This window comes from Phascolarctos cinereus, unplaced genomic scaffold, assembly GCF_003287225.1.
Source record: "Phascolarctos cinereus isolate Bilbo 61053 unplaced genomic scaffold, phaCin_HiC Scaffold_9;HRSCAF=440, whole genome shotgun sequence".
Taxonomy (NCBI): domain Eukaryota; kingdom Metazoa; phylum Chordata; class Mammalia; order Diprotodontia; family Phascolarctidae; genus Phascolarctos; species Phascolarctos cinereus.
The window spans coordinates 145,501,434-145,645,612 of NW_027556402.1; the positions used below are offsets into that span (position 1 = coordinate 145,501,434).

General features: G+C 39.8%; 1 protein-coding gene across 2 annotated transcripts; it reads right to left on the reverse strand.

Moving 5' to 3' along the window:
• Window positions 1-10,263: 10,263 nt before the first annotated feature.
• On the reverse strand, window positions 10,264-110,956 carry KIT (KIT proto-oncogene, receptor tyrosine kinase). 2 transcript variants are annotated; one of them, XM_020975331.2, is made up of 21 exons: window positions 110,743-110,956; window positions 65,739-66,014; window positions 61,434-61,715; window positions 58,889-59,025; window positions 54,963-55,125; window positions 48,036-48,225; window positions 46,186-46,301; window positions 33,493-33,607; window positions 31,579-31,772; window positions 27,135-27,241; window positions 26,900-27,026; window positions 26,379-26,483; window positions 26,183-26,293; window positions 24,993-25,143; window positions 22,830-22,918; window positions 21,898-22,025; window positions 19,308-19,430; window positions 15,342-15,453; window positions 15,131-15,230; window positions 14,369-14,474; window positions 10,264-12,696 (listed from the first exon to the last, which is right to left on the reverse strand). In XM_020975331.2, the coding sequence occupies exons 1-21, from the start codon at window positions 110,804-110,806 to the stop codon at window positions 12,571-12,573; spliced, it is 2,922 nt and encodes a 973-aa protein (XP_020830990.1). In that variant the 5' UTR covers window positions 110,807-110,956; the 3' UTR covers window positions 10,264-12,570. The 2 variants fall into 2 exon arrangements, with proteins under 2 accessions (XP_020830990.1, XP_020830989.1); XM_020975330.2 differs by having other exon boundaries at window positions 31,591-31,772; window positions 110,743-110,955.
• Between the last annotated feature and the right edge of the window lie 33,223 nt (window positions 110,957-144,179).

The following is a 144,179-nucleotide window of genomic DNA, read 5'->3' on the forward strand; positions in this document are numbered from 1 at the left end:
GAGATATGTATATTTTAAAAAATCCTGTAGTTACATACAAATTTGACAAATGCTTATTTTATAAAACTTCGTTGAACTGATCAATGGAGTTAAATGCCAGATACATGATACAGACTGCCCTTCACAAATTCAAGGGTTCCCCCAACCCTTGCCTCCCTCTCCTCCACACAGGCATCATTCACTTCAGAAAACACAACCATTTGCTACAGTCAATACCTCTCATCTTCTCTCATCAACACAGACTACCACGAAAATCAAGTGAGAAGAAAGTGGAAAGAAAAGTCTCGCTACCTGATTTCACAGTATCTTCTGCCTGTTTTCCATGAAAACTGTCCTGATTTCCTTTACTCCCTGGTTGGGACTTCTCTTAGTGACTGAGCTAGCCATTAATCTCCCCTTTCAGTGAGTCAGTGATTCTTTTCTGGGCATTCCGGCTTTATCCATCCTATGGCTCGGCAGGGGAGGTCATTTGGCTATTTTTCTCTACATTCCCTGCTGAAGCAAAAGTCTTGCCAATGCAGATCCATAGTGGATCCAAAAGTTACATATGACACCAAGTTTTTTTTTAAATGCCAACTGAAGAAGCAAGCACTTTGTGGGCAGGGCTAAATAGACATGGGCTCATTCCTACTCTTGCTCCAGTTTCTTAGGCAAGAGTTGATCAATAGGATGGCTGGTCCTCTCCATTACTGTGTGTGGCTTCTTGAGGTCTTTCCATTCAGCCCCATAGGCATTTCCACCCTCACATCTCTTTGTATGTTTCTCTTCTTTCCACTCACACTCTCACCTGTGAACTATTATAAGCCATCTGATTGGTCTCCCCACCTGAAGTCCCTCCCCACTCTAGTCCATTGGAGGATGGACTTGATTTTTTTTTTTTAGTGGAGACTCATCTGTGAAAGTAAATTTCCTAAAGTGTAGGTCTGATCATGTTACCCCCACACGCATACTCAGTAAACTCCAATGATTCCTTATCACTTCCAAGATCAAATATAAGATGTCCTGTGGCTTTCAAAGCACTTCACAACCTGGCATCTTCCTGTATTTCCAGGATTCTTATTCTTTATTCTCCTCTATGTGCTTAGCAATCCAATGGCACTTGTCTTATTGATCTTCCTCTCCCTCCTCATCTCTACCTAATGGCTTCCCTGGCTTCCTTCAAGACTCACTTAAACTCCTACCTTCTGAAAGAGACCTTGCCTGGTTCTTCCTATTGCAGTGCCTTCCCTTTGAGATTAATTTCCATCTGCTCAGTAGATATCTTACATATGTGTGTGTGTGTATATGTATGTATATATGCATATATATGTATATAGTATATGACACATACATATATACATATGTAGCATGCGCATACATATATGCACACATACGTATATACACACATATATGTGCATAATTGTTTGCACGTTGGCTCCCCAATTAGAATGTGAACTCTTTGAGTGTGGGAACCATATTTTTGCTTTTCTTTGTCTCCCAGTACTTAGCCTAGTGTTTGGCTAAGGTAAGCACTGATAACCTGAATAAAATACAATTATAGAAAATACTCCAAGAAGTGAAAACATGCTACCATTATAGACATATCCCGCCTAATAGTCTTAACAATTTCTATGAAAACATAATATGTAAGATGAAACAATGTTAGTAGAGGCAGTCAGTCCCTTAGGAATGTTATAAATGGATAGTAGGCCAAATGATTGTGTGGTGAGTTTTGTGACTTTGTTCTGTGGTTAATTCATAATGTACTGCTGATGTTATTACAAGGTGACTTACTTAGGTGGGGAAGGAACTCTTGAAAGGTTGATGAGAAATGAAGCAGAGGAGGTAAAGAATGACTGCGAAGCATCTAATTTGGGTAATTCCACATCATCCTACTCCATGAGGTCAGAAGCAGAGAGGTACATATGCTACAGGGGCTTGGGCCCTCTCCCGCATCCTCTAATTCACTCTCCCCTCCCTCCTTTAGAAACATCACTAAGCTCCTGGCCTTCCATACACAAAAAACAGAGCCCTCGGTGTCCTCAATTCATTTCTCCCTAAATAGTGTCCCTACTAGGGGCATTTTCTCCAAATATTTCTGTTTGTAGAGGTCATTACACTAATTGCTTTGGGCCCCTACTTAGAATTGCCTAAACATCACTCCTTTCCTGCTGTCCGTCTCTCTATTTGTGTGATTTTTTTTTTCCTATCCATCATTAATTTGCTTTGGGCCACTTTGTCTGTTATCTGGACCCCATGAAAAAGTCTCTTCCATGAGTAACCATAGTACTAGCTTACATTTCTGTGGTGCTTTAAGGCTTACTAAACATCCTTTACAACAACCCTGTGAGGTAGGTAGTGCAAGTTATACTATCCCCACTGTACAGATGAAGAAATTGAGGCTAAGAGGTAAGTGACCTGCCTAGAGTGTCATACAATTCGTAAATAAGAGAGGCAGTACTGGCTGTCTTTCTGCCATCAACATTTGAAAAGAAAAGTGGATTAAAGTTGTATATTGGCTAGACTGCAACACATAATCAGATGATCCATTGAATTAGTTCAGCAGAGTATATATGTGTTTGTAGATAGGTACTTTACACTGAAAAATGAACTGGGCCCACACTTGAATTGGAGGAGGACAATGAGCCAGACAGAATTTTAGAACTGTTCAATGCTTTCAACAATTATAATCTGCACTCTGTTGAAAACACCCATCTCTTTAACATCAATATTCTTCTGTAGTAGTTGATCAATCAGCATTTATTAAGCATCGGCTGTGTGTCAGGCACTGCAATAAAAACTGGGGATACAAAAAAAAGAGCAAAAGACAAGGAGCTTACAATCATGGAGCAGATGACAAACAAAAAATATGTACAAATAAGCTCTATACAGGATAAATAGAAAATAATTAAGAGAAGGAAGGCACTAGAATTAGGAGAGGTTGGGAAAAGCTTCTTGTAGAACATGAGATTTTAGTTGTGACTTAAAGGAAGTCAGGGAAGTCAAGAGGTGAAATTGAGGAAGGAGAAAATCCCAGGCCTGGGGGACAGTCAGGGTATTTCAAGTGCAGTGTCTTGTTCATGGAACAACCAGGAGGTCACTGTCATTGGACTGAAGAGAATGTGGCAAGGAGTAAGGTGTAAGAAGACTGGAAAGGTAGGAGGGGGTAGGTTATGAAGGGCTTTAAATGCCAGAGTATTTTTTATTTGATCATGGGGGTGATATTGGAGCTTATTGAGTGTGTATGTTGGGTTTGGGAGGTAGGGGTAACTTGATTGGACCTCTGCTTTAGGAAAATCACTTTAGTGTCTGAATGGAGGATGGATTAGAGTGGGGAGAGACTTGTGGCAGGCAGACCAAGCAGTCTGTGGCAATAATCAAAGAGTCAGGTGATGAGGGCCTGCACCATGGTGGCGGCAATGTCAGAGAAGAGGGTGTATTGGAAAGATGTTGCAAAGGTGAGTATCCTTACTACATGACTATAAACCATGTAACACCCTGATCTTAAAAGAATCAAAAGTATAGATGACTCTGTTGGCAATGTAAAAAAGGCATGGTGGGTGTAATAGGTTCCAGTATTCTACCAAAGATGATATGCCTGTAAAAAAATGAGAGTTAGTATGGCACAGTGGAAAAAGAACCATTTCTGGAGTCAGAAGACCTGGGCTTTCTCTTGCCTCTCTCACTGCTCACTACTCACTGGTGGGCAAACCAAGACAAAAAAAGAACATGAGAATGAGTAATATACATCATCTAGGTGTACTAATAGAAGATTATACAAATAAGGACGAAGTGGTAGGGGGAGCAAGCATCACTTGAACTCTCTTTTTGAGTTAGTCAAAGGGGATAGAACACACATTTAGTTGGGCATAGAAATACATTAAACTCAACAGGTAAACAAGAAAGGAGGTGGAAGAAGAGAGATTTAGGAAGGGATTAGTTACAAGCAAAACAAAGCTAGCTCTGGAGAATGGATCATGAAGGGAGTTATAAAAGAAAAGAAAGGAGGTAAGAACTAGTGATTGGTGTCAGGGTGAGGGAAAAAAAAATAGAGGCAAGGTGCACAAATAGATTACATCAAGCAGAGATCACTAATGCTATGTATACTCATCCCTCACTATTCTTTTCTTCTTTGTAAGTGGGGAAAGGGTGTCAAAAAGAAAAAGTATAGGAAAATGGGATAGATGTGTATAATTACTAATCATAAATGCTAATATCAGTATGTTGAATTCACCCATAAAATGGAAGAGGATAGTAGGATGGATTAGAAATAAAAGGTTTCTATTTATTTTGGGGGGAGGGAGGCAATCAGGGTTAAGCCCAGAGTTACGCAACTAGTATCTGAGGCCATATTTGTACTCAGGTCCCCCGACTCCAAGACCTGCTGTCTATCCACTGTACCACCTAGCTGCCCCAGAAATAAAAGGTTTTTTTAAAGTAGGATACCAAACTTAACAAGGCCAGTCTTTACATATTGTCAGGCTTGTAGTCAAAGTATTTTCAGGTTGGTGGGACTTACCACAGCATGTGCTCCACTGGAGTAAGTCTTTGGTAACTAATGACATTTCCATGCCACACTGAGACATCAGAGTAACACTTTTATGAAGGATTCTCATTGTCATATATGTTTTTTTGGAGTTCTGTTTCTTTTAACTCAAAGAATTCCTTTAGCTTTATTAAAATTTGGCCTCCTTCACTCAGCAGCTGCCTTAGTATCTCAGCTGCAATTAGCTATTAGCATATAAGCACCTGGTCCACAAGACTACATGAGGTTCACTTTGATGAGTCAAAAGAAGCTGTTGCTCAGACATCTTAACAAACCCTGGGTTCTGCCTAGAATGTGAGGTTTGCTACAACTTTGTTGAGAGAGCAGGAATGACCAGAGCCCTGAAGACAGACAGAGGCATCAAGTGTAGGTCTCTCTTCCAACTTTACAAATGGTGGTATTGTACTCCTTTTTAGCAGGCATGAATGTCTTTCTAAGGCATACCTGGTTCTAAATCTCTTGTATCATTAGTAATTCATCATTGAACTTTGTAAATTCATCTTTCTAGTTCCTCAAGATAAGATTCATCTTTTAGTGGCAACACATTAAACCTCAGTTAATTTGTTTATTACAGAAAGCAATTAAGAATCCATTAGAGAACGATCCTGTAATATGACTTGAATGTTAAACTTGAGAATTGGATTACATAGAGTTGGTAATGGATTGGGGGAAGTTTTGTGGGGTTCAACATGCAGCAAAATTTGACTATCTGGAATTCTCAGGGAATAAATCATTCTGGACATTTTAATTTTCTAGAGAACTGAAGATTTGTCCATTTAATCAACAAAACCTTTTTTTTAATTAAAAAAAGATGAGATAGTATTCTTTATAAATTTATTGCATAACTTTTTGTGGTAGCAAAAAGAAAATTAGGTGAAAATGGGTTGCCACCAGTTGGGAAATGATTGACAAATCGAAGTTTAAGGGGTTGAGAGTTTCAATCCCACCTCAATCAATCCAATTGTAGAAGGCCAGACATTTCAATTGAACCAATCAACAGAATAAACTAGGTATGAAGAAATTTTCTTACAACCTCGTTACAATATGAATAGGTCATTAATTTGAGAGGATTGTGGTACTTTGACCATTGGATGAAAGTAGATGATGCTAGATAGGAAATATCTTATGATTACTGGAAAGAATCATACCTCTGGGCCTAAATATGAAAACAGCAGTCAATCCAATGGTGAACCAGTCAAAAAGTGAATCAGTTAACAATGGAGGAATACAAGTTTATTACCTGAGAATTTCAGTTCCACAGTTTGACCTAAGTCCCCACAAAGGAAGCAGTGTTGGGAGAAAAGATTTTTCTCTCTATTTCTCCTCTTCCTCCCCAACTGATCTCAGAGAGACTAGACCAGCAGTGAACGGTGTATCAAGTTGGGATCAGAGAGACTAGACTAGTAATTTAAATGAGAATAGAGTGACACACTGAGGACAAATGACTTAGAAAGATTGTCAGCTAAGGAGGGCAGTAATTTCTGAAGCATGACTCTTTTCACCAAAGAATGCTACCCATAGACTCAAGAAAGAACTTCAGGCTATAAAGCACTAGGAATCATGAGTTACTGCTTTGCCACATGTAACTTGTATTTATGCCTTACTGTCATTGTACTCCAAATTTGGGCTTATTTTCCCCGTGTATCTACATGTACTTAAATGTGCTTTAGGCTTTTTGAGGGGGAAGGGAAAATGTTTTGTAACAACTATTTTAATTATATCTTAATATATATGCCTTTGTTAAAAAGCTAATTGAAACCTCTCTGATTATTAATGGAAAGCAGACTGATGGGGGCTCACAAGTGACACTTCTAGAAAATAAGGCTTTCAAGGTTACCTACCTCTACAATTCTGTGAGAATATATAGTCAGATGAACCTGTGAGGATCTCAAAACCTGAGTGTAAGTATTAATTGGGGGAATGAGACCAGTGCGGTGGTACAGTAGCATTAAAAGAATAGTGTCCAAGACTCACATAGACTATCGGAGTTTGGCTCCCATCTTAGACTCTTATTAACTGTGTTACATAGGCACACTATTTAACTCTTCAGAATCTATTTCCTAAATTGGAAAATGGGGGTTGCATTTGCACTATTTACCTGTCACAGGATTGTTGTGAGGAAAGCACTATAAAAATTAAGGTAAGAATTCAACTTGTAGAGATGACCATGGGGTGCATGAGTGTGTTAGCAGTGGGGGAAAAAAGATTTCAGGCTTAGGGAATGGCTTCAGTTAAGACACGAAATCAGAAATGTGAGGGACAAGCTTGTCACACTCATGGAAATGGTATCATTTGGTAGACTAGTGTTACATAAGGCATCAGTCCCATAGTATATTTTTACTTCTTTAGAGAGATTTCTTAATGTAAACATATGAAATATAATGAGCATAGATTAGATGTCTAAAAATTCTGTGACTCTAGAATTATCTTAAGTGGCAGAATTTCAAGCACCGTGGCACCTGGATGAAAGAGATTTAGGGCCTGAGGGACGGCATAAACACTCACATCACATTAAGTAAGCAACTGCTTGCTAATTAAGCTGGCTCTAACTAGAAAAGTGCTGCCAATTAGAATGACCAAAACCTGTGTTGACCCCTTATCATCCACAGTTTATTTGGCTCCAAGTATCCAGGGAGCTTTTCTCACTATTTTGTGCTAGTTTATCTTTAAATCAGTCTGTGACTAAAGCAAGGTCCATATAGCATGTATTTAACTCCACCAGTACATGATGATATGGCCTTTTTCTAGGTGGACAGTCCCCTTGGGCTTTCATGGACTTCAATTAATAAACATTTATTAAACACCTACTGTATGCTAAGCACTGTGCTAGGCACCAGGGACATTGCTCTCAAAAAAACTTCATATTCTATGAATATACAACATGTCCAGAAATATATGTATATGTGTATACACAAAGTAAACACATTTCTGGTAGGAGGTATTGGCAACTGGGGGGTGAGTGAATACTTAATGTAAGATGTAATACTCAAACTGACCTTTTTAGGATACTGGAGATTCAAAGGGCAGGGGTAGGGGGGGAGGAAGGGAGGATTCCAGGCCTATGTAATGAGAAGGAAACAGGAGACAGAATGTTTTGCAAAGGTCAGCGTGGCCCCTTTGGCTGGACCTTAGAATTCATTAAGGAAAGCAATATCCAATAAGCCTTGCAAGCTCATTGGATCTAGATTGTAGAGGAGATTAAATGCTAAACTAGCATTTGTATTTGATCCTAGGAGATAACATGAAGCTATTGCAGTGTCTTGAGAAGAGTGATATGGTGAGACTTTTGTTTTAGGAATGTAATTTTGGCAGCTGTGGAGGATAGATTGGAGAGGAGACAGATTCAAACCAGAAAGGCCAATGAGTACACTTCTTGCAAAGTTCAGGGGAGAAGTGATGAGACCTTGAACTAGGGTGGTGGCTGTGTGAGTGAAGAGGTGACTGATATCAGCTCTATCATGATGGTAGACTCCATAAGACTTTGTAACGGATTGAATGGATTTTTTTTTCCCTTGGGAAGGTAGGGTGCTTGGGAACGAAGAGATCCTCCTGCTCCCCACCCCCATATCAGTATCACACTCAACCCTTTCCATCCCTTTCAATTGACACTTCTGGAAAATACTCTATAACAGATGTTGAACCAATAAAAATAAGTTCATAATGAATGGTGTTCTATGTGCTTAACAGATTGTTAATAGGACCAACAAGGTTAAGTAGGGCTTATAGTTTGAGTCTGGCAGAACATTTCCACTGCATCAACTCCAGTTCTTGGACAGTAACTCAGGGTCACAGGATGTCACAGCCACAAAACAGTGAGGAAATAACAGCCCTAACAGCCTAAAACCCTAGGCTAGTTGGAAGACTTAACCACACTCAGAAAGGTAAGGAATATGAATAAAGAGGGAGGGAACGAAGATGTTAATGTAAAAGGAAAATGAAGTATTTTTCAAGCGGCCAAAGACCAGGTGGCAGAAACTTACCCCACCATGTTCCTGGTGCCTAATTTTTAAAATAATTTTCTCACTCATAGCAAACTGTCATAAAACTCCTAGGTCTGCCCTCTAAGCCTGACTCTTACTAGTTGCTACCTATATGATGTTGAACAAGCACTTTACCTGCGTGGGATTGTTCCGTCCTCTGAAAGACAAAGAGGTTGGACCAGGTGAAGTTTTTCATCTATTTGCTTCAAATCACGTGGACCCACCCTCCCCTGGATAGTTGGCAGGACACTAGCCACTTTGTCATAATTCCTAGGCTACCCCACCAAAAAAATGTTTCCAAAGCTTAAACCTAGCTCTTTATTCTCTATTAATGAGCGAGCACTGGTGAGTACTAAAAAGAAAGAATAAAATGGAATAAGATAGGAAGAAGTCATGTAAAAGAGATCCAACAGAGGGTGTTTCTAGAAAGCCTTGGCTGCCACCAGTCATTATCCATCCCTGTGCTAATGTCATTAGCACTTTTCTGACCCCTGCTACTTAAAAGCCCTAGAAGTCCAAACAAAGAAGCCATTCATACTGAAAATCAAGGTCAAGGCAGCTTTAGCCCTGCTACTCGATGAGAGATTTCTGTGTTCTCTGAGCTCATTGTGGAAAACCTTCATTTCATTTTGTTGGTTGTACCTTCACAGCCAAATTCCCCTTCTCATAGTCCCCCAGTAGGTCATACCTGGTGAGGAGATTGGTGTCAATGAGAGCCCCCCCATCAGTGCCCTTCCTGTTTAGAAGGACCAGAGGGCATTGCTAAGTTAGATTACCCAGTGATTTTGTTGAAGAACATCCTTCTCAAAATTGTCATAGGACCTCTTTACAACTCTTAAAAACTGAGAAACCCAAAGAGCTTTTGTTTATATGTTTATTTTCCATGTTAGAAATAAAACTCTTAAGTTTTAAAAATATGCATTCATTTAAAAATAATCCCATTACATGTTAACAATTTACTTATATGAATAACCATATTTTATTAACGAAACAAAATCAGTGAGACATGTGGCATTGTTTGAGGTATTTTTGGAAAACTTTTTAACATCTGGCTTAATAGAAGACAGCTGGACTGTCCTATCTCTCTCTGCATTCAATCTGTTGTGATATATTGTTTCGGTTGAAGTATGTGAAGAAAATCTGGCCCCAGAGAGAAATATGCTTAGAAAAAGGAGAGAGGTGTGTGACACCTTAGTATTATTAGGAAAATAGTTTAGATCCCCAGGATTCCAAAGACTACACTTTGAGAAGTGTTACTTTGCATCATTCCATGAGAGAATCACTTTGAAGGAAAAGGGATCTTCTGCTTCTGATTATATGAAAGGCTTTCAGGTGGAAGATTCTGCTTAGCCCCACTGGGTAGGAGTAGGAGCAATGGGTGGAGCTGGCAGAGTGACAGATTTTAACTAAATGTAAGGGAAAACTTTTGCATTGTCCAAAAATGGAACAGGCTGCACTGTAAAGTGGCCTTGGGTTCCCACTTAACTATAATTCTAACAAATGCTGCCAGTCCATTTCTTGGGTGTAATATAAATGGAACTCACATCCTAGTCTAGTTCAGAAAACACGACCTCCGAAGTCATTGGCAACTCTTGAGATTTTATGCTTTTAGATGACATCCCCAGTTACATAATTACAGTGTGTGTGTGCGCAACTCAGCAACATTTTCTCACTCTTTTCTGGCCTCCTAATTCTTTGATTGTGTCGAATATACACAGGTAACAAAACAAAACAAACAAAAAAAAGAGCACAGCTTACTGATTTATATATTTACATATTTTTATTAGAATTCAAAACTGTCAACAACTGGGCAACGTAACCAAAACAAAATAACAAAAACAAAAACAAAACACAGAACAATATCCTTTAAACTTGCACCACTTACATATATTTATACATACTGTATTTATATACATATAAAAATATTTTCAAGGACTTAAGGATTTGGGAATATTCAAAAGACATTATTGCTACATCTCAATATTTACATAAAACACCACAAAACAATTTTAAACATCCAGCTACTGCAAAGTAACTTTTGATTTAAAAATTAAAAAAAAATTATAAAAATATAACCTTTCAAGGATATCTGAGACAAAACTTTCAGTGAAGTGCCCCTGAAGTACCTAGATATCTACAATTAGCAACTGCTTTTTTTTTTCTACCATAACTAATATAACAAAAGCCGATGCTATGGGAAGGAAGGTTCTGGTGAAGAAAATAAGCTTCAGGATAACTATCTGTCTGCATAACAATTACCCCCCAAAAAAACTCGCCAACTTTTAGAAACAGCATAGGCAAGCCCAGTGCAAATGGTTATCTTCCTAACTGTGGCCAGAGATCTGCCAGGAAGCATAGTCGAAGGAATGGGGGAAAGGGAAGGGAAGAAGGAATATGATGGAAACAAATGGGAATTCTTGCTTAAAACCTGTCACATATTCATTTAATGGTTATTTGATCTGGGTAGCTATGGAGTTTATAGAAATGGGTGCTAGAGACCAAAAGTAAAATTTAAATACAATTCTTACCAGTTCAGTGGGACCCAAAGCAGAAAAGGGGGCCTCAGAGCCTGGTACAGTATATTGAGTTTACCAATGACAGAGCGTCTCAAGTGTAAATAGATACTTTAGATTCTCTCCTCTCCGTGCTTTGGATGATCTACTGTGAACAGACGAAGCAAGGGAAGCAAAGACAGAATTTTGGAAGGAAGCAAAGGCTGCTGCTTTGTGGGCACCTGAGGACCCTCTCGGACTCAGGGCGAGGTGAGCCTCAAAATAGACTATCTCTACATACACACACGCACATACATACATCTTTATATATAATATATACTGGCCCAAGGTCCAGGGCATGCCTATAAATGAGGCTGAATCTAGATTTGCTTTCCTGCTACATTAGGGATCTGTATGAAATAGCTCGCTTTCTCATGCCCGCAGATATCATGCAATAGATAGGTAGGTAGATACTGCATTGGCTACCAAGCCATTCTAGGACTCACAGGCCGTTTATGGGGAATCTGTACAGCAAGTCAACGGGTTTAAAAAGAGACTCCGAGGACTGTGCTTTCCTTCTTTATAAAAGACAAATAAAGAGGACAGCTAACTGCTTATGTGGCTTCTATTCTTAACAGAGAGTCTTAAGCCCTGCGGAGGCTCCAGGGTTGTGCATGAGAGCAAACGTGTGAGGTTTTTCCCCTAAAATACACAGCCAGCTTCTTTGGGGACCCATCTCAGTGCCAGAAGGTGCAAGCACACTGCTGATCCACCCTGTCTACCCCCTTGCCTAAGCTGCCACTATTAAAACAGGCCCCAAGAGTAATAAAGCACTGCTGCTTACTGAATCAATTCTCACAGAAATGGTCAACAGGACTCTCATGGTTGGGCTTCCTGGAGGAGGGAAAGCTTGTGCAGTGGCTGGGATGTCTTTCCTCATGTTCCACATGGGAAACTTGCAACGCTTTTTTCCCAGGCTCGTGAACTTCCCTGACATGAAAAATCTAGTTTTCATGCAAGCCAGTAGGTGTTTTGGAGAATTACTTGAACACGGCATGCCTTCCCTCCTTCCCTGACTCTGCTTCTTATAACCTGATATTTTACACAGAAATGCTTGGCCATGATATCTCTTAGGAGCACTCATGGGGCAGAAAATAAGGGGGCACCCCCAATCCGGGCCTCTGCTCTTATACCCCAACTGCAAATGTGACTAAGAAAGACCAAAAGTGATCAACTACTTCTATTTATTAACTGACAAAGGAAAAAAAAATCAAATAGCAACCTCCTTTCACAGGCCAGGTATAAAAGGGGATTATGGTCAATACCCTTCTCCTATATGGATTCTGGCCAGCTAGCTCCTTACTGAGAATATGTACAACTTCTGCCCCTGCATCATGATGATGGCTGAAACTGTGGTCAGTGAGTTCATTCAGGCTATGACAGTGTATTCACAAAGGATAGAATTACAGCAATGCACCCACTGTGCTAGAGGCCAACAAGTAGATGAACAAAATAAAAGTCATGGAAACCAAAAGAACTGGCCCATCCTCCTTTGGGCCCAACACCTCCTTCTTCAGGCATCTTCATGGACAAGCAGGGGCTGAGTGGATGAAGCGCTGCTGCCTACTGAATTAATTCTCACAGAATGGTCAACAGGACTCTCGTGGTTGGGGCTGCTGGTTGTAATGTTGGAGTAAACCTAAGAAGAGCAAAGCCAATGTAAACAAACTCAGGAGCATAGATACACCTAACTGGGCTATCTCAGCTTCTCATTAGGAGCACAGATACACCTAACTGGGCTACCTTAGCTTCTCATTAGGAGCACAGATACACCTAACTGGGCTACCTTAGCTTCTCATTAGGAGCACAGATACACCTAACTGGGCTACCTTAGCTTCTCATTAGGAACACAGATACACCTAACTGGGCTATCTCAGCTTCTCAAAAAAAACCCCGAAAACCAAAAAACCAAACTGGCCTCAAGTTTCTAAGGATATGGCGAACTCCTGATGTGGGAACCCAATCTCATCAATGCAGATTATAACCTGCCTATGATTTAACAGATAAATTCTGCAGCTGTCCTTCAAGTTCAAAGAGGTTGTGATTTCCCCAGTGTCACTTGGTAAGTGCCAGAGAGGGAATTAGAACCTAGGGCTTCCGGACTTCAAGTCCAGAAATTTCTATCACTTCCACGAGGATGACTGTATATTTTAAGGGTTATTAAAACATAAATTGGGGCAGCGAGGTGGATAGAGCACCGGCCCTGGATTCAGGAGGACCTGAGTTCAAATCCAGCCTCAGACACATAACATTTACTAACTGTGTGACCCTGGGCAAGTTACTTAATCCCATTGCATAACCAAAAAAACCCAAAACAAAACAAAACAAACAAAAAAACCAAAAACCCAACAACAATAAAACAAAACAAACAAACAAACAAACAAAAAGCATAAATTACATCAAGAAAACTTCCCGAAACACTTTGGGCCAATCTTCAAGTTTCTTTACGTTTCTAGTTTTTATTGGGTTATTAGGAAACCCTATGCAGAAAATTGGCCAACTCAAAAGAGTCTTCTGATAGGATTAATTTTGGGGAAAACCACCTATGAATTAAGGGGAAAAAAAGCCTGGAAACCTTACCATCAACAAATTAACCTCTCTAAGAGTAGCTTGGATGCAAAACACCTAGCTTGGTAGGTTGGAGGGGCAAGGTGGGGAAGAGAAGACAAGACCCAAGATTTCACTGGTGCATGGAACTTCTAATGAGGACACTCCTGCTATTAATGAATGCAAGTGCCTGCTTTGGAACTCAAGTCTCCAGGTGAGCTTTACATGTGGGCTTTGTGCATTTTATCCTAGCTTGGTTGGTCTCGTCACTCAAAAATCAAAAGACACTGAGTTAGGACTTGGAAAGCCTGGGACCTGTGTGTCTATCTACCATTTATGCAGTTGCTATGGCTTTGGGCAAGACAAGTCACCTTGTCTGCTCTGGGCCTCATTTCTTCCATTGTAAAATAAAGGATCTGGCCTCGAAGATTTCAAAGATCCGTTCCAGTGCTAATGTTCTATGACCTAAGCCGTTAGGATGAGAAGACCCCCACTGGTGGTGGAGGAGGAGGAAGAACAAGTCACAGCCCCCACCCCTAAAGTGTGAATAAGGGATACCATAGACCAGAGGTAGGGTACCTGCGGCCTTGAGGCCACATGTGGCCTTCTAGGTCCTTGGGTACCTACAGAACAAATCCTTTTATTAAGGGGATTTGTTCTGTGAAGTTTTCATTCCGTCAAAGGGCCTCACTTGAGGACCTAGAGGTCCCTGCCTCAGACAAAGGAGAAAAAAAGACATCTACGACTGGTCACGGTACACTCACATGGTTAGTGCTGTCCAACAGCTGCTGCTCAATGAGCTGCACAATCATCTTGAAGGTCGGTCTCTGCAAAGGGTCTGCATTCCAGCAGCTTTTCATGATCTCATACCTGCAGAAACATGACAGATGAATAAGGCACACAACTCCTTCCCTTCCCTTGCCTTCAGTTGTGTGTAACACATCCTTCTCTCCCTGCAGCATCCCCCACCCTGATCCCTTGAGAGCTCACCGCAAATGTCTGGCATGTAACAGTTGCTTAATAAATGATTATTGATGATCTGATTGATGGACTAATCTAAAAGGTATTTTCCAGACCAGGAAGTCAAACAAATTGGATCATGTCTGCCTAACTAAAGTCAGACACATCGTACATTTAAGATGCCTGGGGGACTCGTCTCATCTTTGGATGACATGTTGTTATAAAAAAGCGTGCTACGAAAGTTACATTTGGCCAGCTGTGACAAAACGAAATATGGCGCCGAGCAGATAGGTCATGGAGCACTGGGCCTGGAGTCAGGAAGTCCTGAGTTCAAATCCAGCCTCAGACGCTTACTAGCTTTGTTTGTCAAAATCTACTAGAGAAGGAAATGGCAAACCACTTCAGTATCTTTGCCAAGAAAACCCCACGGACAGCACTGGCATGTTATGGTCCACAGAGGCACAAAAGGTCAGATACAACTGAACGACTCAACAACAACAAAGTGGAACTGGGTGCCCTTTGTAAATGTGCCAAAGAAAAAGATCAAGGACTCAGGTCTCACTCACATTTCAGGAGGTGCGCATTCTGGACTGAGCATTCGGAAACCTTCCTTAATCATCTTGTAGAACTTGGAATCGACAGGCATTCCGGGGTACGGACTACTTCCTACAGTGCAAACACGGCCCAAGTCAGAATTAATCTGAAACACCGATAACCACTACATAATAAAGCTACAGGGAGGTGTCAGGAGCTGATGCAATGTGAGGGCCATTTTACCTAGAGAGAACAGCTCCCAAAGAAATATTCCATAGGACCAGACATCACTTTCAAAGGTGTAAACACAGTTGAAAATACTTTCAGGTGCCATCCATTTCACAGGTAGTCGGGCCTGTGAGGGAAAAAGAACAAGGTCAATATGTTAAGAAACTCCAAAGACTGGCTAAAAATTATTGCTATAGCTGCGTGTGGTAGAAGGAGGGGAGGAGGAAGATGGGATTAGTTCCAGGTTCCCCCAGACTTCTCCTCTGAGAATATCAAAGAATCTTCCTATTGCAATCTTTCCTTATTGCTATGATAGTTGTCACCCTGACCTACTTTAATACTGTTGACAAAAAGAAACTCTTCAACCTTCTTTCACTTCTTTTGAGGCATAGTAATGTAGTGAACAGACAGCTGGACTCAGGAGTCAGGAAGATCTGAGTTCAAATCCTCCCTGGTTGTGTGACCCTGGCCAAGTCACTTAACTACTTTTAGACTCAGTTCCCCATGTGTAAAATGGCAACATCAATAACAATTATTGTTATTGTGAGGATTAAACAGATAGGATTAAATACTTTGCAAATTCTAGCACACTGTAATAAATAAGAACTACTTTTTGACTATCTGGTAATCAGAGGAAACAAATGTTTAATGGTTCTTAAATTTGACAGCCTTTCAGATGGTCTGAACCAGAGCTCCTAAAAGATGCTCCAACAGCTGGAGCTCAGCAGAGCCCCTCAAAGAGTTGCCAGGGGTCAGTAAAATTACCAAAACATGAATGCAAGGGTCATATGTCCTAAATTTATTTCCTGATTTTAATTTAATTCTTAACATGTCTAAAAAGATGCAAGATGGCTAATATGGAAATGTTTTGCATGACTGCACATGTATAATCTATATCAAATTGCTTGCCTTTTCAAGGAGGAGGGAAGAGAATTTGGAATTCAAAATTCTAAAAAACGAATGCTAAAAATTGTTTTTACACATAACTGGGAAAAAATAAAATATATACTAAAGAAACAATTCTAGAAAGAGCTGCCTTATAGCTAAAGATAACAATAGTGCCTCTCTACCCTTCTTTTCTCTCATATTACTCTCCTCTCAGCATTCAATGGTCCATTATAACTACAGAGAACTCAGCCATTTCTATCAGCCATTCCCCCAAACACATAGCTCTGCAGCCTCTATTTTGCCCAAGCTGATTCCTATGCTGGAAAAGCCATCCCCAGTCCCCATTGTTGACTTGAAAGCTCTTCTCAAATGCCAACATTTTCCAGAAGGATAACTTCCTCAATCCCCTTGGCTACAATGCTGCCTCCCCTCTCCCATTAGACCGGACATTAATATCCTGTTCCCCAACTCTCAAATATGATGCTGTACATTACCTTACTAGTCTGTGAATCTCTTGAAATACCCCTCATATGTCCCTCTAACAAATGCCCCTTACTTATTCCTTAGAGTCTGCACAGTAGGAGCTTAATAAATGCTTATTGTTAGGTTGTATAAGGAGGTTCTGCAAATGAGGGCAGAGGTTAAAAATTATTTTAGTTACAAAGGGCAGGTTGTGGCTAAGGAGAAAGGCCTCTGGGGCAGAGGAGCTGAGGAGGCCCAAATGTATGTTTGGCACCCTCTTACCTCAAGGCAATTTCTTTTTTCCACCCTAGCCTTCTATTTTTGTCAATCTTAGCTGAGGGGATTAACTGACCTCTAAGACAGGTATCTGATAAAGCCTTGATCCAAGGGTGGAGAAAATAACCCTCTAGGTCCTCAAGTGCAGTGCTTAGACTGAATCCAGCCTCTAAGATGCAGGTTTCCCACCCCAGCCTTGAGCTATCCTTGAGTTATTTGCATTTCAGTGGGGAGCTCAAAGGCTACTAACAGCAAAGCCTATACTTGAGAGCCAGGCTTTTCATGTACAACTCCTTCCTTCTCTATACTAAGGAAAGAATGGAGGATTGAGAGATAGAGAAACCCTATCTCTGTCACTTATTAGCTTTGGGAAACTTGACCTTTCATTGCAGAAGTGATGTAAAATTTATAAAATGAGAGTGTTGGATAAGACAACTACTAAAGCACTTCTGGCTCTAAATCTATAATTTTAGGATACAATAGGGAGGGGGAGGGGGCTGCCAATCCCTAGCATAGTGCTAGAGACTAGAGTTGAGATGAGGGAATGCCAATTTCTCAAATGGGTAAGGGGTAGGGGGAGGAAAGGGCTGGAGCCAATTCAAAATGCCCTGATATTGGCATATAAAATCAAGGATTGATTTTTTTTGGGGGGGAGGGAAGGTGTGTTGTGTGTCTACATTTAAGAAAGTCATAGGGAAAGTGTTAATAATGCAGATTTAACTTTAAAGTACATCATGTGTATTGTTTTTATCAAAGCTGCTTGTTAAATATTTACCAGCACACTGTTGAGAAGTGGCCACTTTGCTAATACACATTTAATTGCCCACTTTATACCAGGTTCAGTGTATATTAGGGGAAAAAACATAAAAATGAAAACATCTCTGCCCCAAAGGAGGTTATATTTGACTGAGAGAAACAAACATATGCACAGAATAAATACAAAATAAATAAGGTAATTTTATATAAATAAGGGAGAGGGGATTAGCAGCTGGTGGTAGAAAGACAGACTTCAGGTATAAGAGATGTTCTTATCTTTTTAGGAAATGGCTAGGTGGCACAGTGGAAAAGCACAAAGCCAGTCTTGGAATCAGGAAGACCTGAGTTCCAATTTGACCTCAGACACTTTCTAGCTGTGTGACCTTGGGCAAGTCACTTAACCTTTGTCTGCCTCAGTTTCCTCATCTGTAAAAATGGGGGAAATAATAGCACCTATTTTCCAGGATTGTTGTGAGGAGTAAATTAGATAATAATTTTAAAGCACTTAGCACAATGCCTAGCACATAGTAACTACTATATAAAAAGCAGTAGTAGTAGTAGTAGTAGTAGTAGTAGTAGTAGTAGTAGTAGTAGTAGTAGTAGTAGTAGTAGATACCTTTGTTAGTCTGGTGAAAACTATGGTCCCCTCTCTCAAAATGTTTTCAAATGCATAAAATGAAATATGTAGGATTGCAAAGGAAACCATTATATTGAGAGACTTTTCAAAAAACTACTTCACAGACCTGATGCAGAAGATGGTGCTTGAGCTGAACATTGGAGAAGTAAGGGATTCTAAGAGGTAGAGAGGAGGAGAGAAGGCATGCCAAGTACAGGAAGGCACCATAAGGGCCCTCTGACCACAAGGGGACATGGGTGGGAAAGGGCAGATGGAGTTGATGCAATTGAAGTCTATCACTCCTCCTAAGAAACTCTAGCTAAGACTGTAGGGTCACCTCCACCCCACAACGTAGACCAGTGCAAGGGAGGAAGAGGTTCAGCACTTGAAAGGTTGGGGACCCTGACTGTGTTGGTCATCAGGAAGTACCAGGTGCTTCCACTGACCAAGTGATCTTGGGGAAGTCACTCAACTCGTCTGGACCGCAGGGGTTTGTCGTACATGCAAGTACTTTGAAATATGTCCTCCGCAAACTATCAACGTGAATCACGACTTCTTGATTGATTGACACGGGAGCTCTAAAATCCCGGAGCTATCATGGGATTACCTTTCACATAATGAACATTTTCAATTCAAAGGAAAAAGATCTCCCACTGTGACCTTCAGGTCTACATTTGTATATTACGCGCCAGCAAAATCAAATTCTTTGCTATTCTCAGTCTACAATGAAAATTAAGCCTATTTCTGTTTCCTTCATGAGCCCCGTAATTACACAATTAGCATTAGGAATTCTATTATTATTGGAATGTTAGTTGTAGTAATGCCCACCACACCATGCAAATTCCACTTAGGACATACTTACTTTGACTGCTAAATAGCATGAAAGACCCCAGATGGATTCATTCCCCCCAAAGCTTTTCATTTCCACCTAAGAATCTTAAAGTATTTCAATTGGCTCTCAAAAAGAGGTCATATACACTCACATTTCCTTTGACCACATAATTAGAATCATTCTTGATGTCTCTGGCCAGGCCAAAATCACAGATTTTTGTTATTCGACCATGGGTAAGTAGAATATTTCTGGCTGCCAAGTCTCGATGAATACACTATTACGACAAGAGAGGAAGAGAGGGGAAAAAAATAATATTAGGCATTTTGGATCCCATATCTTTTACAACAAAAGAGGCAAGAGTCTTTTCTTTTCATATACTGAAGAGCTATATCACACAAAAGTCAAGCATTAATATTTTTCTTCCATTGCACTGAAAATAATGCCTTGAGTGATGTGATATTCACATTGAGTAATTACTAGAAATTATTTTTTCTCAAAATGAACAATGAGTGCCTATTTTCCCCCCAGGACTTCTCTCCTTCAATCTTATCAAAGAGGAGGAAGGATACACGGCAAATTACTTTTTTAAAAGTGTAAAAAAAAAAATCGAAACTAAAAATGAGTTGTGCGTGTATCTCCTCAAATGTTTGTTATGAACTCCTAAAGCAAGAGCTTAGCCAGTGACGTTAATTTTTTAAAACTTGGTTAATCTTAGGTTCTAAAAGATACATCCCTTTCTTTCAACCACCTGGAATGCTCATTTTAGTCTTAATTGTTTGCAGATGTCACAGATGACAATTTAGGACAGGACTTTCAAACTTACTCAACTATAAATTAGTATACTATTAAAATATGTTAGACATCACTGTTTCCGTGATGAAATGTGAATTAGGTATCCGAGAGTCATGGACTTATAGATACTTTGAATGCAATCTCTGAGTAGAGAAGGAGCTCCCCACTAGGGACCAAACTTCCATTTGGGCAACCTGTCATTCTTTCTTTCTTTTTTTGGCTTCCTTCCATCCCTCCTTCATTTCCTTTCCTTCCTTCCCTCTCTCTCCACATAGCGTATCCCACCCGTACCTGTATCTGTACCCATACCATACCATCATACCAGTACCTATCCCTGTTCCTGTACCTGTGGGGGCAGAGTGGACCAGCCTTAAACCCAAATCACTCTGGCTCTCATTGATTTGACAACAATAGGTCCCAGGCCAAGCCCTACCTGGCCATTGTTTGGGCCCCATTGGGTCAGAATGAGTGGAATTAACAATTGTTTCTCTTTTGGCCAGAAACCCTGAAGGTCTTCCCCTTCCAGATCTATTTTTTTTTTTAAAAAGAGGCCATTCTTTGCCTCATTTCTTACCATAATCACCCAAAGGGGTGCTGCTTCATGCAAACTGAGACCTGTTAAAGACCTTAGTTAGAAAAGGCCAAGGTCCCCCACTGCATCCTGGGCCATCTCCAGTTGTCTTTACCTATCCATATCTGACCACTGGACCCAGATGGCTTCAAAAGAGAAAATGAGGCTGGTGACTTTGCACAGCCCTCCCTCACTTAAATCCAATTCACTTGTATGTCATGGCATCACCTTCCTGATGTCATGGTCCTCTTGGAGAAGAAGAACAATAATGCTAAACCTTTCCATTAACCATTAGATCTCTGAATTAACCTTGACCTCCAAATGATATCAGTATGGCACACCAATCAAGCAAAGGTACAAGTTTTGACAAGCTCAACAATTCAATGGCCAAGGGTGAAAATTCAACTGTACAATTTCCAGGAAGACGTCTCCTTCAAGTTCAAGATGTGAGATATGACTGGGCAAGGCCCAGAATGTCAACCACCAAGAAGTCTCCATCCCACTTAGAATTCATGTTAAGGTATGAGTGGGCACACAGTGCCTCATATCCCATAACTATACGTACACTCCAGAAGCAGCATCGTACAAGGGGAAAAGATGTCTGACTTGGGATAAGGGTAACTGAGTTTAAAGCCTGCCTTTGGTACTTTTTGCCTTGTAATTTTGAGCAACCTACTTCATCTCTCTGGGTCTCAATTTCTTCATCTGTAAAGGGAGGGTGGGGGTGGAGAAGAGCTTCTTAGGCTCCTTCCAGCTCTAAAAGGATGACTTGAACATTTTATTCAGCTTCATTTTCACCAGAGATCGGAAATTAAACCTAAGAAACGTCACCCCTCCTCAGTAATACATTTAATCTAAGATGACTTTCACACAATGGCAGAAGAGATTTTAGCCTAAGCCTTGTACCTTGACAAATGGTATTTTAATTTCTTTCATGGGGAGATTCTCTATTCTAAAAACTAAGGGAGAAATTTAATCAGTTCGTCTCCTGCGAAGACTCATGGAAAAGTAATTTGGACAGGGTTGTATGAACTAGAAAGGTAATTACAAAAAGATAGGAGCTAAGACACAAGAATACAACAAATTCACGCCTACTCTGGGTTACCACCCTTCAAAGTGACATTCTCCATTATACTGTGGCTCGAGATCAGGGCTTCTTAACCCTGGGGCCCATAACCTTTTTAAAAATAAAAATTTTTGATGACAATATTTTGGCATAATTGGCCTCCTTCATAATCCTGTATATATATATTTTTTTATTCATTTAAAAGCACTATTTTGAGAAAGGGTCGAAGGCTTTAACAGACTCTCAAAAGGGTCTCTAAAGAGGTCCGGAGCTAAAAAGATTTTGGCTTTTCTGGAGCCAACTTCCACTTACATTCTTAGAAGCAAGGAAACTCATGCCCTTTGCAACCTGGTAAGAGAAGCTCAATAGGTCTTCAATGTCCAAAGCTAATTCATCATCTTCCATGATGGCAGTCGTCACATCTCTCTCTATGTACGAGCCTAGTCAATTAGAAGTGGAAGAATTTTTAAGATTGCCCCCAAAAGTTAAACAGCTGAAAGTCAAGATAAGGACAGTAAAGGAGGGCCTTCTGGTGCTTCCACAGGTCTTTGAATGAGAACCCTTGATTTATTTAGCCTTCTTAAGATCTTACTACTGAAATGCTGAATGCCAGAAAGCACAGACAGGACTAAGGGTCAGAAAAGGCAGCAGATGCCTAGGGTCTGAGGGCCGGCCCAACAATGTGTTTAGGGGAGTGGGTGAGGGGGAAAACCCAACGAGACACACTTCTAAATATTATTTTTAAGCAAGACAAATAATTTTAACGTCAGAAAAATCCAATGTCTTGTCTATAACCTCTAAAAAGAAAGAGAAGTTCACTTTCAACATCCTGGCCTAACAATGGGGAACTCAGATTGCATAACCTCCAAATCCATGGAAATGGTCACTCAGGGAGAGATATGCATGGACACTTTATTCTACCTCTGCAAAGCTGATCTAACTTGGACCTCCCCTCCAGCCCATTCCCATTGCCGGTGAGAATATTCGCCAACTGAGATGATTTCATGTTAAAATCCTCCTCACTGACAAGCTGCTTTGATTGTCATGGTGAAGAACATTCTGGATTTGCTGTCAGAGGACCTGTTCTTGCCCTTCCTACCCACATTGCCTTGGGCAAGTTATTTAGCCTATTTAGATTTTGAGCTTCCTCAACTATAAAATGAGGGGATTGGGAATAGGTTCTCTCCAAAGATTCTTTCTAGCTTTCATTAGTAAGAAATTGCTGTTGTTAGATATTTACCCACCTACTCTTGCAGATCTCCTTTTATCAGCTTTTGTTGGGACAACATAAGAAACACCTGGTTTCATGTCCATATATTCATTAGCACCATCACTGTGTGCAGAAAAGCAGAGTTAACATCTCTTGACCGAACAACTTTCGATAGACATGTGGTTCACAGGGTACGTGACTGACTGAGGTTCCCTTTTCAGTTAGAAGGTGGTTTCAGTATTTGGGTTCAACAATACAGGGCTAAACTTAGAAGCATTTCTTTTCTAGACCGTATGTATTTAAAAGAACTAATTAGAAACATCATAAACTCTGCAAAACTCTATTACCAGAAAGAAAAAAAAAGGAAAAAGAGAATAGGAGCTTATGAACCATGACATGAGGAAGTATAGAGATTGTTAACATATAGATATTGATGGAAGAGCCTAAAAACTGAGTTTGGTTTAGATAAACACCAATAATTTGGATGATTTTCTGAACCATCTGGACCTCTCGAATCTGCAACATTTGGCTGGAGACTCTTCAAGATTTCTAGTACTTCCTGCTTCTGATTTGCATGGAAACACCATGACAACAGTCTTCTGCATGATATTCTGGTGCTTCCAGTCCCATATGGGATCTCAAAGCACAAAGTACATTAGAAAGGAGCAAAAAAAAAAAAATCAGGCTAACATATTAGATTTCCTCTCCCAGTCCCCCCATTTAAAAAAAATATGCCAGAGTTTCAGAAATCAGCAAATGTTCACCATTTCACACAAATAACATGTACTCTGGAAACAAGGTCAAAGGGTAACTTCGTACTCTACTTTTATTGCATCTCTGGGGCACCCTGTTATATTTTGTCAAAGGAAATTTCACTTGGAATGAAATACTGGATGTCAAAAACTTCAGTATGAGGTAATTTCACAGGTGTATTTATTTCTTAAAAGCCTTAAAAGAAAATAAAATGTCAACAGACATCCTAAGAGTGTTTACGGTATGCAGAAGGCAGTAGTAACACAGCCAAGGTGGATACTTTGGGTCCGTGAGTACCACAGAATGTAAGCTCATTGGGGGCAACAGCTTTTTCATGTTTGTATCTATATCACCAGAGCCCAACAGAGTACCTGGAAAATAGTCGTTGTTGTACTAAATGCTTATTGGACTGAACTGGATGAAGAAGTTACAGAAGAATTAGGAGGATGGGCTCCCTTCATGGAACATATGTACAAATATGTCATGGACACTATGAAAGATGACATAATTAGAGACTCCTGCTTATATACAACTAGAATTACTGGAATAACTCAAACAAGGCTGATGAAGTCGGGAAAAGCTCCATGTGCGTGCTAAGTGGTAAGGATTAAGAGTTGCATATGGAAGAGAAAAAAGATATGGCATGGCAAGAAGGAAGTTTATCACAGCAGGAAGGAACATGGACTCCCTCAGGAGGAATGGAAGCTCTTTACCATAAATGCATGAAGGAATCAATAGGACAAAAATTAGTTGGGACTATATGGCATTAATGATAATAACTGACATTTGTAGGACTTTAAAAACTGTCTCATCTAATGATCTAGGTATCATGGAAGTGGGATAGTCATTCTCAAAGTAAATTAGGTATGAAAGAAAAATAGGTGTGTTTATATGGTATCTAAGCAAGAAAGGCAAAGTACATAAAAAAACAATAACTTTCAGGGTTGCAGGGAGGGAAAAGTCAAACAGTAAAGAAAGATGCTTTCAGGACAGAAACCAGGTCTTTTTGCTTTTGTGACCTAAGATTTTAAGGAATTTATTGTGACAATTGACGAGTCTAAGTAAGGATAATAGTAAGCTTCTGCCTATGCCAAATTAGTGATAAAGTAATTCATGGTAGCAGAGACAGGATTATGGAAAAGAACTACTTTAAGAAGAAAGAGGAATAAAATTCATTGAAACAAATCAAAAGCATAGGAAAACCAAGAGAATGCAAGGGAAGAAAATGCCAAACAATTTTAAATAGGTGTATATATTTATCTGGGCATCAAGCGATTTGATTTATTATTCAGACCCACTCAAATCCCATTTAAATGGTTTATTAGCTTGGGTTCTGCACCTTAAGTCTACCTCACTCATTTAAAAAAAAAAAACAACAGCCTTGATCGCCAGCTTTCAAGACCCTGTATGTCTCCTATGTACTACTTACGTAAATCAGCCTTACCATGAAGACTCCTTTGACTGAAGAAGATTCTTATAAAGCACTGCTTCTGCATGATCTTCATGCTTTGAGCAAATAAATGAATCCCGCTTTCTTCTCAAAAAATTCAAAAGATCACCATAGCAACAATATTCTGTAATGACCAATGTGGGTCCTACGGGCAGAGAGAAAGTTAGAAGGGGCTAAGTTTGTAGAGCCTCACCACCAAATGCCCAGCTAAGTCAGATAAGGTTGCAGAGGGTTCAAACCTATTAATACCAAACAGTTTGATTTTTAATGCCTCTTGTCCAAAGAAAATAACATCCATTAGCAGTTCTTATCGAACCGCATCATCATAGAGAGTAAAGAATGAAACAGGTGGGGGGGTTTTGCCTTGGCTTTCCTATGGGATAAGTCAGTATCTGGAGCCCAGTGCATCTGCTTGGTGTTGCTCATATCCTGACGGAAGTTATTTCTTTCAAATGTTATAGTATTATCAGGCTTCCAACATTAATCCCTTTGATTCATTTCTGTTTACCACAAAGTGTGACACTCTGTCTGTAATGTGATGGAAATGATGAAGGGCACATCCTCTGTGGTGTAATAACAAAAGCCGCTCACGTGGAACAGCCTGCTGCAACAAGACTGAAGTGGGTGGAATTTTAGGAATCTCAATGGGAATCTGGAAATGGGGGGATGGGGCTGAACTGTTACCTGGGCAATGAGGATGCCTGGCATTTAATAAAGGTATTTCAATTTTATGACTATGTCACATCAGCTCTAAATCAACTAGCTATAATTAAAATTAACTTACTAACTACTTCTCAACAATTATTAACTCTATTTAAAAAAACCACTTTTCAATGAATCTGTCCATTCCTCACTCACCTTAAACATGCTTTGTTCTTAAAGTCCGGGTGGTATATATTTTCTAAGCCATGTAGGCTGAGCTCTGTTGGTGCCCAGACCCTTTCCAACTCTGGAATTCAATGAGTCTGTCAGAATAAGTAGACTATATCCAAAGCTACCTCCAAACTCATCAGGCTAAGATTCTTTTTAAAAAAATAATTATTTTGTAATTCTCCAAAGTAAAACTCTAATGAGATAAAAAGAATAGTATAATGTCTCACAAGGAACTTTCATCAAATGCTCTGGTCACAAAGTTCCCCTCCCTTTGCTAATTAAGCAGCAAGTAAAGGGTTTCTAAATGTTACCTCCAATAGTGCACGCTCCAAGAAGATTCACTATATTCATGTGGTTACCGAGGTAACTCAGGACCTTCAGTTCAGACATTAGAGCTTCTCGTTCAGTTAAATGGGCACTTGCTGGAATTAGAAACATCTTATTTAGCAAGTTACGGGTATAGTGGGATGATGTTGCTGCTACTCAGCCAATCCCCATGACACTTACGTTTCAGCATCTTCACAGCAACGGTCATTGCAGCATCCGATTTAAACAAGCCATAGGCAGTAGCCTCAACCACTTTCCCAAAAGCTCCTGCACCAAGTGTTTTCCCTGTAACAAACACAACAGAAGGCTTTTACTCTCAGATGCATGATATGTGTCTTTAAAGTGATTAGGACAAAGAAAGAAGTGATAATCAGAAGGAAGGAAGGAAGGAAGGAAGGAAGGAAGGAAGGAAGGAAGGAAGGAAGGAAGGAAGGAAGGAAGGAAGGAAGGAAGGAAGGAAGGAAGGAAGGAAGGAAGGAAAAGAAAAAGATATAAAGAAAGAGGCAACTTTGATTATAATTTTCCCCCTTAACACGTTATTTCAAATCAGACTCCTCTCATGGTCTTAAAATTCTAATTGAGAAAACAGAGTCACAATTTCAGGTAGAATGAAACAAAGGAAGTTGTTAGAATGATTTCCCCAAATTCACTTTTAAGAGTCCACAGAAAGGTTACATGGAAAGCCCCGGTTTCTCACTGACCAAAACTCAGCCTGTTTCTGGGAAACTCCCATTTGTGATCATAAGGAAGTTGTGTTGGGTCTATGTAAACATAGTTGTTTCCATTTATCTCTTCCACGACTTTCCACTGAACTTCATACATGGGTTTCTGTTGGGGAAGAAAGAGGAGGAAAGCATTACCCAAAGAGAGAAACATCACCGTTTGATGATAGGATTTCAGCCATTATCTTCTAAATGAGAAAGAGCTGAAAGTTACCTGGAAATACTTGTAGGTTAGAATTATTACGATGATGCACATCAATCCCGCTGCTACCACAAAGCCAATCAGTAAAGGTGTGAATAGTGTGTGCGAAGTGATTTGTTCTAAAAGGGAGAGAGAGCACAGTGGAATTGTAGCCCAGAAGCAACCATCAAATCTCTTCTTCCCCCATGGATTACTGCAAGTGACAACAGGATCTAAAGCTCAGTCTGGCAGGCCCTGCTTCAATCAATTCAACAAACATTTATCACTGTGAGCAAGGCACTAAAGTAGGTGCTGGGAGACAAAGACAGACAGATCACAGAATCTCCTTTCAAGGCGCTCACCATATGACTGGAGAAGGCAATCACTAGGAGCTAAGAAACATGGGAGATCATGGGAGACAATGGTTGACTGCAAAGGAAAAGTATAGCCAAAGGGCTGTGAGAAATAGTAGCTGAGAGCCCTTTTAGAAGAAGCATGGAGGGATATCAGGGGAGAAGAGAGCAGCAATGGAATTGGGCCTTGAAAGAAAAGGAAGATTTTAACAATATGGGAGATGGAGGAGAAGAGGTGAAACCATCAGTTCCAGGTATGGGAGATAGCTAGAGTAAAGGCTGAGAGGACAAAGGGCAGGATAAAGATGGCAGCTGGGGAATACTCCAATATAGTGGCAACCCAGAACATATGAAGGTAAGGTTGGTAAGGTGTATCGGAGTCAGATGTGAAGGGTCTTTAGTGGCACATTTTGGGATGGGGAGGGAACGCTTTACCAATAAAAAATGGGGAGCTACTAAGGTTTTCTAAGTAGAGAGAAGAGTGAAGTGATCAGAGATCTGCATTAGGAACATTACCTTGTAAAAGATATACCGAAGTATGGATAGACTAGAAGCAGGAAGGCCAGTTAGGAGGCTATAAGAGTTTAGGCAAGAAAAGCAAAGAACAGTTTTAAATGTAGAACAGACCAGTCGAATGCAAAAGCTATTTCAAAGGCAAAATTGAAAGAACTGGCCACTCACTTGCATAAAGAAAGGGAGAGGACAATATCCAAGGTAAGGGACTTGGGTAACTGGAAGTTAGAGATTTAAGGAAAAGGGCAGGTTTTGCTGGGAAGATGAGTTTGCCTTTAGGTTATGTGGGCTGCTGGCATGGCAACCAAGTACAGAACAGACAGCTGGAGACAATGAACTCCAGCTCAGGGCAGAGGTTGGGGACAGAGACAGGGATTTGAAGTCACCATCTGAAAGGTGAAAACTGAAGGCACGGGAGCAGTTGAATGCACCAGAATGTACAGGAAGTAGAGAAGAGGGTGATAAGCCAGAAAGAAGAAGAAGAGAAGGAACAGCTGGAGAGGAAAAGGGAAACCATGAGTACAGTATTATAGATATAGAAGTCATGGGGAAAGAAACTGTATCAAGATACAGCAGGTATACCAAATGCTACTGAAAGGACAAGAAGGATGAGGACAGAAAAAAAGGTCATTGGGTTTCACGATAAAGAAGTTACTAATGGCCTTTGGAGAAATTTGTTGGATTGGATAGGAGCTGAGCTGTGAGCGTTGAGAGAGAGACAGAAATGTTGTCTACTCCCTCTAGTTTGGCAAAAAAGAGACACAAAAGACAACAGCTGGAAGGGTATCTGGATTGAGGTAAAGGTGGTTCCCTTCCCCTGCCAACTCCAGCATGATTGCTGATTGAGAAGGCTGAGATAGTAAAGACACACAGCACAGGATAAAAGAGGGGATTGAACAAGGTCAGTGAACAAACATTTATTATGCACTGAATAGGTGCCAGCACTATTCAGAGGCAAAAACATGGTCTCTTCCCTCAAGGAGCTCACATTCTATAGGGGGAGGCAATATTCAGAAAACGGTACATACTTGACAGAGAGAGAGAGAGAGAGAGACAGAGACAGGGGTGTGTGTGTGTGTGTGTGTGTGTGTGTGTGTGTGTGTGTGTGTGTGTGTGTGTGTGTAATGTTAATAGAAGGTAGTGTCAGAAAAATTAGTGGGCATGAAAGAGAATGAAATCAAGGAGGATGGGTAGGGGAGTTAGCCTTGGTAAAAAGAACTACATGTTCCTGCTGGACTACAAGAAAGCATTAGATGGGCAAAGGCATTGAGAGAGATTCATGACAGATGACATTCAATTCTCCAAGTCAAGAGGTCTTCAAGAGACTGGGACAGAGCCAGATTAAGAGGTTTCCTTCCATACATAACTCTCACCAATGAGAAGGCCCTGATGGAAAAGAATCATTCCTGGCTGTCTTGAGTGGGGTGCAAGAAGGACTTGGAATAATGAAACAAAGCAGGACAGAGGAGTCAGTGGTTGGGGTTAAACTATGTAAAACAGAGAGCAAATGCCAAAGCTAGGAGGAATAGGGTGAGGGTTCTTAACCTTTTTGGGGTTCCTATAAATAATAGTTCTAAATGCAGAAAATAAGATGCATAAAATTACAAAGGAAATTATTATATCAAAATAGTTCTTCCCCCAAAAAATTGTTTTTTAATTCATGGACACCAGGTTAAGAATTCCTGCCCTAGAGAGTCATGACAATTAATGGACATCTTTCTTGGTTAGTAATTTGGTTGCTAATGCCCCTCACAAAGCATACGCCGGTGCAGGGGAAGCAATGATTACATTGAGATCAGATGCTGTCTAGCCCCAATTATCTCATTCTTGGCAGAGTGGGGCTTGCCTCCATCCAGCCCCTGTTCAAGAAGAAAGAGTCTTAAGAGAGCAGAACACATCCTAGGAGACAAAGTCATGCAGGAGGTAAATGTAAAGCAAAGACTGGAGATTCAGAGGCTTGAGGAGAGAGAAAAGTTTCAGGGCAGCTGATACTGGAAACGGAATAGTAAATAAGAGAAGAATAAAAAGATGTCAAGGCAATGGGGGGAGGCCACATGAGCTAGCATAAATTTTTTTGTTCTGTTTTTGTTTTTTAGGCAATTGGGGTTTAAGTCACACAGCTAAGTAAGTGTTTGGTCTGAGGCCAGATTTGAACTCAGGTCCTCCTGACTTCAGGCTGATGCTCTATCTACCGTGCCACCTAGCTGCCCCCCCCCCCCAGCTAGCATAAATTTGTGGTGGATCAAATACATATGATTTCCTCCAGCCACTTATTCCAATCATCTTCTTATTGTTGGTATTTATTTAAGGTTCCCTTTCTAGACTTCAAAAAGTCCCTTAAACAAGACTACTTTGTGAGAAAAGTTATGTTCTCCTAACACTCTGCAGGAGGAGGGGGGAAACCCTTGATTACTTTTTTGAGAGTTCTTTCCACTTGCATGAAGTTTTGGGGTGCTGAGGCTTCATCAAGAAATGTATGTTTCATAGCTGTCTTTCTTAAATCCTTTTCAAGGTCTTGGTCAAGAATCAGCAATGCATAACAATATAAGAATCTTCCCCCTCATTACTCAAAGACTGAGAACTTTTTTTTTAAGGGGGGATGGTGATGGCAGCACACTAGTCTTTGCCAACGCAGGAAACAAGGAACTGGGATGGAAAACATTTTCAGGTCTCCTTTTTAAGTGAGAATTTTTCTAAGTAACTCCTGAGATGCTTGCCCATTTCAGATAGAGAAAGAGACACTGCATGAACCACATTTCAGATTTTTTAAAAGTGGTTAACATGACAACAAAAAAAAAAAGGAACTGTTTTGAAACAATCTAATGCTTAAAATAAACAGAACTATCACCGTCTCATTCTCCTGTACTTGGAACATCACCCCTCCCTCAACCATCTCTACTTTGTTGAAAGTTTGCTCCTCCTTCAAGGTCTCATGCTAAAATACTGCCTGCTCCGTAATGCTTTGCAATCACCTCCTACCCCGGGTCAGTAATGATTTTTTTCTCCTATCTTCCTCTTGGTGCATAATATGGTGCTTGATTTGCAAATCTGATGTGCAAGTATGACTTTTTTTACCATGCATATTTTGTTATGCCATATCCTCCTACTAAACTGAGTTGCATGAAGGCAGGGGAGCCTTGTCTTTTTTAGTCTTTGTATCTCTCCCAGTACCTAGGAGGGCCCTGCATACATTAGGTGTTCATTAAATGTTTGTTGTAATTGAAAAAGAACAGACCAGTATTAAGGAGCTATTCATGTTTTCATAACCATTATTCTATGGGATATCCAATAATTTGTGAGTACTTTTACTTCTCTACTTATTCCTCCCTCCACTAAAAATCTTGCTAGGCAGGGGAACAAAAATACAATTTTACTCAGATGTGTGGGAGTGAAAATGGGCAAAGTCAACATCAATTTTCAAATTCCCAATGGTAATGTTTCATGAAATACATAAAATGAGCTAAACTTATGAAATGACTTTTAATATTGTTCAGATCATACGTAGTATGACAATATGATAATGATAACAAATGATGAAACGTGCTTAAATCATGGTGGACATGGTGGAAGAGACTAAATATCCCCTTAAATTGCATTAAAAAGAAATATACCTTTAATGTTACCTTTAATAGCAAAGTTAAAAAAGGCTGAACTCTTGCCAACATCATTGGAAGCCTTACACTCAACAGTGCCATTGTTTTTAAAAGCACTGGAATCAATGGTACTTTCAACCACTATTTTTCCAAAGGGTGGCAGCATGGATGAATTTATCTTCATATCCATTGGCGGAACAGATGTTGAACACCTAGAAGCAATTAACAATGATTCTTACTGCATAAAAAAGAAAAAGAGATCTAGCATACAGCCCTCCTTAAAGAATATCTCTAATTTACATTAGAAAATTTAATATCTTGACATAAGCTTTCTTCCCTATTCCTCTCCCCAACAGCAACTAATTCTGAAATAAGCATTTATTCCATGAAGGATATTGCATAATTATGATCTGTTAATGGGGTACCTACTAGGAGCACACTCAAATTTTAATTTTCAGTATTTAATACTCAAGGCTGGAAGGTACTTCTCTCATATGCTTAGCCACCTTGTAGTCTGGTCTACCTTCCAACAGTGCCTTGGAAGGGCACCATTGAAAAGAACAGCATGCCTCCCCTCATACTGGTGACCAAGGGAGGGTTATTGTAGGGTTTCCTTAGCACAACAATGCTAGGATAACCAGTAGCTACCTTAGCAAAGTACTCTCGAAGGGTCTTAAAACTCTTCCAAACCATCCATTACTGCCTAAGGTGACTGAAAGGGAGAGGAATGAGATAGCTCCCCACATACAGTATGGAATCATCTTTTGGTATCTAGATTAAAAGATGCCTCACATCTGCCACACTAAATCTCCAAGACTTTACCTTTTTGGGGTTCAGTTTCCTCCATTGTAAATATACATCTCCACCCCCCCCAACTTCCAACTCTGAAATTTTGATTCTTGAACCACAAAATTATAATTTTTATTGACTTCAATCATGTTCAACTGTGCTCTGAACCTAACCGTCAACACTAATTGTTGGACAAAGCAGCACCAACTCATTTGTTAGCCTTCAGATAATAAAAAAGTCAATTTAAGGGACAAGTGGTACTGTTGTTGTTCAGTCATTTTCAGTACATCTGACTTTTCTGATGCTCTATGACTCCATATTTGCGGTTTTCTTGGCAAAGATACTGGAATGGTTTCCCATTTCCTTCTCCAGCTCATTTTACAGATGAGGAAACTGAGACAAAGAGGGTTAAATGACTTGCCCAGGGTCACACAGTTAGTAAGTGTCTGAGACTAGATTTGAACTTGGGAAGATGAGTCTCCCTGGTTTCCTAGCCCACTGCCCTATCCACTACACCACCTAGCTGCCCTAAGGGATAAGTGTGGAATGAGGCAAATAAGGACCTCCCGAAAGAAGAAGAACAACAAAAATACTGTATTTGCTCTGTTAGTGCTCCATGTAGCCAATCATGGAGAGGACAGTCTTTTTAATACCCAGCTTACAAATACTGTATGGATGCTTGTAATTGCATGATCATTACTTTTTGGCAACTTGGTAATTAACTTCTGAGGTAATTTTTTCATGATCACTCCAGCCACATTTCCCACACACATTATCCCCTGTGTATAAAATGGAAATCTAATTACTGTGCCCTGGAAAATTGCTTTATCTACCTGCAGGCTAGAAATTTTGCATGATAAATCCAAAAAGATAACCACCAAAATAGAGAAGTCATTCAGTAATCATTTTTCTGGAAACAGAATTGCAAAATTAGTATCTATCAAGGAAAACACAGCAATTATCAACCCCCTCTACTCTAATCAAGAAGCTGTGCCAATAAAAAGAAAAATCAAAGATTGTGTGTGTGTGTGTGTGTGTGTGTGTGTGTGTGTGTGTGTGTGTGTGTAAAATGTATTCAGAATTCAACTGAACAGAAGCTGTTCCTTTTGAATTTAAAGTAGTGCCAGAAATAAATCATCTCACCTCTGCTCAGTTCCTGGACAAAAATACCAATCTATTGTAGGTTTGGGGAACCCTGCTGCCACGCACTGGAGCAGACCATTCATGAGTCTGTCAGATGTAAGAATCTCTGGTTTTGCTGGAAGAGAAAAAAAATAGTCACAATTCAGACTGCTTCAAATGTTCACTCTCACAATCCCCTTCTTTCCTTATCACAGGTTTTCAGAGCTAGAAAGGATCTTGGCAAGAGAGACAACTCAGTAGATAATAGAACATGGTCAGAAGACCTGAGCTGAGACTATGTCCATGCGACTTGTTGGTAAAACACTACACACATCTCTCTGGGGCTCAATTTCATCCCCTACAAATGGGGCTAATAACTAACTAAACAGAGTTATTACTTATTGTTATTATTAGACATTATTGCTCCAAAGTACAAAAGTGGAACCAATGGGTTGAAGTTACAGGTAGATATATTGTAGCTCAATAAAAGGTAGCATGCTCTAAAAAGTTAGAGCTATTCCATGGTTGAACAAGCTACCTAACTAAGGAGGTAGTGAGGTCCCCATCATTGGAAATGTTCAAGTAGAGGCTGGATAAACATCTGGCATACATGCTGTAGAGCGAATTCCTACTTTGGTTGAGAAACTAGATTAAATAACCATGAAGTAACCTCAAATCATGGATCCAGAATGAGCAGAGACCACAGAGGCTACCTCCTGAAGCCCTCTCATTTTCTAGATGAGCAAAGCAAGGCCCAAGCTAAGGGACCAGCCCATGTCCCTTCCAAATCTCTCTTTTGGATAAAAAGAGGTACATCTTCAGGGCAGGATTCCTAAATTCCCACTGGGATAGAAAAGGCTGAAGAGGAGGGGCAGGTGAGAAGAGCCTTCTATCCCCTGGCACATGTTCCTCTACAAACATAAGATGGTCTCTAAGGCCCCTTTCTAGAGCCCACTATTCAAATAAGCACTGTAATGGAGAAGCTATGGTAGACAGGGAATTTCCCACTTCGTATTTCATTCCACATATAGACACTCTCTTAACCAAGAGATGAGTAGGTCAATGGCTCAAGTAAAAAGCTGGTTTGTTCTATTAAGAGGACTACCTTGAAATGGCACATTTTAACAATGACAATGAACTCCAGAAAAATGCTCACATTCCTCCTTAAGAGATTCAAATAAGATGCTTTTCTCAGAACAATCCAATTAACCAAGTAATTATTGGTCTGGGTTTTTTTTTTTGGTGGTGGTTTGAGGAGATAGGGTTTTCCCTGAACCTGTTATTTAATCAGAGTAGAGAACTTGTGGTGTGGAAAGTCCTTTTCCCCTCTACAGAAAGGCTATTTACTGATGGAGGACCTGATGGCCCACATTTAAGGATGTGAAGGGTTGTCTTGGGGAAGACAGATTAGACTTGGTTCTGTTTGGCCCTATATGGCAAATATAGAGCAATGCGGAGAGGTTACATAAAGGTAAATTTAGGCTTAATGTCAGGGGGAAAAAAACCCCCGAAAACAACCTCGGAGTGTTTAGAGTTCTGCAGGAATAGAACAGTCTTTCAAGAAACATGAGAGCTTTCATGCAAAGGCTAGATGACTCCTTATTGCATGGAGATTCCTTTCCAACATCCCCTAGGCCCCAGATGACCCCCAGGGGTACCTTCTAGTTCTCAAAATTCCAATGAGCTGGAATTCTGTTTCACAGGATCACCTGAGGGCAAAACCTTGAACTCTGTCACACAACTAGCACTGAGTCAAAGCATGAACTTAAATCTAGGTCTTTCTCACTATAAGGCCTGCTCTTTTACCCTCTATGTCTTGTTGCCTCTCCATGGGTAATATTTGCACTAGAATTATTATGTTTCAGATGAGTTATTGATCTGTAAAAGTTGCCCCCACCAGCAAAAATCACAAATCTGCAATAGAACAAACGAAAACAGAAAACGTTAACTCACAAGACTATTATAAGCACTTTGTAGGTCTTGAAACAATATTTATGTGCCGACTAGCGTTAATGATGATGATAAATGGAAGCTCCCTATTCAACAGAGCACTCCTACATCTACTAAGCTGGCCATTTCTTATGTGGCTTGAAATAGTATTTTTCAGCATCTGAAAGCTGTTATTTTAAAAGAGGTTAGGTATGTCATTATAGTTCCACACATTATGGATGGCCATTGCAATATTATTTAAACAAACAACATATCCTGGATTTGCAATATTACAATGTCGCTAGCAACTGATAGAAAATGTGTGACCAGAGGGAAAAAGATTGAGATTTTAATCTTTGGAAGTTTATTTCCCGAAAGGGCGGACACACTAAGAAAATGACAATTTCTTTGTAGGACGACTCCAGCAACATGCCTACCCCAAGGCAATATGTCTTGGTACATGGCAAATATACCACCCTATCATTAAAGCCTGATGCTGCTGGTGGGCAGCCTTGTGAAGTGCAACACACACACACACACACACATACACACACACACACACACACACACACATATTCTCAAGCAATCAGAAGGTAGACATACTCAAGTACTGAAAACCTATGCCAGGTTTCACAAATAGAGCAAGAAGACAAAGCAGCACACCATGCATGCATCCATCTGGCAAGTTTCATTTAATTATAACAGCCAACAATGTAATTGGGCTGAAAGTAGGGCATGGTGCTAACACACTGGTGAGAATACTATTCCCTGGGGGTGGTTTGGTGTGTGGCTGCTCTGTCTTAAGCCTCATCCAGGGTAACAATCACTCAAGTCCCTAAAGAAAGGCTGCCATAATGGTGGCTCTCTAGTATGGACTGGATTGTGGGTGGAAAACTACTGTATGAAATGTCTCACATAATCAGAATGAGCTAAGTATAATATCTTAAAAAATTAAAAGCTAAGTTTCTCTGCAGACTATAAGTCTTCTTAGAATGCACTATAATCCATTAAATACGCATTTCTTTTTTAAAAGACAGGATCGTTTGAAAGAATACTGAGAACAAATCTGAGATATGATTTCCTAGGTAGTCTATAGTGTTCAGGGGTACAAGAGGCACTTTTATTCTAACACAGATAAAGAGAGGAAGTTGGAGATGTAGACAAGGTGTTTAAGTAGCTCCTTGAAAGCAGGGACTGCTTCAGCTTTTGTCTTTGTTTCCCAGCACTTAGCACAGTTCTTGACACAGAGGAGGCATTTCATAAATGCTTGCTGATCAATATATTTCCTATAGAGATAAAAAGAGCACTGTGGAAAACCAGGGCATGTTGACCTCTTCAACACTGGAACACCGAGTCACTCCTACCACTGACAACAACACTGATCAACTTTTGCAGGCAATTTTCAATATTCCTCCTTAAACCACAAACCAAGAAGACTGGTGATGCTACAAACATTCTCTCTGACTAAAAGGAGATTCTGATAAATGTTCACTGTTACCAAAATCAGAGAAAATACTTAAGATCAAATTGGAATCCCAATGGCTAAGTGGCCCAAGGATAGGAATAAACAGTTTTTAAGAACTAAAAACTATTGATCAAATTTGAAAGGCACCTCCAATTCACTAATAATAAGACAAATAGAAATCAAAGAGACTTTGGGGAAATCTACTTTGTTCCCAGTTCTTTCCTACTACAAAAAGTTCTGCCATAAATACTTGGGTTCTTTATTTCTGTCCCCAATTTCATTTCCATGTTTTGTCAAAGATGACTGATCAGGGTATGGCAAAAATCACTGTGCTAGAAAAGAACAATTAGTATGATGAATTCAGAGAACCACAGGAAGATTTCTGTCAACTGATGCAGTCTAAAATAAAGTAAGCAGAGACAATAATGAAATATACACACTGACTACAACATTCAATAGAAAGAAGAAAAAAAAACACTTCGTAATTACAATAACCAAGCTTGGTCTGGGAGAAGAGATGAGACAATGTATCTGTTTCCATTTTTGTGTAGAGATGAAAGACCCTGAGTGCGGAATACTATATTCACCAGCAGGCCTACTTGATGTTTTGATTAGTTTTACCAAACCACTATTTTCTCAGTTTTCCTTATTTTTTGTTACAAAGAATGCTTGGATAGCAATTGATAAGTGGGTTGGAAGAGGTTTAGAAATGACAGTCATGTAAAAAATATTAAATTAGCACTAATCCATCAATAGATCCTTGGAGGATTTGGAAGACCTTTAGGCCACTAATACTAGGACCACCCTAATCACACACATACAACCACTTTCTCTTAGCTAGAGCTCATGGGAGTACCAATTTTCATCTTGGCCAATCACTAATACATATTCATTCTTATCTTCAAAGATTCTCTATAGAAAAGGGGTACAGAGAACACAGAATCATAGATTTCAAGTAGGAAGAGACCTCAGACACCTGACCTTCTGGTCCACCAGCTCATTTCACAGACAAAGAGTCTATAAGGACAATCAAGGTGAAGTGATTTCACCTAAGATCACATAGGTAGTATGGCGGGATTTAAAACCTTCTGAATCTGGGTCTCCAAATAAATAATGGAAAGACTCCTTTGCATGTGGAGTAAGAAAAAATGTCATTATCACTTGAACCTCAATTCACTCAATTAGTAAAATCAACAGTGCTCAGGATCAGATAAATATCATACCTACTAAAAAATAACACTTTAAAAAAATTACTTGAGGAGTCACTCTTTCTAAACATTGTAAATTAGAATAATTTGCCTTCAAATTCCAGTAAATGATATTTCAAAACTCACACAAAATATACCTCAAACCATAGCTCATTTCCTGGCTAGTAGGGGTGCTTCCCAGAATTCAGGTCATTTAAAAAAAACCCCACAATCTCCTAATTAAGGTGACTGTTCTAATAGGAGCTGAAGAAGTTCCTCTAGTCTCCAGGTGAAATGGAAGATGAATGTGGTTACATGGGGCAAGCTGTCCTCAGAGAGCCAGTGACTGTGGTGAGGTGAGTAGCTGAGCTGGGCACACACTGGTAAATTTCCGATAGATACCAGATCATGCAATTAATTACTCTTGTGGCCAATGGGTATGAAAAAAAAGTCATTAGCTGGCAATTTCTCCCCTTCAGGAAATGGGGTTGGGGAAGAACTGTGATATGAAATACTCAAAACCAGAGGCATATTACACACTCAATCTTGGCTTTGCCAAAACTTCCATTTATATTGTTAGTGTTGAACTAGATACCTCTGTAAATGGTGGAGGGGACGGAGTTTGAGTTAAAAAAAAAAAGCCTGAGCTCCAATTCCAGCCCTGCCACTCGAATAAATGAAATTTATAAAGTGGCTGACTAGGCACAAAGCACAGTGCATTAAGTGCTTGGCATACAAACAGAAAAAATATTCTCTGACTTCCAGGACCACATATTCTAACAGAGGGAGAGCACCCACTAAGGAGAGTTTAGGTCAGATAGAAAGGCCCCGTGGTCCTCAATAGGCAGAAGCAATGTAGACAGGAATGTATAGTCTTTAATTTATTTTTCCCACCAATCAAAACGTATCTATTTCTGATGACGAGTTATTTACAATAGGAGCCAGATTGGGCTAGTCAGGTCAAATAACCATCACCACCACCACTTCCCCCTCCAACCTGGATGGAGATAACCCAAGGCTTTGAATGACTATAAGATGACTGAGCAGTCATTTGTTGTTGGATAAAATACTGACTTTCTATGGCCCTCAGTTTTCTCATCTGTAAAATGAAGGGAATGGACTAGATAATCCCTAGGATTTGGCCAGACTGGTCTCACCCACACCTCCAAATTCCATGCCTTTTCACTGGCTGCCCCCCCCCCCAGCTTGGCATATACTCCTTTTTTTCACATTTGCCTCACAGAGCCTTTAACTTTCTTCCAGAAAAAGCCTAAGCAGCTACCTACACAATGCCCTCCCTAAACCTCCTAACCACTAATATCCTCCCTCATTACTACCTTACATTTATTTTGCATTTATTCTGCATAGCTTTATCCCATATATGCTTACAAATATATGTGTTGTCTTTCCCAATGGAATAATAAGCTACTTTATAAAAGAGAGCATATTTCATTTTTCTATCTTATAGCCTAGCACTGGCCCTGGAACATAGGGGGCTCTGAATAAACACTTATCAGCTGAAAGATTACAGTTGCTATCCAACTCTGAGGTCCATCACCTGTCTCATTGGGTTGTTATAAGGATATGCAGGCATAAAAAGATACACAGGCAAAGCTTTCTGTAAACCTGAAAGCTCTACAAGATAAACTAATATTATTAAATGAAGAAAAGGCCTGACTTTATAGTGCTTTCTCCAGGATTGTGTTGCATAGCAGTAGAATCCTACTGTATGTAACTGGCCGTAACAAGCTGTGTGACCTTAGGCAAGTCTCTTCACGTTTGACAGCTTTGGCTTCTTCATCAGTAAAAATGAAGGGGAAGGGAGATTGGAAGAGATTATCCCTACAATCTCTTCTAGCACTAAAATTCTTGTGATGGCTAACCCCCTCTAAATGGTCCTTTATTTTCCCGTCACTTCTATGATATCACAGTAATTACAAGAGCTACTTGCCACTTCAGAGTCCCAGGAGTCGGTTATACAAACATTCCCAGACCCATCTCTTTGCCAAAGAGATAGTAGGGATGGCTGGTGGACAGATTGAAATCTTACGCATGACTTTTTACAGCAAAGAACTGGATGGAAATAGAGTGGTGACAATTAATTGGGGAGACAGCTGAATAAACTCTGGTTGATGAAGAAGCAGAATGCCATTATGAAGTAAATTTTGAATGCAGAATGAAGAGGAACTTGAGAAGATTGCTATGAACTGATGGAGGATGAAATAAGCAGAAACTAAAGAACATTATACACAATTACTACAAGGGTGTCAATCACAAGATGACTAGAAGGAAGGCAAATTCTTAAGCAAATAACAGAATCCAAGAACAGATAATGAATCACAACCCCTTTTCCCAGCAAAGAAATAAGACAGATTATATAGATGGTCAGACTTAGTCACTACATTCTATGTTCTTGCTGAAAATTTTCTTTGTTACAAGGTGGGGGGAGGGGTCCTATTTGAAGATGAGAAGGGAAGGAGGGAAATATTTCCAGAAATTTCTAATGAAATTTAAAGAGTACTGAGTAGGCTTTAAAAAAAATCATAGGTTTATTTTACTTATGGGTCTATAGATGCCTATGGCCAGTACATGAATGGCTACCTCTATTAGGGGTTCTTAACCTAGGGTTGGGGAGTCGTGTCCATAAACTTGGATTTTTAAAAAATATTGTAATAACTGTATTTCAATATAATTGATTTCCTTTATAACCCTATGTATTTTCTTCTATGAATTTAAAAATATCATTCTGAGAAGGGAACCATAGGCATTACCAGACTGCCATAGGGGTGGCTAACACAGAAAAGGTTAAGATGCCTGGTCTGTGGTTTTAAATTTGCTTTCAGTGCCTTCTCTCTAAAATCATTTAAACCATCCTTTACCTGGATTTACATTTGGAAAAATAAGTAAAAGCGGACCAGGTTTTGTGAGGGGCTTGAGGGGCATAGGAAATTTTCTCATCAAATAGCCTCATTCTGGGCAATTTATCGCTTTGGCTGCTTCAGTACACTTTATGATCTATAAATAATCACTAACACCAGACAGGATGTTAATTATATGGTGTAGTGATTCAGAAATAATACATTATTTAGCATTTCCTCAAATTGTTTCGAAAGCCTCTATAATAGCTAGCCATAAACGGAATGAAATTGGCGGCTTTGGGAAGAGTTAATTTAATACCATTTGGGAATCTAATCTAACTCAACATTTATGATGTCTTATGTGACCCCAAGGATGGAGTGTTGGGTTCATTAGTTCTCACTTTCTTCATCATCCTGCCCTACTTCCACTGTTAGAAGAGTTGAGTATGAGAGAGAGGGGTACTCCAAAAATGAAGAGAAACTCCTTTATGACTTCAAAATAAGTTAAGCTATTAATTTACCCATATAATTTAATTAAGGCTTTTAAACCTGAAGTGAACTGTGAATTCAAAAATGGCATCAGGTAGAGACTAAAAGTACCATTTCAAAAGTTCTACCTCTTTAACAGTGGGAGCTCACATTTATATAGGCCTTAAGAGTTATGAAACACTTTCTTCACCATGACCTTGTGAAGCAGATATTTTAAGAGTTACTACCTCCGATTGTAACTTGTTAGTTGTAACTCAACTAATGTCAAAGAACTCTTAAGTGCCAGAAGAGGGACAAGGACAAGGGGTGTTTTTCACTACACCTTACTACATGGTCTTCTAAAACAAGGGTTCTTACCCTGGGCTTCATGTATAGATTAAAAGGGTCCATGAATTTAGATGGAAAAAAAATTTTATAGCTTTATTTTCACTAACCTCTGACTGAAATTTAGCATTTCCTACAATTATCTGAAAATGCTATTCTGAGAAGGGTTCCCTAGGCATCACCAGACAGCCAATAGGGGCCTATGACACAAAAATTGTTGAGAAGCCTTATTCTAAGGAGGTTTACACATTTTGTAGAGGAATGGTCACTTAATTTTAAATGTTTAATTATATTTTAGTTTTCAGAAAGTTTAAGGTATAAATGATTCCAAATGAGTAAAGATAAAATTCTAAAACTGCTTACTTTGTGGAGGTGGCATTAAAACATTATAACTGATCAAATTAAGAAAAGGACAGAAATGGGCCTTTCATTCTATTCTCAGTACCGGATCAAAATTATGTTGTATGCATTCTATACTTAAAGAAGTAGAATTTGCTTTTCTATCGAGGCAAATGAGGGGAAAAAATCTTTCTTCTGGGTACAACACAAGCTACCTTGAGAATCCTGGAGAAGGCTTTAGTTCACTTAAGTATCACTTTTCCCCTGCCTGTAAAAGGAGACACAATCAGAATAAAATCGTTGAAGAATATCTGAGAAGAAATCACTTCAGAGCCTACTTTTTATAAGTATGTCAGCCCTTATTATGAAACTACAGGCAACCCCACGTGAAGCTGGTAGGACACAAGTCCTTGACAGGATCTACCGAATTACAAAGATGGCTTCTGAGCATCAGCTTAGGACAATTTGGCTTATTAGCCAAGTCTAAAAGATGATGACTTTTTTTCTCATGTCACACCAGCAACTAGATATTATCTACTAATTGAGGTAACATGGTATAGTAAAAATAGCCACTGAACTTAAGAGTCAAGAAAAGACCCGAGACCTCAGAGCGTTATTAAGCTACGCAACACTGAATATGCCATTATACTAGTGTGAAGCCCAGGTGCCTCAAGAACTGTGAACAAATTTGAGGAACAAATGAAAATATGCATTTCAAGCCTTAGAGTGCTTTTTTGAAAGCTATTTTGAAAGGTAATATTATAGTTCAAAATAGTTGAGTCTTGGAGTCAAGGGAGAGATGGGTCTGAATTCTGTCAATTACTTAACAAAGACTTATAAATCAGACCTTGGCTGGAGGGCTTACAAAGTATGCTAATAACAACTGAGCAAATTCAGAGTCTAGAGTCTAGATTTTGAGCATGAAGGGGTACTAGGGTCCATCTAGTAAAACTTGCTCACTTTATAAACAAGGAAATCAAAGTCCAAATAAGAAAAGGGATTGCACTTAAAGCTAATAAGGGATTTTTAAAGCTTCCTCGATAATCAGTAGCCAGACTTATAAATGGCTTGCCAGACATAAATTGGATTTTCTAGAATCCAAATGTTAGTCAGCCCAAATTATACTTTCACTATATTTCTTCGAGGTAAATCTATCAGAATGAATATGCACTAAATGCCACATATTAGGAATTTTGGAGTTCAATATAAATGTTACCATTTATATTTGTAATATATTTATCATTTAAAAAGTTGACTTCTCTTTTTAGAGTAGCGAAGAAGGAAGGGGAATGCATCATGGCCAGCCTTGACTATTATAATGACAGTGTTACCAGTTTCAGGCTTTCTTTTGTTCTGGGAAGGAAAGCAAGGAGATATTGATCATTTGGGGAATGAGTAAATGAGGAGAAAAGGAAGTCTTATATGAAACACTTCAAAGTGAAGCAAGCAGAACAAAAATGATACATACAATATCTATACCAACACAACTGGAACTAACACCACCAAAAAAAGAAAGCCTAAAACTAGTGACACTGTAATTATAGTAACCAAGGTTGGCCATCATGCATTTCTCTCCCTTCTTTTCAGAGATAGAGGACTAGAGGTGTGGAATATGGCATATATTATCACAGTTAGTTGATATGTTGATTAGTTTTGCCGAACTGCTTTTTCTTCTTTCCTATTTTTTGCTACAAGGCCACGGCTCTCTGGAGAAGGGGGGAAAGGTAAACGGAGCTATCTGGAAATTAAAGAGATTTTTTTAAAAAAAGACCAAGCTATAAATAAATTTTTAAATTTAATTTACTTATATCATTTTTTTTAAATGTCAACCCATTTTTCCCCTTCATTCCTAGGGCCCTGGGCAAATGACTTGCCCTCTCTGGGAATTAGTGTCCTTACGAATGAAATGTCAAGCTTAAATGACCATGTTTCCAGCCCTCTAAAGTGATATGATTCTTAACTGGGCTCATTTGCACTCAAACCGCACAATGGAATGAAAATTTTCCTTCTTGATCAATAAATTCATAGATGAAAAACATGAGAATGGACAAAACTGTTTGAAGCTTTAAAAAAAGCCTTATCCCTAATGCAATGTCCTTAACTCAAGTAAAAATATCTTTCCAATTAGAAAACAAAACACTTCACACACTTTGTAAAGAACTGGGAAACATTCCAGGGTGGAGAAAGTTCTCAATTTCCTACAATAGTGCTACCTCTAAGAACAAAACTCAAGCTCTTGAAAACTATAGCTCTGGACAATGCCTTAAGTCAAGTTCAGTGTTTTTCTCAAATCTGAATCAGAAGGTTAATGGGCTGAAATCTAGATAAGACTAAGATTTTCTGTCCACATTGTGGGGTGGGGAGGGAGAAGAAGAGTCAAACAAGGGGCTGCCACCTTGAAATGAAATCTATCTCTAAGTTAGGGAGAGAAGAGAGATTGACCCAAAAAAGACATGAAGGAGAAAGCAATGAAAGAGGTTCAGAGAGCATTTTTTGATAAGATGGAGACTGCAGATATTACTTCTACAGGCAGTCGCCAACTTTATACAGTCCCTTTGAAGGAGTCACCAGGACCAGCTCACCCCCACAGGCACTCTCCCTTGCCTCCCCACCATTGCACCCGAGAATACACCTTCCCTCTCTTTCCTGAGTCTCTCTTAAGAAGAATTTCCTGTTCCCTAAGCCACAAAGTTCTCAATTATCAGCTGAGCTAGTCTAGCAACAATTTTTAATCTCTATAAGCCTCTTTCTTCTTCTGTAAAATGGGGACAATCTTTGAACTACTACCTACACCTTACAAGGTTGTTATGAGAAAAGTGAATTGCAAAAAAAACGAGGATTATTACTCTCCTGATAATGTTCCAAGTTCCAAACTACTGACTTCTAAATGACCTTTTCAAAGGCAACCCATTAAGAAATTGGTGAAAGCCTGTATCGTGCTTGATAATTATATGCATTTCTCCAAATCAGTCACTAAAGTTATATAGGCTTTACTCAAATGGATCTCTAATCTCTACAATTTGGATGCTCTTTCTAATCATGTGGATTGCACAGCAACTACCCCCTCCCATAATTTCACCATACGGGGAATTCAACGTACCAAGGGCCTTTGTTTTCTCCTAAAATTGCCGTGACACCAGCAGAGCACTTGGACATCCATGTACTATCCCTTGCTTTTTCTACATGACCAACCTCTCTTCTTGTTAGCATCATGAAAGTGTGAAAAGGCTAAAGTCTCCTTTGGTGGAAGAAGGACACATATGATACCAATCTTCTCAAGTAATAAAGTGAGGTTATAAAACTCTGGACAGACATAGATTTTGCAGCCAAAATCAATGCTTTCACACAAGTACAACTAGTGCTCTCAAGAATAAATCCCACTAACTTTCAGCTTTCTTGGCTAGATCTGTGTGCTAATCATGGCAGAGAACTCTAACCACAGAGACTCCCTCTATCCTTAGGTAACTTACTGTCCCTCAAAGTGGTCAAGGACATTAAGAAGTTAAGTGACTTGCCCAGGGTCACACTGTCAATTATGCATCAGAGGCAGAACCAGAACCAAGTCCTGACTGACCAACCTCAAGGCCAGCCCTCCTTCCACTATACCATTTACCATACTAAAGGATATGATGGTATCAAACTGTTCACAATGATATAGATACTACTTAAAGAGCAAAGAAATTATATTACAACTTCTTTCACAACCTCTGGATTTCCATTGTAAATAACAAACACGTGAATTTTTTTTAAAATTTCTGCCACATCTAAAGATATGTTAAGAAAAGGGGGAAAAGCTCAGTGGAGAGAGCACCGGCCCTGGAGTCAGGAGGACCCTAAGTGTGTGACCCTGGGCAAGTCACTTAACCCCATTGCCTAGCCAAAAAAAGAAAAGGGAAAAAAGACTAATCAATCTAGAGGAACACCTCCAAGGTCATCCAGTAGTAAGTAACAGCGCCAAAAAATGAACTCCCTGGCACTGGGTTCCCACCACCCATCCACGTTATTTTTCTTAAGATCACAATTACCATAAAATATATTTGCAGAGCATATATTCTATTCTGTATCTGTTACAGACACAAGTCACTTAGGAAAAAATTACAATGAACCATTGAGTGTTACTTACTCTTTACATAAACGTTAAATGTTACAGAGGCGCTGACATCTGAATTAGACACTGAAAAGGTATAAGGGCCACCTTCAGTTCCCTTTAATCTGTTAAGGTGAAGTTCACTTATGTACCTACAAAGAAAATAAAAATACATTATCACAGACCTGTGGAATCATGCATTTTTTATCATCTCGAATTGGAAACATGCCATTTTAATCACTTGGGAGTAAATATTTAAAATGTTTAGAGAGCCTTCCCACTAGGAAATTACATCAGTCTAGGGCTTGGGATCCTGAATCCCAACATCATTTAGGATTTTACACTTCTGATCTTGAAACCAAACAAAATCTTGGAAAAGTCAATTTTATGTATCATAGGTAAATCAAATTTTTGTGCAGATGACAAGAATAAATTTCTAAAACCATAAACATAGGGGAAACAAGGCACAAAAAATGATAGCAACTGATTTCCTAAATTATAGGCAATACATATGTATAAAATATACATGTAATTCAACTAATAAAGTAGGCAGTTGACAAAAAGTTTTCTCACTTTCCTAAAGTGTCCATTTATAAATAATTTAAAGAATTACAAATCACTATCCATTGAATTTTGATCAAGCAGAATGAAAATAAAGCCCAAGATGATGATGTAAGTCAATGGGTAAAAACTGATTTACAAAAATTCCATTCCCTACAATTATGCTGATTTATTAATAATGTGAGTCATTTACTTCAACTGATTTTTTTCTGTGCTCCCCTCTCAGGACAAAGAAAGAAAAAGAAAAAGAAAGTGGGTATTATTAGAGTTATGGTTTTTTCTTTTTCCAGCATCAAGGTCTTTTTTTTATGTTTGTTTTTAAATAATTTAGTCATTTTTAGCTTTCAACTTTCACTTCCATAAGATTTTGAGTTTTAAATTTTTGACCCTACCTTCTCCCCCCCTCCCCCCCACCAAGATGGCATGCAATCTGACATAGGCTGTACTTACACATTCTATTAAGCATATTTTCCCATTAGTCATGATGTAAAGAACAATTAGAATTAATGGCAGAAACTATGAGAATGAAGAAATAAAACAAAACAACAAAGGAAAAGGAGAGCAAATCGTATGCTTCCATCTGCATGCAGACTCTATAGTTCTTTCTCCAGATGTGGACAACATTTTCCATCATGAGTCTTTTGGAGTTGTCTTAGATCCTTGCATTGCTGAGAAGAGCCAAGTTTATCAAAGTCAGTCATTGTACAATGTGGCTGTGTGTGTGTGTGTGTGTGTGTGTGTGTTTAAAGCACAAGTATGTACACACAACTTTCAGGCTTTACTTTTAGGTCAGTCAACATTCAACCCAATGTCTTCTACTTTCAAAATTCAGAATAGAACCCCATGGTCTTTGAGGTCTGATCTATCTTCATAGTTGTCAAAATCTGAAGCATTACTCACGAAAAACTATTTATAAATACAGAAAAATATATTAGCCTTTTCTGCAAAGAAATTTCAACAGAGTTTAACAGAAAGGGTCTTCTGCTTTACTATAAGCTAAATAGAAAGTTCAATTGGTTAGAAGGCCACATGCCTTCAAGAATTCATAACTTCTCCTAGGACACTTAAAAATATCAAAGAGAATAAGATACCTGTGTATATCTTTTAGCTCCCCCTACTCCATCCACATTTCCAACCACAGATGGTAAACCTCTTTGAAGGAAAGGACTGTGCCTTGCTTATAAATTTCTGCATAGTTGAACTAAAGTTTTATTAATTTATAGATAGAGACAAGAACCCTACAAGAACCAAAAAACAAAGTATATTCCAAGATTTGTCTCAAACATTTCAAATCCCAAATATCAGGTCTGCCATCTTTCCTTTACCTGATAGTGCTCTGACTTCCCGGTTTGATATAATCATCCCATTTGTCAGTGACTGTTCCATTCATATATATCCACTGAAGCTGTTCAGGTTTGGGAAATGCTTCATATTCGACCTCTAAGTCTACGTTTTCTCCATCGTTTATAAAAATTGTGGTATTCATCTTGGGAAAAATGTGAATGAACCCTTTTTCTAACGGTAACAGAGAAAAGAATCAAGGAAAAAAGTTAACAATGACATTTCCCAAAGCCTTCATTCATCAGAAGGAATTCTTATTCGATATAGATTAATTCAAGTCCCCAGTGAATAAACCCTTTTTCAGTATGAAAATGAAGTCTTTTACCACTTCATTCATTCACTCATCAGACAATTAACAAAAGACTATTTTTTTAGTCAAGATACTATATAAGATGCTTGGTATACAGACTAAGTTTCATTAGACCACAATTCCTGTACTCATGGAGTTCATAATCTAGTAAGGAGAAAAGATACAAACCCACGACTACGAATACAAAATTTTATATGGGTACATACTTCACAAAGAAGTTTTCTTAATGCCATATGACCAAGAAAACTACATTACCTTTGGAATGCCAAGATAAATAGCTAGGTGAGTTACCTGAGATTTACTAGGAAAAAAACCAAAATGACAATACAGAACACCAATATGACTATGTAAGTGAGTAGAGATACCACCACCAAAGTCTAGAGAAATACACAGAAAAAGGGGGAAAAGTTTAGAAGGGAACATGGAAATAGTTTAATTACCATGTTAAAGATAACGTACACATTTTGAAAAACAAATTGTAAATGACTAGATTTGCAGTTCCATATTCAGCCATTTTTAAAATTTCCAAATTTTTTTTCTGTGCTGAGAATTGTCAAATACATAGCAAAAAGGAAAAAAAGGGATATCCTACTATATTTGAAATTTGCTCAACCCATAAACCTTAAGGAGGTCAGACAACTCATCATAAGGAGATTGCATGGGGTGCTTTGCTGGCACTTGGAGCAGAACTTTGTTGCATTGCACATAGGTGGTTCTACCTTGTAGTTAGGGTAAGGAGGAGCACTAGAAGGAGTAGGAACCATGGTCACAGTTACAGGAGGAAAAAGAGTGCTTGTGATTTCTCACAGACCAGAACACAAGCCAGGAGAGCCGTGACTGCATCTTGTATTAGATCATACCACCTTGAAAAAACTGAAAACTTACAGACCCCAGAACTACCTGTGAAAACAGCAGCACAAAAAACCTGAAACTTGGAATATTGCCCCTTCCACATTGGAAGCAGAAACTCCTACATGTAAAGCCTCAGAAAAAAAAAAGTAAATTGGTCTCAGAATTCTGGAAGAGCTCAGAAAGAGTTTTAAAAATTAAATAAGAAAATCTAGAAGAAAAATTGGGAAGAGTAGTGAGACTGATGTAAGAAAATCATGAAAAAAAGACTCAACCATTTGGTAAAAAAAAGGCACAAAAAATACTGGAAGAAAAAAAAAGGCACAAAAAATACTGAAAAAAAAAATAATGCCTTAAAAAACATAATAGGCCAAATAGTAAAAGAGGCATAAAAATATACCAAAGAGAACTGATTAAAAAGCAGAATTAGTCAAATGGAAAAAAAATACAAAAATTCACTGCAGATAACAATTCCTTAAAAAGTAGAATTGGAAAAAAAAAGTAGAATTGGCCAAATGGAAAAGGTACACAAGTTCACTAAAGAAAATAATACCTTAAAAATTAGAATAAGCAAGTGGAAGCTAAGAATTGCATGAGACATCAAGAAACAATAAAACAAAATCAAAAGAATGGAAAAAAAAGATGTGAAATAATCTCATTAGAAAAACAACTGACTTAGAAAATAGATCAAAGAGAAAGGATTTAAGAATTACTGGAGTAAAAAAAAAAAGAATTACTGGAATAGTTGAAAACCATGACTTAAAAAAAAAAAGAGCCTACAAACATTGTCAGGATCCCCATGCCAAGACCACTCTTATCTTTTTATTCTTCTCTTTTTACTGTTAGTAGACACCTTGTTTTCCAGAACTAAGGTCCAGCAAGTAGGCTTTGCCTTGAACTTGGCATAACAATTCTTTGTGTTCACCCTCCACTGCAGTAAAATCCCAGAATTGTTTCATACCAGTTCTAGGTATTCTCTGAGTTCAGACAAACACCTGCTTTTCTATACCATGTTCTGGTTATGAAGCCCTATTATGAGTAAAACTTGCCACATTTGTTGTTTTTAACCCCTATTGCCATGGCTACAACTCACTGTGTAACCACTAGTGTATGTATCAAGGTTCAGTCTCACTGCAGTGCGTCTCCTTGGTATCAGAGCAGATCTGGGCACATATGTCTAGTTAGCCTCCTCCAACAGAATAAAAAAAACCTTTTTGCTTATTAAAAAAAAAGAAATTTGCTACTATGCACAACATCCAATGTTAATATAACAAAAATCAGTTTAGAAATGGAGTCCAGAGAAACCTTAAGTCTCTATTTCCCATTCCTCACGTAGTGTTCTTTTCCAGGGATGATCAGTTCTTTGTGATGTGAAGCTCAATAAATATGTACTTCTACGAGTTGGTGTTAAAATTTACTTATTTAAAAATGTTCATTGCTTTGGCTTTATCCCATTAAAGAAAATAAACTTGTTGGCGAACTGCTTTCCTCTCCCCTCCCTTTAATTTTTTAATTCTTTATACTATAGGATGGCTCTTTAGTGTATTGGGAAATAAAGGTGATGTAAGAACAAATACTATCAATAAACATTTTAGAAATAAAGAGCAAAGTTCCATAGGAAATAGCCAACTCTTTCACCTGTATCAATCTCACAGAGATTAAAGAAAAATTTAAAAAAACAAACCCAGGTCCAAAAAACTCTGTCCATTGTACTATTTAGACCTTTAAAAAGAATATAAACTGACTTAGGAAGGGTCAGCTCCTAATAAATCACCTAAATGCTTCCCTTTACTTCCCAATTTCCATCATAAACCACAGTGGAAACTACAAAGTAATCGAAAACATTCTGGTCAACTACTGGACAATGACTTCCTAAATTAATTTAGGTTAATTTCTAAAACAACAATACTCTCTTGAAAATGGATAATTCCTCAGGTTCTCAAGCTCATAATTCAAAGTGCTATTTGGCAAAATGTCCTGAAGTGTTTGCCAAAAATATTTGCATTTAAAAGATTTCTCTCAGGTTCTCTATGTAACAGCCTTATCTTAAATCCCCTGTGGTTTTTTCCCCTGCTATCTTTTTTCACATGCTCAGCATAATTTCTTTTTTTTTGGTCTAGTAGATACATCACATTTCTTACCCAGGAAATGAAAATATTAACAGAATTACGTGATTCCTTATGGGTTGCTGTTATAAAGATACCTACCCTGGGATCTCTGCATTTGGAATTGGTTGGTATCATTTTCATACCCATGCTAATGAAATGATCAATGACTTTCCTCCCTCTTTTCCAACCCAGAGCTCCCTTTACCCAACCACACCCCACCAAAAACCACCCACAAAACATACAAAACCGGGGTCAGGTTTCAAAGCTGTATACTCTTCCAGTTATGCACCATTGTATTCTTGGAAACAGATGAATGGATTAGGGGGAAAAAATCCGATTACATACCAAGATGTGCTTATAACAGTTTTACTAATTGCTTTCTGAGGCTGATATCATACCAACATGCTCCCTAATCAACTTAGCTAATTAGCACTTATGGAGTTTAATATTTAAAAAGCATGGCCTTCTATTCAAATTAATAAAAGGGCTTGCAATCACATTTGGGGCCAAAATAGTCTCCTATCTCTGTATTCTGGCACCGTAATTGTTAGCAAAGTATCTCTTCCATGTTCAGTCTGATGAAGTATTTTCCATTATGACATTGAAAAGAGATGCCAAATTATAAAACAGCAATTGAACTAGAGTGTGCCACAAACCTCTAACATTGACACAGAAAACATTTATTGAACAAACTTAAAAGTGAAAACAGAATGAAACCCAACACCCCATCCATCGAGTTGCTACCATTCTCCACAAAGGGCTTTAAGCTGTGCTGTGCTACCAGCATTGATGAAGGATAACACGCACTGAGATTCTGGGAAGGATTCTGAAACAAGCTTGATATTACATAGGAATAGGGCCTGGACCTGCAATTTCATTGCTATAGAGAATGTCACAGAAGAGGAAATCCCTTCTATGAATATTGGTTGTTAATTTCTCTGCAACTTCAGAGTCTTAATGAATTGCCTAGAACCCTCAGGAGATGATTAAGCCCAAGATCTCATAGTCTTTTTTCATTGGTGGAGTTTGAACATGAGTCTTCTTGGCTCCAAGGAAAGCTCTCTTTCCACTATTCCTTGTTATCTCTAATATCAAATATAACAAAGAAAAGTTTGGACTTGTTTTGGGGGGGGAAAGGGGGTGAAGGGGAGTGAGAAGGGGTTGCTTCTATTTTAAACTCTGAATCTTTCTCATTGAGTCAAATTATGCAAAACTATTTCATCAAACCAGGTTAAACATCATTCACCTGGTACCAGAATGTGGGAGTTACCTGTAAATATTCACACGGTGACACTGATTGGTCTAACATCCTCACTACATGCAAAAATCATAAAGATGGCGGCAGCTAAAGCTTGTAGGGAAGACAGAGGAGAGAAGGAGTAACTGCTACTAATTTTAAACTGAGTTTTGCTCCTTATTTTCTCCCTTTCAATAGTTCCCTCTACCCTCTCAAAAGCAGTGCCTGGTTTTCCAATGGCCTTCCTATCAAAGTAAATAGGCGTGATGTACAAGTCTAGAACCTAAGTAGAGAACATCACTGGAGTGATCCATAGAAATATCTAGCTTGAGGAAGAAGGGGGTTGGGAGGAGGGCCTTTGAGCAAACAATCTGAGTATCTATCACAGAGCTAAAAGGAAATCTCAGTTAGAGAAACTTAAAGAGAATCCAACCACCTTGTTTCACAGAAGAGTAAGCTGAGATCCAGAGATTAATTGCCAAAGTCACATAGCTAGTTGGTGGCAGAGATGGGAAGAAAACTAAATTTCCTGATTTCCCCAAGCCTATTCTGTTTCCCCTACAGAGCACAGAGTAAATGGGAGCTGAATGAGTTCATGATAAAGTGACTAAGTTAGGAAGCCAATTTCATCACCTAACTTATTTTCTGAGAGGCTAAGAAGTATTTAAATCTATCCCTTTATTTAGGTCTCTAAATTCATCCTGGGCAGCTAGGTGGCTCAGAGGGATGGAGTGCAGAGCCTGGAGTCATGAAGACCTGAGTTCAAATCCTGCCTCAGATACTTACTAGCTGTGTGACCCTGTGCAAGTCGCTTGCCTCAGTTTCCTCATCTGCAAAACGAGAAGGAATTGGCAAACCACTCCAGTATCTCTGCTAAGAAAACCCCAAAATGGGGTTACAAAGAGTCAGACACAACTGAAAAGAATGAACAACAAACCCATCCTATGTGCCACAGTTACCTAGTCAGACCACACGGCAGAACTGAAGATGAAAGATGTCTTATTATAATGACAACAGTGTCAACTTATTTATACCTATATAGCACCTCCAATCAAAGGATTTTCCCAAATTAAATATGTTTAATTAAATTATTAGTTACAGCTTACATTCTATATGGTAGAGATTGGCAATGGAAACCCAGACACTGTCCTAGAGATTGATATTTAAAGGTCAAAGAGAAAATATAGATTGTAGAGACAATACCACGAGAGGCATCGTGGTTTAGTGGACAGAGGGCTACATATGTGTCAGGAAGTCCTTCCTCTGAAACATACTAGCAGCGTGACTGTGGTTAAATCACTTAACCTCTCCGTGTCCTAGGGAAAGCACTCAAATGCAAGTTAGAAATGTGCTATCCATCTGCTTTTACCATTTCTTCACTCCGCACTGATGAAAGCACAGTTCCAGGTTCTACCTGACCCAAGCCCTCCACCCTCATCCTTCCCAAAACAGCTATCAAATTCCACTTTGGGATGCTTAGTTTCAATTATTCCTCTACCCCCTTCAAACTCAGTAGACCTGCTAGAAAGACTAGTCTGCCTCAGTGATGTCAAAGAGAAATAGAAACTGCCTATTAAACTGTATGCAATGTACATATGAGCCACATATTGATTTAGAAAACCACATATTAATGTTATCTATGTTCAACTGTATTTTTATTTATTTTCTTAAATATTTTCCAGTTACATTTTCCCAACCAACTCTGGCCTTCAAAGTATCAAAGTCTTTCTGCCAGCTCAGGAAGGCAAGCTACAACTACAATCTTCATGTTAAACATATAATGCACTTAATAAAACACTTGTTGACTGTAATGAGGGTAAGGGAACAGAAAGAGTCAAATGACTGTCCCAGGACACTAGTGTTAGGTTTTTTTTGTTTTGTTTTGTTTTGGGCAATTGGGGTTAAGTGACTTGCCCAGGGTCACACAGCTAGTAAGTGTCAAGTGTTTGGTCTCAGGCTGGATTTGAACTCAGGTCCTCCTGACTTCAGGGCCGGTGCTCTATCCACTGTGCTGCCTAGCTGCCCCAGCATTAGGTTTTACGGTAGATAAATTTTCTCCATTTTTCTAAAGTAGCATCACAAAGGAAGCACAAGATTTTTCTAAATTGGAAGTGTAATTTTACATTGGCAAACTTGGTTTGAGACTTGTATGAGAAAAAAACTCCCACACAACCCACAGGTCTCAACTGAACCTTATTTATGTCTTTACACACCCTTTTAGGAAATTTTAATTGGTATAGTTCGGCCTTAATGTTCCAGCATACAGAGGTTAAAAAAATACGGCATGTCTGCAAAGGTCTAAAGCTCAATATTCTATTTTAGTTTAGCAAAAAAAAAAAGTACCAACCTTCCAATGTCATCTCCAACCATAGACAATAGTTTCTATATTCCTGCATGAGATATTTACCTACTACTTTTAAGGTTGCTGTGATGTTTGCAGATCCAAAAGTATTACTGGCAAAACACATGAAGACTCCAGAATCATTAACTCTCACTGAACTGATTGTCAATATGTGCTGACGTTCATAGGCATAATCACCAGAATGCCTGCTTTGAGTATGTGTGCTACTCTGTGGGTTACAGAAGAGGGGAAAGGAAAAAAAAAATCAAAGATTAACATCTAAAAGAGACGCAGAATCTTTCTTAGATAAATTAAAAATAGCAGCAATTAGCTTCATCATATTAATATTCATGTCCCACATTGCTTAAGAAGGAATAATAAGGCATTATGACAAATCTGTCACTGGAACCTCTCTTCATATTACAATACCATATTGAAAGTATGTCATTATAGAGGAGAGAAAAGAAAATGCATATGAATACATTTCTTACAAATAAATATGGAATCCAAAACTCAAAATACCACAAAGATCAAATTTATTGCCTTTATGACAGTGAATCAGTCCTCTATAGAATATAATATAGATGTATATCTGTCTTCTCCAATAGAATGTAGGCTCCTTGAGGGCCATCTATCTTTGTATTCTAAAGCACGTGATGGTAAGTAGCAAAGTTGCCTGAAGCACAGCTTAACAATGCTTGCTGATTGCTTGATTGATAGGTTAAGGCTGGTAAAGCCTCTAAATTACATGGGAGGAGGAAGAGAATTGCACATCCAAATGAAGGCAAGAGAATGCTATGAAGGCATTCTGCTGGATTTTCAACACCTTCACATGAAGGGATGTCTGCATCTGCTCTGCAATAATCAATAACTCTAGGTCTTATTCAGCAGACGGTTGAAGGAACTCCCATGATGTGAATATAAGCACGTTGGACCTGGCAGTCAGGAGACCAGGATTTGACTCCCACCTCAGACACTTACTAGCTGGGCAGCCATAGCTTAACCTCTCTCTCTCAGAGCCTCAATAACACGGTAGCAATATTTTCTACTACATTATTTATTTGGGACTGTTGTGAGAAAAATACTCTGCAAACTCTGAAGCACTGTAGAAATGTGGATTATTTTTTATTATTCTGAGATAAACTGACTAGACCTAGTGAGGCAAAGTCCCAAATTATCTGAAATTCGACTAAGGAGAGTTAGCAGTGAAAATATCTCAGAGGTGACACTATCCTGTCTTTTATCTTTGCCTCGTGGGCAGACACTGGGAGGATTCTTCATTAAAAAAAAAAATGATGCCTGCTACAATCCTTTTTCCAGCAAAAGAAATTAAACTACTTAAGAACACCCAAAATTTAATTTACAAGTCCTGTCAAGAATAGGATCAGTGCAGCTACAAATAAAGCAGCTAATGGTTAGTATAGTTTTTCAAATCAAGAAACACTTGTCCTGCCACTAACTACCATGACACCACAGACAAGTCAAACAAGTCACTTTCCCTGCTCGGGCCTCACTTTTCTTATCTGTAAAATGAGCAAGTGGGGTTAGATGGCCTCAAAGGTATCCTAGCTCCATGATTCTGTGAAATCAGCCTTTGCCATATCAAAGAGTGTAGTTTAAATCGTTGGCAGTAATCGACTACTGAGAATTGGGGCCTTAAAAACAAGGTTTGCAAGCAGAGATAGTAAGGTCAAGTGACATTTTCACATTAGCCTTTATCCAGTTCAGTGTTTGACAGACATTTCCTATGGCTGAGTTAATGTCACCAAGCAGAGAAACACACTAAACTCTAGAGCTGCCTTCCGATATCTGGTTTCTACTCCTACAGCAAGCAGCCCCAAACATTTCCATGATAGGGAATTTAAGTCATTCAGGGATATTCAAAAAGTCACTACTAGAAAGAAGTAATTCCTCTCCACTGATGATATAAAAAATTACTACCAGACCCAAAAGCCATTATTAAGGTTCCAGTCAAAAGTTTATTTTAAGGACAAATGAGAACAATATGCCTTTCCAGGGTTAGAACCCATCAGGATTTAATGGGTTGTAAATGATGCCTAAGACTTTGGTTAAAAAAAGAAATATTCAACTTTAAATCCAATCAGATCAATGCAATTCCAAATTTGTTCATGAAATCTGTAAAATAGATTTTATATTAAAAAAAATACTTGTAAAGTCAACAACAAAAGTCTTTCCTGTAGAGAAAAATATAAAAATAAGAGAGTGCTAAGATTATTCCTAAATGTGGTCACTCTCAATTAAGGAGCCACAATTAAGGAAAATGAAGCCAATAAATGATTTATAGAAGACCCTGGCACAAAGCCAGAAGCCCCATCTGCAAGTCACATACTGTTTGCATATGATTCAGTTTTTCCTTAACCCTTGCTGCTGCAGTGTGGGATTTCCCCAAAGAGCTCCCACAGCTAAGTGCTTATCAACCAGCACCAGTGGATTAATTGAGAATGGCAGGCAGGGCTCTGGGGAAACAGCATTCAGAACAAATTTGCTCGAGGCAATTTGATTTGAACATCTCAAAATGGCTAATTTTCTCTATACACAAAGGCTAAAATACACATATAATTTCAATTTTCCCCAGCTGAAGCAAGGGATTATAGAAAGCCAATTAATATGGGATTGTATTCTGTAAGATTAGTAGACAATCCATATATATGCTTTTGGTTTATTAAATTATATGATATGGGAACTAAACTTGCTTCCCCTGCTAATTCAAAGCAATGCCATAGGCCATGGTTCACACCATCATCTTAGTCAATAGCAGGCTTCATTTAGCAAGGTATCATTACAAGTCTACATGAATACCATTATAATGACTTTGTATTGTGTTAATCACCATGGTTACCTGTCTGGTAAAGAGTTCTTAAAACAAGCATGAAACACCCTATGGCATATAGGGCATGAGGAGGGGGAGGGGAGATAGGGAGTTTTCTTTCTTTCTCTCTCTCTCTCTCTCTCTCTCTCTCTCCCCCTCCCTGTTCCCCCCTTTACTTTCTTAGAATGCTTATTTGGGCCAGGAACAGAATTAACTTCAACAGTTAAAAGCTGTAGCCACGACATTATCCTCAAAATTAGTAAGAAGATTCTTATAGGAAGAGTTTCAAGGTAATGTTTATTAAAGACAAAAGAGATTTTAATGAAGGAATTACATGGTGCTAAGGTGTCTCCTAAGTAACCAATGTATGGGACAAGATTCCTAGAAAGGTGACCAACCATTTTATTACCAGAGATTAAGTCAACTAAAAGGTTAGTTAATAGTGTTTTGGTACTAAGTACCCAGTTAAATAGCAAAAAAACCTCAAGCAAAATTACTAAAGAATACTTGGCAACTGAATGCCAGATGGTTCTTAATGGATAGGCCATCCCTTACGTAGGGGAACTGTAGGACAATTGTTTAACTATAGAAGAGGAAATGTGGTATATCTCTTCCTATCACTTTAATAATAAAAATACAAATGGGATGAATAGCAAATCTGCATATTGCCAATCATAATGTCAAAATAATGAGTCATTTGTACTTTAATCTTCCCAATAAATCTCACATCAAGTTCATTCAAAGGGAAAGCCTGATATCTTTGACATTCAGTATTCACTCCCAAAGTTGCTTTAAAAAAAAAAACATTTCGGAGGATGCCTATTTGCAGCTTTTTATAAACTTATAAATTTCTCTTCTTTGGAAGGTAATAAAATGAGGGGGAAGGAGGGGAACGTTCAGCTTAACACAATAACTTCGTAGTTCTGTTCCATTCATTTTGCCTAATCAGCTGAAAACTTGTAGGCAGACAGAGTAATATCCCTAGAATACCTCATCTTTAAGAGTTTCTTTTAGAAGCGAAAGAATGAACAGGAAGAAACCTACATTTAGGACGAAAGGCTCTGTGTTAAAGTGTGTGTGTGTATGTGTGTGTGTGTGCGTGTGTGTGTCTTCTCCTTAAACAGAAACCAAGCCCAGAAGACAAATACAACCATAAACGTACCCTACTGTTGTCCGTTATCCACATGGACACCACCGAGCTAGCCACATCTTTAATCATACACATGACCTCAAAGGTCTCCCCCTCCCTGAGAAGGTAGTTCGTTTTGAGCAAGCTGACTTCTGGAACACTCTTCGCAGCTGCAAGAAAAGGGTATATGTTTCAATCAGCAATCTCAGGGGAAGAGTTGATCTGATAAAATCCCACCATTTTAATATCCTATATTTACTAAACCATGGGACTACACATATCCACTTTAATTTTTACTACCACTTAGTAAAATACAAGCTAAATCAGGTTAGAGCTTTATTACCTATTCATCTCAAGTCTTTCCTTAAGATTTCAACACTGAAAATATTATGTCAAATAATTTCATTAATATTGACTTGAAAGGAAATAAATTTAGGAATGCATCTGGAAATACTCTTTTAAAAAACATGGTTAGGTGCCAACTCAAGTTTGGGAAAGACCTTATCTTTAGCCCCAGATAACTGTCATGGTACTCCAAGTCCATGGCCAGTGCATGATCAAGCTCTTTTAATCAAATAAAAGACATCCACTTTTTCCCCACATGCCTTCCAAGAGCAATGCTTTGCCCATTTCTGACTGTAAGTGACTCAGACGATTCTTATGGCACAACCCTGTACAGGAGTGTCATTTTTTGCCTCTTTCTTTAACTTTTTATCCTGTAAAGGAAGTGCTTTTCAGATGGTATACGCTGTATTCCAGGGGTACCGTAACATATCTCTACAGTTTTGTTGTTTTTTTTTTAAAAGACACAATTCAGTCGTGCCCACTTATTTATCCCCGAAGCCCACTCCCCCATCATCTGGATGGATACCACAGAGAGAATCCACATTCAAGTCATCCTGCTTTGTAAGCTGATTCCATCCAACAAATCAAATACAACAAAATTATAAAAAATCTTTATAAGCTTGAACATGTTTAAACACTATTCTAATTGCTTAAATAAAATGTAAAATAAATCCTGGCCCATTTATTCCACTGTAAATTATTCCCCTATAGCTGATTAAACAGATTTTAATGGTATAATGATAAAGTGCTCTTCCGGTGTCTTGCGAAATAGAAGGGAGCCTGGGTTTTCAAAGGCTCTATGCCAGGGGGGCATATGGTCTGGCAGGTCTTGGGTCAAGCTGAATAGTCCATACTTTGCTGTCTAGGGAATTAAGAAAAGGTCTTCATTCAAAAGGTTTGTCAAAAAGTGAATTGTGGACTTTGTTTATTTGTTTTGTTTTGGGATGTTTTTTGTGGGGTGGTTTGAGAAGAGCATCAGATGTGACGTGTATAAAGATGAAAAAGATCTCAGGGTCATCTAGTCAAACCCTTCCATTTTACAGATGAGAAAACTGAGGAACAAAATGATTAAGGTTACAGAGGCATTGAGTAAGAGATGTAATCTGAACCCAGGTCCTTGGATTCCAGAATCAGTGCTCTTACCACTGGACCACAGTGAAGGAAGCACTCACATGGAGTAAATCATGAGAGACAGCTCATATTGATACAGCACTTTTAAGGTGTATTTAAAAAAAAAAGCTTTCTTCATAGCAATACTACGAGGTAAGTAGTAAAGTATTATTACAATCATTTTACAAAAAAAAAAGGAAACAAAGCCACAGAAAGGTGGTTCTACCAATTGTTCTAACCCTGGACAAATCCCTTCAACTTCCTTGGGCTTCAGTTTCCTCATCAGTAAAATGAGGAGACTGAATAATAATTGATACCTATGATCCACTGGTACTTTAAGTTAATGCTAGAACCGAGACTCAAACCCAGAACCTCTGATTTCAGGTCCTCCACTCTCCCACCAGTAGCACTGCACCTCCCATCAACCTTTTAAATGCACTGAAATCACGATATCCCCAAGTGAAAGCAAAGTAAATCCAACCTCCAAACTGTCTATTGAATGTATCACGATTTCTGAACTTTCACTGGTCTAATACTAAATATTTAAGGGAAACTTGGAGTTGAGTAAACTCTTGAATTTTCTTACAACTCAAAAAAAGTCTGATTCCGTGACCCTACTTCTACCTAAATCCATAATCAATTGAACTTCCCTTCTATAGACTAGGACCAGTTTTATTAACATATAATATTTTATGAGGCCAAAAGACTCTATGCAAGAGATGCTACTGAATGCTGATACAACATTTCACCTCACCACCACCTTAATCAAATGGGTCATAACTAAATTTCTGTGTTAACCTTTTTTCCCCCCTTTTCAAATAGTGGGAAGAAAACCACCCAGTACACTTCATTTATAAGTGAAGACCATTTCTTAATATAATGAAGCTCTGGTGCATAAAAGATATCCCTATAATCCACACAGTCAAGTCCATCTATAGAAAACATGGAAAAAGAGACCGAGAGGGGAACTAGGTGGAAGCTAGGGGGTGGGGATGATGATGGTGGTCAGAGTTAGTGAATTTCTTGGCAGATGGCCAACTGCCTGATTTATCAGACTAAAACTGGCCATTTTTAATAAGGTGGCCCATTCTCCAGCTCCCAAACTTAATAGGGTTTCATTTACCTGGCCTCACTTTCAGGGTCACCTTGTCGGACAACTTCAACTGTCCATCTTGGTAGGCAGAGCATTGGAAGCAGACCTTGTTGTGACTTCTCTTCACATTTTGGATGGTGATGCCTTTCTGGATGTCAGGAATAAGCATCAGGTCCTTGGGAAGTGGCTTTCCATTGCATAATTTCAAGGTAAAATTGGTTACCTCTGGGTCTGTCACAGGACAGCTGACTAAAGCATCACTGCCTTCATTCCCATAGAGAAGACGATCCAAAAGGAAGAGAGTTTTGGGATCTGTAAAATCAAAAGAGAGACAAGAAAAGAACTCAGAGGGATTGTAAGGAAGTATTTTAACATTCTTATATAAGGGCTACAAGTCCATACCTCTCATTTTACCGATGGGCAAACTGAGGTTTAGTGGCTTGTCCAGAATCACAAGGGTATTAAGTGTCAGAAACAGGATTGGATACAAGTATACTGCCTCCAAGTCCTATTCATCATGCACCTTGAGTCTTGCTTTTTAGGCAGCAGAAAATGTGTTGATTTACTCAGTTTCCGTTCTACCCTAATCCCAAAACCAAGGTTTTAGAAAATGAACATATACGTGTGAGATTTTCCATTGTATCACCACTCATTTTATATCTCTCTCTATGCTTTATCCCTGTAAGGCAGGTATTGACAGATTCTTTTCCTCTGACTTTCTTGAAAATGGACCTCTTTCAATTTGGTACTATGCCCAAAGGGCTATAAAACTGTGAATACCTTTTGATCCAGCAATATCACTATTAGGTCCATTATCCCAAAGAGATCATAAAAATGGGAAAAGGACCCACGTGTACAAACATATCTATAGCAGCTCCTTTTGTGGTGGCGAAGAATTGAAAATTGAGGGGATACCCATCAATGGAAATGGCTGAACAAGTTATGGTATATGAATGTAATGGAATACTATTGTGCTATAAGAAATGATGAGCAAGCAGACTTCTGAAAAACCTGGAAGTACTTATATGAACTGATGCTGAGTGAAGTGAGCAGAACCAGGAGAACATTGTACATAGTAACAGCAATACTATATATGATGATCAACTGTGAATGACTAAGCTCTTCTCAGCAATACAATGATCTAAGACAATTCCAAAGGACTCATGATGAAAAATGCTACCTACATCCAGAGAAAGAACTAAGAAGTCTGAATGTAGATTGAAGCATTCTATTTTCTCTTTTTATGTTGTTTTTTCTTTCTCATGGTTCTTCCCTTTTGTTCTGATTCTCTTTTTACAACATGATTAGTGTGAAAACATGTTTAATATGATTGTACATGTATAGCCTAAATCAGATTACTTGCCATCTTGGGGAGGGGAGATGAGAGGGAGGGAGAGAGAGAGAGAAACATTTGGAACTCAAAGTATTATAAAAGTAAATGTTGAAAGCTATCTTTAAATGTAATTGGAAAAAATAAAATAGTATTAAGTAGAGGGAAAAAAGGACCTCTCTCATACTTGTAGGAAAGAAGGGGTAAGGAGGAGTTGTAGTCTCATGAGAAAGGGAAAACTTTTCCAGAACCCTCGTATTCTTCCCTGACCATTTCCAGCTTCTCAGTCTCCCAGAGCTTCCTGCTTGAGGATGCAGCTGGAATGGAGCTTAAGTCTAGAGTTTTACCCTTTTTACTCCTGTCTTTAATGCTAGAACAGTTCAAAGAAAATACTGAACACTTCCAAAAAAGCACAAGTCTTGAGCCACAATTTCTTTGTCCAAAAGAACTGGTCAAAAGTATCACTTGTTTAAAAAAAAGAAAAGCATTATTCTTTCTCCAACTGTTGTTGAGTTGTTTTTAGTCATGTCTGACTTTTCATGACCCCATTTTGGGGTTTTCTTGACAGAGATGTTGGAGTGGTTTGCCATTTCCTTCTCCAGCTCATTTTACAGAAGAGGAGACTGAGGCAAATAGGGTTAAGTGACTTGCCCAGGGTCACATAGCCAGTAAGTGTCTAAGGCTGGATTTGAACTTATGAAGATGAGTACACTATCCACTGTGCCACTTAGCTGCCAATATTCGTTCCCCAATATCTGACCCTTTAAAAAAAAACCTTATATCTCAACTATGTATATGAAACTTGTTTCTTCTACACATCAAGACATCTTTATACCTAACCATAAGACTGAATCTATTAATTAGATATTTAAATTATCAGCTAATTTTGTACAGCTTTGCATCTGTTTTACATTAACTTAAGTTACACATAAAATTATCTATGGAGGGATAGATGAAAGTGAAAAAAATAACAAATCTGAAACAAGCCAACAAATTGTCCCCAAAAACAAAAAAGCCCTTTCTTTGTTTTCTCATCAGAATGTCCTTTATTAAAACATTAATGCATAATTCTAGGATTCTTTAGTCTTTAAAAGTCTGATCTGATACCAGAAGGAGATTAAATCACTCAAATCCAATTACGGTAATTTATATATTTCCCTGATAAAAGCCATAGCACAAATTAGGAAAGAAGCTTATCTGATGGAGAACACTTAGAAGAAGTCTTATCAAATGAGATGCTTCTAGACTGCAAGATCCTCAAGGACATGGACTGCCCCGAATTCCCTCTACCTGCTATGTCGTTTCATACGATGACTCTGACAAAAACCATTTCTGAAGAAGAGTTAAATGTCATAGAAAACTGAAATGATTCCAGATTATGGGGAGTTTAATAGGATTTTTTTCCTAACTGAAGAGTGTAACCTTTGAAATTGTCTAGATTGGTATAGGAAAACCTTTCAGGAAGTCAGCTTCAAGGATTTCTCAGTAGATAGATTTGTTCATTCACATTAACCCTTGGCTAGATGTGAAAGTGTGTTTTTGTGCTCCCTTCCCCCCACCTCCAACACTGAAATTTTCTGATTTGCCAAACTTGGCAAATCCCAAAAGCTTTAGAAGGGGAGAGGGTCCCACTGAAAATTTTGGGAAAGAAGCCACTTGTTTAACACTATTCTTCCAACTTTTTAGTCAAATGCTCTTTATATGCAACTATCCCCTGATCAGATTTTAATCATGTTTTAGAAGAGAACACAGTCTCTACTATAGTGATGAGCTTAAAAAGCAATTATTTCAAGTGTCAGGTGTAGAAATAAATGCGGGCTAGCTCTGTGGGAGCAGGGAATGTATGTGGCAGATGACAGTGAGGAAAATACTGAGGAAAATAGACAAGAAGAATCACATTATGAAGCTCCATTTAACTTCATGAGTAGCAACCAGGTAAGCTAGGGATGCAGACCCAGGTTACTCCCTGGTAACACAGGCTACAGGTCAACAAGTGGGTTCCATCCATCCACTCAAGGAACAATGTCCTCTTGTCAATATAACATTCCAGGGACTTTTACAAAGCCCCTCTGTGCCCATTTCTATATTTACAAAGTAGAGTTACCACTCACTACTAAACATATTCTGGGACAACTCATGAAATATTTTGAATACTTCATGAAAAGTGAGGTACATGAATGCTAATTATATTACTTATTTCCAGGGTACCAAAATTCCTAAACAAATGAAATATTTATTCAGTGCTTAAGACTGTGAATCACAATATCCCCCTGCCTACTCCACTGACCACTACGTACCTCTTTCCTAAACACAGACATTTGTATGAGTATATGGGTAAGTCAGAGCCAAGTTAGATTTTGCTCATTGTTCAGACAGCTTTCTGTCAAGAAGAACTGCAGTCTTTCTAAGTCTAGGGTTTAGAGTCTAGAACACCATCCTGGTATATGCCTTGGGATTTTTACCTTGATTAGGAGATGAAAAATGTAATGTGAGCATGTCTAAACTGCTGCTTCTCAGAAGAGCAGTCTCCAAAGTTATTCTCTGAAAGTGCATTTGTTTACACCTTTAAAGAACTATAGCACACTAAAAAAAAGAAAAAAGTCATGATTTTCTAAGTGGAAGGATAAAGAATATTTAAAGGGTAAATGTATTTCCAAAGGTAGTCTAATTTATACTTCAAGAGGTGTGTTCAGATGATGGGAAAATTTGATTAAACATACAAGTTCATCATTAATAATGGTAATAACAGAGGACGTTCACATATTATCTTAAGGGCTGCAAAACACTTTCTATACACTAAGAAAGGAGGTAATACTTCATTATACTTCTAGACAGGGCTCCAGACATGATTATGAGAGTAGAAAAAGGAGGAAAAGAATGCAACCAATTAAGTGGGTTGTGTGCCTTCCCAAAACCAAGGATCATTTCCTCCAGAGCTCAAGATTTCTGAACTCCCACTAAAACTGAGACCATAGCTCTAGAGCACAGAAAGCCAATACATTTACCTTTAACAAATACATAAATGGATCTGTTCAAGCCTACTTCGTTGGTACACGTATATCTGCCTGTATCTTGAGCCTTGGCACTGGTGGTGAGCCATGTTTCTGTATTTCTGCGTGATTCAAAATGGAGGGCAGAATTCTCAAAAGTCCACTTTACCAGGTGACGATCATTACATAACAACTTAATCTCACTTCCGACATTCACTGTTAACTGTGATAAAGCTGGAGTGATTGATGGTGGAGAGTAATTAGCTGGACTAGTAGAAGGTTGAAGATAACCTGCAACGAGAGAAAAAAAATCATTGTCAAATGGGGACTTTTTAACACTTCTGATTCCCATCTTAGGCGTGTCCTCAGAATATAAGGAGAATAAATTACCCTACTGGTTTTGTCATTAAACAAATAGACAAGTTGCTAATAAAGCACATCCCAAAAAAAGTACTTTCTTCTGCAAAAATAATGGAACAATGAAGGTCAGATGATGTACAGGCCTAGGCTTGCCCAGTGCTATGGCTTTCTCCAGGTTAAGCATATAGCTTAAGTTGAGTCTTTGGATACATGCCATCACCGAATAACTGACGATGTTAAGGCTAGACTAGATGGTGGGGGGTGAGTTAGATTTTGCTGAAATATTCAGTATTTTGGGTTTTTTTTTCCATAGTACCTCCTTATTCAAACTTTCCACCAAAAAATATTTTTAGCCAAACAAAACCAAGTATCCTACAAGCACCTAGCTTAAATGGAAAAGCATTTCAAAAGATCCGGGTTTTGAATTCCAGCTCCACTTCTTATTACTCAGTCAATTTAGATCCTGTTTCCTCCTCTGCAAAATGTTCATAATATAAGGTTCTGATGAAGATTAAATGAAGTAATAAAGATAGATAGACAGACAGACAGACAGATAGATGGATAGATAGCATTATGTACCCATGAAGCAAATTACAAATGAATTTTTTTAAAAAGGTATTTATTACATGCTTAATATGTGCCAGGCAGCAGCAATGCTAAGAGGTTGAGAAACAAAGAGAAATGTTGACATAGTCCTTGCCCTCAGGGAGCTTAACTGGGGAAGACAACAGGGACAGTTTAGCTACAGGGTGGATGGAAAGGTCTGGCAGAAGCAGGGTAGATTTCAGAGTCAGATATGATTCATGGTATATCAGCAAATCTAATAGCTGTGTACATGTTTTGGGGGCCAGGAACGGGGAGGGGGAGGCTGGAGGGTGCAAGCCCAGAAGGCCCTTAGGATACAATGGCAGTGGGGCAGCTAGGTGGCATGGTGGATAGAGCACCGGCCCTGAAGTCAGGAGCACCTGAGTTCAAATCTGACCTCAGACCGAACACTTGACACTCACTAGCTGTGTGACCCTGGGCAAGTCACTTAACCCCAACTGCCTTAAAAAAAATAAAGATAAATAAATGAATGAATGAATGAATGAATGAATGAATGAATGAATGAATGAATGAATGAAGGATACAATGGCAGAGCAGATATAACCTGATGGCCCTCCATTTCATTAGAAGGATTGTAGGGGACAGTGGATAGAGAGCACTGGCCCTGGAGTCAGGAGGACCTGAGTTCAAATCCAGCCTCAGACACATAATACTTCCTAGCTGTGTGACTCTGGGCAAGTCACTTAACCCCAATTGCCTCACTAAAAAAAAAAGGATTGTAGCTGGTAATCCTCATCTCATCCAAGTGGAGATAATGGGGAGGTGGGGAAGAGAAGGAAAGCAGGAGGAAGGATACTCCCATTGGCAGCTTGGTGGCCTGAGGTGTTAAGGAGAAAGGGAAGGAAAGGGGGAAAAGATTCTCCATCTGGTAGGTACTTTCATTATCATTGTTATTAATGATGATAATAAGCAGGGCCACTGGGGAATTAATCATTAACCAGAGGTAGCAATATAATAATAAATCTCTTCAATAGCAGTACAATCCTTGTTTTATAAAAGGAGATATATCCATATTTGTAAGTAGAAAAGAATGAGAGAGGAGTAGAGAGGAGGAGCACCATGCCAGGTAGGTAAGTGAATAACCAATCAGACCTGAACATGGTGGGGTGAGAGGGAGAGCCACCAATATGTATCCCAGCGTGCATCATCCTAGGTAATTTTTCCAACTGCAATATTAAATCATAACGCTAGGATTTCAAGCAAAATGCAAATAAAAAATATTCCCAGCAATATGATATCAAATATGAAATGAAATAAGCAAACCAATACAAAGGAAAATAACATTGAATGACTTCAGAGTTATGATTAATTATGACTTCATAAAAGGGAGCAGACATGAAGTATGGCTCACAGTCTGTTGGCAGAGGAGAAGCTAGCAAGTGACTACAGGAGAAGACCAGGGCATACTTGCTTTTTCCTGACTACTTGTTATAAGGAAAGGAGTTCTACGGGGGGATGGAGAAGGGTCACTAGAAAGCAATAAAAACATAAAAAGAAAAGAGAATTTAAAAGAAAGAACACTTAAAAGAAAAAAAATGTCACTCAGAAGCACTGATAGCATGTCATGTACTAAATAGAACACTGATGTCCTTTAGACACCATCTACATTCGATAGCCAAAATACCTAAACAGAGCTGTTGGGATTATACTTAGAAGATCATACCACATTGAGGAAAATAAAAGCAGAGATAGTAAATAAATAACAATAATTCAATTTGTTCTTCCCCCTGTAGAAAAAAAAAATCAGTACCTTCTGTAAGGGAACATGGCCATTGATGTGGACAGGGATAAATTCAATACAGGGACTCTTCTAAATAGCTTGAGCTGGTATATATTCCAGGTAATTCAATTACCTCTTTGCTGAGAGACACTTAAAAGTACATAAACGCATTAAGATTCAGTCAGGTAAATGTGTCTGTTGCTGAGAAGCTCCAAATCAAAAAGTCAACACATCTGATAGGAAACTCAGCATCATTCCTTTATTAACAGGGGCTGCCATCAATTATTTTCCCTGTCACCTCTCCCCGCAAATCCAGTCAATACTCCCTGAAAGTCTATTGCTGTATTTTCCTTTCCAAGGCTATAACCACTACCCAAATCCAGAGTCCATCTCACAGGTCAGCTACTTTCTGTCTGGTTTTCTTGGACCATCCTATACAAAATTCTTACTCTCCAAAATCCATCCCAAATGTCACCACAAAATCAATCTTCTTATCCCATGATATCACTTCCCTGATGAAAAATTTTCTTTGGCCCATCCATTACAGGATAAAACTCCTATTGGCTTGGCCTAACATTCAAGGGCCTCAGCCATCTGGTGGCAATTTATTTTTTTCAGAATTGATCTGAGACAGGGATCTACATAGAAAGAATTCTGAATTTGGAGTGAAAGGGCTTGGCCTTGAACCCTCTACTTTCTCTACTCTATATGACCTTATATAAGTGACTTCCTCTGTCTGGGCCTCAGTTTCCCTAGCTATAAAAATGACTGAGCTGGTCTGGATGATTTCCAAGGGCCTTCCAAGCTCCACATACATGATTCTATGACATGGTGCTGTAGTATAATCACACAGTACTTCAATAGGCACCCTTAGTTCCTAACAAGTGGTCCACTCACTACCCCCAGATCATGCCTTGCTCATTCCCACACCACCATGTCTTTATTTCCCCTACCGGCAATGCCCTTCAACTATACCAATCCTATCTTCAAAGCTCAGATCGTGGATCATTCCATTAGTGAACTTTTCCCTCGACCAATCCAGGCTACAGTGGTCTTCTCCCCTCCCCCATCCTCTACCCCTTCATGCTCCAGACTCTTAGACACTCACCATCCACAGGATTCATTTAGCACTTTAATCAACGCTCTCACTCGACTAATTTTTGCTGCTTGACGGCTGCACCTGTGCCTCATCTTATCAGCTGTCAAATACCCAAAGGCAAAACCAGGGGTCACTCTACTCTGCGGACCCCAGTGTGTGGACAGTGATCCATCCCAAATAGCAGGTGCTCTAATATTCCGTGTTTCATGAATAAATAATGAGAAAGGGCAGGAAGGAAAGGCCTCTAAATGCTAGCTGCTGTTATTATTATTGGTGACCTATCACCAGAATAATGTGAATATTCCATGAATAATCATAGAAATTTAAAACTGCTTGGCTAGAAAGAAAATGAAAATATAGAGTGACTACACGATGAAATCTTTTTAGAGACCACTACAGAATTAAAAGGTCGTCTTTAAAGGCAGCCAGCCTCTGTTCCTGCATTGGCAATTAAAACTACCAGTTTTGTTTGGGAAAATAAATTATCTCTAGTCACTTCTCAATTCCCCATGCCAACAGACGAGATGCTCATTCCTATTACGCTTTGTCACATATTCTGATGTTCGCATGGAAGCCTTTAGGATGGTGAGCAGTTCTTACGTCTCATGTATCCTACGGTGTCCTCTGTCATACCAAAGTTCTCTCTCTAAGGGTCCTTTCAGATCTCTGATTTAATGAAATACACCTCCATGAACTCTATCAGGCCCAGCAAATATGGTTTTTTGAAGAGGTTGCCTGTACATGGAAGGGGGAGAAAGACCTCACACACCTACTTAGCCATCTTCTTGTCTTCAACTTTGTTCTTTTCCCTTATTAACAGTGAAAAAAGCAAAATCACAAGAACCACGCTAACGATAACTATATAAATGAAGACGACTTTAAAGGACAACAGGAACAAAGTTAAATACACCGGTGCCAATTACTTAAAGTCAGAGCAAACACTTTTTCATCCTGCTAACACGCTACTCCAAGTGTTACTGGTTAGGCCATCAGTTTCAATCCCTCGGGTTTTTCTTGTTTAGTTTAGTTTTGTTCTGGATTGCCTTATTTTGCTTAACTCTTTTTGCAAATTATACTTTAGAGGTATGAGAAAGTCAGGCTAAATTGGGAATTTGATGAGATCTGTGGGTATACTGTTTTGAAACGAACTTCATGAATAATCTTTTTAAACTTTTATCTTGTATCACTCAATACTTTCTGTGACCTCTCTCTTCAGTTCCTCAGAGTAGAGGGTAAATCTTGTATTTTTCAAACAGGCAGCCTGATGATTGACTGATCAATGATAAGTCTTCAGAGGAACGGATTTTAGTATTTCTTTGGTTCCTTTGCAGTGTCTCACAAGGTGCTGGGGTCCATAGAAGGTACCCAGTCAACTCTGGTTCAGTGTAAAAGGGAAGGAGTGTGCAGCATCTGGCTTTCCCCAAATTAAGCATACAGCTGAAGTTGACTCTTTGGATACATGCAGTCCCATGCTGACACGAGGGAGCCAGACTAGGCTGGTGGAGAGTGGGTTCGATTTTGCTGAACTATACAACATTTGGAGTTTTTTTCATAGTACCTCTTGCTTCCAATTTTCCACTTAAAAATATTTTTATCCAAATAAAATCAAGTATCCCACAAGCATTTAATTTAAATGGAGAAGCAGTTTACATGGAGAAGGAACAATGTACAATAACAAGGGAAAAAACCGACACAGAGACAATTAATCTAATTTGGGGAAGTGAAGAAGGAAGAACTGATTAGATGTGTTAGTGTTAACTAAGGGAACCAGCTTCATGTGAAGGTATCTAGTTCACCAACCCTTCAGTTCCCATATTGGTCATAGATTTAGAGGTGGAAGGGTCCTTAAACCACAAAGCAAAATAAAAAGCTGGTTGATTTTTGTACTGCATGAGGTTTTGGGTATGCTTTCATATCCCCAGAGGGGTGAACCAAACAAACATGAAGTCGGAAAATTTCTCACTGATAAGTGACAATTCACATGAGTTTCTAAAAACCAATGGATGGCCTGAAAATAGACACAATTAGAAGTTTATGGGCCCCAGTTCAGTCCAAGTCACTTGTCCACCATCTTTAAAAGACTATCTTTCAGTACAAAGGTCCACAAAAGTGACACAACCAAAAAACTACCATAAATAAGCCAAATTTAGCTTAGATTCTACTTTGAAATACATTTTTAGCAGTAGGTAGAACTTCCTAATTGTACAAACCAGTTCGATTAGATTCTTAGAGTACAATACATACCTTACCACTGGGAAAGATAATGGCTTGTGTTCTTAAAGACTTCTTCCTGTAACTTGGATGTTAAAACTTTGAGTTATTAAACAATTGCATATAATTTTAGGTTCGTCAGCAGACCTTTCTCTTTCTCTGTATATTGAAATGCTGATGTTTGCTAATGACTGTTAATTAAATTCAAATTAAATTAAAAAGAATTTCAAATATTTTCAAAGGTAGTAGGAAAACTACTTACTGGACTTTGGGTCCAAAACTTGACTACATTTATGTTTTCCTATCAGTTCTCTGATCAAAATACGTTTTTTCATGGTCCCAGCACCTACAATGGGCAGAGCATTGGGCAAATCCTGCTTCAGACACTTACTAGGTGAAAGACCCAGAATCCTTTAACCTCAAGTCACTGAACCTCCTGGAGCCTTGCTCTATTTGTAAAATGGGTGGAGGATCGATTTCATGGCCTTGAAGGTACCTTCCAGCTCTAAATATATGAGCCCTTGATTCTAAATCTAATTCAAACTCCTTTGCCTGGCATTGAAATCTCTGGCACCTCTTTACCACCTCAACTTCATTCCATTACCTTCTTCCCACCATTTTATACCCAAACTGGACTACTGTGTCTTTCAAACACTTTGCAGTTTCTTCCCTCCCTGTCTTTGTTCACACTGTTCTATGAGCCTGAGTGACATCCCACTGCTGTTCTCAAGGAGTGCCCAAAGTTCTTGAACAACCGCATCTTGAATAGGGAGAGTTCTGGGAGAATTTGGGAAATCAGCCTTCTAGAGAGAAAGTGCAAAGTCCTCAACAGTCCCTTGAGAAGACGACCCCACTGGAGGAGCAGTAAGGAACTGAGCTACATACAGAGGATGAAAAGACTAGAACTTTGGCCTGCTCTACTACCAGGAAAGCAACTTCAACCTAGCTTCCTACAGGGAGGAGCCCACGTCCCTAGGCAATACAATAACACTGAAGTCCTCTATACAGTGCCATAAATGTATTATACTGTATAGGACCCTAACTCAAAACATGGGATCCAGTGTAGAAGGAGGAGATCTATATTGAAATTGTTTGACATTTAAGGTTCTTAACATTCTACATCCAACTTAATTTCCTGGCTCCCTCACATACCTCACCCTCCAGACAAAGCAAGGAATAATAGAAAGAACATTGCCTTTGGAATGAAGAGGACCTGGGTTCAAATCCTATCTCTGATACTACCTGGGTTACCTTGGTCAAATCACTTTCTTTACCTGTCAAGGTCTCAGTTTCCTTTTCTATACATAAAAAGGACAGATTAGATGGCAGCTGAGGTCTCTTTTCCTGCTCTAGGTCTAAGAATCTATTTGCTGTTCCTCTAAGTTAGAATTCCATCTCCTGTGTTTTCCATGTGCTGGTAAAAACCATCCCCTCCCACCCACCCCCCACCCCCTTTCCCAGCATTGGCCTCCAAATCTTATTTCTCTTGAAATCTCTAGTTGTCCTTAAGACTGAGCTCAAATTCTGAGGCCTTCACAAAACCCCTCCTGATTTTCCCATCCGCAAATCTTTAATGCTATCTCCCTAACATACCCTGTGAATCATTTTATACTCACTTTATATGTGTTTCTATTTTCTTACACATTACATATTTTCCCCCTTTGTAGATTTTAAGGTTACTCCAGGCAGGAACAGTTTTCCATTTTGTGTGTGTGTGTGTGTGTGTGTGTGTGTGTGTGTGTAACCCAGCACCTAGGACAGAGCTCTCTTTCCATAGTAGGTGCTTAATTATAAAATGTAAACAACTAGAAGGCAAAGATTTCTCTCATTTGTGCAACTGCATTCCCATCACCTAATAATGCACAACACATAGTGGGCTCTCAATAATACTTTCACTACCTACCTCAGGAGTGTTGTAAGGAAAGTGTTTTGTAACCTGTAAAGCATATACATGAACTATTTATTATTATGCCTATAATCCAGAGGTGGTAATTCGATAGTTCTGCTATGCCTAAGCAATTCTGAACACCATGCTGCTACAAATAGGAATTTCTGGGCAAAACAGCATATGACAGAACCTTCATTATACAGATTAAAGTCCTTATCTGGTTCAAACACAACATCATTAAAACACACACAAGCCCATGAGACGAGGGCAGTAATAAATGTTAGTCTGTTATACTGATGCTATCTCATCTTCTTCTTAATCTTGTTTATGGGGCCATTCGTTTTTTTTCATATGAGAAGAAAAAAACCTCCTTATTCAATATTGTTTCCCTTGCATCCCAAAGCAAACACAAATCAGAGAACAGAGGTTATCCAAACAGAATCACAGCAAGAGTGTTTGCATCAATTTCCCAGTCAAGAAAAACTATCTGGCACTCTGATCTCAAAGCCCCACCCAAGCCCATTTTTAGCATGCTGGTCATGCTGAAGTTCCATCGTGGCCTTCTAAACTTTATGGAATTATACCCTGGCTCTTGAAAACTTTACGAATGCCCTCTCACTATAAAACAGAGAGAATCTAAATGATCATAGAAGAGAGAGACTTCAAAGGGGGAGTGGAGAGAACACCAACCAGCCGCCACACATTCCTTGGTAAACAAAAATTTAAAGGAATGATGCAATTCAATCCAAGAAGCATTTATTAAGCACCTACTATATGCCAGGCACTGAGCTAGGTACTAGGTTTATAAATGCAAAAGTTAAGACAGACTTACTACCAATAGCCTTTTTTCCAAAGTTCTCAAAGGTTTTTTGTGTCAGACCCTTTTGGGCAGTTGAGTGAAGTCTATGGAGACCTTTGCAAAATAATGTTTTTAAATAGTTGAAGGAAATGCTAAATTTTAGAGGTTAAAGATGCAATTTTTTTCCCATGCAGGTTCACAGACCCCCTGAAATCAACAGAACCCCCCCACCTTGGGCATGTACAGGGGTTAAGCACCCCTGTACTTGGGGAACACAACAGGTAAACATTAATTTACATCTTTGTTTTAACAACACCTAGGACAATGCCTGGCACATTTTTGTTTCAGTCATTTTTCAGTTGTGTCTGACTCTTCATGACTCTATTTGAGGGTTTCTTGGCAAAGATACTGGAGTGATAGAGCCATTTCCTTCTCCAGCTCATTTTACAGATGAGGAAACTGAGGCTGAAAGAGTTAAGTGACTTGTCCAGGGTCACACAGCTAGTAATTGTCTGAGGTTGGATTTGAACTCAGGGAGATGAGTCTTCCTGACTCCAGGCCTGACACTCTGTCCACTGTACACACCTCACTGCCCTGACCACATAGACCACATCTCATCTCAGTACCTTTTTACAAGCTGTGCTCCACACCTGGAATGTATTCCCATCTTCACTTCCTAGAATCCCCTAGTTTCCTTCAAAGCTCAGCTCCAGTTCCATTTCCTTCATGAGGGAAAAAGAATGAGCATTTCTATAACACCTACTATGGGATAGGCACTGTGCTGAATACTTTTACAAATAAATATGATCTCATTTTATCCTCACAACAACCCTTCGAGGTAGGTGCTATTATTATTTCCATTTTACAAATGAGGAAGCTGAGGCAGACAGCAGTCACACAGATAATAAGTGTCTAAGCCTGGATTTGAACTTGGGTCTTCCTGACTCCAGGCCCAGAACTGTCTACTGAGCCACCTAGCTGCCTCTTATTTTCTGATCTGATTGATCCTCTACCCCCTCCTAGTTCTTTACTCCGAATAAACTACCTTGCTTTTATTTTTGAATGAATTTAAATATGTGCATATTGCATCCCCCAATAAAAACTAAACTTCTTGAAGGAAGGGACTGTTTAATTTTGTCTATCTCCAGCACTTGGCACAATGCTGGCATACAGTAGGTGCTTAATAAGTGCTTTGCAGGCTGACAGATTGCTCCATGTTAATGGCATCTTCTTAGCTTAAATTCACCACAGTTGACAGGTGCAAAAACTTAAAACTAGGGGCTGCTTTGAGGGCTAATGTTTCATAGCTCAGCCATAAAGCCCACCAAATATGAGTGAAAAAAGGAGACAGAGCCTAAACTTTAAAAGAAATCCTTTAATTTGCTTTGAGAAGTGAAAATGTCTTAGTTTCTAAAGGAGAACTTACTGATTTGAGAAGCTATACTCTGAACCAGTATTTTGGATGGCAAACTACCAACAAGGATCTTTTTTGCTTTTAGCCATGAATACTCATGGTGGGGGGGCTCCCCAAAGACCTGGAAGATTCTCAGTCACTCAAGCAAGGAGTGACTTCTTTAACAGAGCAAAAAGCAATTAATGCAAGCAAGATGAAAAATCAGCTTTTTATATTCTATGACGTTTGCTATACGGGAAGATGCAGCTCAGTCTCCAAGTTGAAAGATGAAACATTTTACTGCTTTCCTTTTTTTTTGGGGGGGGTCTTTCTTCTAGTTGCACTTGTAGGGTGCACTTCCTAAGGCCCCATCTAGTAAGGAACCTACTTGAGAGGAGAAGGGAGAAGAAAGGAGGGAGAGAAAGGAAGAGAAGGAGCCAGTGTTTAAAGGAAGTAGGACTTCCCCTTTCAATGTTCTAATCTCGGAGGAAGATATGGTGAGGAAAGCTTTCAGTGACATTGTGAAACAAGCCTTTCAGATTTCAGAAAAGGTATGTTTATAATCATATCAAATAAAATTCACCTGAATACCACAGCAAACTCTCAAAGTGGCAGTGTGAATCCATCCCTAGAATTGGAAACATAAATTTCCTCCTTTCTATGTCTTTCCTTCAAATAGTCCCCAGAGTCACAACTGCAGATATTTATATTTCTGTGGGTTTGTTTTTTAAATTTCTGGAAAGTTCTTATTGAAATCAAAATAGAAGAAGAAGGGATAACTATGGGTTCTGAGGTTTACTGAACAAGGAGGTCCTCCTCACCTGGGAGGCTGATGCTGGGATAACAGGTCCTTGACATTTCTTTCGACGTTCATTCCCCTGGTCTTTCCAAGTGAAGTTAACAATCCATTGAAGGCACCAGTGGGGAAGGCTCCGCGGCTACTTCCTAACACAAAAGGAGTGACTTTGTCTAGCCCCAGAAACAAAAACAGGAGGATCATTTATTTCCGTGCCTGTTCTCATTAGGTCCCCACAGCCTGAGTGACTGCCTCATAAAACAGAGCTTTGGCTGCTTCTTTCCAGGAACAGATGGATTTCAGCAAGATCCTGCAAACGGACCCAGCAAACGAACATAAACTGCTTTCTTGCTGGCATTTTCCAGAGCACATGTGGCACTCATTGGGAAGTAAAGCACGGGAGGAGGAGAGCATTTGTAAATTAACCGACCACCAAGCCTGTTTTCTCTCAAAACGAAAATAGAGAACCTCAAGCAAAATCAAAATGGGGGTTCTCCACAGGCTCAGGAGCCTGCAACCATTTTGACTAAGGAGATAACAGAACGTTCCTAAACAGCTTTCTTAAAACTTGATCATTCCTCCTCCCACTCTCCCCAACCAAACACACAAAAGTGTCCTATTCTTTTGTTCACTGATGGATGCCATAGAAAGGGACACCAGAGCCTTCAGGTTCATTTTCCACCAGTGGTATCAAAATCAAAGAGAAATAGGGCTACTAAGCTTACATAAAAATGTCTGCAAATTGCAATACTGACTTAGAAAACCACAAATTAGCATTATCTGTGGGTTATTGTACTCCCCCCTCTAAATCTTTCCCAATTACATCTTAATGGGCCACAGGCTTGATGCCTCTGGCTTAAAGGGTTGAAAATCTTTATAGACCACCTACTTTTAAAAACAAATCAACAACTGGTAACCCATAGGGCAAACTTTTATTCTAGCACCTACTATGAGCCACATTCTGGTAATGACCAAAAACCCCTCTTCAGGCTCCCACCCTTCACCAAAATAAATAACGACTCTTGGACTTCCCTGCAAATATAGCTACTAGCTAGGGTTTATATTTAGCTTGGATACTTATCTGTGTCATCTTCCACCTTAATGGTTAAGCAAGTACATTGCAATGGTGAAAACCCTTAAAATCCAGGCCTTAAATGGGCCTGACAGATTAGGAAAATAGTTATTTTCCCTATCTCCCATTTTTTTGGGTAGACAGTACATTTTTTCCATTCTATGTCATTTTCAAAATGACACCGTTTTTGCAGCAATAATGCAGCTGTTCACAGGGAAAATAGAAACAAAAGCTGAGGGGCCTGTTTCGTCGGGGAGCTAGGGGAGCACAGGCATTTCCTCAGTCTTAAGCAGCTATCTTTGCCCTCCACCGCTCTCTCTCCTCTGGACAGCCATCCCAACTCCCCTAAGCCCAGCTAGTGGAAGGGGATCAGGTCCATTGTCAGTGTGAAAGGGCTGCTGTTTATCTGCTGCTCCTGCCTGGTTCCCCAGGTTATTTTAACAATCAAATAAGGTAACAGACTTAGGAGCAACGACCATACCCATTGAAGAGGATTCTTAGTTTTAAAAAGCCAAAAGTCATCGCTTACTCAAGTTCTGGCATTGTACAGATCAATTTTGAGCCAGAGAAATCCCTTATAGGTCATCCATTCCAACTGCCTCATTTGACAAGAGGAAACTGAGGCCCAAAGAGACCCAGTGGCTTGACCAAAGTTACCCACAAAGAGGCTGGATGCCACTCAACATCTCCCAATGCCAAATTCAGTGGCACTCTCTCTAGTGCCTCAAAAAAAAAAAATTCAAGGACGAGACAAGTGCCCAAAAGGCAGTGAACGTGTGATGCATGTCACACAGAGAGAGATTACATGTAAACCAAATTCCAAAAGTAAAATTTTAGTCTTCTGGCAAAGGTGCAAAGATTAAACAGCTTAAATCTAGGGACACTGGTAAAAACTGCTCTGTGTATGTATGTACTCTTGAACAACATTGGAGGATTGTTCTACCACTGACACTTTTATTTATTTAATAATAGCTAGCTGTTATTTTCTTTAGGGGTCATTAGCACTACAAAAAAAAATTGATTTTGGCAAAAAAGAGAGATAAACTATGCTTAAGGTTAGGACTTAACTGGTTTAGAATATGCCCCCTCCAACATGTTGAGAGTATTAAGCATCAACATAAACATGGCCCAAGGCCCACTAAGAGCAACTTTATGTAATACCATGCAAAATTCATCATAATTTGGTCAACAATCCTAATCTGAGAGACCAAACTTTGTCTCTGCTTCACCTGTGAGGAGAGATGGATGACAGCCTGGACCATAAGAAGACCAGGTGGCATAGTGGAAAGAAAGCTGGATTTTAAGTGGGCTGTGTCACACTTACCTGCATGACCTTGACCAAAGGTCATTTCACCTTTCTGGGCCTATTTCCTCATCCATAAAATGAGGAGGTCTGCTGACTAGAGCTCCAAGGTCCCTTCCAACTCCTGATTTATGTCCCTATGATATCCAAAACAAGAAATTTCTACTAGGGCAGGGGTCACCATCCTTCCATACCAAGTTACTGATTCTTGTTCTGGCAAGAAGAGGTGACACAGTGGTGGTCCCAGCCCTCCCCACCTAGTAAAGGGAGAATGATGGGGAAGGGGTCCAAAATACTATCCGTGACTGATAGGCTGATTCTTAAATAGGCTTTGGATGCCCCCACCCGCCCCCCATCATAGGCCACCCCCCAGGTTCAATCAGTCTGTGGTTCCTTTTGCTCTCATTCAGTTCACAACTTCCTGACTAATGTTTGCTTCCTTGCCACATTCATGGGCCCCAAGATGGCGGTGCTAACAACCACAATTCTTATGAGTTTGGGAGTGGGGAGAAGGGGGGAAGGGCAAGGTGGACATCTTTTAACAGTAACAGAATTTCAGATTTGAAGGGGACCATCTAATCTAAACCATACTCAAAAAATAATCTCCAGTACAACATAACAGACAAGGTGTCCCTCATCTAACCTTTGCTTGAAAAACCTTCAATGAGTGAAAAATCACCACCCCTGCCCCCAAGCAACTCCTTCCATTTGGGCATAGCTCTAATTGTTAGGAAATTTTTCCTTGAATCATGTCTGTATCTGCTCCTTTGCAATTTCCATTCATTGTCTCTAGTTTTCTTTGCCCGTCTGGATTAAGTTAAACAAATCGAATCCTTCTTCCACATAACAGTGTTTCAAGTACTTGAAAACACTATTATGTCTCCCCCAGCAAAGTCTTAGGTTCTTCTGGCTAAACATCTCAAATCCCTTCCATACATCCTCATATGGCACAGTTTCAGATGGCAGTAGACAGCAACTGTCACGAGAACGTGGAAGGGGTATACTGGTAATAACTAGCCAATGTGCCACTGAAAATCTACCCATGTGCCAACTTTAAGCAAGCATGACATCAGCTGCCAACTGGCTGGAAGACTAGCTAATGGTTAGAGAAGGCACTCTTAACTCCCACACCCTGTATCACAACTGATGGATAAAGTGCTTGCCAAACTTTAAGGGGTTATATAAACACTAGCTATTGGCTGTTGTTGTTTGTCCTTCGTTTTTCCGAAGAGGACCAATGACATCACAGGGTGATGTCTTGTCTTGTGCATGAATTAGATTTAAGTGAAGCAGAGCTGTACAAAGTCATCAGCCTCATTCTGTCTTCCAGAGTCATCAAAATCCAGTGGGAAGACAAAAGTCAACATGACTGGCAGAGGGCCCAGAATGCAGTAGATGACCTTGGCCTCTTTGATGGCTGACCAAGCTCTACACACTTCACAACACCTCCTTCAGCTCCGTCCATGGCTCAAACAAATATTCTCATCCACCCATTCCAAAGTCTTCACATCCTTGGGGGAGACAACTTCTAATTCATTGACAGGTTTGAGGCCTGTCAGTTACCTTCAACCTGGTTTAGCCCAAGACCACTTGGGGGGGGAGGGGGCGCACCAGTGTTGAGCATGCTACAGCTTCCTGGAGCCACAGATGAGAATTGAATGCCAGACAGACCCCAAAGGTAGATGAGCAGCCCTGAAAAGGACTTGGCAGGCCCTCACACCAGAGATGCTAGTCCTCCTTGAACATCCCATACACCCCTAGCTATTGGTATTATAATAATTATTATAATTATTCCTATTACTTAGACTATGAAAAACAACAGATCACAAAATCTCATCAACACTACAATTAAAGGGACTCTCTTTGAGGGAACACCTACTTCTCAACCTTCCATCCCCATTTTGGGCAGAAGGAAGAGAAGACATCTAGTTAGTCATGCCCTTAAAAGAAGTAATAGAGGTAAGATACAAAAAACCAGCCAGAAACAAAGAGTCTTTCTGATTTAGAAAGGCTGAGCTTGTAGACAGACAAGGCAAATGATCTTGATCTAGAACACTGATGCCTTTCTCCAGTATTCCATGGCATGGGTTCTTATAGGCCAAGCTAATAACTTGGAGGAGAGCAGCTAGGTGGTGCAATGGATAGAGTACCAGACCTACAGTCAGGAAGACACATCTTCTGAGTTCAAATCTGACCTCAGATACCTACTAAATGTGTGACTCTGAACAAGTCATTTAACCTTGTTTGCCTCAGTTTCCTCATCTGTAAAATGATCTGGAGAAGGAAATGGCAAACCACTCCAGCATCTTTGCCAAGAAAACTCCAAATGGGGTCATAGAGAGTTGGACACAGCTGAAAATAACAAATCAGACTCTTACCACCTTTCATCACAACTGCTTCCAGTCTCTCCCCTCTCCAATTTAGCCTCTTAACAGCTGCCAAATCAATATATCAATAATCAATCTGTAAACGTTAGCCCTTCCATTACCCCTAGCATAAATCCTCAGACTGACATCTGAAGTCCTCAGTAATAATCTTGCTTCCACTACCTTGGTAATCTTATTTCACACGATTTTTCACCTAAACTAGCTGTTCCCTCGCCATCGTTTCTATTTCCTGCCTCTGTCCCAAGGTACTGACCATATTCCCCCTCTACCCCCCACCATTTCTAGAAAGTATTCCCTTCCATACCTCTCCCACCTGTGGTAAAGGGATAGACCAATATCTTACATGATATACCAAGATAAGCTCCAAATAGGTACGTGACTCAGATGTAAAAGGTGATGTCATGAACAGATGAAATAAACAAGGAAATTACCTGTTAGATCTATGGAAAGGGAAAAAGAGTTCATGAACAAACAACAGAGTTTCATCACAGGAAGTAAAACAGAAAATGATGATTATGTAAAATTTAAAAGTTTTTGCACTAACAAAACCAGTGCGGCTAAAATTAGAAGGTGCAGATAAATGCGAGAAAAAAAAATCTTTGCCACAAGTTTCTCTAATAAAGGCCTCGTTTCTTAAATATACAGGGATCTGATTCAAATTTATACAAATGTAGCCATTTCCCAGTTGACAAATGGTCAAAGGATATGAACAGTCACTTTTCAGAGGAAGAAATTTGAATATTCTATAGCAATCTGAAAAAATTGTTTCTATATTTCTAATAATCAGAGAAATACAAATTAAAATAGCTGGGATACCACTTCATACCCATTAGACTGGCAAAGTTGAGAAAAAAGGAAAATGACGTGCTGGAAGGGCTGTGGGAAGCAAGTACATTAATGTACTGTTGAACTGATCTATCTAGTCTTGAAAGCAATTTATACCAAAGAACTATTAGCTGTGCATGCCTTTTGACCCAGCAATATTGCTACTAGGTCCCTACCCTAAAGAGAGCAGAGGAAAAGGAAAAGGCCTTTGTTAATAGTACAGCTACTTTTTTTGTGATGGCAAAGAATTTAAAACTGAGGGAGTGACAATCAATTGGGGAATGCCTAAACAAGTTATGGTATATAAATATGATGGAATATTATTGAACTGTACAAAATGATGAAGGGGATGGTTTCAGAGAAATCTTAGAAGATTCCTATGAACAGAATGATGCAAAGTGAAGAAAGGAGAACAAGGAGAATGATTTATATAGTAATAATTCTGTTGTGAAGACAATTAGCTTTGAAAGACTTAGGAATTCTGATCAACACAATGACCAACCACGGTTCCAGCCAGATTAAAGATGAAACCTATTACCCATTTCCTGAAAGAGAGCTGATGAACTCAGAGTCGAGACTGAGACTTGTTTTTGAAATGGCCAGCACAGGAATGTATTTGTCTGTTACATCTTTGTTTTTCTTGCTTTCCTATTAGGAGCAGAGGGAAGGGAGGTGGAAGGGAGGCAAGACAGATCTTCATTTGAAAAAAATTTTAATTTAATAAAATAAATGAAAATATAGATACCTAGTTTCCTTCAGAAGTCAATACAAGAATCTTCCTGATTGATTCTCCTTCTGCTCCTCTCTTTTCCCTCTGTTTTAAGTTCTCCCTCCCTCCTGAAATCGCTTTGTATGTACTTTGTATTTCCATACCTTGGGTATATGTTGTATCATTTCTGCCTACAGTAAGTGCCAGCAGACTATTAGTCCTTTGAGGACAGGGATGGTTTCTTTTTTGTCTTTGGATTCTCAGCGCTTACCATTTGCTGAGGGAAAAGGGGGCGAAGGGAAGGAAACAGAGCATTTGAGCCGATCCAATCTAACTTCTCCATTTTACATGGTAAGGGAACTGAGGCGAGGAGCTATTCAGTGGTTACCAAAGGTTACCCCAGTTGGGAAGTGACCAAACCAGTATCCAAGTCCATATCTTCTATCTCCAAAGGCAACCCTCTAAAATGACTGTGATATAAAGACAAAAGGCATCAATTAAACTTTAAAAATTAAAAAAAAAATTGTAGAATCGAACCGGTAAGTTCCATTCTATGCTATACTAGAATATACATTCTATACTAGATAAACGCTAAATGCATTTCCAAATATAAGCAGCCCTATTCTCAATATTTCCATATGTATTCCCTTGGTTAAATAAAACCCAGAAATGAATCTAAAGGCCTTGAAGCCACAACAAGAAGATGAAAGGAAATCAGGTGACAAGAAAGTTATGGCAGAAAGACTGACTTAGGGACCAGCAGTTTGATAGCCAGACTTAAGTTAACCTAGCCAAGTTTGGGTTTTTTTTTTAGCATGTCAGAGATTTATTTAACAGACACTAGGCAATTAAATCATACTTATCCAAGAATTTTAGAGGAAAGGGTTGGGTTTTTTTAAATTTTTTTTTCAAATATGAAGCAATAATCTGGGAGTAGAACAAGAATGAATAACTCAAGGAAAACAAATCTCTGAATGTCGTTTGTAAAAGGGACTCCACAACCTCTCTAAGGTTCTTTCCACCTCTCAATCTATAGTCCAATGAACCTAATATTCTAGGCCTCCCACTGACCAATGCCCCTCGCCTGCAAGAGTCAGGCATCTACTGAAAAGGAAGCCTTAATGAGAAAATGTCAAGAATGCTGTACAAACTTTGCCAGAGTTCTGTATCTTGGAAGTTAATGCAAACCTGCAAAAACAGATTTTCTTTAGTGAGCAAATCTGCCTGGCTTTTACACCTAGAATTTGGCCTAACACTGGGTCTCCCTGACAAACTCTGGCAACTATGTATATGGGCACAGACTTCTCAATTCCTCAGGCTTTCTAAAGTGTAAAATTTTGCAGCATTCACCAGTCATAGCTACAGTGATGTTAGCAGTGACACTAGATTACAAATGAAACTTCTCAAGCACGTCTGAACCAAATCTGGTTAGATATATCCCATGCCTTAGAACTCTATCAGTGCTTCTTAGAAAGCACACTCAGGAAACACACCTCTACGGTTTGTATAAAACACTAAATTACCTGCACTGGCACTTACTAAAATATCAACCCTTTCATTACTTAAAGACTAGTTTTATTTTTTTAACCAGATTTCTAAACTGCTAGTCAGATAATGAACTCCCATAGTTCATCTCATAATCATTCTCCATTTGAATAAACAAAATAGAAAATAATTGGATCAAAACAATTAAATTGGTTTAAAAGCACACTAATGGACAAAATTAGCTTATTCAAATTTATTTCTGCATTGCATTTATCAGAACTCTTGCTGGTCAATTTGCTTAATAGGTTTTCACTTTTCTCTTAAATTTTTCTTTGGTAGCAGTCACTCAAAAAAAAACCCCCAACACATTAAACCTACTTCCATTTTCAAAAAAAAATCATTAATGATCAGTACAGGTTTGAAATTGTTTCTTCTCAATCTCTTTGAAGAAAAGAAAAATAAATCATTTCTGTAAGAACTCTATTATCATTCTGTATTTTCACAGATAAAAAAATGTTTCCCATCTACTCCTCAAGAAAGCTCTGCTTTTTCATGGTATGGTGTTAGAATAATGGGCATTCCTAGGAGGGGGGAGAAATGGCCCATTCCAAAATTGTAGCCTTTTACTGTGTAATTTAAATCAATGACCAGTTGGAGAAGACTCAATTGAGGAAGGAAATTTAGTATTTTTGGAAATCTGAATTAATATTATGTCAAGCCCTGGCAGTATTTTTATCAAATGACTATAATTAGAGATATGCAAATTTTTCTCCCTGACAAAAGCCAAGGGAGGAAAAAAAAGCACCTAATTGAGTAATGATGTTATCCTCGTTAGGCAATATTAAAAACATACATGTGGTTCAATACTTTAAATCTAGGAAATATCCTTATCTTTAACGGAACTCAAGAAACATTACTCTAACCAATCCCACAGCAGCACAATCATTCTGAAATTCTCTTGGAAAGCAACTAGTTCCAATATCCTTTCTGGTGTCTAGATTGATCAATCAATAACAACTTTTCAATAATAATGATAGTAATAATAACTTTGAGACTCACAAAAAGCATTCTTTACCATAAACCTGTGAAATAGGCCACCATTATTATCCCCTCTAACATAGGAAAACTGAAGCCCAAGGTCATACAGATGATAAGTACCTGGGGGCAGAATTCAAACTCAGGACTTCCTGACTCTTCACCACCAACCCTTCTTATGCACCAAGACTTTTGTGGCTACAAATACAAAAAGTAAATATAGGAGAAACACAAAACACATAGAAAGTGATGGGGGAGAGTAATGACCAGGGGAATCCAGAAAGGTCTCTTGAGCAATACAGCCTTGAAGAGAGGGATGAGGGTTCCAAAAAAATGAAGGTGACATTCCAGGTAAAAAAGCAACCCTGTTATGGGGAGTAATGCACAACCATCCTGGAAAAGATAGGCTGGGGCAAGATTGTGAAGAGCATTAAATACCCAAAGAGAGTATGCGTTTTATCCAGAGCCCCCAGACAAGGTGACAGATGATTATCACAAGCTTGGAAAGTTAATGCCAGGCAGTCTGAAGTGCCAGGGGGCAGGGGGGCTAGTTGTTTTCCTTCACTATTTTAACATTTTCAAATTCTCATCTATCATTTCTCCTTTAATAGCTTCCTTAGTACAAAGATCAGTATCCCTAATCAAGTTTTCAAGATGGTGCAGAGAGCTAGTCTGGGCTCTACCTAGAGAGCTCAGCCTTGTGACCCTGAGGAAGGCCCTTAGACCTACTGCCTCCCCCAGGGAGGCTGGAAGAAAAGAGGAAATTGAACCAAACAATCTCTAAGGCCCCTTCATTATAGAAACTTCATTCAGTTCCAGAAGGGCTACTGGCTTTCAACCAAATTTTATCAAGCCACACCCACACCTTTAACTCAATCTATGACTATCTGCTATCTTGAAATGAGACATCTGAAGTCAGGGGACCTAGGGCCCAATCTCAGCTCTTCTGCAAGCTAGCTGGGAGACTTAGGCCCTAAGTTTCCTTATCTATAAACTAATCCCTAAGGAATTCTTCCTGCATTCTATGAATTCTATGTACTGTTGTTTTCAGATGAGCCTGTCTTCCCTTCACCTCTCTGAGATCTACAGCCCTAAAACTTTATGAATTTATGACTTCAACAAAAAAAATCATAATTTTACTTTTAAATAAAAAATTTCATCCTACTCTTTTCTTTGCCTTGTATATATCTATATGTGTATGTGTATGTTATGTGTGTATACATATAGTGTATATATGTGTATATATAAACACATGTATACATACACATATGTGTATACACACACCCATGTTGAATCAACTAACAGACACTGAATTAACTAACACAGCTTGATCCTTCTAGTGTTATCCTTTCCTTTACTAGCTCAGAGATGGAAGATACAAAGATATAGGTTAGAACAGGAGTTCTAAACCTGAGATCTGTTGTATTTTTAAAATATTTTTTTGGATAATTGTTTTTCAATATAATTATTTTCCTTTGTAATCTTACGTATTTTGTTCTATGCGTTCAAAAACGTTACTCTGAGAAGGGGTCTATAGGCTTCACCAGACTGCCAAAGGGGTCTAAGACAGAAAAAATGTCGGGGAAATGGTATACTGGAAACATCACTGGATCAGAAGAAGGTCTGAAGCCAAATTACTGGCTTTCCCAAGTCCCTTCACCTCTTTCAACCTCAGTTTATGTATCTGTAAAATGGGCAGATTGATCTCTTGAGTATTTTTTAAAGTTCAAAATTCTATGGTTCCAGTTCAGTTTCAGGACCTGCTGGTTTAAACAGTCATCTACTCCATCTGCTTCAGCAAAGAAGGGAGAAAGATGGTTATATGGTTATTTCCACTTTATTATAACTAAGAGTCCTACTTGGAGCAGAGATCAAAGAAAGAGCATTTTCTGATTCCCAAGTCCTCATTTCTAACAACAACAAAACAACTAGGAGAGTTTGGATTGGCAGGAGAAGTGGTAGGGGACAAGGAAGGCACACTGGGAGAAGAGACAAGCTGACAACAAGCAAAGAGAAAGACTCTTGGGCCTAGAGTCTAGGCCAGAGGTGGGTTTGGGGAGGAAGCAGGAAGGTGTTGCTAAAACCAGGTTATCTCACCTCCTGTGAAATATATTTGTCTCCCGGGCCAGGGAAAGAAAGCAGAACTAACAATCAGACAACCAACAGCTTATTGTAGTCCTAGACCTGACACATTTTGCCCAGATTCCTGGAGGTTTAGAACCTGTACCTGCATTAGGAGGATACAACTCATCTCCAACTTGAGCATAGAGGAGTTGAGGCAAAAGAACCTCAGTGGGAAAAAAAAAAAGGAAGCTCAGTGAAAAGCCACAGGAGGAGCAGTGATTAAAGGCTTATGGTTGTTGGGATGCTTATCATTTAGGGAATGGCTAAAAAAAACGATGGTGTATGAGTGTAATGGTGTAAGAAATGAAGAAGGGGATGGCTTCAGAGAAACCTGAAAAGACTTGTATGAACTGATACAGAATGAGGTGGGCAGAACCAAGAAGGCAATTTTCAAAATAAGAACACGGTAAAGACAAGCACCTTTGGAAGACCTAAGAACTGTGACGAATGCAATGACCAACCACGATGCTCACCTCACAAAGGGGTGGAATCATGATGCAGGTATACATTTTTTGACATGGCCAGTTTAGAAATCTGTTTTGCTTGACTGTTGGTATTTCTAACAAGGGTTTTTGTTTTGTTTATTGGGAAGAGGAGGGAGAAAAAATTAATGCTTCTTAGTTGAAAAAAGAAAAAAATAAATGGATGCTATTAAAAATCAAAGTTGAGTTTAATGGAGGGTTATTTAAAGAGAATATTATATTAAAGAGAAATATATAATTTAATATATATTATATTAAAGAGAATTGTATTAAAGAGAATATTATATTATATAATATATAATAATATAAGTTAATTTAATAATATAAGTTATATTAAAGAGAATATCCTAATAAAGTATAAACCAGGGGGTGAGGAATCCTATCAACATGCTTTAAAAGATCTCTTCTAAGGCAATAATGTCAAATTCCAAATCCAGTGGCCTTATCTCAGTCTTCCTCTTCTGATCTTCCTGCAACATTTGATAATTTTGGCCACTACTTCCTTCTTGATATACTCGCCAGTCTAACCACTCCTTGGGTCTCTTTTATGGACTCATTTTCAGTTGCCTGCCTCAGTTTCTCTTTCCAAAACTCTGCTCTGGCTTTGACTATCTTTTCTTCTCTACTACACTCTATCTTTCTGGCATTTCTTCTACTCCCATGGCTTCAATTATCCTTTCTATACAGAAGATTTTAAAATGTCTATCTCCCAATCCATCTCTCCTCTCAAATCCTATAATTCCAACCGCCTGCTAGACAGCCCCACCTAGACATTGTCCCTCATTGATGCTTCTAACTCAATACATTCAAAACTGAAAATCATGCCCTGCTCTCTCAAAAACAATTTTTAAAAAAAGACACTGTCCTACCCATCTTTCCTCTGTTGATGGCACTGGCAATACCATCTTCCTAGTCATTCAGATTTTAAGAAGCACATAATTTTAAATTCTTCCTTCTCCCATTCCTTGTCCCATCCATCAGCTCACAGGACCCAATTAGCTTCTAAGTTCTATTATCCTATCATTCTATCAGTGCCCTAGAGTTCAGATTCTCACCCTGCCTCACCTGGACTATTGCAGTAATAGTATCCCAGGTGGTCCACCTGTCTCCAGTCTCTCCAACCCATCCCTCATACATACAACTGTCAGACTAACCTTCCTAATGCACCCAACTGGCCATGTTACTACACTGGTCAAAAAGTGCCAGGGGCTCCCTACTGCCTATATATTAAATGAGCCTCTCCTTGAAGCCTACTGCACACAGTCAGGCTTCAAGCATGGTAGAGCATGCAAACATTCACCTCCCCAGGCTGGTTCAAATCCCAGCCCTGCCACCAGCTATACCAATGAGACTTTGGTCAAGTCACTTAACTCTGGGCCTCAGTTTCTTCATCTGTAAAGTGAAGTTGTTGGACTAGAGAAATGGCCTTTAAAGTCCCTCTTAGCTCTAAATTTATAATCTTATGGTTCTACCTTTCCAGCCTACTTTTTTTGTTTGTTTGTTTTTTCTAGGCTTTTTTTAAATATAAATTTATTTATTTTTAGTTTTCAACATTCACTTCCACAAGTTTTTGAGTTCCAAATTTTCACCCCATCTCACCCCTCCCCCACCCCAAGATGGCATGCATTCTGAATATCCTTCCCCTAGTCTGTCTCTCTTCTATCTCTCCCCCTTCTCTTATCCCCTTCCCCATCTATTTTCCTGTAGGGCAGGATACACTTCTGTACCCCATTTCCTGTATTTCTTATTTCCCAGTAGCATGTGAAAACCTTTTTTTTAAACACATGTTTTTAAAGCTTTAGGTTTCAAATTTTCTCTTCCTCCCTCCCCACCCACCCTCATTGAAAAGGCAAGCAACTCAGTATAGGTTGTACATGTGCAGTTATGCAAAACTCGTCCATAGTAGACATGTTGTGAAAAACTAACTCTATTTCCCTTAATCCTATCCTGCCCTCCCATTAATTCTATTCTTTCTTTTGACCCTGTCCCTCCTCAGAAGTATTTCTTCTGATTACCCCTTTCCCAATCTGCCCTCCTCTCTATCATCCCCCTGCTCTCTTGTCCCTTCTCCCCTATTTTCCTGTAGGGTAAGACAGATTTCCATACCCAATTGAATGTGTATGTTATTCCCTCCTTAAGCCAAATCCTATGAGAATAAGATTCACTCATTCCCTCTCACTTCCCTGTTTCCCCTCCACTGTAAGAGACTTTTCTTTTCTGTTTTTTTTGTGAGATAATTTACCCATTCTACCTCTCCCTTTCTTCTTCTCCAGTATAATCCTCTCTCATCCCTTAATTTTATTCTCCAGATATGACCCCTTAATCTTCAACTCACCCTGTGCCCTCTATCTATCTATCTATATATCTATCTATATACATACACATAATTTTTTTCCAACTACCCTAATACTGACAAAGGTCTCATGAGTTATAAATATCATCTTTCCATGCAGGAATGTAAACAGTTCAACTTAATAAGTCTCTTATGATTTCTCTTTCCTGTTTACCTCTTCATGTTCCACTGAGTCCTGTATTTGAAAGTCAAATTTTCTATTCAGCTCTGGTCTTTTCATCAGGAATGCTTGAAAGTCCTCTATTTCACTGAATGACCATTTTTTCCCCTGAAGGATTATACTCAGTTTTGCTGGGTAGGTGATTCTTGGTTGTAATCCTATCTCCTTTGCCCTCTGGAATATTATATTCCATGCCCTGGTCCTTTAATGTAGAAGCTGCTAAATCTTGTGTTATCCTGATTGTGTTTCCACAGTACTTGAATTATTTCCTTCTGGCAGCTTATAATATTTTCTCCTTGACCTGGGAACTCTGGAATTTGGGTACAATATTCCTAGGAGTTTTCCTTTGGGGATCTCTTTCAGGAGGAGATCTGTGGATTCTTTCCATTTCTATTTTGCCCTCTGGTTCTAAAATATCAGGGCAGTTTTCCTTGATAATTTCTTGAAAGATGATGTCTAGGCTCTCTTTTTGATCATGGCTTCCAGATAGTCCAATAATTTTTAAATTCTCTCTCCTGGATCTATTTTCCAGGTCAGTTGTTTTTCCAATGAGATATTTCACATTGTTTTCTAATTTTTCATTCTTTTGGATTTGTTTTACAGTGTCTTGATTTCTCATAAAGTCACTAGCCTCCAATTGCTCTATTCTAATTTTTAAGGAAGTATTTTCTTCAGTAATCTTTTGGCCTTCCTTTTCCATTTTTTCTTTTTAGGGCATTTTTCTTTTGGACCTCTTTTGCCATTTGGGTTAGGCTATTTTTTAAGGTGTAATTTTCTTCAGTATTTTTTTGGGTCTCCTTTAGTAAGCTGTTGCCTTGTTTTTCATGATTTTCTTGCATCACTCTCATTTGTCTTCCCAGTTTTTCCTCTACTTCCCTTACTTGCTTCTCAAAATCCCTTTTGAGCTCTTCCAAGGCCTGGGACTGATTCATATTTTTCTTGGAGGCTTTGGATGTAGGAGCTTTGACTTTGTTGTCTTCTTCTGGTTGTATATTTTGATCTTTTTCACCAAAGTAAGATAATATAGTCTGACTCTTTTTGTGCTGCTTGCTCATGATCCCAGCCACTTACTTGAGCTTTAAACTCTTTGTTAAGGTAAGAGTCTGCTTCCAGTGTGGAGAATGTACTGTCCCAAGTTTCAGGGGTTTATACAGCTGTTTTCAGAGATACTCATAGGGACCTGTAAATTTTCAGTGTTTGCAAGGTGGTATGATAAGGGGCGAGGTGTTTACTACTTTCCTGGCCTGTGTTCTGGTCTATTAGTGACCACAAGCACCCCTTTCTGTCCTAGAACTGTGAGGAAGGTTTCCCCTCTACAGCCACTACAGGCTCCACCAAGCCAGCACCACTGCCTAGAACTGTGGCCCAGATCGTAACACAGGCAAAGCAAGAGATTCCTGCCTCAGCACTGGCACAGAGATCCCTGAAATCCCTCTCTGATCAGCCACTGGATTCCCCTCAGTCTATGGACCAGAAGCTGGGGAAGCTTTTTCCCACTGACCTTCTAAGTTGTCTTTGGCATTGGTGGATTGAGGAGTCTGGAAACCTCCACAGCTGCCCGAGATTCAGTCCTCCGAGGCCTGCTCCAAGTTCCTAGTGGCCTATGCACCCACGCCGCACTGCGCTCCCACTGGGAGCGATACACCTTTCTGAACAACCATCCAGGTTGTCTTGGGCTGGAAATTTGTTTCACTCTGTCTTTTTGTGGGTTCTGCTGCTTTAGAATTTGTTTAGAGCAATTTTTTATGAGTATTTGGAGGGGTTTGGGGGAGAGCTCAAGCAAGTCACTGCTTTCACTCTGCCATCTTGGCTCTGCCCCTCTCCAGCCTACTTTATATCACTTCAAACCTTCAAATTCTCCACACTAAAGCCAACTTTTTAACTGCTAATCTACTAACAACCACACTAAAATGACTTTCAGATCTCCTTCTGAATTCTCATTTCCATGCATTTGCAAAGGCTGTTTCCAATGCCCCAACCCCAAAACCTTCACATCTGACTCTTAAAATCCTTTTTTTTTTTTTTTGGTGAGGCAATTGGGATTAAGTGACTTGCCCAGTCACACAGCTAGTGAGTGTTATATGTCTGAGGCTGGATTTGAACTCAGGTCCTCCTGAATCCAGGGCTGGTGCTCTATCCACTGGGCCACCTAGCTGCCCCTTAAAATCCTTTCTTGTCCAAGGTAAAACATCCATTAATGGCTGCCTACATGCTAGGAATATTAGGAAAAGAAAACAAAAATTCCTACTCTCAGTGAGCTTACTTACATTCTCAGGGAGCAGGGAGTTGGGGAAAAGTCCACAAATAAATACAATCATGGAGCTTGAGGAGGAAAGAACACTAACAACCTGGGGAAATTAGGAAAGACTTCCTGTGCAAAGTAGCATGTGAACTGAGCCTTGAAGGAAGGCTGGGATTCTGAGAAGCAAAGATAAGAAGGGAGCACATTCCAGGCATGGAGAAGAGAGGTGCAATCCCTAGTTCATGTAACAGAAGTCCAGGTGGCTAGAATAGAGTGAATGGAGACTGAGGAGAAGTAACAAAGACTGGAAAGACAGGTTAGAATCAGATTTTTGGAGGCATTAAATGCCAGACCGAAGAGTTTGCGTTTTATCTGAAAAGGATAGGGAAAATTCTACCTTAGGCAAGGAAAGAAACCTGCTTATTTGACCTGTGCTTTAGGATGGCTATTTTGGAAACATCTAGAAACTGGGAAGTCTGGAGAAGAGGCGTGTTGAAAGGTGAAAATAAACAATTCTATTTGAGAGAATGTTGCTTTTGAGAAGACAATGGGTCATCTAGAAGGAATTGGCCAACAGGAAGCTGATGAACAGGCTAGCATTCAACAGAGAACCTGGGGATTGAGATGCCTAATACATAACATACATGGGACTCATCTGCCATGGGGATAATTAGCACCCCAAAAAGTGGATGAGTCCTCCATTCAGCTGGCAAAACGATCTTCCTAAAAGACAGATCTGACCATGTCACACCACTACTCAAGAAAGTCCAGTGGCTCCCCTACCCCCTATTTCAACAAAATCTAATGGCTCTCTATCACCTCCGAGATCAATTATAGAATCCTCTGGTGTTAAAAGCCCTTCATCGTCTGCCCCTACTCACCAAGTTTCCAGTCTTTCACCTTAGACCTCCCCACAAACACTCATCCATATAGTGAACACTGGCTTCCTTGCTGTTCGTCAAAGAAGATAGTGTCCATCCCTTGACTTCTTTCAAGTCCCCAGTAAATTCCCACTTTCCAAGGGAAGCCTTTCTTAATCCTTCTTAATTAAAGTGTCTTTCCTCAGCTGCTTATTTCCAATTTATCTTGTTTATAACTTGTGGTAGCTAGCCTTCAAATGTTGTGTGTCCCATTAGTGAGGTTCTCCATGGCAGTCTGTCTTTTACCTGAGACAACTCACCAGCCTTCTGGAAGCAGGATCCTCCTCCTTTGCTCAATTACTTACACACACACACACACACACACACACACACACACACACACACACATCCCATCACCACCATTACCCTTCAAAGTCTAGAAAGCACAGTTTTTATATAGCAAAGTAAATGAATTTTAACTTGCCACACCGGATCACCGGAAGTCCTTGTATATGACGAATCCAATTTGGGCATCATTTAAGTTTCACTTTGCTCCCTCAAGCCATTGTCTCCTTCCTCTTCTGGGTCAGTGTTACCCATTTGTCATCCATGGTAAGGCAGGTACTCAGTGGTAAAAAGAGCAGTTTTCTTTTTCATTCTCTCCTCCTCATTCTTTGAAGATCTGCCATGTCCTGGGCACACATATTTGTCTGGTTATCACCAGGGTTTAATTGCCCAAGATCCTTTGTGGGAAAAGTCTTCTAGTCTCATTCTCAACCCCCTTGAGATTGACCTTGGGATTGACTGACCTTGGGATTGATTCCCTGCAGCTCACTCCACTTTGCATCTGCAGCTCTGTTTGGTCTCAACTCCACAGAACAAGATGCTCCTGTACTAAGTACCCCCTCAACCCCTGCCCTTTCCAGCCTCCTCTTGGGTTTCATCTTACCCCATTAGATTGTAAGCTCCTTGAGAGCAGAGATTGTCTTTTTCTTATTTGTGTCCTCAGTATTTAGCAGATGGCCTGGAACATAGTAAGAACTTAATAAATGTTTATTGAATTAAATTAAATTCTACCTTTCAGATAGAGAAAAGATTCTAGGTAGCTATATCACTGGGACAAAGGAGGAAGCTGTGTGTCAAGAGCCCCAATCCAGCTACTTGGAACATTGATCAAGATAAGGTTCTTAAACAATGATTTCAAGCAAACACATGTTGAAAAATCCCTTTTACAAACAACTTTAAGAGACTTAAGAACTCTGATCAATGCAATGAAAGCCTGAATTTTAGAGGGCTGATGATAAAATGCTTACCCCGCCCACCCCCAAAAGCAGTGATAGACACCAGGTGTAGAATGAGACTTATTCTGACCAAGGCGGTCATTGGTTTTGCTTGTTAAGGAATATTTGTCTAAAGTTTTTTTTTCTTTTTGGTGGGAAGGGAGGAAGAAGAAGATTTCTATTCATTGAAAAAATTAAATTTAAAAAATTAAAATCTCTTTTCACGGTAGGGCACGCTAACTGGGTTATCATTTTGTTTAAGACTGTAAAACTCTATCCTTTGAGAGAAGAATCAAGGTCAGCTCAGCTCTCCCGCAGCAGATCCAAATCACTGGTGAGTATGTGAATGAAACGCTCATTCAAGGTACTGAAGACACTGCCAACTATTGATGCTAGCGAACCACGGAGTAGTACCATGAATGATCCAAAAGAGAATTTTAAAAAATCATTAGCTGTTCTGTAGGGAAAAAATTCATGTACTTCAAAGCCCAATTTCCTTTCCTTCTTAATTATACTCTAGCCAGAATGGTATTAAAATGAGTTTGCAAGCTTCCAGCGCTAGGTCAGCTGATGTCCCCGTAGGAGTGGACTGGTGGCTGGTGGGAAGCGAAGCTAGGATCGAAATAATGTGCCAAAATATGTTAATCCAACTGGCATAGAGAGTGACACATATGAAGAACAGACAGAAACACGATGAGGCACAGGTAAAAAGAACCTTAAGTACTATATTGACTATGACACTACATATAAATGTATGCTTATACATTTATATATAAACTGCTATAACATCAAAAAGTGAAACCATAAAGTCATAAAGGAGTTTTATAATGTTATATATTTCTAAGTTGATGCTGATGCCTACATTGTTTATCATAAAGCTACTTAATTTTTTCAAGTGTCATAAATAATTCAGAGTGAATGAACATCATTCATTCATTCAACAACCATTTATTAAGTACACTCAAGGATAATACAGAGATCACTGAGAGCTAAAGAAATGTTAACTCACAGATTCTATTAAGGGACTTAATTCACTCAGCCCTGTGTGTGTGTGTGTGTGTGTGTGTGTGTGTGTGTGTGTGTGTGTGTGTGTGCGCGCGCGCTCGAGCGCTTGCGTGTGAGTGTATGTGTAAAACATATAAAAAGCTAAGGTACTCATGTCGTGTTTGTTCCATCAGCTACCTGACTCAAACACACTTCTAAAAGTCAAAAGACACATGAAACAGTTTGTGGTTGTTGTTTTTAATTGCAGTCACTGTGGGACAGAGAAACAAAGGTTCCCTCAGTAACCCAGAGTTTCATAAAACCAAAAGGAAATATAAACTACTTGGGGTATAACTCCCTTCTTGATAAAATCTGCTGAGAAATCTGGAAAGCAGTTTGGCTAAAAAACCAGCATCTTATACCACATTCTACACTAAGTTCAAAACAGATAAATAGCCTGAATATAAAAGATCACATTATTTAAAAAATCTAGAAAAGACCCAAGATCAGCTGGTTTACCTTCTGTAACCAGAGGGAGACCTTCTAACAAAAACAAAGGGAAGAGGAGATTACAATTAATAAAAGAGGTCATCTTAATTACATGAAATTGAAAAGCTTTGGCACAAAGTCAATGCATCTAGCATAGCAAAGAGAACTGTTGATTGAGGGAAATTATTTGTATAAAACATCTAATAATAGCTCTATCTAAAATACATAGGGAATTAACATAAATATCTAAGACTAGGCCAATTCCCAGTGAATTTAAGGGGCCAAGGTACACGAACAAACACTTAAAAAAAAAAAAGAAATGCGATCTGGTGCAACATGAGAAAGAGATCTAAACCACTTCATAATACAAGAAATGCAAATCAAAATATCTCTAAGGTTTCACCTTGAACTCAGCAAATTAACAGAGGACAAAAGACAGAGGAAGAGTCAATTGTCAGAGGGTCTGAAAGTTGCACACAACAATATAAATAGTAATATATAAAATAATAATGGAACTGTGAACTGGCCCAATTATTTTGAAAAAAAATGGAATTATACTTTTTATAATGTCTAAAATGTCTATTATCTTTTGACCCAAAGGTCCTACTCCTTGGCTTAGAACCCTAAGGTTAAATATAGAAAAAAAATACTCTATGTACAAAAATAATCATAGCAATACTTTTATGGTAATAGAGAATTGGATTCAAAGTAGGTACCCAGCAATTGCAGGATGGCCAAACAAATTATACTTCATGAATGTAAGGGAATTATTGAACATAATAAAAAACTAAAATATATTTACCCCATATAACAAATAATAAAAACTCAGAGAAGCGTAGGAAGACTTATATAAACTGATACAGTGAATCAAACAGAAACCAGGAAAACAACATTCATGACAACAATGTAAATGGAAAGAATTATATAATGCAAGACAGCACTGTGTAATTATGCAAGAGTGGTACCAGAAAAAGAGTTGAGAAAATCCACCTCCTTTACTTCATTCCAGAGGTGGTGGCTATGGGTATATGGTAGTGGATATACTATCAGATACGGCTGATGGGTGATTGTGCTGAATTGATTTTTTCCTCCATTTTTAAAATTAAAATCTTTGTTATAAACAATAGCTGGTAGAATAGACAAGAAAGAATATATCTGGAAATGAATGATATTTATCAAAAATATCAGCAATTTTTTTAAACCAGGGTTCTCGAATCTGACTCCAGTCTACTAATAATCTTGATTCCTCACTAGCCTCACTTGACTCCAGTCATTTTCTGACTAGCTCCAAGAAAAGAAAAGGTTCATGCTTCTCCTCCCACATACACTTCTCTTTCCTCTATCCAGACTCTTCAGGCGTACACTCCCAAATACACCTCTTCCCTTAGACTTTACTCAATCATCATCCCAGCCCCTCCCTCTTCTACTTCTCCATATGATTCATTCCATAGTAAGTAGTTGACATTCCCTAAACAACATCACCCCCATTTTGCTGCTTCTAGACCTTAGCTCACACTCCTGCATCTAGAACACAGCTGCCTCATCTCTGTGCCATCCTCTTCATCATGACCTACTGACATACTACCTGTCCTTTAAGATCCAATTTTCATGTTACACTCCTTCCATCCCCCTCACCCCAACCCTTGGCTCCAGCGCCCATGAAGTCTTCTTCCCTAATCCCACAGAATCACAGCATCTCAGGGTCAGAAGGGCTCTCAGGGACAGCCTAGCCCAGGGGCTCTTAAGCATTTTTTTGCAACGTGGTTCCCCTTCAACAGTTGGGTGAAGCCTAAGGACCTCTTCTCAAAATAATGTTTTTACACGCATAAACTACATAAGACTACATCAGAAACCCAATTGCCAAATTCCCAAACCCCCCAGAAATCTCTCCACATGTCTCATCACCAGGTCTATGGATCCTAGGTTAAGAAACTTTTATCTAATCCAACTTTCAGCAGAAAAAGAATTCCTTCTGTAACATAGAGGCTAGCGTTAATCAGTCTTTTCTTGAAAATCTCCAGTGATGAGAGGCAGCTAGGTGGCACAGTGGATAGAGCTCCAGCCTTAGAGTCAGGAGGATCTGAGTTCAAATACAGCCTCAGACACTTGACACTTACTAGCTGTGTGACCCTGGGCAAGTCACTTAACTCTGATTGCCTCACAAGGAAAAAAAAAACCAAAAACACAAAAATCTCCAGTGAGGAAGGAAAGCCAGCAACTTCTCCCCAAGCAGCCCATTACACCATGGAGAAACTCTTAACTGTTACAAGTTATTCTATATATTAAGCCCTTTTTTCTAAAGGGCTGCCATTAACTGAACTGAAATTCTTTCCTTCTTTCAAGACCTTAATTGGGTTCCTATGCTTCTATGAGGTCTTCCCTAGTCCCCACAGCTAAGTGATCTCTCCCTCTTCGAATGCCTGGTATTACTTTGTTTAATCTTCCCTTCTCACTGAAAGTCTACCTTGCCTTACAGCTCTTTGTGTTAATATCTCTTCCCCTCCTAGATCATAAGCTCCCTGAGGGGAGGGACCACATAACTTTCTATCCACTGAACACTTCATAGTTCACTAGGCATATCAGGCACTCGATAGAAGCTTGTCCAAAAAACATCCCCAAAACCTGCTGTTTTGGTTTTTTTAAAGCTGCCTCTGCAACTTTCACCCACAGCTTCTGGCCTCCAACTCCCAGCTCCACTGAGCTCTCCACAGCTGTCTGTATATCCCTCTCCCATGCATTCTTATTTTTAGTATATTTACCTTTGCACAAATCTTATCAATGCCATGAGATTATAAGTTCCTTGAGAGCAGGGATCATGTACCTGCCCCAGGGCCTAGCACAAGATATCACACAGCATAAGCAGTTAAGAAAAGCTCACATTTTAGTAATACTTTACTGATCACGATGTCCTTTCCTCACATAAAAACCTGTAAGATAGAAAGAGGGATGGGGGTGCAGGAGGAGTGGTAGATGCTGTAAATGAGGAAATAGAAGCTCAGAGAGAATAAGGTATTTACCCAAGGTCACACAGCTAGTAAGCATCAGAGCCTGAGCCCAAAACAAAAGTTTTCTTTGCATTCCCAGTCCAGCACTCTATTACTCCACAAATCACTTAGCTATTGAAGAAATAAAAGTATCTCCTTGTGACGTCTCTTTGTTACTAACAGTTGTCATTGTATTTTAATGAGAATTTCAAAATTAAAAATTTTGCCTTAGAGATTTTTATCCAGTCCAATCCCCCATCTCATGTTACAGACAAGGATGCTCAAGAGTGATTTCAGGACTCAAGTCACATAGCAGGTTACAACCAAAACAGAGACCTTCTAACCTAGTCCATTTTTCCCTGTTATTTTAACTTTTTATGTATTTATGTATCAGCTATTTTTGTTAATATTCCTCACAGTCCTTAAGTGGCACTCTGTACAACACCATGGTTAGTAATTATATGTTAATAACAACAATAATCCTATTATTCAGTCCTTTGGGTTTCACTGGCTTATGGGTTCCAATGATCAAAAGGGACTGACTGCCTTTTGCCTTTCTTTACAATCTCAGCCCTTAGCATGGTGCCTGGCACACTGTAATCGATTAATAAATGTTTATTAACTGACTGACTTGTGGCCAACCTATTGGTGAGGAGCTAGCAGGTGGAGGCTGTAATAACAGTTAACATTTATATAGAGCTTTAAAAGTTTTGCAAAGCAGAATCTTGTTTGATCCTCAACACAACCTTGAGATGAGTGCTACTATCCTCCTCATTTTTACAGACAGGAAAACCGAGGCTGAGTGGCTCAGTGATTTACCCAGGGTCACAAGGCTACCAAGTGTCAAAGGCAGGACTTTACCTTTGCACGGCCCCACCCAGCTACCTGTCTTTGAAGTCTCTCCCAAACGGTGGAAACAAAGCTCATACAACAGTGGCCACAGCTTCGGAGGGCCAAGGTCATCCCTATGTCAGGGAAAGGCTTTGAAGTAGGACTGAGGAGGTCAGGTCTGAACCACTGGGAAGGAATAACCACAGCAGTGAGGTCAGATGTCTCCCAAAGCCCTCAAGTACATTCTAGGAGAAAGTATCCAAAAAGTTCATCATGTTCCAATGACCAGGGAAAGACCTGAGAATGAACCTGAGTTGAGAAGTGAGTTTTTTCTGTGAACTCTGGGGATAGTGCAGCTGATTCAGAGCCCAGCCAAGACATGTAAAATAAAACCTGAGAAGAGAATTAAGGGATCTGTACAATTCACAAACGGAGTGACTCGTGCCCGAATCATCGAGTTCAAGGAACTGGACGCCATGACCGTCCTCGCTCCTTTCTGCCCAGATACAGTGGTCAGACCTTGGGGTTCTCAGTCAGTTCTGTCTGTTTTGAGGTTGGCCCTACACTAGATTAGAAATTCATTTCTAGGCCCCTGGTTTCCCTTTTGGCTATTTTCTATGTAGCCAAGGTGCTTATTCCTTCCGCCTCTTGGAATCCCTGGCTTCTTTTGCTCCAGTTCATGCAATCTTCATCTATCTCCCAGCCTCTCCCCCAATTATTTTGTGTTCACTTTGCATGAATTTTGTGTTTTCATATATGGTGTGGATATTATCTGCCACTCCCAATAGAATGAAAGCACCTTAAGGGCAGGAGTTGTTTCTCTTTATTTTTTGTCTTGGACCAGATGTATGTGGATGGAGCTGAATTAAGGAAAGAAAGTACTGGGTATCCTAGGGATACCTGCTGACATGGGTCTGGGGCCGACCTACATAAGAATCTACTGTCTTATGGCTAGCAAATGGAGACTCACAGGAAAGGAGAAAATTCCCTTCCATCACCGCCACCCCCTGCTGCTTCATCCCTGCTTTCTCACCTCAGCCCTGCTTTCCCACCCTCCCCCCAAGTCCTTACCCACTCTGCTCCATGGACCTCCCATGGCATCCTTTGGACCCTCCCTTCAAGTGACAACAAAATATCCTTCACGTTAGACCCCCTCCTCTTCCTCTCCTTCTATCTCCTTGTAATCAAGGACATCTCCCAGTCAAGCTCTCCCACCTTGTTGGTTCCTTCTCATGCCACCGCCCTGCCATCACTGAAAGTCATTGACTTCCTCCAGCCTTTCCCTCTCTCCAATCCATTCCATACAGTTGCAAAAGTGATGATCCTGGGGCAGCTAGGTGGCGCAGTGGATAGAGCACCAGCCCTGAAGTCAAGAGGACCTGAGTTCAAATCCAGACTCAGACCAAACACTTGACACTTACTAGCTGTGTGACCCTGGGCAAGTCACGTAACCCCAGTTGGCTACAAAAAAAAATTAATTAAAAAAAAGTGATGATTCTAAATTCCTAATGTATAACCATTCTAACCATTCCTCTTGTCTGCTCAAGACCACAGGATCAGAGATTTAGGGCTCAAAGGGACATCAGTCCTTCAGACATTAGCCACCTCTCTTTCCAGACTGATCTCACATGACCCCCACAGTTTTACCTTCTACCCAAACTGCTCTACTTGCTTGCTAATCCCCATCTGCATCACTCCATCTCTTACCTCTACATGCCCTGAAATACTCTTCCTCACCACCACATGATATCCCTAGCCTTCTTCAGAGAATTACTCAAATGCTACACACATCACCTACAATAGAAGATCTTTCTGATGCCCCCAGCCTTTAATGTTCTACCATCCCACTCTGGAAATTCTTTTGTAATTCCTCTGGATAGATTTTGTTTACAGTTTTGGGGGTACATGCTGTTTCTCCAACATTCTCTCGTCCTTTTCCCCTTTCCTCCCCCCCCCAAAAAGTAAGTTCCTTAAGTATAGAGATTACTACATTTTTGTCTACATACCTACCCCCAAGGTTTCTGGCAAATGGGAGATGTTTAATAAACGCTTATGGAATGACTACATATTTTTCATATATTTTACCTGAATACTTTAGGTTCCCTCCACCAGAACGTAAGCACCGTGAGGACAGGAAATGCTTTGATTTTGTATTGTAACACTGGAGTTTCTGACACATAAGAATTGCTCAATAAATGTTTGGTGAATTGCTGGGGTAGAACTAACTATATAAGACATTAATGGGCATGAGAAGGAGGAGGTAAGGGAGGGAGAATTACCATGGCCCTGCAGTCATACACGTGTCCAAATTCTTTTCCTGAACAATATCAATTCACATTTATATAACCCCCTTAAGACTAAAGCATTTTCTTCACAACACCTCTGAAAGGTATGCAGTGCAAGAATTATTATCCCTATTTTACAGATAAGGAAACTGAGTCTGAGAGCATATGTGATTTGCCCATCATTTCACAGCTCCCAAACATCCTTCCTAACCATTACAACCACATCACATTGCCTCTCCTTGTATTCTCTGTATGCTAGCTACTGAAAATGCATTAAACTATCTCTCCAGCCTCTGTTTCTTTTTCCCCTTTCTACCACCTAGTACAGCTATATAACCTTGGGTCCAATCTTGGGTCTCTTAACCTCCAGGCTTCCAGTCTTTCGATCTGTAAAATAAGGATAATCGATACCTTCTCCACCCAAATGGAGGGGAATAGGACAGGATGAATTTCTGAGCTCTCTCTCAGAGTTCAATCTTTACAGGACCCTAAGATCCCCACCCTCTATGCTGTTTGCCTCTGTTGCCAAAGTGAGTAGCTCATTAGCATTTATGAGAAATCCTTCACCACAAAACCACTTATGATCATCAGGATAAAAGGAAAAAGAAATATGATTACTGTCACTTTCAAAAGGTTCAGAAATTATTTGGGGAATGACTTGAAGGGGTCATCTAATCCATTTCTCCTGGCTTTGGCTGGGGCCTCACTCAAATGATTCCAGAGCCGATAAGGACCTAAAAAGAGATAATCCTAAAAAAAAAAAAGAGAGAGAGAGATAACCCTAGAATGTACCTTGTTTTCCAACCCTTACGTCACAGTCCTTCTTGTATTAATTTTAATTTCTTCAAGTTATTTAAATCTTTCTCTTCTTGTTTCAATGCACTTCTGTCTCATAGGCTTCACATGTCTGAAGCATGAAACTTATTCCCATCACTTCAATGCAAACTTTTTCCTTTGCAAGCCCTAGAAACCCAATTCATAAGATTATAGGACTTCAGGGCTAGAATGAACCTTAAAGATCATCTGGTATCAGGCTTTTAACTTTTTTTTTAATAATGGACCCCTTTGAACTCCTTTGGAAGTCTAGCCAGCCTCCTCTCAGACTAATTTTTTTAAATGCCAAATTTCAGTTAAAAGTTAGTGAAAATAAAGATGTGATTTCCTCCAACACTCCCAATTTTGTCCTCCTGAAATCTACCTAAGGATCGATCTCTAGTTAAGGACCCCAGATCTAGTACTATACTCTCTCAATTTAGTGAAAACTCACAAAAGTCGGTAAGAGGCAAAGCCTCAAACTTTAGACTCCAAATCCAGAGATACTCCCTCGGTACCACAGGTCTGCCTCAATATTTTCCTCCTTCCAAAATCTTTTTATCAATTTTGTTGCCTCCACTGCAGCCTTCCCAAGATGCCAATTTCACTGAGTGCCCAAACAGTGCAGAATACTTTTAAAAAGAGGTCCCAAAAGGGAAGGGGCCCTGAACAATGCCTAATATGTGGTATTACTTCTACGCTGTATCACAGGTACTGAAATCTCTGTGCCTTCTTCCTGATCTCTCATTGGCTTGTGGCCAGTCATGTTCCCCAGATCTTTTACTCATGTGCTCCTATAAAGACAGATCCTGTTAAGTGTATTTAACATGATTTATATGGTATACTTGCCCCTAAATAAAAACTTCACTGACTTCAATAAATCAATAAGACTATTTATTTATTAAGCATCTCTCTACTTCCCAAGCACTGTGCTGGGTCCTAGAGAAACAAAGACAAAATGAAAAAATTCCCTGCCCTCAAGAACCTTACATTCCTGTTGGGAGAGACACAGCATGTAAATCTAACTATATATAAAATGGAAACAATTGAAGCACGAGGTAATTTTGTCAGGGTGGCATTAGCAGCTTAAGGGGATAAAGGGCTCATGTGCATAAGAGAGAGTGTTTTGAGCTAAAACTTTTCAGAAAACTAAGGATTCTATCATGGGTTCCAGACATGGGGGACAGGTTCTGTGTAAGAAGCAGCAAGAAAGCCACCGTGGCTTTACCCCAGTATGTGATGGAAGGGGAGCAATATATAATAAGCCTGGAGAAAGGGGGGGGGGTGGGGCAGGTAGTAACCGGCTTTAAACGCTAAAGAGAAGGGAGTTTGCTTTGATCCTGGAGGTGATAGTTTATTTGGTAGGGGAGTAACATAAGCAGACCTGGACAATAGTCCAGGTAAGAGGTCATGCGAACAGGAACACTAGAGCCATGGCAGCGAAGGACTGGAAAGAAGGGTAGGAATGGGACTTAAGTCCAGCCTGCCCTTAGGATGCTCTGTCATCACCTCAAATTAAATACCAGAAATGGAAGAGGCCTTGAATGCCATCCAGGTCAACATAGCTTCCTCTCCTGATGAATCTGTGCCCCTAATGTCTCAGGCAGGGGCATTTTTAACTTTTCCTTTCTCTCTGGCCCTAGTACTGACTTGGTAACTACATCTCCTGACCTTCCTCCTATCTCACACATCCATCCCTTTCTAGAATGGAAGTCAGGTGGTCTGGCTTCTCATCCCAGCTCCATTACTAACAAATTGTATTTGAACAAATCATTTCCGCGAGAGATTTGGACTAGATGGTCTCTGGGTCCCTTTCCCATTCTAAAATTCTACAATTTTATCCTTCAATTCTCAGCACTCTTCAGTGTCAGCAGAGAACTTGCTGACAGTTGGCAGTTACTGTGAAACCTAGAATGATTAGGGGACAAGGTTTGGAAATACACCAGGTATGCTAACAATCTATAGCATAAATGACCCCACCCTATCTTTCCCATGACTTCCCACAGACTCCTGCAAAGAAGTACCCCTCAATCAACAATTGCCTACCATGTGCAAAATAATATGGTAGAAGAGGCAGCTAGGTGGCTCAGTAGATAAAGCTCCAGCCTTGGAGTCAGGAGGACCTGAGTTCAAATTTGGCCTCAGATACTAGCTGTGTGACCCTAGGCAAGTCACTTAGCCCTGATTGCCTCACCAAAAAAAAAAATAATAATAACAATAATATGGTAGATAACAAAGAAACAGAAGACAACTTCATTCTGTCCATCTGTGTTGCCCATATCTTGACTCTTAAGCCAGAGATTTTCAACTCTTGGCTCTCTCAAAAAAAGTTTAGACAAAACTAAAGCTATCCAATCTACAAGTATTTAAGTGCCTTGTTGTTGTTCAGGGGTATTCAACTCTTCATGGCCCCATGGGCTTGTCCATGGGGTTTTTTTGGCAAAGATACTGGAGTGGATTGTCATTTCCTTTTCCAGCACATCCACATTTTACAGATGAGGAACTGAAGCAAATAGGGTGATAAGTCACTTGCCCAGGGTCACATAGCTAGTAAGTGTCTAAGGCCACATTTGAACTTAGACCTTCCTAACTCCAGACCTATCCACTCACTGAACCATCTTTGCGTGCCTACTAGTTATGAAAGAAAAGAAATCTGATCATTTTCATAGAAAGAAAACTGAATCTGAGGCAAAAGCTCTGCCATCTTCCCTATGTGATGCTTGGGCAAGTTTCCTTGGGTATTAGCTAATCTACAAAATGAAAAGACTGAACTAAATTACCTCTAAGGTCTGGTTCCAGCTCTAAATCTAAGTACTTTGTAAATATATGCCATATTGCTTATGAAAAAGTTTGAAGACAATCATCTACTTGCCAGCTTCACTTACTTATCAATATGGTTTCACCTTTCAAGACTCCTTTCCAGTCTTTCCCTCCCATTCCTCTGCCAAGATTTCTGGTGTTAGCCATTAAAACCATTTAAACCATAGTTACATTTTTAAACCATCTGAGAACATATTTGAAATGGATCTGCATTATAAAATAGCTCATCTTCCTTTAAATCTCATTTTTTTAAGTAGTTAAAAAGAACTTGGAACAGTGGAAAGAATGCTAAATTTAGAATCAGAAGGACCTAGATTAAAATCCAGACTTTGCAATGCAGTGTCTGTTTGACTTTGGGCAAGGTACTAATACTTCTCAGCCTCAGTTTCCCAATCTTAGTATAATGGGGGTGTTGGACTAGATGGCCTTAGAGGCCCCTTCTGGCTATATAAATCAATTATCCTATGAATACAAAAAGTCAGTCACCAATTTTCAATCAATAAATCCTAAAAATTGAGGAATGCTGAAGAAATCTTAGCTCCTCTCAGAAGGATCAAGAAAAGCAAAGAAACCAATGTCTCATCCACCATTCCTGCAGCTTTTTTCACAACTGAAGCCTAGTTCTATAAGCCAGTGGTGAGAATTCTTTTCAGGATATCAGAGCTCATTTCCTTGTGTCCTTTAATCAGCTGGAAGAGACTTGAGGAAATGAGTCAAAATCCTGAAAGAAATTTCTAACTGCAATGAACAAAAAATAATCCCTCACAACAACATCTCTAAGTATATATGGGTGTTTAGACGGGAAGCACAGAATACATGATAGCAGCTCTCATGAGAATTAGCTTTCAGAGAAGGAAGGCTACAACTGACAATTCCTCCCCCCCCATTAACCCTTTCCCATCTATCATATCTTATAACCTTCAACAAGTTAGTAAAGGTCCCCTGTTGTTTGGCATCAGATATTAGCAGTGCTTTGATTTTTTTTTTTTGTTCTTTAAAAATTTCTAGGAATATATCTCTACGAGCATTACAAGAAAAAGAATAGCCCAGATCCTTAAATAGCACAATCATTTTTTTAAGTGAGGGGAAGGGGGTAGCTAATATCAAGTTAGCATTTGTGTTTAAAGGGCTTTACATGTTATCTCATTTACTCTTCGAAATATCCATTTTAGAGATGAGGAAACTGAGGCTGAAAGAGATTGGATGGCTAGCAAGGAAAGATTTGAACCCAGATCTTCCCTACTCCAAGTTCAGCATTCTATCCACTTTGCCATCTTGCTGCCTCAGATGACTTGTGGTTTCTCAGTGTAGAAGGAGCTTCTGGCTCAGAAGTTCTACCAATGTGGGTAAGCAAAGTTCTCTGAAACAGCCTTTGAGAGTTAAGTGTCAGAGATAGGACTGGAACCCAGGACTTCCTGCATGCTCCTCTATACTAAATTTTCAAAAAATTCTAGTGCAAAACTGAAATCATTCTTTCCAAGGTTTCCATTATTATTTCCGAGTGCTTCATCTGCATTTTGGCTACAATTGAACCCAAAGCCTTTTCCTCCACCCACCTGTTATAAATCACTTAAATGCACTAGGGAAAATGCTATTTAAAAGACTCCCTTCAGGGATCCTTTTCAGAAACAGAGGCTCTTTTTGGAATGCAAATTGGCTGTTTTGTCTTAAAAGTGGGTACACCCCAAGAATTAGTTAAGAACTAGCTTGTTTTGCTTAAATTTCTAAGAAACCTTCTAAGAAACCCTGGCGTTTTCTGTTTTGGGAATTGTTAGGCACAGATACAAAACTGGGCAAAAAGAAACTTTAGGACAAAGGTAGACTTTCGTTTAAATATAATAAACACTATATCCAGATCTAATCCAACAAGCATTTGAGGGCCTAGCATGTACAAGGAACAGAGCTGGGCTTAACCCACAAAAAAGCCCCTGACCTCAAGAAGCTTACATTCCAAGTGGAATGCAAGAGAATCTATGGAAAATAAAGGGGAAGAGAGAGAGCTCTAGAATGGGGCTAGGTAAATGGCATTCCTTTTTCACATCCTCATGTTTTCAGCAGTCCCAGAATATCTTCTGTCCTCTGGATGGTTCTGGCCCAACACCACACCAGCCGCAGGAAGAGGGACTTATGATTCACTGCTCCCGGCAGTTTCATCCTGCTTCTGACATTAATTCAGGGAGAAAGCTGCATCAATCCAAACAGACACACACACACACACACACAGAGAGAGAGAGAGAGAGAGAGAGAGAGAGAGAGAGAGAGAGAGAGAGAGAGAGAGAGAGAGAGAGAGACTCCTATCCTAATTCTTACAAAGTCATAGAGCCAAGAAAACCTAAAGGAAAGAATGCCGGCAGTGAATAGATATAGACCTGCCCCTTAAGGCAGAGGGGCTAGAGTAGATAAAGTGGGAGTTTGAGACACCAGGTAAAAAATGGGGGGGGGGGCACAGTGTATACATCAGAGGTGTATCAGAGGACATGATTAGTACTTAGTCCAAGTGATGAAGAGAGACTGGAAAAAAAATTCGCTATGCAAAAAAATTATATTGGAAGAGGCACAGTATTAAGCAGGAAGGGAAACTGACTTCACTGAGGACCCAAAATAGATACTGTTCTGGCTTGGCTGGCTGTCAGTAAAGCTCTACTCAGATCTCCCTATCCTCTCCAAGGGCCACCGACGACTGAACGTCTTAATGCTAGATGCTCTGAATGAGTCAGGGAACCGAATTCCGAGTTTCTATCTGAGTCCAGATGAGGACAACAGTCCAGAGCGAGACCTCTCCTCCCCCACAGGAAAAGCTTTACAATGCCGAAAAACAAACATCTGAGCAGGCATGCTAAGCTTTTACACGTTACAGGGAAACTCCGACCCAGTGCCTCTAGTGTTTTCATTCATTCCCACAATAGTGAATTGCAAAATTCCCTTTCCTGACCTCAGTCAGATCGGAGGGGGCAGCAAAGCTTTCCATTCACCCTCACACACTAATGCACACGATTAGCTCTTTTTTTCATCTTTCAGGCTGCAGAAAGGGAAAGGAAGAAAAACTCCCCCCTCTCCATAGAGGTGGTAAAATATAAGTGAAGAATGCCTCATTTATCATGGTCAGGAATGGTCAATATATATTACTTAACTATTACCTTCTTTGTTAGAAGAAGGAAGTCATAGAGTTGTTTTTTAAAAAAGCAGTTTTTAAAAAGACATTCTTAAGGACTGGGGTGCAAGAGACGATTTATCACCAGACGGCCAACAAATTGGGGAGTGAGGGGGGAGAAGGGAGAGGATAGTTAAGATTAACAGGCACTCCATAAATATTTGCAATATCAATGGATCAGTGATCTCTCCAAGTTCCAAATAGCTGCCTGTCTGTGCTTCGGCAGGCTTAATCCTCAACTTTCCCAGAATCCGCTTTAGTACTAAATAAAGATGTGCTTTTTGCACCTTCTCATACTATCCCACTTGCTCCTGAAGCTGCGCGCCGGTTTCCCTAAAGCGCTCTTTGGGGAATTCCTAAATACCCTAAGTATTAAGGGGGCCGAGAAGGCAAAGGCTGCAGTGCAGGTTCCTACCGGAACCCTGCGCCGGTCCCTCATTCTTCCACTGGGAGCGCGCGCCGCTTTAAGTTAAGAGAGCGCACCGGTTAAATCGCGCAGCCCTTTCCTCCTCCGGCGCGGGAGGCCAAGCGCAAGACCCAGTCGCCCCCTCCCACAGCGCCTGGAAGCGAGGAAAGGCGGGAGAGATGAATGAGCCTCGCAGCCACCCCAGCAAGGGGCAAGAGGTCACTAGGGATTATTATTTTTTTTAGGTCTGCACCCTTTGGAAGAGAGCAGCAGCACTAGGGCTGTCCTTATGGACACCTCTGGCCGCGGGATGTTTAGCACCAAACCAGCATTCTACGGGTTCCCAATGTAAAACACAATATGAATGTGCAACTCATTTCCAAAGGCCAGAAGAGGGGGACAGTCCGACTGTACGCCGGCCACCTCGGTAGGAGCCTGCAAGGACCGAAGGGCTCTGTCCCCTATCTTTCCATACCCGTGCTCCCAGGAGCACAAAGGGTGCCCCCGGCTTTGCACTGCAGCCAGAAGCGGCTGCAGCCTAGAAAAGAGCCAGGATGGCAAACTTTCCCTTTCCGTAGAGCCCAGAACCTGCTCGTCGCGGGCGCGCCAGCCGCAGACAACTTTCAACAAAAGGAAGCTACAGCCGAACGCCTTCCAACGTGGAGAGCTCTGGTTTCACGACCCATCCCCTGGCCCTCCGCACCCACTAGCTCAACACAAAAGAAATCCAAAGGCACACCCGCATCCATACCCCCAAGCCCATCCCCAAAGCCCCCTCTTTCCCAGACTCACTCACAGTTGCTCTCTCTCAGCTCCACCCGGCCAAAACGCTTTGTTTCTGCACAAGGGAGCAGGTACACACACTCCTAAGCGCAAGTAAAAGGCTAGGGAAACCCAAAGGGAAGTCTCATGTGTCTACCCCCTCCAAAGCCCTCCGGACTGGGGCCGCACGAGAACTGGAAGGACCTTCAGACACCACCCCCGGAGCAAAAGCTTTGCAAGGTTGATAACATTCCCAGGAAAAATAAAGAGTGGGCAAGAAGGTGTGTAGGTAGCAGTTTACCCACCTGTCTGGAAGCTTAGCAGGATCAGAAGACAGAGAAAATCCCAGGCACCTCGAGCCCTGGTCATCCTGTAGCTGCTCCGGGGTCGGAGCTCAGCTGCGCGTTCCTCCTCTAGTCTAAATGCACCCAGCGCGGCAAATAAACCGAAGCCCCCAGAGCAGGGAGCCGGGAGAGGAGAGGATAGCAAAGGAGAGCAGCCCCTCCTCCCAGCGCCCTCCCCCTGCCGCGCCGGCCACGCCCCTCCTCGGCTTCCCTCCCTCTCCCTCTCCTTCTCTTTCGCTCTCCCCCTCTCTCTTCCTCAGGCGCTCCCGCCTAGTTCTAACCCCTGCAAGCCCCCAACTCGGGTCCCTCTCCCTAGACGGGCGCACTCCCAGTCCTGGAGGAGGTAACAAGTAGACACCTCCCCTCTCACTGCCAGTCTGCTCCTTGGGCCGACTTCACCTTTCCTCTGCTGGGAAGTGGTCTGGACGCCGAAGGTGTTTTCAGAACTAGTACTGCATAGCCAGGGTGCTTTGTGAAGCCATTTGCCCTGCCCAGCACCACCTGCTAATTAGCAATTGGTGCGGCCGCTTTTGTGGGGCGGGTGCCTCCACCTGGCAGGTGCTCCCTTAGACAATTGGTCCGGGAGGATGTGGATAGAGACCTGTTCTGGGCTCAGCCTCTAACCGGAATCCGAAACTGACCACTGCAGTTCTCTGGCAGTTCAGTCATCTGAGGAGGAGGAGAAAAATGAGTCTAGGAGCCAAAATCTTATCTACAACTTCCAGTGCCAAGCACAAAGGTTTAGAGTGCGAGGCGCACGATTTAAAATTTAAAAACAACAACAATAACAACAACAACAACTCTGATGTTAATTTTCTCCAACTGTATTGTTGGAGGGAAAATGTTTCCTTCTAAACTCGTGGGCTTAACTCTAGCCCAGGAAGCCCGTAGTACTACACAGTGGGCGACGTTTCCCGAGATGGAGTGGGAGAAGGGATTTTTGCAAAGTGTACTGTGAAGAAGGTGATTTAAATGTTTGCTCCAAGCTATGCTGAACCCCCTCTTTCTCTCTTTTCTTGTTTCTTAACCTCTTAACAATGATCACTGTACCGTATTAATTAACAGAGAGGACTATGCCCATTCCTGAGGTCTTTTCAGCATTTTCTCCCACCTTCCAGGCTTGAAAGAACAGAACAGTAGAACAGTACAGTAATAATGTAGAGGGGCTAATGACCTCCACAGCTACTGAAGGGCTTCAAGCGCCTTCCTATCTTTGGACCTACCAATCCGGGCAAAAATTATCCCACATCCAACGTCCACAATCTCAGGAGACAGCAAGTGAGTGTAGTTGACCATCACAGAAAGGTGCTATAATGCCCAAATACTCAAATGGGTTCCGTGATCTGCCTCTAGTGAGGTGCAAATCTCAACCCATTCATGCCTGCCCACCCTGCTCAACTCTCTTCTCATAAATTTGCTACAAAGGTCCACCCAACATGCTAGGGGTTAGGGTTAAGATTAGGTTAAGGCTTAGGGTTAATATTATAATATATGCATACATATATTTGGTAGTTTAGCAAGAAAAGAAAGAAAACCCTTGTATATAATGTATGACTATCTAGAATTGTCCTAACTGTAATTACCATATTCCAAAATAATGCATTTTTGGCCCTAGAGTGATTTAACAGATAATCAGTTAAAAAAAAACCCAAACAAAACACCCAAACTTCTTTCTCCTAGAGAATCACAGGATTAGAGCTGAAAGGGACCAGGTCCCTTTGGCCACCCTCCCCCCTTCATTTAGATGAAGAAACTGCTGCCCATAAAGGTTAAGGTTGCAAAGGCAGTCAATTCAATAACATTAATTAAGATCTTACTATGTACCAGGCAGTACAGTAGAAGAGCTATAACCCAGGACCTAGGATCTCCTCCTATAAAATGAGCAAACAGACCTAGGATCCAAATTTGAAGAAGCAGCAAAAATGAAATAGAAACGTTTTCTGTTTTGTACGGTTTTTTTCCTCAAGATAACAGAAAGGCTCAAAGCAATCATGAGTTTCTGGGACCTTGATTTATTTTTTTAAAAATCCTTCCAGTTTAGGTATGGGGTGGAGAGGGAGAGGAAAGATAGATATAAGTTAAAATATCAATATTATGCCTGAGATAGAAGAAATAAGTTGCAATTTTCTTTCTCCATCAGCTGATGCTGGAGGGAGAGTGAGTAAGTAGGCGAGACATTGCAATCAAGTTCCTGGCAGGACCCTTCCTGCAGAAAAAATCCTGAATGTGGGCATTATGCAAGGCTGAACTGCTGCCTATATGGCTCACTTTTAATTTGTCCTTTTTATCTGCTTAGCTGGGTGAGGATTTCTGAGGCATGATCACAACAGATTATAGTCACTTCTGTACACCTGCACCAAGAAATTTACTAGAATATGCAAATGCCTTGAAGAACACATATACATGAAATTCATAAAATAGGAAATTCTGAGCAAACTATAGAAAAATGAGAAACATGGAGGTATCCGTGTATAGGATGATCTTAAGAATGATTTGCATAATGTTATAATCCCATCTTTTATATCTGCCTATTCCTGGAGCCAAAGAAGTAATAAAAGAATTAAACTGATATTTAAATGGCATCTTAAAATTTGCAAAAAAAAAAAGTTTACACCCATTATCTTATTTAAGCCTTACAACAACCCTGTGAGGTAAGGTGTACAGGTATTATTATTATTGGGAAGGAGGAAACTGAGACTCAGAGAAATATCTTTCCCATGGTCACCTGAGGTATCACCGAAAATTAATCTATTACAAATGAATTCAGATTGAATATGAGGCTGGTTAAGCCAAGACATATAATCTGGTTAATCCAAGATGAAAGGCACATCCAGATGATTAAGTAGTGAAACTGACACTTGGGTGTGATCTGTCACAGGTCTCACCACTATGCAGTCATACTTGTATTTTACCTTTTCCCTCCTTTGGACCCTGGCCCGAGTCATTCCTGTCACAGATCATAAGATCATAGATTTACATAGGGAAGAAACTCTAGATAACTAGTCAGTCCTGCACTTTACTTAGTGGTAGATCTGGTCACATTTATAAATCATATTTCAGGATATTTGCATCACAAAGCTAAAATGAATGGAGGTGTTCTTTGCATTATATGACATATCTGATGAAGTCAACTTGGTTAGGTTTTTTGAGTTGGGTTCTTTTTTTTTTTTTGGTCAACTAGTTGTATCTGACTCTTTGAGACCTCATTTAGGGTTTTCCTAGCAAAGATACTGGAGCAGTTTGACATTTCCTTCTCCAGTTCACTGTATGGATGAGGAAACTGAGGTAAACAAGATTAAGTGACTTGCCCAGGGTCATGGAACTAGTAAATGTCTGAGGCCAACTTTGAACTCAGGTCCTCCTGACTCCAGGCCTGGTAACAAATACATATTGATGGATTGTGGGATCACAGAAAGCTAAAATGGACCTCAGAGGCCATCCAGTACAATCCTCTCAGTTTACCGAGGGAGGGTAAACGATTTTCACCTGCTATGAGCAGGATATTATATTAGGCACTATTTGCCTAATATAAAGAATAATTTCATGACTTCAAGGACCCATGATCACATGATTATAGATACAGATTTGAAAGAAACCTTAGTGGTTCCCCAGTCCAACCCTGTCATTTAACAGATAAGGAAAACAAGGCTCAGAGAGGTTTTGTCCAGTCACGAAGGTGCTAAGTGGTAAAGCAAGGATCAGAATCATGGTTGTTTGACTCTAATCACAACATTCTTACAGTCCATTGACACAGACTACAACCCCTCTGGTGCCTCAGCATTGTTATCTTCATGGCTTTCTGTGGCCAAAGAAAACACATCCCTAACGGCCAAACTCCTGGTGATATGCTAAGCTATAGGCTAGGTCTTTGAGGGCAGGCCATGGCTAGGCCCAGAGCTGAAGCCAGTCCAACCTGTCAGACCTGCCTGAGCTTGTGATACATTGGAATAGCCTTCAGGGTCCAGAGTAACCTCTGAGCCACAATGAGGCTTTGGAATAGGTCTTTAGTCAAAGGTCTTTAGACCAGAGGTTCTTAACTGTGTGTGTGTGTGTGTGTGTGTGTGTGTGTGTGTGTGTGTGTGTGAAAGACTGTGTATCATGAGCCCACCTGGCAGTCTACTGACACCTATGGACTCCTCAGAATACTGTTTTTAAATAACTGAAGGAAATAATACATTTCAGTTAGATGTTAGTAAAAATAAAGATGATTTTTTTTCCCCATCCAAGTTTATACACCCCCTAAAATTTATCCTTAAATGCTCATGATCTGTGAATCTCAGGCCTTTAAGATCCCCTAACTTAAAGTATTGTTTCTTGTTAAAAGTCCAGTAACGATTTGAAACTTCAACCACAGTCCTATTCAGATACCTCACTGTGGTGCAGGGCTGACCTGGGTTCTTGAAGATTATGCCAATTGAGCAGGGAAGAAAGTTGTTCAGTCATGCCCAACTCCATGGATTTTGTCCTCGTGGATTTTGTCCATGGGTTTTCTTAGTAAAGATACTGGAGTGGTTTGCCATTTCCTTCTCCAGTGTGTCCCAATTTTACAGATGAGGAACTGAGGCAAACAAGAGTTAAGTGACTTGCCCAGAGTCCCACAGCTGTAAGTGTCTGAGGCCTGATTTGAACTCAGATCTTCCCAACTCCAGGCCCAGTGCTCTATCCACTGCACCACCTAGCTGACCCTAGGGAAGGAAGTAGGTGTTAGCAAAAGCAAGGGATAAGTGCTCTGTGTGATTAGAGAGGTAGGAGTGAGGTGGGTGGGCAAAAGTATCCGTGGAGGGCAAAGAGGGAAGCATTAATAACCATCATATATAGAGTGTTTTCAGGTTTGGAGAGCACTTTATGTCTATTATCTCTTTTGGGCCCTACAATAACTCTGTAAGAGAGGTGGTAAATCTATTTGTTTTCCCATTCTACAGATGAGAAAACCAAAACTTCAGGGAGGTTGAAGGACTTGACCATAATCACACAAATGCAGATGTCAGAGTCAGGATTTGAGAGTGCCTATCGAAGTCCAGCACTCTGTCTACTGTGACACCGTGTGTGTGTGTGTGTGTGTGTGTGTGTGTGTGTGTGTGTGTGTGTGTGTAGGGGGCTGCAGCGGTAGAGTTTATAAAGGAAAAAGTGTGTGTTTCCATGCAATTCCTATATACCTATGAAACTTTAGGGCACCAGCAAAAATGCTATACCCAGAAAGGGAATCATGAGGGTGCCAGGCTACTTCTGAAAAAAGAAAACACATGAGAGCCCTGCAGTGCCCGAGGGTGTGAATTGCATGGGCCACACGCAGTGTCTCTCCCAGTATTCTCTATGAGGGGCTGCGGACTAACTTCTCTATTAGTATCATTTGTGTGTGTGCCCGCTCTTCCCCCAGACATGACGTGTATTTGGAGGAGAGCGCACTCCAGGTGTATGGGGGAATGGTTCATAGCAGTTGTTGTTACAATACTATCTCAATAACTGCCTCTGCCCAAAAAAAGGAAAGGAAAAACATCAGAGCACCCGAGGACAGAAATAGCTCCTCAGCCTCACTTACATAGCTTGAGGCTAAAAAAGCAGCAATGGGAGGTGCTGATGTGCAGTCCCTTATAGGCCTTCTCCACAAGAAGTAGAGCAAAGGAGTAGAAGAATCCCTTCTTCAATTTTCCCCACTTCAAACCATCAACAAGTATTTATTTAAATGCCTGCTAGGGAGGAGACATTGTGCTAAATACAGAGGAAAACAAACCCTACTCTCCAGGAGCTCAATCAATGGATCCATAAACATTTATTAAGCATCTACTGTGTGCCAGGAACTGTGCTAAGTGCAGAGGATACAAAAAGAAAAAAAAGACAGTGAGTCCCTGCCCTCAAGGGGTTAACGGTCCAATGATGGTTTTCCAATAGCATGCCTTCTGAATACTGGGTGATCCTCATGGGCTGAGAAAGACATAGGGATGTGGCTGCAATGACTATATAATGAACTGGGATTGTCATGTGAAATTTCTCAGAGCTCAAGAATGCCCCCAGCCTAGAGGTAGTGAGGTATAGTGGAGAGAGCCATTGTACTCGGAAACCAGAGAGATCAGAGTTCACATTTAACCTCTAACACTTAACTATCTATGTCACCAGGGACAATTTATTTACTCTCGCTGAATCTCATCTTCCTTGTATGTAAAAGGGGATAGATGATACTCACAGAATCTACCTTACAAGGTTGCATGGAGAACCAAATGAAATAATGTATGTATCATTGTATATAATTTTTAATTGTTAAATTCATTAATTATGTTAATATATTATAATATTAAACAAAGTTAAATTTGTTAATTGTTAGATTGTTCATTTTAAATATATCTGTATAAAGCACTACATAAATGTTGACTGTTACTGCTTGGTGAAGGGAGACTCATAATACAGGCATAATAAGGATTAGGGCAGCTAGGTGGTACAGTGATTAGAGCTCTGGGCTGGAAATCAGGGTGACCTGAGTTCAAATCCTGCCTCGGATACTTGCTAGCTGTGTCACCCTGGGTAAGTCATTTAACCTCTGTCTCAGTTTCCTCAACTGTAAAATGGGGATAATAATAGCACTTAGTCCTCAGGAATGTTGTGAGGATCTGATGGCATCATATTTGTAAAGCCCTTAGCATGGTATTTGGCACATGGTATTTGGAGCTTAATAAATGCATATTCCCAGCAGCAGTGGCCCTGAACTGATGGTTTAGCCAAAGATGGGCAGATAAAAAAAATCATCAGCACCCTCACTGGTGACCAAGGAATGGATGACCTAAAACCATCCCTTCAGATAGACAGACAATTAGAAGATTTATTAAGTGCTTACTACTGCCAAGCACAGGCTATGTAAAATAAGAAAACAAGACATTCCCTGTTCTCAAGGAGCTTATAACAGGGGAAGATAAGACAAAAAGGAGCTCAGGAAAGGGGGTGGGGCCGAGATCGGGAGCTATAAGTGAAGATACAGGAACTGCTTAACTTACTCTTGTCATTTTGCCATTTTTATAAGCATCTCCTAATTACAGGATACAGAAAGACAAAGGAAACTCCCTCCCATATAGCCTCCATGACCCAAATTCCCTCAAACACATATAAGACTCACAGAGCAACTCTGCTACTTTCTTGCCTGGAATTCCATCCAAATCTGGCTGGAGGGCTACCCTATGGCTAATAAGTCAGAATTCTGAAGCAAGGTAGCTTCCGGTTTAGAGAGGGCCTTAGACTTCGGTCTGGGAAGACCTGGGTTCCATTCCAGACTCAGATATTTCCTGGCTGTGTGGCCCTGGGCAAGTCACTTAATTTCTCTGGTTCTCAATCTCCTCATCTGTAAAATGGGAATAATATTAAATGAGATAATAGATGTCATACAAATCGTAAAGCACTGTATAAATGTTAGCTATTCTCATTTGTGCCAGAATAATACAGGACAGAGGACAAGGAAAATTCAGGCTTTTTTGGAAGATTAAGATAACATTTGCTGTTAACACAAAAACCAAGGCTGATTCCTAGCCTCATCCTCACAGTCGAGGAGCCAACCGGGCGTCTGTCTCCTCCAGACAGCTGGGAGCCAGGAGAGGGCAGCCCGGAGGTAAATTACTCAATGCAGTATTCAAAACACAGTTTAAGTGGTGCGGGGGAGTGAGGGGGTGAGGAGGTGGAAAGGGGTAAGATCTGGAAAGCTTTGTGCCTTCTGTTTGACTGTGGCCCTCCAAAGCAGAATTATTTTGTCCCCAAATAGACTGACCTCGAGGGAACAGGAACACTTTTTACAAGACAGTTATTGTCCTCAGTGCCCTGCAATTTTCAAAAATTGAATTCAATTCAACAAACATGAACTAAGGGCCTGCCCTCGCCTGAAATCCTTCTGGAGTTGCACTGTGGAGGTGAGCCTGGCTTCTCGAATGTTCTATCAGGAGAATGTTCTGATGGGTCCCTTGGCCAAACTGGGAAGGCTTCATGAGTGGACCTGGTGTGGCTGCCTGGCTATCCTCTGAGGACCAGCCTAGCTAAGTTTAGAGTGGCCCAATACCAGGTTGGCTCAGGGTAGTGGCCTTTTTTATTTTATTATTATTTTTTGGCAATAGTAATTCTGGAAGATCATCTTCTAAATCAGACAGGGAGAAGCTCCAGTCTGCATCAGAGGAAATATCTCCCATGTTGACCAAATGACAGACCCCCGAGGCTTACTATGCTAGGCCTCAGGCATGCAGTACAAAAAGGTTTAGGGAAGGGGAAAGAATGCTAATTAGTAAAGGGAACTCCCTCTGGCTGGCAACTTCTCTGCAATTTGTGATCTTAGAGAGCTACCCAGAGCACTGCCTCGTTAAGTGACTTGTCCAGAGTCACACAGACATATGTCAGAGGCAGGCTTTGCTTCCCAGACTTGGAGATGAACGAAGTATTCACAACTCCCCTCCACTTGTCATTAGATTGTGAGCTCCTCGAGGGCAGGGACTGTCTTTTGCCTCTTTTTGCATCCCCAGCACTTAGCACAGTGCTTGGCACATCATGGGTACTTAATAAATATTGACTATTAACTTGTTGTAGAAATATAAAAAATGCAAAATTTTTTAAAAACACAAGAAATTTATAATGTAGAAGGTGGGAAGGAAGAAAGCCGCACAACCATAATGATAATATGGCATCTCTTCCTGCTTAAATTTTGTAATATTATTTGTTTGTAAAATTTTGTCAAATTTGTAACATTTGAAATTTTTTTTTACAGTAAGAATGTATTTCAGATATTATATGGCCAACTCAGGAGTCCAAACTCAATATTACTATTCTCATGCTCAAATTCTGCACCCTCAAATCAGCATCTAAATTTAAAAGATAATTTTTTGGCAGTAAGAATATATTTCAGATATTTTATGACCAAGTTAGGACTCCAAACAATATTGCTATTTTCATTCTCAAATGCTTTTGGAACCAGTTCACAAATACAAATGTTATGAACTTTGTAGATAGGTGGCTATCATACTTGATTTTAAGAAAAGCACGTTTGATTTTGAGGTTTCCACCAGTGGAGGGCAAGGAAGAGAACTCTGTCTGTCATAAATTGTTAATTTCTCTTTTATTTTAAATCAAGGTACCAGACTAGAAATGGTCAAGGAGAGATGTAAAGAGGCTCCATGTTGTAGTCCATGAGCAAAGACTTATAAGCCAAAGACTGTGACTTCTCCATGTTCTGTCCAATAATAACTAACATCAGAAAATATTTAAAATGTTCGAGGCAAGGCCAAGATGGAGGAGCAATAGCAGTGATTTGCTTGAGCTCTCTCCCAAACCCCTCCAAATGCCTGTAAAAAAAATGACTCGAAACAAATTCTAGAGCAGCAGTTTCTAGTACAAGACAACCTGGATGGTTGATAAGGTAGTTCTGTTGCCCTGGGCTGGGAGAGGAGCACAGTTTAGCCTGGGCTGTGCAGGCAAAGACGGATCCCAGCAAATCTAGAGCAGGCCTCAGGGGACTGACTCATGGTCAGCTGTGATACAGACTTTTCAACCCACAAAGACAACTTAGAAGGTCAGTGGGAAAGGTCTGTTGGACCTGGATGAGAGAGGAGTGCAGTCCAGCCCTGGCCCTCTGTGGGTCAGCAGCCACAGAGGCAGCAGTTGCTTCCAGAGCACAGTGCGGAGATTGAGCAGCTGATCAGAGGGGAATTATAGGGATCTCTTTGCTGATGCTGAGGCATGATTCTCTTGTTTTGCCATGCTTGGATCTGGGTAACAATCCTGGGTGGTGATCCTAGGGTGAGGAGGAGCGCTGCTGCAGTGGAGCTTGTGGTGACAGTAAAGAAAGAATCCTCCTCACAGTCCCAAGGCAGAAAAGAGTGCTTGTGGTCACTCATATACCAGAGCACAGGCCAGGAAAGGAGTAAACACCTTTCCTTTGATCATACCACCTTGGAAGAACTGGACCCTAAATGAATCTCTGACAACTGTTGCACAAAACCCCTGAAGCTTGGGACAATCCATTCTCCACACTGGAAGTAGAGCTCTACCTTAACAAAGAGTTTAAAAATCAAATAATTGTCTGGGAACATGAATCTTACTTTGATGACAAAGAAGATCAAAACATACAACCAGAAGAAGACAACAAAGTCAAAGATCCTATATCCAAAGTCTCCAAGAAAATATAAATTGGTCTCAAGCCATGGAAGAGCTCAAAAAGGATTTTGAAAAACAAGTAAGAGTAGAGGAAAAATTGGGAAGAGACATGAAAGTGATGCAAGAAAATCATGAAAAACAAGTCAACAGCTTGCTAAAGGAGACCCCAAAAAATGCTGAAGAAAATAATACCTTGAAAAATAGCCTAACCCAAATGGCAAAAGAGGTCCAAAAAGCCAATGTGGAGAAGAATGCCTTGAAAAGCAGAATCAGCTGGGCAGCTAGGTGGTACAGTGGATAGAACACCTGCCCTGGAGTCAGGAGGACCTGAGTCCAAATCTGGCCTCAGACACATAACATTCACTAGCTGTGTGACTCTGGGCAAATCACTTAACCCCAATTGCCTCACCAAAAACAAAAAACAGAAAAAAAATATTGGACTACCTGAAAACCGTGATCAAAAAAAAGAGCCAAGCCATCATCTTTCAAGAAATTATCAAGGAAAACTGCCCTGATATTCTAGGACCAGAGGGTAAAATAGAAATTGAAAGAATCCACTGATCACCCCCTGAAAAAGATTCCAAAAGGAAAACTCCTAGGAATATTGTAGCCAAATTCCAGAGTTCCCAGGTCAAGGAGAAAATATTACAAGCTGCCAGAAGAAAACAATTCAAGTACTATGGAAACACAATCAAGATAACACAGGATTTAGCAGCTTTTATATTAAAGGGCCACAGGGCATGGAATATAATATTCCGGAGGGCAAAGGAGCTAGGATTACAACCAAGAATCACCTACCCAGCAAAACTGAGTATCATCCTTCAGGGGGGAAAATGGTCATTCAGTGAAATAGAGGACTTTCAAGCATTCTTGATGAAATGACCAGAGCTGAATAGAAAATTAGACTTTCAAACACAAGACTCAAGAGAAGCATGAAGAGGTAAACAGGAAAGAGAAATCAAAAGGGACTTATTAAGGTTGAACTGTTTATATTCCTACATGGAAAGATGATATCTGTAACTCATGAGACCTTTGTCAGTATTAGGGTAGCTGGAGGGGCAAAAATATATGGATGGGTTGATAGATAGATAGATAGATAGATAGATAGATAGATAGATAGATAGATAATAGATAGATAGATGGCACAGGATGAGTTGAAGATGAAGGAGTTATATCTGGAGAATAAAGTTAAGGGGTGAGAGAGGATTATAGTGGAAGAAGGAGAAAGGGAGAGGTAGCATGGGGTATATTATCTCACATAAAATAGACAAGAAAAGACTTTTACAATGGAGGGGAAATGGGGGAAGGTGAGAGGGAATGAGTGAATCTTATTCTCATCAGATTTGGCTTAAGGAGGGAATACCATAAACACTCAATTGGGAATGGAAATCTATCTTACCCTATAGGAGAATGGGGGGAAGGGGATAAGAGAGCAGGGAGATGATAGAGGGGAGTGCAGATTGAGTGAGGGGGTAATCAGAAGCAAACACTTCTGAGAAGGGACAAGGTCAAAAGAGAGAATAGAAAAAGTGAGAGGCGGGATAGCATTGATTAGTCTTTCACAACATGACTATTATGGAAGTATTTTACATGACTATATATGTATAACCTATATCGAACTGCTTGCCTTCTCAATGAGGGTAAGTAGTGAGGGAGGAAGGGAGATAATTTGGAACTCAAAGTTTTAAAAATGAATGTTAAAAATTGATTTTACATGCAACTGGGAAATAAGATAAGGCAATGAGGTATAGAAATCTATCCTGCCCTACAGAAAAATAGAAGGAGAAGGGGATAAAAGAAGGGGGATGATAGAAGGGAGGGTAGATTGGGAAAATGGGTATTCAGAATGCACACCATCTTGTGGTGAGGGGGGAGAGTTGGGGAGAAAATGTGGAACTCAAAATCTTGTGGAAGTGAATGCTGAAAACTAAAAATAAATTAATTAATAAAAAATATTTTAAATATTCATAAGTTGCAGTGTCAGTTAATGGGTTAATTACTGAAAGGGTAAACTGAGAAAAGGGAGGACGTTCCAATGAGGAATTATACAGAGATGACATTCTAGAACTCACTCAATAATCCATGAATGATTCAACTATGAATTCTACCATTTTTCTTCTGGAAAACTCCTTTAAAATGTATAGCACTTTTTCAATGCTTATTTATTAGCAGAGTCAAAATGTGGAATCGATCAGGGTAGACCAGTACATTTTGTTAGCCTTTTTTCCAATGTTTTTTTAAAGCTTCAGATTTAGCAATTCGGTCAACTCAAATATTTAGTAACATAATGTTTGTCAATTATCCAAGTTTCATTCCTTCTTCCAGTGATCCACTGACCACTGTACTACAACATTGACATAAAGGTCAAGGGAAAATCCTCCAATTAATCAAGTTTCTCCTGCTAAAGGCTAGTTAAAAAAAAGTTTGATGATGCTAGAAGTTGAAATGAAGAGTTAAAATTAGATTTTAGATGATTTATGGGTTTTACTCAGTCTTGCATAGTATCTTTGTCTTAAGTGCTATCTTTGTGATCCATTAAATAATTAGCTGGCATCCAGTCCAAATCCCCAGAGTGAACCATTTCCCAGAGTCACACTGGAAATTTGGACACTAGGGGCTATAATTTCACCTCTGCTATGAGCCCAATGTGTTACCTTTCTCTACAAGTCTACACGCCTCTCTCTGTCACTTTGCTGACCAAATGTTTTTGAGATTTAATTAATTATAGCTGGTTTAAAGTGTTATGAGAATAAGGAAGAGAAAGAAGGAGGAGAAGAAGGAGGAGAAAAAGAAGGAGAAAGAGAAGGACAAGAGGAGGAAGAAGAAGGAAAAAAAGGAGGAGAGAGACAATTCAGTTGGATATTTTTTACAAAAGCATCTAAGAGCAGAATTTGTCCCAAATTATGTAAAATACACAAAGCAGTACCCAGTGTACCTTATCACCTTTTCTTTTCTGTATTTTATAAGATTCTAACTTTGAAGGCATGCTCCCACCAGGACAATCTGATAAAATTAGAACAGTAAAAAGACATTTGACAGGATGGTGACTGTATTTTATATGCAAGGATTTCCCTTACATAACCAAAGTCCCTGAAGACCTGTTATATACTCGCCCTACTGAAAATAATTTAGTTTCTATAAAAATAGAACAGTATCCATGTACATGAACCACAATACAACATATTGCAAAAAAGCTAATATGGTTATCTTTTCTTCTTTCACAGTGGCTTATCACTTCTTTCTAATAACCAGATGATTATTTGCTGTTATGGGGGTTTTAATCACATCTGGGTGACAATTTATTGTCCACATTCCAAGAAATATTGGGTACAGTTAAAAAAGTGATAATATGGATCACTCTAAAATTTTATTTGCATCATTACTATTGGGTTCCTTCTCAACCAAATTCTCCATAAGAAACAAATTGACAAACCAACATTTCAGTTGTATTTTGTTTCTGCTGTGACTTGACAGGTGACCAGAAAGAGAGGGATGGAGGAGAAACAAAGGAGGTAGAAAATCCACATGGAGAATCCAAAGTCTTAAATATTTAAGATTTGGATGCATTTTGCTGATTGATACCAATATGAAACATTAGGAAAAAGTCTGACCTTGGATTCAAGCAAGACCTTGGTTCAATTTCTGTCTCTGATTAGCAGCAGCCAAATGACCATGGGCAAGTCTCTTAACCTTTTTGTGGCCTAAGCAACTCTTTAAGACTATAAAGTATAAACAAGTTGCTGATTTGTATCAGTGAATAGAGTTTCCACACTGGGAGTCAGACCAAAACAAAACAAAACAAAAACCCTCTCAGCTTAGATGTACCAGTGGAACACAGAACTTTTTTTTTTGCGGGGGGGTGGGGAGGCAACCAAGGTTAGGTGACTTCCTAGAGTCATGCAGCTAGTAAGTGTTTGAGGTCAGATTTGAACTCAGGTCCTCTTGACTCCAGGGTCAGTATTCTGTCTACTGTCTAGCTACCCCAACATGCAACTTATTTTGAAGAAATTTTTTCAAATGTCTATGAGATATGACCAAATGTAATAGCGTATGCAATTAAAGAAACAAAAAAAGATGAACAAATTTCAGTTTTAAGGCAAATCCCCCCAGTAAATGACAAAGAGCAATAAGTACCAAGTCAAAAAATCTGAATTTGAATCCGGCTTCGCTAGATGATTTTAGCCAAGCTGCTTAACTGCTCAAGACCTCGTTGTCCTTCTCTGTAACGTAATAGCAACTCCAAGGCTAACATGCTGCAACTTCTAAAGAATGTGTTTACAAATACCTATCGGAAGGACTGTATGTGACTACTTTTGCTTTCAAAAGTAGGAAGTGTTCTACTTGCTCTAGATAAAGTCTAGTACCCATTTGGGGAGAGGGGCTTATTCTAGTTTGTTTCTAGGACTTCTATATTTATATTGATACTAACAGTTCGGGTGTACAGGTGCTCAGGGAAGACTAGTATCTCTGGTGTGAGGGCTGCTGAGCCCTTTTCAGGCTGCTCATCCACCTTGATTGTCTACCTGTTACCCAATTCTCACCTGTGGCTCCAAGGAGCTGTAGCATGCACAGCAACTACAGAAAATTGTCTCAGCAGATGGACCGAACCAGGGTGAGGGTAACCAGCAGGACTCAAACCTGTGGTTGAGTTAAGAGGGTATCTACCACAAGCACGTAAAGACTTCCCCTAGAAGAACAAGCAGTTGAGAACTGTTTGTTCCGATGGCCATGAGGGCTAGAAGGCACTGTGGAGTGCTTAGAGATTGGCAGGACATCGGAGATGCCAAGGTCATCCACGCATCCCAGGCCATCACCAGTTATCTTGACTTTTGTCTTGCCCCTCAATTTCTATGACTCTGGAGGAGAGAATGAGGCTGAGGACTTTGTGCAACTCGTTCTCACTTAAATTCAATTTATGCTCAATTAATATATATCACACATATCATTTTGCCATTTTTTACCTATCTCAAAGTCCTGTGGCAATGGGCAAGTGACAAAGCTGCAGGTGTATATACACTGGGAGCTATGGTCACAGCCAGGCCACTGGGTCACCTTCTCAGTGGAAGTAACAGTGAGATTTGGCAGCCCCTGGGTGTCTAAGAAGCCTTTTAAAGATTGCACTGCTTACCTCCTGGTGTGAGGAAAGGGCTAGAAAATGTGCCCTAAAAATTATCTGCTTCACCTAACCTAACCTTGACCTGCTTATGATGGCAAACAGGGATCCTACCCTGCAGTTATGCAAACATTTTTGCAGAGATGATTCCACTCACCATTGGTCCATGGAATATGCACAAGCTTATGGAAAGCATGAAATCCAGCAGACCTGAAAGACAAACAGCTCTTGTTGTAAGAGAACTCAGCAGGTATCCCATACAAACAGCAGCCCTGAATGAAACAAGGCTGGCAGATGCAGTCTAGCTTACTGAAGTCAGAGCTGGATGCATGCTTTTCTGCAGTGGCCACAGTGATAAGGAGCAAGTTTTGCATTCCAAACTAATCTAGTCAGCAAGTGTATGCCTACCAAAAGGAGTGAATGACAGGCTCATGGTAGTGAGAATGCCACTTTCAGGAAAGCATTATACCATCATCAGTGTACATGTTCCCGCCATGATGAACCCTGATGAGGTCAGAGAAAAAATTTTATGAAGACCTGGAGACCCTCATCATCAATGTGCTGACAGAGGACAAGCTTGTAATTCCGGGTGACTTTAATGCCAGAGGAGGAACAGATTATCAGACATGGCAGGGAGTCCTTGGGAGGAATGGAGTGAGTCAGAAACAGCAATAGCAACCATCACTTAAAAACATGTTGAAAACTTGTGCATGTCATGACCTTCTCATCACCGACACTGTCTCCAGTTTACCTAAATGCGATAAAACTTCCTGGATCCACCGTTGCAGCAAACATTGGCATTTAATAGACTATGTCATTATAAGGAGAAGCAACAGTCAAGATGAGAGCGTGGTGAAGGCAATGTGTGGTACAGAGTGCTGGACTGATCATAGACTTATCCTTTCCAAGCTAAACATTCCCATTCAACAAAAGCAGTGGCCTCAAAGCAAGAAGACCGACAGAAGACTTATTGTCAATAGATTAGAGCACTTCTCCCTGTCCAAAGAGTTTGTTGCTAACTTGGAGTGAAAGCTGCAACAGGGAAGCAGAAAAGGAGTAGGCAGAGACTTGGTGTACAGCACTACATTTACTCATCTGGGCCAGAACATTTGCAAATATCAAGACTGGTTTAATGAAAATGATAGGGAAATTCAGAAACTGCTAAACAAAAACCAAGAACTCCACAGGGTTTACCAGCAGGATAGTTCATTTGTCTCTAAGAAGACAGCTTTTAAGTCCATCAAAAGTAAATTATAAATGAAGCTTAGAGAGATACAGCATTCTTGGCTCAGTAAGAAGGCAGATGAAATTCAATTTAATGTTGATAATAACAATCCAAAGCACTTTTATGATGCTCTGAAGGCTATTTATGGGCCAAAGACCTATGGTGCATCTCAACTACTCAGTGTTGATGGAGCCACATTGATTAGTGACAACAACATAATCCTGGAGAAATGGGTTGAAAATTTCCATAGTGTAGGGGCACCTAAGTGGCACAATGGATACAGCACTGGCCCTGAAGTCAGGAGGACCTGAATTCAAATCCAGCATCAGACCAAACACTTGACACTTACTAGTTGTGTGACCCTGGGCACTTAACCCCAATTGATGAAAGAAAGAAAGAAAGAAAGAAAGAAAGAAAGAAAGAAAGAAAGAAAGAAAGAAAGAAAGAAAAAAGGAAGGAGGAAGGAAGGAAGGAAGGAAGGAAGGAAGGAAGGAAGGAAGGAAGGAAGGAAGGAAGGAAGGAAGGAAGGAAGGAAAGAAAAAAGAAAGAAAGAAAGAAAGAAAGAAAGAAAGAAAGAAAGAAAGAAAGAAAGAAAGAAAGAAAGAAAGAAAGAAAGAAAGAAAGGAAGAAAGAAAATTTCCATAGTGTTCTCAACAGACCATCATCAACCAACTGAAGCCATTGACTGTATACCTCAGGTTGAAATCTAGCCTAATTTCCAACTGAAGAAGAGGTTTTGAATGTCATTAGGTTCCTTTCTTTTGGTAAAGATCCTGGTGCTGATTCTCTTTCAGTTGAGATTGACAAGGTAGGAAGTCCATTGCTCATAAAGCTGACTAAAATCTTCTGGGTTATATGGCAAGAGGAGGTTATTCCCCAGGGGTTCAAGGATGCCTCCATTGTCCATCTCTATAAAGGAAAAAGGAAATAGGTTGTCCCATGACAATCACAGAGGAATCTCTCTCTTAGTCATTGCTGGCAAGATTCTTACCAGAGTCTTCTTTAATGGACTGATCCTTCACCTGGAAGATGGTCAGCTACCCGAGAGCCAATGTGGCTTCACAAAAGTCCAAGAAATGGTTGATACGGTGTTTGTTGCCTGACTACTCTAGGAGAAATGCCAGGAGCAGAAGAGAGGTATGTATATAGTGTTCATTGATCTGAGCAAAGCCTTTTAATATTATTGATCATGACACCTTGTGGAAGATGATGACAAAATTTGGTTGCCTGGAGAGTTAATCAGTATTGTATGACAGTTCCACAATGGCATACTTGCATGGGTTCTGGATGAAGTTAGATACCCTCATGATTTCTCAATCACCAATGGATGAAAGCATAGCTGTGTGCTTGCTCTCATGCTTTTTAGCATGATGTTTTCTGCAGTGTTGTCAGATGCTTTCAATAAGGATGAAAATGGCATCAAAGTCAGCTACCATACTGATGGTAAATTACTTAACTTGAAAAAGCTACAAGCCAAGACTAAAGTAGAGGGAGATTTGGTACATGACTTTTTGTTCAGAGATGATTGTGCATTCAGTGCAGCTTCTGAAGCTGAGAAGCAACAAAGTATGGATTGGTTCTCTGTCACTTGTGCTAATTTTGGCCTGACAATAAACACCAAGAAACCAGAGGGTCTCCACTAACCAGCACCACATTATCCGTACTTGGAACCATTAGTCACAGTAAATGGAGAAATAGTGAATGCTGTGAATAAGTTTACTTACCTTGGCAGTATACTTTCCAGGGATGTCCACATAGAAAGAGGTTGATGCATGCATTACCAGAATTAGCTTAGTATTTGAGAGGCTCCAAAGGAAAGTGTGGGAGAGAAGAGGCTGCCTACCAAACTGAAGGTCTTCAGAGCCATTGTGCTCTGTAGCATGTGACCTCATTGTTGTCTGTCTGTGAAACCCAGACAGTATATCAGCACCATGCCAGGAAACTGAATCACTTCCACTTGAATTGTCTTAGGAAGATTCAGAAGACTTCCTGGCAAGATAAGGTACTGGACACTGAGGTCCTTTCTTGAGCTGAACCACCAAGAATTCAAACTCTACTGCAGAGAGCACAATCCCAATGGGCTGGACATATAACCTGAATGCCAAACACATGATCACCCAAAAGACTTTTATGGAGAACTCACACAAAGCATATGTTCACAGGGAGGTCAGAAGAAACAATACAAGGACACTCTCAAGGTCTCTCTGAAGAATTTTGGGATCAATTGTGAGACATGGGAGACATTGGCAAAGGACCACCTAGCGTGACATGCCTGGATCAAAGAAGGTGCAGAACTCTATGAGCAAAGCCAAATTATAGTGGCTCATAAGAAATGTGAGATGTACAAATTAAGAGATATCTCCATTCTAAATGTTCATATGGATTACTTGTGCCTGAGCTGTGGGAGAGCTTTCCAAGCCTGTATTGGTCTGATCAGTCACAGTCGGACCCTCTGTACCTTGACCTTGACATAGTGATGTCATTTTGGTCCTCTTTAAGCAGGAAGGCCAACAACCACTAACTGGTCACATTTGTAAGAGGCTTTGCAAAGTACTTCTTCCATTACGACATGAATGTCAGTAGTATGAGTATCATTACTTTCATTTAACAGAAGAGGAAACTGAAGCTCAGAGAGGTTAAAAGAGTTTTCCAGGGCCATACAATAAGCAGTAGTGTTGGTATTTGAACCTAGGTCTCACTGGCTCCAAATCCATGATTCTTTCCATTATTCAGAGCTGCTTTTTCAGTTTCCCATTCATCTGAACAAAGTGTCAAAGGTGCTGCATAATATGCCTGGGAGGATGGGGCTACAAGCCATCCTGTGGTCTAAGAGCCTTGAGACTCATTTGTTTTTCTAAACATTTTCAAGGAAAGAAACATTTCTTTGGATTCAAAATGCTTTTAGACCTTACAGTTTATATATTTGTCTCCTCACTAAAAGAACTTTCTGCTAGCCATGGCATCTTTTCCCTTTCCCCCCTTAAATCAATCATGAGAACTTGGTTTTAAAAACTAAGATTGACTTTGAAGTGGGAGGTGGCGTTTTCTGTGTCTGCAAGCCATCCAGTGGTTGGAAAGGACCAAGCAGCAGAAGAGAAGAAATGAGGAGGAATGATTAATGCCAACGTCTTCTGCTTGGGAAGTATAGCTTGATTTACAGAACACTTCAGGGTTAAAAGCCTTTTAGGGACATTATCTCCTATGTCATCCCAAAAAACCCTATGAGGTAGCTAATTCAAGTATTACTAGCCCCATTTTACCAACCAAGAAAATTGAGGATAGAGGGGGGAATGCCTACATTTATATAGCATTTTTAAGTTTACATAAACATTTTTCTCACAAAGACTATATGAGAGTGTCAATATTATTCCATTTTAAAGGAGAAACTGAGGCTTAGGGACATAAAATAACTTGCCCATGCTCACATAGTTAGTCTGGGATTCAAACCCAGGCCTCTTGACTCCCAAATCAGGGCTTTTTTTATAATACCACACAAGTGACAGTGCCTGGATCTAAAACAAAAGTCTTTTGATTGGGTCTGGAGTCAGGGCTCCTGAATCTGAGTTTCTCTCTGTTTATTAACTAGCTTTGTGACCTTGGACAAGTCACATTCCTTCTTTGGAAGTTTTTCACCAATTAGACTAGATCAGGGTTTCTCAATCTTTTTTGTGTCACTGACCCCTTTAGTAGGTTGGAGAAACACATGGATTCCTTTTCAGAATAATATTTGTTGCCCTCATTCCTAATCAAAAGATTTGGGAGCCAAGATGGCAGAGTGAAAGCAGTGATTTGCATGAGCTCTCCCCCAAACCCTTCCAAATACTCATAAAAAAATGGCTCTAAACAAATTCTGAAGCAGCAGAACCCACAAAAAGAGTGAAACAAATTTCTAGCCCAAGACAACCTGGATGATTAATGAGAAAGGTATATCACGCCGGGCTGGGAGCGCAGTGCAGGGCAGTGTGGGCGCGCAGGCCACAGTAAAGCTGGAACAGGCCTCAGAGGACTGAATCGTGGGCAACTGTGGAGGTTTCCAGACTCCTCAATCCACGAATGCCAAAGACAACTTAGAAGGTCAGTGGGAAAAGTCTGTTTCTGTCGGTGGTCAGAGAGGGAGGCGGGGTCTCAGCTCCATTCCCCAAGAGCCTGGCCCAGGGTGGGGGGGGTGGCAGCTGCTTCCCCAGCTTCCGGCCCACAGACTGAGGGGGAATCCAGTGGCTGATCAGAGAGGAACTGCAGGGATCTCTTTGCCAGTGCTGAGGCAGGAATCTCTTGCTTTGCCCGTGTGTGGATCTGGGTCACAGTTCTGGGTGGCAGTGCTAGGGTGAGGAGGAGCGCCGGCATGGTGGAACTTGTAGTGGCTGTAGAGAGGAACCCCTCCTCATAGTTACGGGACAGAAAGGAATACTTGTGGTCACAGGCCAGGAAAGGAGTAAACACCTCGCCCCTTATCATACCACCTTGGAAGAACTGAAAATTTACAGGTCCCTACAAGTATCTCTGAAAACAGCTACACAAACCCCTGAAGCTTGGGACAGTACACTCTCCACATTGGAAGCAGACTCTTACCTTAACAAGGAGTTTAAAGCTCAAGTAATTGGCTGGGATCATGAGCAAGCAGTGCAAAAAGAGTCAGACTATATTATCTTACTTTGGTGAAAAAGATCAAAATATACAACCAGAAGAAGACAACAAAGTCAAAGCTCCTACATCCAAAGCCTCCAAGAAAAATATGAATCAGTCCCAGGCCTTGGAAGAGCTCAAAAGGGATTTTGAGAAGCAAGTAAGGGAAGTAGAGGAAAAACTGGGAAGAGAAATGAGAGTGATGCAAGAAAATCATGAAAAACAAGTCAACAGCTTGCTAAAGGAGACCCAAAAAAATACTGAAGAAAATAACACCTTAAAAAACAGCCTAACCCAAATGGCAAAAGAGGTCCAAAAAGCCAATGAGGAGAAAAATGCCCTAAAAAGAAAAATTGGCCAAATGGAAAAGGAAGTCCAAAAGATTACTGAAGAAAATACTTCCTTAAAAATTAGAATAGAGCAATTGGAAGACTAGTGACTTTATGAGAAATCAAGACACTGTAAAACAAATCCAAAAGAATGAAAAATTAGAAAACAATGTGAAATATCTCATTGGAAAAACAACTGACCTGGAAAATAGATCCAGAAGAGAGAATTTAAAAATTATTGGACTATCTGAAAGCCATGATCAAAAAAGAGCCTAGACATCATCTTTCAAGAAATTATCAAGGAAAACTGCCCTGATATTTTAGAACCAGAGGGCAAAATAGAAATTGAAAGAATCCACAGATCTCCTCCTGAAAGAGATCCCCAAAGGAAAACTCCTAGGAATATTGTAGCCAAATTCCAGAGTTCCCAGGTCAAGGAGAAAATATTACAAGCTGCCAGAAGGAAACAATTCAAGTACTGTGGAAACACAATCAGGATAACACCAGGTTTAGCAGCTTCTACATTAAAGGACCACAGGGCATGGAATATAATATTCCAGAGGGCAAAGGAGCTAGGATTACAACCAAGAATCACCTACCTAGCAAAACTGAGTATAATCCTTCAGGGGAAAAAATGGTAATTCAGTGAAATAGAGGACTTTCAAGCATTCCTGATGAAAAGACCAGAGCTGAATAGAAAATTTGACTTTCAAATACAGGACTCCAGTGGAACATGAAGAGGTAAACAGGAAAGAGAAATCATAAGAGACTTATTAAGATTGAACTGTTTACATTCCTGCATGGAAAGATGATATTTGTAACTCATGAGAACTTTGTCAGTATTAGGGTAGTTGAAGGAAAAAAAATTGTATGTGTGTATATTTAGATAGATAGAGGGCACAGGGTGAGTTGAAGATTAAGGGGCCATATCTGGAGAATAAAATTAAGGGATGAGAGAGGATGATACTCTGAGAAGAAAGGGAGAGGTAGAATGGGGTAAATTATCTCACAAAAAAAGAAAAGAAAAGTCTCTCACAGTGGAGGGGAAACGAGGGAAGGTGAGAGGGAATGAGGGAATCTTATTCTCATAGGATTTGGCTTAAGGAGAGAATAACACACACATTCAATTGGGTATGGAAATCTGTCTTACCCTACAGGAAAATAGGGGGAGAAGGGGACAAGAGAGCAGGGGGGTGATAGAGAGGAGGGCAGATTGGGAAAGAGGGTAATCAGAAGCAAATACTTCTGAGGAGGGACAGGGTCAAAAGAAAGAATAGAATAAATGGGAGGGCAGGATAGGATTAAAGGAAATAGAGTTGGTTTTTCACAACATGTCTACTATGGAAGTGTTTTGCATAACTGCACATGTACAACCTATATTGAGTTGCTTGCCTTTTCAATGAGGGTGGGTGGGGAGAGAGGAAGGGAGAAAATTTGGAACTCAAAGTTTTAAAAACACATGTTTTTTTAAAAAAATGTTTTCACATGCAACTAGGAAATAAGAAATACAGGAAATGGGGTACAGAAGTCTATCCTGCTCTACAGGAAAATAGAAGGGGAAGGGGATAAGAGAAGGGAGGGGAGAGAGATAGAAGAGAAAGCAGACCGGGGAAGGGGTATTCAGAATGCATGCCATCTTGGGGTGGGGGGGGTGTGAGAAATTTGGAACTCAAAAACTTGTGGAACTGAATATTGAAAACTAAAAATAAATAAATTTATAAAAAAAAAAAAGATTTGCTAAATTTCATCTGACCATTTTGGAGGGCAATTTGGAACTATGCCCAAAGAGCTATAAAAATGTGCATACTCTTTGACCCAGCAATAGCACTTGTATGGCTGTATCCCAAAGAGACCACACAAATGGGAAAAGGACCCACATGTACAAAAATATTTATAGTAGCTCTTTTTGTGGTGGCAAAGAATTGGAAATTGAGAGGATGCCCATCAATTGGGGAGCGGCTGAACAAGTTGTGGTATATGGATGTAATGGAATACTATTGTGCTATAAGAAATGATGAGCAGGCAGACTTCAGAAAAACCTGGGAAGACTTGTATGGACTTACACTGAGTGAAGTGAGCAGAACCAGGAGAATGTTGTACACGGTATCAGCCATGTTGTGTGATGACTAACTTTGATAGACTTAGCCCTTCTCATCAATACAAGGTTCTAAGGCATCTCCAAAGGCCTCATCATGGAAAATGCTATCCATATCCAAAGAAAGAACTATGGAGTTTGGATGCAGATCAAAGCACACTATTTGCTCTTTTTTTTTCTTCTGTTTTGTTTTGTTTCCCCTTTCTGGTGGTTCCTCCTATTGGTTCTAATACTTACTTACAACATCACTAATGTGAAAACTAATGTTTAATAGGAATGTATATGTATAGCCTACATCAGATTGCGCACCATCTTGGGGAGGGAGGTGGAGAGGGAGAAAAATTTAAAACTCAAAAGCTTATGGAAATTATTGTTGATAAATCAAAATAAATTAATTTAAAAAAAGATTTGCTAAATTTCAGCTAGAGGTGAGTGAAAATACAGATGTAATTTTTTTTCATATCCAACTTCATGGATCCACTGAAATCTATCCATGGATTACAGGTTAAGAACCCCTTTACTATGTGATTTCTAAGACCACTTCTAGTTCTAAATCATGTTATCCTACAGGCTCATATCCAATACACTTTCCTCTATTCTGCCCTGACACAGAATAGAACTTGCAAAAAAAAATAATAAGTTGTAAAATAAAGGGGGGTTGCAATGATTTAGGCAGACAGGGTGTTAGGAATGTGCAGAGAGTATAACATTAGGTCCTCCAATTTAAGAATTTACTCAAATTACAACCAGGGTCTCTGGTAAGGACCTCATTTCTAAAATATGTGGAGAACTAAGTCAAATTTATAGGAATACAAGTCGTTCCTCAATTGATACGTGGTCAAAGGATATGAACAGGCAGTTTTCAAATGAAGAAATTAAAGCTATCTATAGTCACATGAAAAAGGGCTCTAAATCACTATTGATTAGAGAAATGCAAATCAAAACAACTCTGAGGTACTGCATCACTCATACCTATCAGATTGCATAACGTGACAAACCAGGAAAATTATAAATGGTGGAGAAGATGTGGGAAAATTGGAACATTAATAAATTGTTGGTGGAGTTGTGAAATGATCCAACCCTTTTGGAGGGCAATTTGGAACTATGCCCCAAGGACTATAAAGATGAGCATACCTTTTGACCCAACAATACCACTTCTAAGGCTGTATCCAAAAGAGAGCATAAAAAATGGGAAAAGGACCCACATGTACAAAAATATTCATAGCATCTCTTTCTGTGGTGGCAAAGAATTGGAAATTGAGAGGATGCCCATCCACTGGGGAATGGCTGAACAAGTTGTGGTATATGAATGTAATGGAATGCTATTGTGCTATAAGAAATGATGAACAGGCTGACTTCAGAAAAACCTGGAAAGACTTGTACGGACTGATGCTGAGTAAAGTGAGCAGAACCAGGAGATCACTGTACACAGTATCATCCATGTTGTGCGATGACTAACTTTGATAGACTTAGCCCTTCTCAGCAATGCAAGGGTCTAAGACATCTCCAAAAATCTCATGATGGAAAATGCTATCCAGAGAAAGAACTATGGAGTTTGAATGCAGATTGAAGCATACTATTTGCTCTTTTCTTTTCTCCTGTTTTGTTTTGTTTCCTGTTTCTTGTGGTTCCTCCTGTTGGTTCTAATTCTTCTTTACAACTAATGTGACTAATGTGAAAATACGTTTAATAGTTTAATAATATAAGCAGAGCCTACATCAGATTGTATGCCATCTTGGGGAGGGAGACAGGGAGGGAGGGGGAGAAAATTTAAAACTCAAAAGCTTATGGAAGTGAATGTTGAAAACTAAAAATAAATTAATAATAAAAGCAAAAAAATTTACTCGAAACTATCTTGAAACCATTTAAATAAAGGACATAGCCAACTCAATTCTACACTCCTGGCTTCCCCCACTTTCAGGCAAAGCTGCCACTGAGAAATCTTAATTGTTTGGTCCCCTCCAGACCTCAGTTTCCTTGTTTATAATATGAGAGATTGGACAATCTGACTCTCAAGAACCCTCCCAGATCTCAGTTTTGGATCCTCCATGTGCCTGCAAGAGAAGCCCCTTGCATTCAGCCATAGCAGTCATGCAGTAATTATCATATTTGTACGAGAATTTTGGACTCTGTGCAATGCAATTTTCATCATCTTTTGCTACAACCTAGTAATTTAGTCATGTCTTCAGCCTTGATAGATCACTGCCTGTACTGATGACAAGAAGCATTTGGTTTGAAAAAGAGGATTTCGGTAAGACATTTGAGTGGTTGAAAATCTATGCATGGAGCTCAGATTCTGAGGGGCGGAGTAAAAGCAGTGCCTTGCTTGAGCTCACCCCCAAACCCCTCCAAATACCTATACAAAACGGCTCTAAACAAATCCTAAAGCAGCAGAACCCACAAAAAGACAGAGCGAAACATTTCTAGCCCAAGACAACCTGGATGGTTGATCAGAAAGGTATATTTCACCAGGTAGGTAGAGGAGCGCAGCTCAGTGTGGGCGCTGCAGGCTGCAACAAACCTGGAGCAGGCTTTAGAGGACTGAATCTGGGGCATCTGTGGCAGACTTCTCAACCAACTGAATGCCAAAGACAACATAGAAGGTCAGTGGGAAAAGTCTGTTTCTGCACTGGTGAAAGAAGAGCATAGGGTCTCAGCTCCAGTGCTGAGCACAGCTGGGTGCGGCTGCCTGCTGAGCTTCTGGCCCGCAAACTGAAGTGGAATCAGTGGCTGATCAGAGGGGGATTGCAGGGATCTCCCTGCTGGTGCAGGATTCTCTTGCTTTGCCCATGCTTGGGTCTGGGTCACAGTTCTGGGTGGCGGTCCTGGGGCAAGGAGGAGCGCTGGTGTTGTGGAGCTTGTAGTGGCTGTGGAGAGAAAACCCTGCTCACAGTTCCAAGACAGAAAAGAGTGCTTGTGATCACTTATAGACCAGAGCACAGGCCAGGAAAGGAGTAACCACCTTACCCTTGATCATAGCACCTTGGAAGAACTGAAAATTTACAGGTTTCTGTAAGTATCTCTGAAAATGGCTACCCACAACCCCTGAAGCTTGGGATAGTACATTCCCCACACTGGAAACAGACCCTTACCTTATAAAGAGTTTATAACTCAAGTAGTTGGTTGGGATCATGAGCAAGCAGTACAAAAAGAGTCAGACTATATTATCCTACTTTGGTGACAAAGAAGATCAAAATGTACAACCAGAAGAAGACAATGAAGCCAAAGCTCCTACATCCAAAGCCTCCAAGAAAAATATGAATTGGTCCCAGGCCATGGAAGAGCTCAAAAAGGATTTTGAGAAGCAAGTAAGAGAAGTAGAGGAAAAACTGAGAGTGATGCTAAAGGAGACTCAAAAAAATACTGAAGAAAATAACACCTTAAAAAATAGCCTAACCCAAATGGCAAAAGAGGTCCAAAAAGCCAATGAGGAGACGAATGCCCTAAAAAGCAAAATTGGCCAAATGGAAAAGGAAGTCCAAAAGCTTACTGAAGAAAATACTTCCTTAAAAATTAGAATGGAGAATTTGGAAGCTAGTGACAACTTGAGAAATAAAGGTACTGTAACACTAATCCAAAAGAATGAAAAAATAGAAGAGAATGTGAAATATCTCATTGGAAAAACAACTGACCTGGAAAATAGACCCAGAAGAGAGAACTTAAAAATTATAGGACTGTCTGAAAGCCATGATCAAAAAAAGAGCCTAGACATCATCTTTCAAGAAATTATCAAGAAAAACTGCCCTGATATTTTAGAACCAGAGGGCAAAATAGAAATTGAAAGAATTCACCAATCACCTCCTGAAAGAGAGATCCCCAAAGGAAAATTCCTAGGAATATTGTAGCCAAATTCCAGAGTTCCTGGGTCAAGAAGAAAATATTACAAGCAGCCAGAAAGAAGCCATTCAAGTATTGTGAAAACACAATCAGGATAACACAAGATTTAGTAGCTTCTACATTAAGGGTCCGGAGGGCAAAGGAGATAGGACTACAACCAAGAATCACCTACCCAGCAAAACTGAGTATAATCCTTCAGGCTAGAAAATGGTCATTAGATGAAATAGGGGACTTTCAAACATTCCTGAGGAAAAGACTAGAGCTGAATATAAAATTTGACTTTCAAATACAAGACTCAAGTGAAACATGGAAGAGGTAAACAGGAAAGAGAAATCCTAAGAGACTTATTAAGGTTAAAGTATTTACATTCATGCATGGAAAGATGATATTTGTAACTCATGAGTCCTTTGTCAGTAATAGGGTAATAGGAGGGGAAATAGTGCACGTATGTATACATAGATAGATAGAGGGCACAGGCTGAGCTGAAGATGAAGGGGTGATATCTGGAAAATAAAATTAAGGGTGAGAGAGGATTATACTAGTAGGAGAAAGGGAGAAGTAGAATGAGGTAAATTATCTCACATGAAACAGACAAGGAAAGCCTTTTACAATGGAGGGGAAATAGGGGAAGGTGAGAGGGAATGAGTGAATCTTATTCTCATAGGATTTGGCTTAAGGAGGGAATAACCCACAGAATGGGGTATGGAAATCTATCTTACCCTACAGGAAAATAAGGGTGTAAGGAGACAAGAGGCCAGGGGGTTGATAGAGGGGAGGGCAGATTTGGGGAGGGGATAATCAGAAGTAAACACTTCTGAGGAGGGACGGGGTCAAAAGAGAGAATAGAATAAATGGGGGTTAGGATAGGATGAAGGGAAATATACTTAGTTTTCCATAATAGGACTACTATGGAAGTGTTTTGCATGACTACACATCTATAACCTGTATTGAGATGCTTGCCTTTTCAATGAGGGTGGGTGGGTAGGGAGGCAGGGAGAAAATTTGTAACCCAAAGTTTTAAAAACATATGTTAAAAATTTTTAAAAAATTAAAATTAAATTAAATTAAAAAAAGAAAATCTATGTGTGTTGTTGGCTCTGGTCCCTTCAGTACCCGATTTAGCATACTCTGCTGGCTGGCTTCCTTCTAAGCAGTACAATAGGAGACTGCCCTAGAGCTCCAGAAGGTCCCGAGATCCTGGTGTGGGGGGTGCAAAATTAAGTTCTGTATGTAGTAGCTAGCTCAGTCTGGTCACATTGCCTCTTGCCCATTAGTTTTGCAGTCAAGTGGTGAAATTTTTGCTTTGGAAGGGACATCAGATCTCAAGGCGCCCAGAGGCCCACATTTTATAGACAAGTTTAGAAGTAATGGCCTCAAGTGATTTGACTACTGAAAGGCAGGGCTAAGTAAACCAAGACAATCACTTAATCTCTCTGGGCTGGTTTCCTTATCTGTAGGTAGCAAGTGTCCTTTCCCACCTGACACCCCCTTTGGAGCACATTCAGTGGCCCTTTCTTTCAGTGGCCCTTTCTTCCAGTGCCGGTGTGGAAGTTTATGGGGGTAGAGAGGACAAGAACTGGGGACTCTGACATTCAATCAGACTATACGATTCATCACTGAGCTGAGTCCCCAAGACTGACAACTGAGCCAGTACATTCTAAAGGAAAGATCTGCCCCTCTGGCATTCCCTCCCTTGAGGCTTCAAGTGGCTTTGCTACTTAAGGCCTGCATAACCTCAGGCAAGTCATTTAATCTCTATGCCTCAGTTTCCTCTTCTGTAAAATGAGACTTGGTCTCTAAGACCCCTTCTAGCTCCAAATCTATAATCATATGATGCTGTAAACTGGCTGAAAGGTTGGATGGCAAGTGACTTTGCCCACACCAGGTACATGGCCTGCCTAGGCAAGCTGGTGCCTAGAATGGGTCCACCTCCCCTTGGTGTCTTCTTACCTTTAGTACAAGGCCTTGTGAAAACTCAAAGGGCCTAGAGGCCTATATCAACTTGGTGGACCAGGTTAAGTCTCTTTGCATCTCAGTGCCCTAGGCAACTCTCTAAGGCCATAATTTTACAAAACAGTTGTCCATCCACATTGGTAGAGCCAATTTCCTCACCAGGAGTTTCCTACAGAATGAAATCAAAAGTTAGAACAACAACAAAAATCCTAAATGTTAATATTTTGCCCTTTAAAAAAAAAGCATTGTCTATTTCCCTGAACTTTTTCTTTCTCCCTGTTTTTCTGTTTAATTATGATCTTATTAAATATCAACAAACATGATCCATCAAGGCCTTCAGGAAAAGCTGCAGCTCTTAGGCCCGCCTTCTTTCCCCCTTCTTCCCCACATCCCAGGCAGCTTAGGGCTCACTACTTGGATGAGAAGAGAGTTACCTGCTACAGTCATCAGGTAAGATAGAGACCCACCGGGCCTTACCATCCGCCCTGCCGCTGGATCTCAGGGTCCTTGTGGCCTTACCATCTGCCCTGCCTGGATCTCAGGGTACTCGTGGCCTTACCATCCGCCCTGCCGCTGGATCTCAGGGTCCTCATGGCTTTTCCATCTACCTTGCCACTGAACATTCCTTGTTCTTTTATGTATCTTCTGTTCCACTTAGAATGTGAGCTCCTTGAGGAAAGAAACAATCTTGATCTATTTATATCCTAAGTGTTTAGCAGTCTGTATTACAGTATTTGGTACAAAGTAAGCACTTAATAAATGCTTTTCCATTCATTCATTCAATATACAAAGAAGAAGAAAAAAGAAGATTGTATATGAAAGTATGAACTTTGGTTACATACAGTTTTTATGTTTATATTAAATTTAACATGGTAATAACAAAACTGACCTGCTTATCTGTTATCTTTCTGTATGTATTTTTTGCTCTCTTCTGTCATTTTAATGTTTTATGGAAGCTCTTTTCTCCTTTTTCTGCATCCTTATCACTTTAATACCAACTCTCCTCCCAAATAGAAGTCTTCCCTTACAATTAAAAAGTATAGTCAAGCAAAATAAATCTACACATTGATGATGTTTTAAAATATATGATTCACAGATTGTTTACTGTTTCAGTAAAGGGGGAAAGGAGGAGGGAGGGATAAAATTTGGAACTCAGAACTTTAAAAAAAATGTTAAAAATTGTTTCTACATGTAATTGGAGAAAATATTATTAAATCCTAAAAAATTAAATAAAACATGATTTAATGCTGAAGTTTCAACTGCCACTCAGCAAAGTGGCAAAGATTAAAAAAAAAGAGTTAAAGTTGGGAGGATTGGGGAAAAAATGGGCACACTAATACGTGGCTGGTGGAGCTGTGAATTGATTCAACTTTTGGAAAGCAATTTGGAATCATGCAAATAAATTGGCTAAAATGTCCATTCCTTTTGACCTATAGATTGCACCCCTAGGCACCCCATGGGGATCATTGATTAAAAGAAGGTCTTTATATACACCAAAATATCTATAGCAGGACTTTCTGAGATAGCAAAGAATTGAAAACAAAGTAGATGCCCCTCAGCTGGAGTATGGTTACATAACTAGTGGTACATCAATATAATGGAATGTTACTATGCTGTAAGAACAACAAATATGATGAATACAGAGAAGCAGGACTTGCAGGAGCTGAGGAGGAGTGTAGGAAGAAGAACCAAGAAAACAGCATACACAACGACTACAACTGTGTAAATAGAAAAAAAACGATGACAAAGAAAAAAGTGAATCTGGCAAAATGACAAAGAGCAAGCACGGCCTGCAAGAAAAGATGTGAGAAGACACCTCCACCCCACCTTTTGCAGAGGTAAGTGGTCAACTAGTAGGACACACTGCACGTACTCTCAAACGTTTTCATCGTGTTCATCCGTTGTATTGTTTTTCCTCTCTTCTTTCGCTTTCCCCCTTTTAAAAACATTATTTGTCATGTTTAATATGATTGTACATGTATAACCTACCTCAGATTGGATGCCACCATGGGGAGGAGGAAGAGGAAGGAGGAAGAAAAATTATAACTCAAAATCTTATAAAAGTGAATGTTGAAAACTGAAACAAACTAACTAAATAATTTGTTATATGGGCTAATTTTCTGTGAGGGGGAGAAAGAAGAGGAGGAATTGGGGGGAAATTTTGGGTGATATATTAAAAAAAACAACAAAAGACAATAATAGAGACTTGTTACAGAATTACAAAGAACAAGTCTAGACCCCACAAAGGAGACAGAAGACAATTGTCTGCACTGCTTTGTAGAGATGGTAGGTCCGTGAGTGTGGGACATTACATATATTCTTAAAAAAAATTTATGGATTGATCAGTTAAGCTAATTTTTTTTCTTCTTCCTCTTTTTTTTTTTAAATGTGTCATAGAGGATGACTCTCATGGATGGGGGGAAGGAAAGGGATGCATAGGGAAATTTAGGTGATATAAAAACAAAAGATATTAATAAATTTTTTTAAAAAAATATGTTCTATACTATACATCTAATTTATCCCTATCACCTCCCTAACAAGAGACAGGAAGTATAATTTATCTTCAGCCTTCTGAAGTCATGATCAATCATGGCATTGATTAGAGTTCTGGAGTCTTTCAAAGCTATTTTCCTTTCCATTCTTGTGGTCATTGTGTAAATAGTTCTGTTCACTTCACTCTGCATCCATTCATACTCTGTGTCCTCAGGTTTCCCTGAGTCTGACATGTTCATCATTTCTTATAGCATCCTATTACATCCATATTCTACAATTTGTTCAGTCATTCCCCAGTTGATGACTGCCAACTTTGTTTCCAGTTCTTGGCTACAACAAAAAGCATTTATATAAATATTATTGTACATGCAGGTCTTTTCCATCTGTCTTTTACCTCTTTAAGGTATTGCTAGGAAAAAGGAGACAAATAGTTAGCCATTTGGATAGAGTACCAAATAACTTTACAGAATGATTAGATCAATTCACAACTCTACCAACTATGAATGTCTATCCTCTCACACCAGTATAAGAATTGTCATTTTCTTTTTCTTTTTTTGTCATCTGTGTCAGTCTGATGGGAATGAGGTGAAACTTCACTTCTTTTAATTTGCATTTCTCTCATTAGTAATTTGGAGCATTTTTTCCATCTGGATGTTAATAGCTTGCATGTCTTCACTTGAAAACTACCTATCCATATCCTTTGATCACTCATCTATTGCAGAATGTCTCGTCGTTACAATCTATAAACAGAATTCAGTTCATTTTATTTTCTTATATTCTATAACAAGAATCCAGTTTTATTTTGTTATAGTTAAAATAATGCCCTCTGTTATGTGGGGGGGAAAATTCAGGGTTTTTTTTTTATGGTAGTGCTGGTACAAGATAATTTTATTCAGGAATAAGACTGAACAGCTGCGAAGTACTATTTAATTAAATCATGAATGATAAATTCCTCATAAATTATACTTAAACATTTTGTAATTTTGATAGTCTTTATTTTTTACTATAATCTGTAAACATTAAAGGAGAAGCTATGAATTAGATCTTCAATACAGATGCATAATTTTAGACTGTCATCAATTTTCATACATTTCAGTTTATTTTAAGAGACAATTAGTAGCACTTGTAAAATGTATCTAGTTGCGGGGCAGCTAGGTGGTACAGTGGATAGAGCACTGGCCCTGAAGTCAGGAGGACCTGAGTTCAAATCTGGCCTCAGACCAAACACTTGACACTTACTAGCAGTGTGACCCTGGGCAAGTCATTTAACCCCAATTGCCAAAAAACAAAACAAAACAAAAAGGTATCTAGTTGCTATGTTTAATTGAATTCAACAGTCCTAGATGTTTTTACCCTAATCGGGCCTGTCTTTTAAGCAGTGACCAAAGAGATAAGGTGTAGGCAGAACTTTAGCAACAAAATTCTCAATTCAACCAACATTCATTAAGGTTTCTTCAGTCTAAGACCCTGTGCTAGGCAACAGAGATACAAAGACACAGTAAAACAGTACCTGCCCCTACCTGGGTAAGGAATTTGTGTTTTGTAGTGGGGAGTTGATAGAGAGGTGGCCAGGAAGGCTTCCTATGTAGGGGATAGCATCTAAGCTGAGCCTAAATGAAA

Bases quoted from the DNA above. Each gene is read 5' to 3' on its own strand.
- KIT (XM_020975331.2), bottom strand. From the start codon at position 110,806: ATGACCAGGGCTCGAGGTGCCTGGGATTTTCTCTGTCTTCTGATCCTG. The intron at 27,242-31,578 runs GTATATTTCTTT...TCTCCCTTTTAG, and splicing joins TATTAAAGGTAACATTAAAG to AACAAATCACTTCGCACACA. The intron at 22,026-22,829 runs GTGGGTAAATAT...CTAATTGACTAG, and splicing joins AAGGAGATCTGCAAGAGTAG to GCTCGTACATAGAGAGAGAT.